General features: G+C 45.0%; 1 protein-coding gene, 1 long non-coding RNA gene and 1 pseudogene across 33 annotated transcripts; 2 read left to right on the top strand and 1 right to left on the bottom strand.

The window, feature by feature from the left end:
• Positions 1 to 9,115: 9,115 nt before the first annotated feature.
• Positions 9,116 to 12,026, top strand: LOC105077743 (actin, cytoplasmic 1 pseudogene; annotated as a pseudogene).
• A 3,708-nt stretch (positions 12,027 to 15,734) lies between these two features.
• LOC141576068 (uncharacterized) lies at positions 15,735 to 100,809 on the bottom strand. Of its 32 annotated transcripts, none has more exons than XM_074358529.1 (19): positions 100,466 to 100,809; positions 95,996 to 96,167; positions 92,472 to 92,558; positions 91,972 to 92,125; positions 90,791 to 90,914; positions 88,962 to 89,078; positions 88,022 to 88,075; positions 86,087 to 86,227; positions 85,571 to 85,688; positions 84,802 to 84,890; positions 80,379 to 80,679; positions 79,754 to 79,890; positions 65,270 to 65,398; positions 41,859 to 41,976; positions 40,892 to 40,943; positions 40,376 to 40,452; positions 40,068 to 40,122; positions 39,013 to 39,125; positions 29,745 to 31,269 (listed from the first exon to the last, which is right to left on the bottom strand). In XM_074358529.1, the coding sequence occupies exons 9-14, from the start codon at positions 85,629 to 85,631 to the stop codon at positions 41,950 to 41,952; spliced, it is 744 nt and encodes a 247-aa protein (XP_074214630.1). In that variant the 5' UTR covers positions 85,632 to 85,688; positions 86,087 to 86,227; positions 88,022 to 88,075; positions 88,962 to 89,078; positions 90,791 to 90,914; positions 91,972 to 92,125; positions 92,472 to 92,558; positions 95,996 to 96,167; positions 100,466 to 100,809; the 3' UTR covers positions 29,745 to 31,269; positions 39,013 to 39,125; positions 40,068 to 40,122; positions 40,376 to 40,452; positions 40,892 to 40,943; positions 41,859 to 41,949. The 32 variants fall into 32 exon arrangements, 23 of the variants coding, with proteins under 23 accessions (XP_074214644.1, XP_074214647.1, XP_074214645.1 ...); XM_074358530.1 differs by having other exon boundaries at positions 41,848 to 41,976; XM_074358526.1 differs by lacking the exons at positions 29,745 to 31,269; positions 39,013 to 39,125; positions 40,068 to 40,122; ... (1 more) ...; positions 40,892 to 40,943; positions 41,859 to 41,976 and adding an exon at positions 43,371 to 43,788 and having other exon boundaries at positions 90,791 to 90,878.
• LOC123618912 (uncharacterized) lies at positions 41,849 to 55,034 on the top strand. Its single transcript, XR_012504313.1, has 4 exons — positions 41,849 to 41,980; positions 43,179 to 43,377; positions 43,620 to 43,817; positions 53,738 to 55,034. It is a non-coding gene; the product is annotated as an uncharacterized LOC123618912 (long non-coding RNA).
• Positions 100,810 to 126,458: the final 25,649 nt, after the last annotated feature.

Consider the following 126,458-nt stretch of genomic DNA (forward strand, 5'->3'; position numbering starts at 1 on the left):
AAGGAGCCATCTTGATTCCGTTGAACCCTGAATTTTCTTGATTCAAGTCTCTTGAGAATTAGAGTAAGAGTTACATTTTCAAAAATTCTTGTTTTGTTATTTTAGGTCTCTTTCCCTGCAATGCTTTTATGTTATGATTTTTCAAAATGAAATCTAGTTGATTTACAATATTACCTATAAAGATTTTAAGAATTAAAAGTTATTTAAATGCCACCCATGTGACAAGAACTATGATATAGATCACTATTGCACATACTGTAAGGCACCATGGATTGTATGATAGCCCATTATTTTATGCCCCAATAAGAAATTTTTAAAAAAATGCTGCCAACTCACACATACTGAGAACGAACTAGTGGTTAACAGTGGAAAGATGGAAAGGGGAGGGGACTGAGGTATAAAATATTAAAATATAAATAAGGTACCAGGATATATGGTACAACATGGGGAATATAGCTCATATTTTATAATAACTATAAATGGAATATAATTTTCAAAAATTGTGAATCACCGTATTGCACACCTGTGATCTCTCTAATAATGTTATTCATCAAGTATACTTCGACAGCAATAAAAATGCAACTGGAGACAAAAAGATATTACAATAATTTGACCAACGGGAAAAATGAGAAACAAACAAAAATCCTACCAAACATGGTTGTAAGATGTTATGAATTTTAAATTGCCTTCCCGTGTCAGAGATGTTAAAATGTGAGAAAATGAGTATATTAGAATGATTGAAGTATGGTGTTCTCTCCAATCCTTAAATCAGCAAAATAGGTATTCTATCATTTTACTTAATTGAAATATTATACTTGTTAAATAGTAGTAAGGGCCATAATTGTATTATCTAACAATAATTGGGCTGTTATTTTGCAAGAAACTGTTGTAAACAGTTTGCATAAATTTTCATTTAAGCATTACAGTGTTGTCCTGTGAGATAACTTTGACTCCACCCCTGTTTTGTTGATGAGGAAAGTGAGGCACTGAAATGCTAAGTGACAGCTAAGAAGTGACAGTTAAAGTAAAAGTCAGAATCGAGTTGAGCTGAATGTCAAGGTCACGCTATTTGTATTCAAACAGGTTATTCTTCCGTTAACGTGAGCAATAAAAGCTCATAAATATTGTACTTTCTCCGTAAGAAAACTAAGTATTTATTTGAAAGGGGTAGGAATAGCATGCTATTGAGTGTTTCCAATTACACGAGTAATGGTATGTTTGAAACAGTACACTCGAATTTCCTAAAAAGTACTCTCACATTTGTAGGGCTGCCCCCGATTTGGCCATTCATGAGTGGCGACTCTCCTGATAGAGAAGATATGCCAGCTGAGCCTCCATGACGGTGAGAACAGGGCAGCGCTGAAGGTGTGTGGCAGCCAGCCATCCATGCAAGGTGGATTCAATGTAACGACTTAGAATAGAAATGATTTGATCTGTTTTAAGTATAATAAACTGATGGGCCTTGCGGAATGTTGACTTGGAATTCCTAGCACTTACAGTCTGTTTCTTGGCATGATACTGACAGGCCATGCAGAGCAAAGAAGCAGAGTGTGCGATGATTCTGCTAAAATGTGGTGCCGACCCAAACCTCGTGGGCGTCCATGGCAACGCCACTCTCCGCTACGCTGCCTTATCTGCAAATATTACATTTGCAGCAAAGCTGCTTTCCTACAATGCCAATATTGAAGTGAGAAACATGGTATAGCTCCGCTAGATTTATTTACAAAATATTTGAAATACAGGTTCTTGTTTTAGCTACAGGTGCTTTATATCTAAAAGTACATATAATGAAAAATAACACATCAGGTCCTGTTACCATGGATACAACTCCAAAGCCAAGGCCAGGGGCTAGAGAAAGGTGGTACCCACAGAAAGGACAGAGCTCTGTCTCCCAGCCCCTCTTCTACCCTGGAAGGAATGCCTCCCCACTAGGAAGTGCCTGGGGGTGGGTGGTAGTTTCAGAGCCCACAGAAGATGAAGGCCTGAGGGTAGTGACCTCATGCTGATGGCCACCTGGCCGCCATGTACACCTTGGGGGCATCCAGGCTTAGCCAGGTGTAGCTTCTTAGTGGGGCAGTGGCTATATATGGGAAGCAGGTGACGGTAAAATGAATCCTCCTACTTTGGCTCTGGAACATCCATCACCTCCTGCTGCCGCAGCCCCACCAGGAACTCCTTCCACTGACACAGTAGGTGCAATTTTATGTATTGGAGGCTTGGCCATTCCCTGAGTGAAAATACTAGGAAAGAACTTAATTGTCTGAGATTTTACTTTAAATAATTATATTGCTAAAGCAGCATCAGAAGGTACAGCTTTCTTTTATACATTTATGGTAGATAATTGTGAAAACATTGCATTTGTTGCAGGCAAACTTTTTTTCAAATATTTTTTCCCCACTCAAGTTTTTCTGATTGGTGTAAAAACAGAAGAAAACAAAACTTGTGTTGGAAATAAGCTTTGTCTTAACACTCAAAGGAAACAAAAACACTTGACAATATAATCAAAATCTTGCTGATGTGGATAAGTTTCTGTTTTATAAAAAAAATTATGAATTGTATAAAAATGATTTCTCTGTCATTGCCCAAGTCTTAAGAGGGAAAAGGGAAACAGACTGTGGAGAGTGCAGTTGAAATACGCAGGCCAGTTTGGAAACTGGGCTTTGGGAATTAACAAGAAGAGTTTTTTGGGTTTGATTTTGTTTTCTTTTTGTTTCCGTATTTAGGCAAGCTGCTCTTCAGTTGTTGGGGGTAATCATTCTCATTTTGGGAAAGAGAGTGAATTGTAAACTTTCTGAGAGATCAGTTTTATGAGGACTCTGAGGGAATCACACTGGGCATGAACAGGTGGTGATTAAGTGGGAAATAAGAAAGCAGAAGCAATAATTAACTGACATACTGTCCTATTGCGGCAGAAGCAGCCACTTAGATAAATGTCTACACTTGGCTCTCAAATCTAGGATGTCTTGATGGGAAGTGAGGAATGCACACATAATGAAATCAAGTTGCATTGTGAATTTACTGTTCTATCACTGTTTACCCAGGACAAGGAAATGCAGTTTTGTTAACTGACTTTTAATTCTTACACTTTTCTTTGTGCAAATCCTCCGATGAGAGGAGAAACCAGCTACGTTGCTTAGAGACGAAACTTAAGTGCTCTGTTGCGTCCTTCACTAGTTCTCAGCTGAAATTGTGCTGGTGAACCACAATCATCTGGGAGAATTTACAACAAATTTACAAGCCTGGGCCCTACCTTGAAGATTTTGATTGAATAAACCTAGTAAGGCCTGGATATGGATATTTAGAAAGATTTCCTTGAGATTTTGATACAACCCTTAGTTGAGAACTATTGAATGGATATGTGTAATGAGTGTAAATCCACAGGTCTCAAAAATAAGACATCTTTAGAATAGTGGGAGTCTGATACAAGCTACTTCCTTCCAAGCTCTCCTTTCCAACCATATAAACCTGATTTTATCCTGGCCTTCTGTGATTGACAAGTTAAAAGGAATATTATTGGCAATACCTATTAGCTTGAAGAATAACTCTGTTTTCTTTCCAACCACTGATCATTGAGTGGCACTCAGTCTTAGAGATGTGCTTACGGTGAGTGATTTAACAAGCAGAGCCCTTTAAGGGTTTTGCAACTTTTGTTACCATCCACGTCATTATATCAACAGGTTTTCCCTGATTCCAGTAATAGTAATTCATTATCTTTCTTTTTGTTAAAGCTGTGTGATGGAATCTTGCAATATATCTGTTAGAGTCACTGAGCAATGGTGTAATCAAAATGGCATTTTTTATTGCAATATAATTGATTTACAGTGTTGTGTTAGTTTCTGGTTTACAGTAAAGTGATTCAGATATATATATATATATAAATTTTTTGTACTGTTTTCCACTTTGATTTATTACAGGATATTGAACACTGATCTGTACCCTATACAGTAAGACCTTGTTGTTTATCTATTATATATATAGTAGTTTGTATTTTCTAACCCCAAACTAATTTACCCCTCGTCCAACCCCTTTCCCCTTGGTAACCATCATTTTTTTTTCTGTATCTGTGAGTAGGTTTCTGTGTTGTAAATAAGTTCGTTGATAACATACTTTAGATTCTACATGTTAAGTGATATCCCGTGGGATCTGTCTTTCTCTTTTGAACTTACCTCACTCAGTACAATAATCTCTAGGTCCATCCATGTTGCTGCAAAAGGCATTAATTCACTCATCTTATGGCTGAGTAGTATTTCAATATATATGAAGTTACCATGGAAGATGGCAGTTTTAAACATCAAAACCCACGAAGTTACTAACAGATTGGAATTGTTTTAATAATTTACTTTCAGCTGTCTTATAAACTAATTATCCATTTGACTAACAATAAGGGAGATTGAGATACAGATTGTAGTTTTAGTAGGCATTGGAAAAATTCTCCAAGTGGGTATTTTTGAGTCTTAGTAGCAGTTTTTATGACATGTTGGAGCCCAGTTTTTTTTTCTTTAGATATATGATACTAAAGAAAGGAAAGGTTTTACATCCAAATATTTGCTTTATACCCAACCTTGGAAGCACAACAAATATAAAAACACAAGTGGGCTGCAGGCTAAGCTCGGCTAAGCAACATGTTCATGTTGCTTCCACAGATTGAGTCAACATTTAAAATTTAGGAGACTCATGCAGAAATCTGCATTTTGGACTTCTTCAAATAATCAAATTTGGTCCCCCTGGAGTGCAGGCTACTGTGTGGTCTGCCCTACGGAAGTTACCCCTTCTCAGTGGGGCACGTGTTCTCCAGTTTGCTGTCCTCACCTGGGACCTTCACTTACATGTGTCACCTACTTTGCCTCTGGAAGCATTTGAGTTTACAATTCCTGTTTTATAGTATATTTTAATAAATATCTCCAGATTTTAAAGACAGTCTATATTAATATATAATCTATTTCACTTCATGGAATAATCTCTTAAGAATGGGACTGAGATTTTAAAATTAGAATTTATAAGTTACTTAAAAATATTTTTTCTTTACATGTACATGTAAATAATCATATTCCCATTGGAACGTCTGTAAACCTGATGAGGCTGGGCGTGGCTGTAGTTGGATAGATTATGCAGATTGCAGACAGTATGGCATCATTCTCCCCAGCATGTTTCCTTAAAAATGCAATTGATTCAGTAGCTACATGGTTCTCTGTGGAGTCGTGTTGAGAGTGTTCAGAGGAGTATTGGAGCAATAAATTAACTACAGAAGGCCTGGTAGACACTGTGATGGAAACAAAATTCTTGGAACCTGTAAATGTTTGAATTGAGTTTTAAAGAATGACTTCACAGTTAACCTTTTGAAGAGGTCAAGGAGGATTATTTTAAAGAGTGGGAACACAAAGGGCTGAGGAGGAAGGGGATAACTTTTATATACTTGATATGATATGTTTAAGTTCAGATACTGCTACAAGTTTTTACATTCAGTTTTCAAATATGTAATTTTAGAATTTATTAACAGTTTTTGCTGTTTCACAATGTGGCCTGACACTTTTACTTCCTGTAAATGAAAACAAAGAGCAAATGGTAGAATCTTTAGTAAAGACAGACATATATACATGCAGTTGATAAACTGGAAAATTACAATCATTTATATTCTCTTTAAAAAAACAAAACCTTAGTGTTCCTCTAGAGTAGCAACAGTCAGAAAGGTTAAATTAATAGGAGGATTAATTTAGACTGAACACATCATCAGTTAGGTAGAAAAGCAATTATTCTGACCGGGTGTCACAAAGAACAATGTGTAGCAGAATTCATCTTGCTTTAGAATAGTGACTGATGTCATTTGCAACTAGAGGTTTTTGATCATATGATTTTCTATTGGTTCAAGGACTTCATTTTAGTTTATTAGTATGAACTTTGTATTAGTGTGAACTTCAACCTTTCTGCTCTGAATTTAGCTTTGTGTAGTATTTAGTCTTAAAATTGAGCAGTGATCTATGTATGTATTGGAAATAGGATTAGAATAAACCATTTTATAAAACATGATTAGTTGATTTTTTAAACACTGTTTATTGATTTATAATCATTTTACAATATTGTGTCAAATTCCAGTGTAGAGCACAATTTGATCAGTTGACTAGTCACGTCTCATTTTTTCTTCTCTTCCTTCATACACACTTTTGAAAAATTTAATTGTTTACCCCTATTCTAATTTTTCCTTGCAGAAAACACTTGTTTAGTGTCTGTTCTTTCAGTCCATCTCACTCTGCCTCTGTTGTGAGCATATTTGCTTATGGCTTTCTGTTTAGTACCTGTGTGGCTATCATTCAGGAGTCATTTCCCCTCAAATTTACTCATGTTTGTATTTCTGTTACTTCAAAGGAGCTGAATTGAAACAGTTCAGTTTTTGTTCTAGATCATTTTAGTCAAGGAAATAATCTAATGGATACTATAGTATTTGTATAATAATCAATGAGGTGTAAGGAAAGTAATATTTTGTGACTCCTGATGTGGTCTCTCCTAATCTTCACCGCAGGAGAAGATGTATGCTGGTAAAAGTCAGAACCAGGATTGAAATCCACAACGGAATAACTCCAAAACCTGTGCTCATTGTATTAGATCATAGGGTAATGGGGAATATTCTATTTTATTCAACTTCATACTTGTTATTCTTAAAGCTGTTACTTACTTCTCTAGACTGTCCTGAAGCCAAAGCAAATGTATGCCGCTCAGCAGGTCAGGAAAACCAGTAAGTTACTGGAGGATGACTTTCTTGTGCTGACTTGAGATGACTGATATTTACATCTACCCTAGTAAGAAGGAAAACAGGTCATTATGAGTTTAGGAATTAGAACCTTCTTTGAGGACAATAATTCTGACAGTGAAAATGAAGATGTGTTTGGAACTTTTCCAAAACTTTCTGTCCAAGTCTCAGGCTTTTCGCATCCTTCCTACCCATCACCCAGCACACAGCTTAGTATGTGGCAGAACGCATGTGTAGTATGCACAAGATCGCGGTTTAATCTCCAGTATCTACATTGAAAACAAAAAAAGCTTGTATAAAAAATTTGATATATGTAGTTTCAAATATGATATCTATTCCAATTTAAGAGTTTTTTCTTTTGCCACCTTTCTTCATAAATATCGCAAACATGACCAAGATTCTCATCCAGAAAATACTTCAATCCTCTGAAATTCCTTTGTGCCACTTTATGTTATTGAATTATCCATGAATGGAGATAAGATTTATATGCGTTTTTGAAATTTGCCGTGGTAAATGTTCTCATTAATGTATCTATGACTACGTTTTATAAATGCAACATCACCATTGTAGTTAGGAAAAGGGGAAGATACAGAATTCCTTTCTCATATGGAGTTACTGTTTTCTATCATAATTATTATAATTATTATCTTAAAATATAAGCATCAAGTAATGCTAAAAGATAAATGGAGGGGTGCTCTGACATTAATTTCTCACTTTTGTATTTCCCTATCCAAATGTTTTCTTCTAGTTTGTAATTAAGACCATCATTCTGTGCTACATGTCATATTACTCTGTAGGGCACTTCTGTTAATTTTCCGGACTTACCTAATGAAACAAGTGTCTCTAAGTTCTTTTACTCAAATTATTTTCCATTATACATTTTTACAAGCTATTGTATAGCGATAGTTTCCAGTGGAAGTTTCTTTCTTTCTTTCTTTTCTTTTCTTCCTTCCTTCCTTCCTTCCTTCCTTTCCTTTCCTTTCCTTTCCTTTCCTTTCCTTTCCTTTCTTTCCTTTCTTTCCTTTCTTTCTTTCCTTCCTTCCTTCCTTCCTTCCTTCCTTCCTTCCTTCCTTTCTTTCTTTCCTTCCTTCCTTCCTTCCTTCCTTTCTTCCTTCCTTTCTTTCTTTCTTTCTTCTTTCTTTCTTTCTTTCTTTCTTTCTTTCTTTCTTTCTTTCTTTCTTTTCTTCCTTCCTTCCTTCCTTCCTTCCTTTCCTTTCCTTTCCTTTCCTTTCCTTTCCTTTCTTTCCTTTCTTTCTTTCCTTCCTTCCTTCCTTCCTTCCTTCCTTCCTTCCTTTCTTTCTTTCCTTCCTTCCTTCCTTCCTTCCTTCCTTCCTTCCTTCCTTTCTTTCTTTCTTTCTTTTTCTTTCTTTCTTTCTTTCTTTCTTTCTTTCTTTCTTTCTTTCTTTCTTTCTTTCTTTCTTTCTTTCTTTCTTTCTTTCTTTCTTTCTTTCTTTCTTTTCTTCTTCTCTTCCTTCCTTCCTTCCTTCCTTTCCTTTCCTTTCCTTTCCTTTCCTTTCCTTTCTTTCCTTTCTTTCTTTCCTTCCTTCCTTCCTTCCTTCCTTCCTTCCTTCCTTTCTTTCTTTCCTTCCTTCCTTCCTTCCTTCCTTCCTTCCTTCCTTTCTTTCTTTCTTTCTTTTTCTTTCTTTCTTTCTTTCTTTCTTTCTTTCTTTCTTTCTTTCTTTCTTTCTTTCTTTCTTTCTTTCTTTCTTTCTTTCTTTCTTTCTTTCTTTCTTTTCTTCCTTCCTTCCTTCCTTCCTTCCTTTCCTTTCCTTTCCTTTCCTTTCCTTTCCTTTCCTTTCTTTCCTTTCTTTCCTTTCTTTCTTTCCTTCCTTCCTTCCTTCCTTCCTTCCTTCCTTCCTTCCTTTCTTTCTTTCCTTCCTTCCTTCCTTCCTTCCTTTCTTCCTTCCTTTCTTTCTTTCTTTCTTTCTTTCTTTCTTTCTTTCTTTCTTTCTTTCTTTCTTTCTTTTCTTCCTTCCTTCCTTCCTTCCTTCCTTTCCTTTCCTTTCCTTTCCTTTCCTTTCCTTTCTTTCCTTTCTTTCTTTCCTTCCTTCCTTCCTTCCTTCCTTCCTTCCTTCCTTTCTTTCTTTCCTTCCTTCCTTCCTTCCTTCCTTCCTTCCTTCCTTCCTTTCTTTCTTTCTTTCTTTTTCTTTCTTTCTTTCTTTCTTTCTTTCTTTCTTTCTTTCTTTCTTTCTTTCTTTCTTTCTTTCTTTCTTTCTTCTTTCTTTCTTTCTCCTTTCTTTCCTTTCTTCCTTCCTTCCTTTCTTTCTTTCCTTTCTTCCTTTCTTTCTTTCTTTCTTTCCTTCCTTTCTTTCTTTTTCTTTCTTTCTTCTTCTTCTTCTTCTTTTTTTTTTTTTTAGAAATCTTTACTTTCAATTAATAAAGTGATGTCTTCTACTTAATCTAGCAAATTTGACCTCTCTATTCCATTCCCAGTAACTGGGTTCTAGTTTACCATGTGACTCATTCTGTTTCACTCCTCATCATTTTGCTCAGGCTGCCCTTTCTTGAATCCCCTTCACATCCCCCTCTGCACTAGGTCTGTCTTTTAAGACACGTCCTGGTCTTCTGAGCATTCCCTGAACTATGCAGATGCAACAGTCTTGTCTCCTTAGTGCCCATATACTGTATCCATTTACTTGAGCTGTAGAGCCATTGAATGACACTTTTCTATGCTGATTTGTTTTTGTGTGTCTCTGCCTCTGACTGTAGAGCAGAATCTGTCTTTTATTTATAAGGCCAGTTTCTCCCAGGATAGTGCCTATGACTTGATAGATATAGTAAATATTTGTTTTCTTACTGTTTGAATGACCTAGTGTATGACTAGGATATTTTCTGAAGTTGGGTTGTTGTTTTATTTTTTTTCATTTTTATAGAAAGCAGCTTCTGAGCCAGAAATTGGGAAACAAAATTAGTTATAAAAAAAAATCTTGTGTGTATATGTGGGCATGAGACTGTGGAAAGTGCTCCACAGGAGCCAACAGATTATAACAAATTGACTTCTGTTGATGGAGCACACAAAAATAACACATTCTGTGTGTTAGTGGACATCTATGGAAATTGCTGGGTTTTTTTCTATGTTTAAATTCTACTATGGGATACTGGAAGGGCTTCTGAGCAGCAGGGCCAAGATTCTGCACTTCTAACAAGATTTAAGATGACACATTTTTGCTGGTCGTCAGACCACACTCAGAGTAGCAAGAGGGGAGGCTTGTGTTTAGAGAAATCTTAGAAGAAAAGCAACTGGAGATTTCAAGATACAACTGCATTGAGGAAAAGCATGATTTTGTTTTTTCTTTCTGAGCATGTTTATAGCCAGAGGGAGGCAAAGAGTTGAAGTAGAAATGACAGGTGTAAGATGCTGCCATGAAGCAGAGAGGAAAAAGGAGTGGTGGGGAACATCCATCAAAAGAATATAAAAGGGGAAGAATTAAGACCACAGATCTAGAGGTACCTTTGAAGAGGGAAGGATACAGTGACAGGAACGAGGGAGGAAAAAATGGGGCTAATTAGGTACTTTTGGAATTGATGAGCAACCTTGAGAGAACTCCTTTTTGATGATGTCAGTATATTTGCAGTGAAGCAAGATTAGATCATTTCCACTCCAGAGAATTCCAGAAGCAGGGGGTGGGGTTGAATTGCTGTAAACCACATCCACTCCTCATAACTATCAGGCATCAAAGATATATGTTGCATTGGAATTTGTTATTCAAATGAATTTATTTCAATATGGAAGCAATCACTTCTTTTAAGGATAGCTATTTTTTTGATAAGATATCTGTTTCACAAAAAGTGTTTTAAACATCAGCATGATATATACCAAACCAAAGTAATTTTAGGAACAGTAGAAATTAATAGCGATTGTTCCCTAAAAGCTAAAATTGTTGTTTTCAGTCAATACTAAGCTGATTTTGAAATATAAAAGACTTTTAATAGCTAATAATTCTGTGGCAATTAAATTTATTTATTTCCTTTTTTATAATCATATTTCAGTATTTAAAACTTTATATATATTATTTCTTAGGAGTGTCTTATATATCTTCTTGCATGAGTAGATCAAGAAACTTTAAGGTGACAGCTGAGACCACATCCACTCCACCAGCAAAGGCCCCTCACTGCTCCAGCTTTGCCAACCAGGCTCCACCAATACCAGTTCAACATGGATGATGGTGTTTCTGTGCTTGTGGTTGACAATGGCTCTGGCACATGCAAGGCTGGCTTTGCAGGTCATGATGTACCCCATGCCACCTTCCCATCCATCGTGGGGCACCCCCGGTACCAGAGTGTCATGGTGGGCATGGGCCAGAAGGACTCCTATGTGGGTGATGAGGCCCAGAGCAAGAGAGGCATCCTGACCCTCAAGTACCCCATGGAGCATGGCATCATCACCAACTGGGATGACATGGAGAAGATCTGGCACCACACCTTCTACAATGAGCTGCATGTGGCCCCCGAAGAGCACCCCATCCTGCTGACCGAGGCCCCCCTGAACCCCAAGGCCAATCGTGAGAAGATGACCCAGATCATGTTCGAGACCTTCAACACCCCAGCCATGTACTTGGCCATCGATGCCGTGTTGCCCCTGTACGCCTCTGGCCGCACCACTGGCATCGTGATGAGCTCTGGTGATGGGGCCACTCACATTGTGCCCACCTATGAAGGGTACGCCCTCACCCATGCAATACTGAGTCTGCACATGGCTGGCCGGGACCTCACGGACTTCCTCATGAAGATCCTCACGGAGCGTGGCTACAGGTTCACCACCACGGCCGAGCGGGAGATCGCGCGTGACATCAAGGAGAAGCTCTGCTACGTCGCCCTGGACTTGCAGCAGGGGATGGCCGCCGCCGCCTCCAGCTCCTCCCTGGAGAAGAGCTACGAGCTGCCTGACGGTCAGGTCATCACCATCGGCAGCGAGCGCTTCCGCTGCCCCGAGGCTCTCTTCCAGCCCGCCTTCCTGGGCCTGGAAGCCTGTGGCATCCACGAGATTACCTTCAACTCCATCATGAAGTGTGGCATCAACATCCGCAAGGACTTCTTCTCCAACATAGTGCTGTCTGGTGGGACCACCATGTACCCTGGCTTCACCGACAGGATGCAGAAGGAGATCAATGCCCTGGCTCCCAGCACGGTGAAGGTCAAGATCATCGCCCCCCCTGAGCGCCAGTACTCTGTGTGGATGGGCGGCTCCATCCTGGCCTCGCTGCCCACCTCCCAGCAGATGTGGATCAGCAAGGATGAGTACGATGAGTCTGGCCCCTCCATCGTCCACCACAAGTGCTTCTAGGCGGACTGAGTTACCTCCCACTGTTTTCTTGACAAAACTGTACTTGGCGCACAATATAAGATGAGATTGGCATGGCTTTATTTGGTTTTTCTTTTTCTTTTCTTTCTTTTTTCTTTTTCTTCGTGCTTGACTCAGGATTTAAAAATTGGAATGTTGAAGGTGATAGCAATCAGTTGGATTGAGCATCCCGAAAGTTTCACAAAGTGGCTGATGACTTTATATACTTAATTATATATATATAGTCTTTATGGCCTTTATCTCGTTATAAAACTTAAAATATTGTTAGGATCTATAATAATTTTTAGTTAAACCTCATCCTAGGAATTAACTTTAAAAGATTTCCTGAATAATACTTGCTTTTTCCATTTTTATAACTTCTGTACATAATAAAAAAGGTATATCAAGTATTGAATCATACACTAAATCAGTTGAAATTGTGAACAATATAGAAATAATGGCCACTGATTTAGATTCATGGAAGGTGTAATCACTTCCAGTGGTTCAAAATTTGCAGTTTCCTATTACCAGGCATTAATGCCAAGATGATAGATTTCTTCTGTCTTGTGATCTCTATGTAATTGACTTCAGAATTTACAATCAAGGAGAGAATGGGGGTCATAGAGTCAACCCAATGGCCGATTAAGAGAATCACCCCTTTCAGGATTGGACCTTTGTTGTTAGGGAACAAACAGTAACTTTCTACTTTACTTCACTTCAGGCTAGGAAATTGGTGAATATAATTAAAAATTATTTGATTCACTCTCATTAGTGGGTACTAGATATAACTGAATGGAAGTAGACAATACATAGTGATATATAACTCTATCATAGTATATAATTTGTAGTAAAATTTAGGAATGCGTTCCTCTTTCTGGTTGAGGTTAATTGATCTTGGCTCCTAGGAATTTAGAGTTTGCCCATTTTTCTGTTATTAATCCTTAAAAAAAAAAACTTTACATGCACTGGGGGGCACTCACTCTTTAAGGAATTTGATGTGAAACATTTTTTTTAATGAGGAAGCCTTTGTAACATTAAAACTCACCTCCTCATTAATTCTTGGTAGATTTCAGATGTAGGAATTGTTTAGTTGAAATAAACAATGACAAAGATCTGTGAGTTCGTGTTTTTCTCCTACGTTAGGCTAAGGCAAGTTGCTTTTCAATTCTTAGTTTGTGAGTAGCTAATCTTAGGTTAAGAAGTTTGTTAACTTTAAATAATTTCCTAACTTTTCTTTTCCTGTACCTGATTACCTTTTTGTTTTACAAATATGTGCCCTGACAGAAAAGACATCTGAAAATCAAATCAAGAAAATTATCTTCCCATATTGCATCTTCAAAAACTGCCTCAAGAACCAGGAATGAATAAGGAACATGATAGAGAGGACATGTCTGTGTATTCAGGGTGGTGCTGGGTGGAAAATTATGAGGACATGTGGCTCAAACAAGGAAAATTAGAGTGGGGAAATAATATAAAACTCATCACAAATGAGTTAACATGGAAAATGGGGTAATACCTTCCAATCTAACACATAGTATACTTGATTGTGAAGGAAAAGATACATTGGGAGCCTCTGTCTCTGCAGTATTCCAGGCATCTCCTGAACACAAAGAGCCCAGTGTTAAAAAATTTTTTCCATCTTACTCCAACCCTAAGTCCCCAAAATACACTTGCCAGGTGTCTTCAAAACTTCATTTCAATGAAAATAAATTAGACTATGAACCTGAAACGGACACTGAACCTGCTTTTCACCAAAAATGAGAATTTTTATAATGATATAGAAAATAAAAAGTAAGGAACCCAGTAGCTGCATTTGAAGTGAAAGATGACCAAGAGTTTGATACGCAAACGATACAAAATAGGAACCAAAATACCAGTAACTGGAAATCAGCCATGGGACACACACACCTCAGTGTAGTGATCCAAAAAACATTTTGGGTTTGTGGCTTGCTCACTTCAGTGAGATGAAACACATGATTCAAAAAAAAAAAAAAAAAAGTCATGATATTTCTGCTGTTTGAAATACTTATAAGAAAACCAAACCAATACAAACAGGTTCCAGAAGCCGCTGCTTGCAGATAGCTGCGGTGCTGGTAATTCTAAAATCATGGATCCTGAATTAGAATATATGAGTTCTTCTCCATCGAATCGTAACAGAACATCCAAAGTATATCTAAATGAAGAACTACAGCACTCTGTGGAAAAGTTTAAGTGTGAGTTAGGCGGGTTACAAATAGAAAAAGAAAATTCAGCTTCAAAGAGAGGTGGAGGTTCGTTTGCTTCCACTTTGGTTTTTCTCATTATCAATGATCTGGTCCATTCTGGTCCATATCTGATCTGATTTTCCGTTTTTGAAAATAGCCTATGTATTTAGTGGGGTCATCTAAATACGTAATTGCATAGAAATAGATGGTTTCTGCCATCTAAATAATAAGAATTTGGGGAAATAGTTTCCTATTTTTTTTTTTGTTTCTTAATCAAGCTAAGTCTCTCTGTCATTCTTTCATATGAACAGGGAAAGTAATTTAGCTGGCTACCATGTGGCTTTCTGAGCCAGAATAAACACAAATGAAATTGCTTAAGAAATGTAATAAACTCATTTTTTCCCCAAATCTATGGCTTATATAACCCAATATAAATTGGATTTCTATGGAATGAGGAAAAAGTGGTGACTGAGAGAAGGCATAGAAACAGATATTCTCACTAAACTAATCTGTTTGTTGTGCTTTAGTGAGTTCAGGCGTATCTGCTTTACTAAACAATTGGCGCTTAGAATTCCATCACGGCTGAGATGTTTGAGATGTTTCTAAAAATAATTACATGTGCTCCCACCTATTTTTTTTAACTTTTTTTTTAAATTGATTTATAATCATTTTATAATGTTGTATCAATTTCCAGTGCAGAGCACAATTTTTCAGTTATAAATGAACATACATATATTCATTGTCGCATTCTTTTTCACCGTGAGCTACCACAAGATCTTGTATATATTTCCCTGTGCTGTACAGGATAATCTTGTTTATCTATTCTCTATACACCTGTCAGTATCTACAAATTTCAAACTCCCAGCCTGTCCCTTCCCACCCCATCCCACCTGGCAACCACAAGTTTGTATTCTGTGTCTATGAGTCTGTTCCTGTTTTGTATTTATGTTCCTTTCTTTCTTTCTTTCTTTCTTTCTTTCTTCCTTTCTTTCTTTCTTTCTTTCTTTCTTTCTTTCTTTCTTTCTTTCTTTCTTTCTTTCTTTCTTTCTTTCTTTCTTTCTTTCTTTCTTTCTTTCTTTTTCTTTCTCTCTCTCTCTTTTCTTCTTTAGATTCCACAATAAGCAATCTCATATGGTATTTTTCTTTCTTTTTCTGGCTTACTTCACTTAGAATGACATTCTCCAGGGACATCCATGTTGCTGCAGATGGCATTATGTTGTCATTTTTATGGCTGAATAGTATTCCACTGTATAAATATACCACATCTTCTTTATCCAGTCATATGCTGATGGACATTTAGTCTGTTTCCATGTCTGGACTATTGTAAATAGTGCTGCTATGAACATTGGGGTGCAGGTGTCTTTTTGAAGTAGGGTTCCTTCTGGATATAAGCCCAGGAGTGGGATTACTGGGTCATATGGTAAGTCTGTTCCTAGTCTTTTGAGGAAACTCAATACTGTTTTCCACAGTGGCTGCACCAAACTGCATCCCCACCAGCAGTGTAGGAGGGTTCCCGTTTCTCCACAGCCTCTCCAGCATTTGTCATTTGTGGACTTTTGAATGATGGCCATTCTGACTGGTGTGGCTTCAGGAACTTTGAAGCTGGTTAGTCAACCCTCTTATGATGAACTCTGGATACGTGGGCTGCAGAAAATTTGAACAGAAAATCCCAGTTACAACTTTTAACAAGTTCAAACCACCCATAAAAATTATGACTATATTTCAGTAATGGTCCCTTCTCTGGTTCACTTCTATTAAAGTAGAAATGCTGAGGAAGTGCACTATCTCCTCTTTGAATGCCTCTTCTTAGAGCTAGTTTTCCAGCTGGTCAAAACAACACATGAAGAAATAACTACAAATCAGATATAATAATAGTCACTTTGACTACATTGACTGTGATTAAAAACAGGAAACTTTATTACATTTAAGAAAATACAAAATCATCTTTTTCTTCATAAGTTGTAAATTCAAATTGTGACTATATAACCCAACACTAAATTGGAGAAGATAAAGCTGGTTTTCTGGTAAGTTGGCTCAGCTACCTTATGGCACAACTGATGTTTACAATCTATACTCCTTTGCTTAGAAAGGAGACCCTCTGAATACATTAGATAAAATGTTCTGAGTGTAGGTTTGAACAGGTTTGGTGTGTGTTTTCTCTCTCCACTCCACTTTCACTTTGAACCTGACTTCTCCAGATAGCGAGCCTTCCTTCAGGTCCTCCTCAGCCTTCCTGCTGTCATGCTTTTACTGTCTTGCATCCCAGCCCCTCAGAGGTTTTCTCTCAGCGGAGTGATGGGATTCAGCCTGTAAACCAAAGCACGTTATTGAGTGGAAGCATGCAGACTTGGCAGCTGTCCATCAGAAAGCCTAGAGTCATGGCATTCACAGTGGGGATTTCATCTTTCCTTAAACAGAGAGGAGTGCGTTTTCTGCTTGTCTGTAGAGAAATTACTTGTCTCAGTAAATGCGGGGATGAAGAGGAGAGAAACTGGCTATGGCTTCCAGTTTTAGGGGCAGATGGAGATGCATGGACCAATTTCAGATTGTGGAGCTTGGAGTTAAATGTCCTCTTTGGCACCCCGTTGAGTAGAAACTTCTTTTTCTGCCTCTGGAAGACACATTAGACCTCAGAAGATATCTATGACCCCGAGGCATTGCCATATTTCTAATGAGATTTTAACTTACACTGACCATCTGAAAAGATTCCCTTACAATGACCTTTCCAGCTGCTCAGCTGCTCAAAACATAGATGAGTCACTTTACTAACAAGGGTATTTCCTTAACAGCATGGATTGCGTGGAAAAGGTGGAGGGAGGTGGCGATGAAAAAAGAAACTTGATTGCTTCTATTTGAAATAACTGTCTGATTAAAACAACAGCAACAATACCACCACCAACAAAGATTAAAGCATCCTCTACCACTAAGACAACACAGCAGGTTTCACTTTGGATGGACCATTTGCTTTGAAATGAAAAAAAAAAAAAATGAAGCAGTGACACCATGGGTGTCCGTAGCTCAACATGCACCCAATCTATAACTTCTGATTACTCAGAAATTCAGATAAGATTAAGAAAGGCCCCAGGGTCTAACAAGTGGGAGAATATTTATTTATACCAAATAGTTGACTGAATAATGAATAACTATTAGCTTAAATTACAATAAACATTTATTTAACTGACATCTAACAATTGCATTTTTCTTTTTTATCCTCCTGAGCAGCCTCTTCAGAGTATCTCATAAGAGGATGACTATGAGTCCTATATCTGAATAGCAGATTTTTTTAAGCAATTTTCTGATCATTTCTTTTGTTGTCTAAGATGATGCTTGTTAAAATAGAACAGACACTCACAAAAATATTTTCCCCTGTTTGGGCAAAAGTAAAGGTTTGCTTTATCTAGAAATATTTAAGTCTTTTAAAATAAAGTGATATTTTTAGACACAGAAGACCAGGTACTAACTCAGAATTAAGTTTCCCAATCACTCATCACCTTCATCATCCTCTCCACCTGTGTCCTCTGGGGGTAACTGTGTTGATATTAAGGTTTATCAAGTTACATCAGTTGACACATTTAATTTTTTCTTTCTTTCTTTCTTTTTTTTTAGAATAGCCCATTAAAGAATAAATTTGTACTCAGAAAACCACCTTGGAGTTTTAGGAAGCAAATCTTTAAAAGATGGACAGGACTTTCTAGAACTGAATGTTTTTATATATACAAGAGCAGGACAGGGCAAAAGGACGTGTTTGGAGAGAAATGCATTATAAAGGGGATATTCGTGAGCAGGGCTTAGGGTGTTAGCTTTGTGGAGAGAAGACAGAACCTGTAGGAAGGCTTATTTTTATCTTGTAGGTGTATCTAAGGTAACAGTTTGCAGTATCGCTCTGGAATCTTTCTCCCTAAATTATTCTCTCTTCCTTCCATCCAATTCAGGGAAGAGGCATGAAAATCAGAAAGTAGGAAGAGCTTCCTCATCTTTTGGGCCTTTTAATTATTAGCTTATCTGTTTGATTTTCAAAAGCCCCATAGAAGAGAGAGCAAAGGAAGATTGGACAAAATACTTGACCCAAAGCAGCAGGCAGAGTGGGACTGAGCCCCGTACCGCTTCAGGGATGTGTCAGTCTGGAGGGAGAAAGCAAGACTGCACGCACAGGCCCCGGTGTGGTAGTGGCTGGGGCCTCGGCCGCCACCAGGAATGGTGAGCCAGGGCAGGATCTCTGAGTGGACACGGCTATGTGGGCGTCTGAGGAGATGGGATTCATAGATGAGCTCAGAGGGGAGGTCCAGGCCCCGCTGTGCGGACAGCACGGGTGAGCCAGCGGGTTAGAAGGGCGCATGCGCATTAGCGCCGAGGGGGTCCCAGAGGCTACCTGTATGGGCGAGTGCTTGAGGATCAGAGAGTTCCCACTCCTGAATCCCAAGCCACCCTCCAAGGCCCCAAAAGGAGACAGAAAACTATGAATGGGACTGAGCTTAAGTTTCCCACTACCTTTGTGGGTAAGGTGAGTCTCGATAAAAATTGAGTTTCATGCTGCACAGGATTGCCTGCTTGTTGCTTAATTGAATTTGTGGGCTGAGCATCACCCCTGTTAATAGGGTCATAAAGCACGAGGACTCTAATTTTGGATTGAGGATACAAGGAGTGGGGTTGACAAGGGAGAACAGGGAAGGAAAAAGATCATCCTTCCATAAAGTGCTAGGTACCGGAACCATCCTATCCTGGTACTCTGGGGCCAGCAGACCCCGTGAGCTGGCTGCATAGGAGACTGAAAAAATTGAGCAGTCATTGCTTCAGTCAGCGCTGGAAGGCTGAGCCTCGCCCTGAGGGCACCAAATGAATGTAATTCCTTGAAAACCAGCTGGGTGGCATTGAGACCACCGAGACAGTCACAGCCGGAGACTAGCACTGACAAGCAGACTGTGGGGCCAACTTCCATTGTCCACTGTGCTGCAGCAGGATGCAAAGGAAGTGGGTACTTGAGACACCGAATCTCTGCAGGCTTGGGTGTGGAAGGCTGTAAAATCTTTTTAGTTTGTGTAAACTGCCATGATTCTGGAAAAAAAAAAAACAGGGAAATGAGGCACATCAATAGGGAGAAACTGGACTTCTTTTTATAAGGCGGGTGATGATTGAGTTATTGATAGGAAATACAAATATGTTCTTATCTACACTCAGATTTTGTGGAGCAATTCATATAGAAATCATTTCTATAAATTGGTGTCTTCAGATAAATCTGTTTCACATTGCGGTTCTGATTCCTGGAATGTCAGGGGGCTTATTGGGGCCAGTTGGTCTTCAGTTACTTCATGGAAAAGATACAAGTTGAGTTCATTTCAAAGTTGTTTGGTTTCTTGAGCCAAGTAGAAGATTCTGGGTTAAGAGTACTAGGTTGGAGTCTGGGCTCCAACTTTTAGGAGCCAGATAATCTTGGGCAGACCTGCCTGACCGTTTCCTCATGTGTAAAATAGAGATGACAGCACTGCATGGTGATGTGGAAGGAGATGGTGAGTCCAGGTTGACATTTTGATCTCTAGAGATGTATGATGGATGTACAGAGGAGGAAATCATTAATTCTTCCTTAGGGATGGAATTAGAGTAAGTGACGGCTGACCTTGGGACTAGAGGTTGAGTAGAATTTCACTGGTAACAACAATCAACAAGGCAGCCCCTACGTGAGTAACTGTTTAAGCACAGCAACAGACATATAAATGAGACTGTGCCAAGTGCACTAAAATAGTCCTGCATCAGCGCCCACCCATATGTCCTTGGCATTCACCATTTTGGCAGCATGCATTCAGCTGGAAGCACCTGTAACTCTGCCAGAGACATTCTATCTGTTCATGCACGAGGCAGGCTAAAAATGCTAGGGAGCAAATGCATCCAGGAGAAGCTCTTGGCCAGTGGCAAACTGACTGGAGAATATGATACCCCTTGAAAGCAATTGGGGTTGGTCACTGAATAACGGGGAAGAGTGTATCTCACTGTATCCCAGGGTTCCCCAGTGAGATTGGTCAGTATTTGTGCTCATTCTAAAACCTACTTATACTGCATACCTTATAGTTTCTCTTCTTTCCTGTCTTCCTTTCCTGAATGTTTATGGTGCTTCACGGGGACATCTCCCAAATAATAAAGCAATTGCATGCAAATCCCTGCCCCTGGATTTGCTTCTGGGGAAAGCACCTTAAGATAGAGGCACTTGTTGGGAATACAGGGCGTATGGAAATTGTAAGCAGGAGCTGATGAGGACGCTGTTGTTTGGAGGCATATAGTAAAATCCAGTAGAATATGGTAAGTATGTGATTAATATAGAAAATAAGGAGCCTTTGAAAGTCTAAGCAGAGGGGAAACTGAGAAGAAAGCAGTAGCAATATTTTATATCCATTTTTAAAAAAAGATAATTTTTAGAGCAGTCTTAATTCACAACAAAATTGAGAGGAATGGAAAGAGAGTTTCCTCAGACCCTCTGCCACCACATACGCAAAGCCTCTCTCATTATCTACATCACTTATCAAAATGGTACCTTTACGAGCAAGGATGAAGCTTGCTGTCAGTTTCCTTCAACATCACCATGCAGTGCTGTCACCTCTGTGTTACGTCATAACCACCCAAAGTCCATAGATTACACTTCAGTGCATTCTTGGTCTTGTATATTTTACAGGTTTGGACAAATGTACAATGGCATATATCCATCATTATAATATCATCCAGAGTGCTAAAAATGCCCTAAAAATCCTCTGTCCTCTGCTTCTTTATCTTTCCCCATCAACCCCCGACAACCGCTGATTTAATTGTCTCCATAGTTTTGCCTCTTCCAGAATGTTCTGTAGTTAGACTCTACAGCATGTAGCCTTTCAGACTGGCTTCTTTTACTTAGAGATATGCATTTAAGTTTCCCTTATGCCTTTTCATGACTTGACAGCTCATTTTTTAGGGCTTACTAATACTCCACCATCAGGAAGTACCTTAATTTATTCTTCACCTACTGAAGGGCATCTTGGTTGCCTCCAAGTTTTGCCAATTATAAACAGAGCTGCTATCAACATTTGAGTGCAGGTTTTTGTGTGGACATGTTTTCAACTCCTTTGGGTAAATACCTAGGAGTGTGAGCACTGGATCATATGATAAGAGTATATTTGGTTTTGTAGGAAATCATCAAACTGTGTTCCAAAAGGGCTGTACCATTTTGCATTCTCACAGGCAATATTTGAATGTTCTTGTTATTGCACATCCTCACAAGCATTTGGTACTGTCAGCGCCCTAGATTTTGGCCATTCTCATTGATGCCCAGTGGTGTCTCACTGTATTAATTTGCATTTCCCTGATGATATATGATATGGATCATCTTTTCTTATGCTTATTTGAAATCAATGTATCTTCTTGGTTATATGTTTATTAGGATCTTTGGTGTTTATTTTTTATTCTTAGAATTAATTTTAATTGGAGTTATGTTAAATTTATAAATAAATTTGGAGTGATCTGACATTTTCACAGCATAAATATTTTTATCTAGGGGCATGTCTTTTTCAAAAAGTGTGTGTGTGTGTGTCTCTTTAACAAATATTACCAATTTTCTTTTTTTTAAACATTTTTTATTGATTTATAATCATTTTACAATGTTGCATCAAATTCCAGTGTAGAGCATAATTTTTCAGTTATACATGAACATACATATATTAATTGTCACATTTTTTTCTGTGTGAGCTACCATAAGATCTTGTATACATTTCCCTGTGCTACACAGTATAATCTTGTTTATCTACTCTACATTTTTGAAATGCCAGTCTGTCCCTTCCCACCCCCACCCCCTTGAGGCTTATTGATTTTAAAGATCCTTTCAAATAACTGGCTTTTGGTTTTGTTGATTTCCTCTATTTATTTCCTGTTTTCAATTTCATTGACTTCTACTGTAATTCTTATTTATTTTCTTCTGCCTAGCTTGACTTAATTTTCTCTTCTTTTCCAAGTGGAAACTTAGATTACTGATTTTAGACCTTTTGTTTTTCCTAATACATACATTCAATACTGAAAAATTTCCTCTAAGCACTATTTTCACTGTATTTCATAAATTTTGATAAGTTGCACTTCCATTTAGTTCAAAACATTTAAAATTTTTTCTCGATATATCTTCTTTGACCCATGTGTTATGTTTAAGAGAATATTGTTTAATCTCTGTGTATTTTGAGATTTTTCAATTATTGTTCTGTTATTGATTTCTAGTTTAATTTTATTGTGGTATGAGAGTGGTCATTGCATGATTTCAATTCTTTTAAATTTGTTAGGATGTGTTTATGGCTCAAAACGTGGTCTGTCTTGAATACTCCATATGACTTGAGAAAAATGTGTATTCTGCTGTTATTGGCTGAAGTAATCTATAAGTGTCAATTATGCAGTTTATTGATGGTGGTGTTGAGTTCAACCATGTCCTTACTAATTTTCTGCCTACTAGATCTGTCCATTTCTGAAAAAAGGGTGAAGTCTTCAACTGATGCTGAAGTCTGCTGTTGAAGTCCTCAGCTACGCTAGTGCATTCATTTCTCCTTGCAGTTTTATCAGTTTTTGCCTCATGTAGTTTAACACTCTGTTCTTAGGTGCTCGTATGTTAAAAATTGTTATGTATTTTTGGAGAATTGACTTATAATTATGTAGCTCCCTTCTTTATCCCTGATAATTGTCCTTACACTTTATTCTGTCTGAAATTAGTCTAGCTACTGCTTTATTTTGATTAATATTAGGATGATGTATTTTTTTCATCCATTTACTTTTAATCAATATATGTTTTTATATTTAACGTGGATTTGTTATATAAAAATGCAGTTGGGTTTTATTTTTTGATCCATACTGACAATCTCTGTCTTTTGACTGGTACATTTAGACCACTGATATTTAAAGTAATCATTGACATGGTTGGGATTAATAGCTACCATCTTTGTTATTGTTTTTTATATGTTGCCCTTGTTTTTTTGTCACTATTTTTGTCTTCCACTCTTTCTGCCTTTTGTGGTTTTAATTGAACATTTAATGATTCTATTTTTCCTCCTGTCTTAGCATATCAATTATACCTCTTTTTTCCACCTTTTGGAAAGCAAATACTGCCAACTTTAAAGTGAAAGGAGTTGGAGAAAGCATTATACTAGGGGAAATGAATGAATCTAAAATAAAACTTTGGTAAATAATAATGAAGCCCAAATTTGTGCACCAATAGAGAATTTGCAGTCTGTTGGATTCATTAATTGGATATAAAGTTCAGAGTGGCAGAGTGCACGGTCATTGAAACCAACATTTTTGGCTTTGAAAGTGATAGGCGATGAAGCAATCTACAAAGATAGGTAATGATGGGAGAAGATACTGAATTTGTAGTGCTTGTTGAAGATTCAGATGGCAATATTTAACTTTTCAATTTAACAAACATTTGTTGAACTTATTTTGAACCAGGCAATGACTGGCTCCTAGGACCAAGAAGTCCCAGCCTCTGCCCTCACAAAACTAAACTGTGTAGTGGAAAGGTGTAATTGTGATGTAGACTGAGAAGACCATTTACCTACAGGTACAAGAGTAAACTGATGGGCTGCTGTCTTTATCTAGCAGAAAGAATATTCTACTACTTTTATAAAATAATGTCTCTAACTTGGTGAAATTTCTTTTCATGGGCAAACAGTTCTTTGGATTCAGAAAGAATGGATTGCAATATTTTACCCCTGAAAGTTTCATATTAATACACTTTTTACAAAGAGGGAAAAAGAGGTGCATAGTCAGAATTATAGTTTCCCTGTTTAGGTTGATGTAGAAAAAACTCATAGGGCCCTGTGACTTGCTATGCATTAACGGATTCTTCTCTGCTGAGTTAGTAGCATTTCAGTGGCAGAGAAAATGAAAAGAAGTATATTTTCTTCTCTTGATGTTATCTGCCTTGTTTGTAAGCAGTAAAATTTTTTGGCTTCCTAGGGAAGAAACAATGTCTGAATTGTATTTTGAAACCCAAGGAAAAACAATAGAAAATGTTTTAGGCATTGTTTAATTCTTTCTTTCTTTTCTTTTTTGTTTCTTTTTTGCAATATTTCAATAAAATTTAGTTATCAGGTTTTTTTTCCCCCTAAAGGAATGCAGCATGGGGTGTCACCAGGACAGAATACCAACTTTTCTCAGTTTGCTGTATAGTTCTTATGAGAGTTTATTTGCATAATTGAAATAATAGCATTTTTGAATTATTCATCTTTTTGAATACCTAGGCTTTTTGTGCAGCAGTTTATGATAACTCAAGAGATATGGGATGTCTGCCAATGTGAATTACATGATCTCATAGCTTTCCCATTGTGGTAGAAGTTTTTAAAAAAAATTATTGTGCCTGTAATTTATCTTAAATTATTCATTCCAAATTTTGCACATGCTTACAAACTTCACTCAAAACCAAGTGACCTTTTCCAGGATATTTATACAGCTGTGAGAATTTACCATATATCACTTCTTAATTTATAATTTTTGCTATTTCTTCAGTCCATCAACCAATTAATCAAGAAGTATTTGTAGAGTTTCTATTTAGAGTAACAGATCTTTAGGCCTCAAGCTCAGGCCTGCCAAGGGAATCATTCACATGGCAACAGAAACTCCGATTTATCTGCACTTTCCACAAATCTCCCAGCAGGTTGCTGCTTGCCTGCCTTTGGGCAGCAGGCGCAGCTATCATGAAGCCCCTGAACAGTTTACACTGGCAAACGGACACCTTCCAAAGAACCTGATGGGGTCTTACCCTTTGCAGCTGGGGAACTTGTAGGATTTGAAACCCTGAAAGCTTTGTCCCTTCTCTGCATTGCTCCTTCCTCTTTAAGGAGAAAAATCTCGACCTTAACCACATTAAAATAGATGTGTATTTTTTTGTGTGTGGTGGTGCCTTTCTGAGAATCACATCTTCATCTTCCATGGGACAATACATAACCCACCTTTCCCAAAACTCTACGTAGAAACACTAGAGAGACAATGGAATAGAAAGCCCCGAACTCCGGATGTCTCAAAGCCCAGGAGCACTCAGGACCGCAGTGCTTCTCAAACTTTCGGTGTCAGGGACTCTTAACAGTGTTACAGAATCATGGGCGACCCCAAAGACTTTTTTTTTTAATGTAGATCATATCTATCTATATTTATCTTATTAGAAAGAAAGCTAAAGACTTTTTGAAATTTTAACCATTAATATATTCTAAATGACAAGAGTAATCTCATTATCAGCTGCCCTAGATGCCAAAAGAAGTGTATGAACAAGGAATGTCATGTCTGCCGCATGGGGTAAAATATGAGACGGCAGAAGGTGGGCCATGAGATTTAGCAATCTGGGGGTCGTTTGTGACCTTAATAAGAGCAGTTTTGGTGAAATGGTGGGAGTGAAGGTCTGATCACAGTGAGTTTATGAGAGATTAGGAGAGAAACGGGAGAGACTGAGTCAAGACCGTCCCTTCCAGGGGTTCTGTTGCAAAGACTAGAAGAAATAGCGTAACAACTAACGGGAAGGGAGAGTACAGTAAAATATACATTTTTTTTGTTTGTTTCAATTTTGCTTTTCAAGATGAGAGAATTAATATCATGCTTATGTGCTGATAAGGATGATTTTGTAAGGAGAAAAAAGTTGGCAATGTAGGAGAGACTGGGAAAATGCATGGACTGATGTCTTCAATGTGCAACAGGGGTTGGGATTGGTACCCATGTGGAAGGACGGGCTCTAGAAAGACCAAAGAAACTCCATCTTTCCAAGCAGCCACGCAGGCCGAGTGAGCACAGGTGCCGGTGCGGGGAGGAAAGGCAGCACTGGGATTTCAAGCAGGTTCTCTTCTGAGCACTTTGCATCTCACGATGGGCAGGCTGGTGCGGGAGAGGCACCTAAGAGAGGGGGCTGGGAATAAGCCAGAACAGCGCTTCTCAAAGGGGGACTCCCAGACCAGCAGCAACAGTGTCACCTGGGAACTTGTTAGAAATGCAGATTCCCAGGACTTCCTTCAGACCCACTTCAGACCTGACTTTGGAGGCCGAGCCCAGCCGGTCCTCCAGGGGTCCTGATGAACGCTGGGGCTTCCGAGCTGCTGCATGGGGACTTACTATATGATTTTGGGGGTCACTGTAACTACCTCAAATATCAAGAACATGCAAAGTGAGACGAGTCAGCTAACATACTGTAGGTTTTTCTCAGACAAAATCAGATATTTTTTATTGGATTGGCAAAGAGTGGGATGTGCAGGTTATGGTCATTATTTGATAAAATATTAAGTGAAAAGTCTGTAAAAAAAATAAAGTTGTTATGGGCTGAGATGTGTCCCCCCTACCCTGCACCAACATTCATGTTTAAATTCCTAACTCTCAACGCCTCAGCATGTGACTATATTTGGACACAGGGCCTTTAAAGAGGTAGTTAGGTTATAGGAGCTCATCAGTGTGGGCCCTAATCCAACATTACTGGTGTTCTTAGAAGAAGAGAAAGCCAGGAGACAGAGACACATAAAGGGAAGGAAGATCATGTGAGAACACGGGAACGATCAGCCATCTATAAACCAAGGGAGAGGCCTCAGGAGGCACCAGCCCTGCCAACACCTCGATCTTCCACTTCCAGCCTCCAGAACTTTGAGACAATACATCTTCGCTGTTTAAACCACCCAGTCCGTGGTACTTTGCCCTGGCGGCCCAGATAAATGAGCACAAAGATGTCAGGAAAACATTTTATTTTGTAAATACTTATGGTAAAAAGGGCCAACTTTATGCACTGGATCAGTACCTTAGCCAACTGACTTCCTCTAAGTAACTTTATTCCTTTGTGCAAAGGGGAACCAGAATAGCATCTTCCTCAAAGGGCTGCTGTGGAGACAAAGTGAGGTAATTAATGCAAAGCTGTAGCTCAGTACCTCACCCACGAAGTCCTCCAGCATCTCAGCCTCAAAGGGCTGGCAGCACCTGGAAGGAGCTTGCGTGCATGGCCGGGACTCTTCTCCTGGCAAATCCACAGCTAGAACCCAGATTGCGAGGGGTGTCCCTGAGCCTGGTGGTGCTGCCCTTTTATTCTTCCCCAGGATTGATTTCTGAAGCAGTCCTAAAGGCCACAAGGCAGGGCTGGGACTGCAGGATTGCTTTTCTGTGTTGACACAGCGGGCCAGGCCCTGTCTGGCTTATAAACTGGTGCGATGTTATTTCCAGGTCTTTTGTGAAAGTGAGACAGGAAAATCATTCTAACAGGGCTGTTGGATTTTCTCCCGTGCTGTTTTGTTTGTGGGGCTGCGGAGGCAGGGAAGGGGGACAGAGAGGTGACTGGGATCAATTCCTTTCTTCTCTCAATTTTGTATTTGGCCATTTCAAAGTGTCATCACTGAGCAATTACTATTTAATTGGCAATATGATAGTTTCTTATATAAGACCGAGCCTGGGCGTGGGGTGGTATTTTGTGTGGTTATCACTTCCGAGTGCGGTGCTTTGTTATATTTTTCCTCCACAAGCAGTTATTTCCCTAAGTCAAATTATATCCCCCCTTTAAGGATCATTTTGACTGTGTACCTACAACATCCTTTTCAGAAAGCACTAATTATTATTGACAGGGTTTCCAGGCAGACAGATTCCCCCTGTTCTGGGCAGTTAAATAGCCTCCCATCCCAGTTTAGTTTGCATGCATCTGTCACTGAACCAGCATCCTTGATTTGTGTTTAAACTACAATAAAAATTAACTGTAGAAAGTCTTACTTTACCCAAAAGCCAGTACTTCTCTGATTTTAAAGCCTTTTAAAAATTCTGCAAATATGCTGTTTGTAGACTTCAGACTACGCTTAGGGTCACTCAGTGTGAAGTAACCATCTGTAAATGGCTTATTTGACTATTAAAGAAAGAAACAAATTGGTGGATTATGGTTGAATCAGCACTGCATGTCTAAGAGCTTTGTCCCCTTACCAGAGTTTTAGTATTTTTCTTTCGGTTGCATGGACCTTGGTTTAATAAGCATCTCAATCCAGTATCTTCTATATTTGTTAAGCACTTTTTCTTTTCAAGGTAATTTTGGACTTTCCATTTTATGTATGGTGTTTCCTGTCATGAGTAATATAATGTTTCTATATTTTTCTATTTATATTTTCCTTTTTGATGTAAGGTGAAATTCACACTGTTTCGCTCCTAACCCCAAGAGCTCAATAATTATTTCCACGTTTCTCTATTCCACCTTGACTTGACATGCCTTTCTTATGTAGTGTTTTCTCATCTCTGCTAAGGAATCTATCCCAGACATCTGCCTGGTTCCCCGATGTGCAGGTCTATTCCTTTATCAGTGCCATTCCACAGAGAAGCTTAGAGTCTCCTTTCATACATGGTAAGGGTCATCCTCATCTATCACTCTTCTTTATCAAAACATATTATTTATTCTGAGCCATTTGTCATTTCAAATTTAATTTTTAACATTGCAATTACATACTGAATACTTACATTTTTTTTATTATAAACACCATCAAATGAGGAAGGATGTCAAGTTAAAAGTAAAAAGCCTCCTTGATTTTTCAACCCCATCCTAGAATCAAACACGTAACAATTCTGTGAGTTTCCTTATGGGTTCTTTTCTATGTATTTGCATCTTATGTGTTTTCAAAATAGTTTGGGATTTTATTCCTACATGACTTACAATAATAAACATTTTTTCAAGATATATCTATTAAACAGTTACTCATTGTGTACCAGGCACTGGGAGACATTGGCAACCAAGACAAGCAGAAGTTACTGGTTTTGTGGCGCTTATATCTGAGTGGAGAAAAGCAGACAATTAACAGTAAACATAACGTATAATTAAATCATTTAATATTGCAGAATATATTAAGGGTTGTGGAAAAAGCAGAGCGGAGTAAAGAGTAAGAATTTCCTGTGTGTGCAGTGGAGAGTTTTGCAACGTTAAATAGGATTCTCAGTCAGCTTCCGGAGAAGGTAAGGTCTGAGCAAAGCCCTGGAGGAGGGGTTCCAAAATTTGGCTTCAGCACTTACATCTTGAGGGCATTTGTTGTTGGCACATAAAGATGCCTTCATTCTTTGAATTGTTCTTTAATATTCTATAACATCTTAATGCCTTTTTCTTAGAAACTGAGTATAGAAGATTTAAAAGCTACAACAAGCAACACTTGTTTACTAGACATAGAAGCATGTAACCCAGATTAGGAATACTCATTATTTCCTAACGTTATTGAAACACCTACAAATAATTTACCACATGGTAAGATCAATCAATGACTCAGCAATTGACAAGCTATAATTTAAAAAATGGATGTTATTCAAGCTACACCCTTAAACCACAGTGCAATAAATTTAGAACTGAAATAGTAGCCAACTAAAGCTCTTTACATAGAAATAAAAAAAAAGGATAGCTTACAATTCTTTACTGACCTTTAATACGAATTTTGAGAATCAAAATTGGCATTAGAAACTCTTTTAACATAACTCACTATTTTGTACACCAGAAACTTTATTTCAATAAAAAAGAAACTCTCAAAATTAGTCAGAATATTCATCAATTCCTATGAGAGACAAAAAAAAAAAGCAACAATCAGAGTTAATTTATGATGCTCTAAAGCATTATTAGAAAAAAATAGTTTAAAATAAAATATTCTACTCAAAATCTAGAAACAGATAAGTAACATGCAAGTAAAAGAGGAGAAATTTTAAAGAAAAATAATGTTTTAAACAATATTTAAAATATAAAAATATGTATGGTAGTTTGAAAAGAGCCACCAACCTACTTTGCAAATTAGTTGAAGGAAATAAGATAATTGAATATAACTACAAATAATGAGAAAACTTTTTTCATTAAAAAGAGATCTATGTGTATGTAAAATAATGCATATATTTTAAAAATCTAGACTCTAAATTAAGTTCACTGTTTCTAGAAAAAATGCAAATTACTAAAACTGAGTCAAGAAGGAGTAGATAATCTTGACAGACCAATTGCAAATAAGTAAAATATACAAAATATAACGCAAAATATTTTATTAAAAGGACACTAAAAACTTTCCACTCTAATGTGGCTGATTAAATCCTTCATTTCTCATTTATTCTCAAATATAAAAAAGTAACTGGGAAAATAAGAAAAAAATATAAATCTAATGTTTTGTTGAGGTATGTGGGCTACTTAAATTCCTGAACAATGAAATAGGAGGGGGCTGCCCAAATCAGTAAATATAAAACAGGGAAGGACATGGGAAAAGAATGTCCCAAGTTTTATTTTTAATTTATTCATTTATATTTTATTTATTTATTCACTTATATTTTAGTTATTTACTCATTTATTTTTATTGAAGTATAGTTCACTTACAACATTGTATTAGTTTCAGGTGTACAGCATAAGGATTCAATAGTTTTATAGGTTATACTCCATCTAAACTTATTGCCAAAAAATGGCTACAGTTCCAGCGCTATACCACAGATCCTTGTTGCTTATCTGTTTTCTACATAGTAGTTCGTGTCTCTTAATCCCCTACCCATCTCTGGCCCCTCCCCCTTTCCCTCTCCCCACTGGTAACCACTACTTTGTTCTCTGCATCTGAGTCTGTTTCTGTTTTGTGACACACACTTGATTGTATTATTTTTCACATTCTGAATATAAGTAATAATGTAGAGTATTTGTCTTCCTCTGTATGACTTATCTCACTAAGCAAATAATCCTAAAATTTGTATGGAACCAAAAAAGACCCAGAATTACCAAAGCAATCTTGAGGAAAAAGAACAAAGCCTGGAGGTATCACACTTCCTGACTTCAGACTGTGCTTACAAAGCTACAGAACGCCCATGACTTTGGAGCTCAGAGAATGTTGGTAACACATATCTTTCTAGTGTAAGTAGCACACTCTAGAGTGAAAGCAACATTTTTTTCTTTATAACAACAGGACCAGGGCCTAGAGGACATCACTGGGAATGTGCACGGCTTTGGTTCTGAGAGAGGAGGAGAGCTCACGGGGAATCTTCACAGACAAGCTGCATCTGCAGGAAACAGGACATGAGGCAGTGGACATGGGGAAAATGCACACTGGGAGCAGCTCTGCAGAACTGATTCTGGCAGACTGGGGAGAGACAACAATGAAAAAATCTTGATTTTATCTTTCTGGACTGGCACATGACTTGGGCACCTCTCTACGTATTTGGAAAAGAGCTTGGCCTGGATTTCTAGTCGAAATGAAAAAAAAAGTTCTTAAAAATAAAAGAGCTAGCTGGTATTTATACAAAAATACATTTAAAAAAAGAGAACAAAATAAAATGACAGATAATGGAAGACTCTAGAAAACAAAACTGCTTTTCATAGAATGGTGAAAGGTGTTACTAAATGTATTATGGGAAACATGACTTAAAGCAATTGTTTTCATAAAAGTAGAAAAAAGATATACAAGAGTTTAAGAAATATATGGGAAGCCTACAGAATGAAAGAAGGGTTGGCAAAGTACAGAAAATAAGTAGAATATTAAAAGTAATCAGAGAAAAAAAGATGAAGTGGAAGCAGCATTAACACACAGACAAAGGCTGGACAGTACTGAGATCACAGTAAATTATACTGAAGGGTACAGAGGCCGTGAGTGATTCAAAACAAGCAAATGAAATGGAAGTGATCAAGAGTTAAAAAGAATTTGAGAGAAAATTATAAATCAAATAAACGTCATCCTCAAGTTGCTTCTGCCCCTGTAATAGAAAAGAACAAATCTGATTCCATATGAGATCTGTTCCTCTGACTTTAAACCTGTGCCCTGTTTCCTAGGTTTAGTCTTGTTGGTTCTGCACGTTTTGTAAAACAATGTTGCCTAGAGCCTGAAATAGACAGGAGAGCCTATTCTCAAGGCTCTGACTTTGAAGGATATTAACACTTTTCCATCCTTATAAAGATAACAAGTTACAGAATAGAAAATAACATTTGTTTGTTGGAGGTTTACAGGGATGTGACCCAGGTGAAGAGCTGCAGGAACAAAGGATTCTAACAACAAAGAATTCCTACACCAAGAAGTCTGCAACAACTCAGCATTCCCGCTTCCCCTGTTTAATATAAAAGGAGCCTGAATTCTGACTTGGGGAAGATGGTTCTCCACGACATTAGTCGGCCATCTTCTTGGTCAGCTGGCTTTCCAATTAAAGTTGCCATTCCTTGCCCCAAAACCTGGTCTCCCGATTTACTGGCCTGTCATGCAGCGAGCAGAACAAGTTTGGACTCAGTAACACAAACATACATTGAAAGTATCCATTTGGTGTATTTAATGACTTCCTTCCACTGGTTTTTCTTCCTGACTTTTTCTTCTCTTGACCACTCCTGCTATGTTTATGAAATACCTGTCATGTGGACACATTTCCATCTCTAGCCACTACGCTTCCAGGTAAGAACTGATGCCAAGAAGGCAATGGAAGTTGCTAGAAGGTATTACCTGGCCAGAAAAGGGCAGAAGTGGGTTCTGGCTGATGTTCAGGAACAGGCTGGGACACCTGACAAGATGTCATAAGTACAGATAGACAGCTGGGCACCAAAGGAGAAGCTTCTAAGCCTCCAGGAGGGACTTGTTGGATAAGAAGGAAAAGTCCCAGACTATAGCTCTGATCCCACCACGAGCTTCCTGGGCGAGGCTGGGCAAGTCACTTAAGTTCCCTAGGCCCATGCTGTCCACCATGGGAGCCACCAGCCACATGCAGGATTATGAAGTTATTCTGTAGCCAGACAGAATTATAAATACACATTTTACTGCAAAGGCTCAGCGTGTATGATGTTTAGAAACATTAGTGGTTTTCTTGCCCTAACAGGTTATTTTTGTATGTCTAGCTTTCTGTGGTTTGTAATGCGCGTGACTAGTGATTCCCTTATAGTGACGTATTTTGAAATTATAAGTTACTGGACACAGTATCATCATCTCACAGTTGAAAAAAAAAATGATCCACATAAGCCAGGCCATCTGATGTAGTAGTTATGAGCAGGGGCTCTGGGGCCAGCCCGCCTGAGTATAAATTCTCACTCTGCCTCCCGGGGGTTCTGTGTGAATCCTGGACAAATTCTTTTTTTTTTTTTTAACTTATTTCTGCCCCTTTTCTTTATCTTTTAAATGGTGAGGAACATGTAGACTCTATCTCCTACTGTGTTGGCAGGATTAAATGAGTAAACATCTGTGCTGCCCACTTCCCTGGGTTTCAGCATCTCCAGGCAATCAGTGCCAAACTCAGAGGCATTCTCCACTGTCTTTGTCAGTCTGGGATGCTGTAACAAATTACCGTGGGTCGGGTGGCTTAAACAACCAGCATATTCCTCAAGTTTTGGACGCTGAGATGTTCAAGATCAAGGTATCTGGGAGAGGACTGGTTTCATGGCTTGAAGATGGCTGTCTTCCCACTATCTCCATGGGGTGGAGAGCAGAGAGAAGAAAGCTTTCTATAGCCCCTTATAAGGGCACTAATCCCATTCATGAGGCCTTTACTCTTATTGCCTATTTTAGCCTAATGGCTTCCCAAAGGCCCCACCTCCCAACACCATCACCCTGGGAGATGGGGTTTCAACATATAGATTTTGAGGGGATGCAAACATTCAGTCCACACATCGGCTAACTCTCCCCAACATGCAGTCATCAAACCTGTACTAATTCCTTCAAAGTAATGCTTCTCTCTGCCCATTACCCATCCTACATCCACTACCATTGAAGCCCTGTGACATTTTACTGCTTAGTTTCCTGGTAGAGGTTTAGTTGATTCCTCTACTCCAATGCTGTCCTCGCTTCAGTCTGCGTAACAGCCCTGCCAGGTAGTTCTCCCTAAAACTCGGCTTGAGGGCACTACCTTCCCATCTCACCTGGTTGTTTTTTAGGTGTAAATGTCAGAATCCCCTCCACACCCCATCCCAGAACTTTAATCCCTTACACACCCCCTCCCTATGTTACTTTTCTATTACAACTATAACAGAATTCCAGAAACTTACTGGATTTATCACCTTATGGCTGTGGAGGTCAGAGATCCAACACAGTTCTCATTGGGCTAAATTCAAGGTACCAGGAGGGTGCCTGCCTTCTAGAGGGTCTAGAAGAGAAAGTTTCCTTGTTTTTTTTCCAGTTTCCAGAGGTCACCCACCTTCCTTAGCTTGTGCCCCACGGCTTCCTCCATTTTCATGGCCAGCAGCCTTTCTGAACATTGCTCCATGGCTGCACCTCCCTCTGACCCTAAACTCAGATGGGAAATGTCCTCTGCTAGTAAGGACCCCTGTGATTACCCTGGGCCCACCTGGACAATCCAGGCTACTCTCCCCATCACCTCATCTCAGGATCCCCTCGTCCCACCCCACTCAGGCATTATGTATGTGGCTGTGACACTCACCTTGGGTAACGTTTCCTGTCATGAGCAATTTAAGGTTCAAGGCACATATGAATGGCTTTTTGTTTTTCTTCCTTAGTCTTTCCATGTTCAGTACATCTGGTGAGATTATATGAATCCTGTTTATTTGTGGCCCTGCACTAATCTCTAATAATGTATCATGGGTTTAAAAGGCTAATAGACAATTTAGAAGACAGAAATCCTCTAAGATTTTTGTCCTAAAATATCTGTCATCTCTTTTGCCATGTACAGTAACATGTCACAGGTGGCTACCCTGTGGCGGGGGAGGGACATGATTCTGCCACCACACTCCCCTCATTCTCACCAACGTGCTGGTCTCCTAACCGAGGATCTATGCTCCCCGCTTTGCTCACTTCCTCCTCCTTTCCATTGACCATCCTGTTCCCACCCTTTCCTTCATTCACCACATCAGGATTTCATGGCCACATTCTTCTCTAAGTGAACAGATACTGTGCATCTAATGCTTAATAATTGTTCTCAGTGTATATGCACACACTCACCTACATTATCCCCATCATCTCTATTTTCCTAGAACCTTCCAGAGGAGTCAGTTCCATGATGATGATGATGATGATGATACTGACAGTGATGACAGGGGCCTCTCAAGGATTCTGACAAAGAGGGAATCAATGAAGAGAGGGAATCTCTGCAAATTTGCCCCAGAAACAGGCTTAAAGTTAAATAACTGCTATAGTGTTTAATGAAATTGACTAATATTTAATTATTTTTAAATGTTTATACCACTGTATTTAAAATTTTAAAGGAAATTTTCATTCACACTAACCAAAGTTTGACTTTAGGGCCAATATCTAAGAGGATGTCTAGCTTCTAACAAATTGCCCACTGGACTTTTAAACATGTGATCCTTTAAAAAAGCTTAGTGCTGGGCTGAAAATAAGCAGGATTCATGTAATCTCACCAGACACAGTGAATGTGGAAAGACTAAGGAAGAAAAACAAAAGGCCATTCATAACGTCTTGAACCTTATGTTGCTCACAGGAGAGAATGTTAGCCAAGGTGAGTGTCACGTCAACCTGACGCCTGAGTGGGATGGGGAAGCTGATCTTCCTCATCAGACATTTATGCTGATTTGTTAGATGCCAACACAGTTTCCTCATTGGATTTGCCTTTAACAAGTATGGAAGAATTTAGGTTCTACCAAAAGCAGACTAAACATTTTCCCCTGCCGTCAGATCTCTGGACTGAATGTCCCCACAAAAAGGACATGATTATGTTTCATAGGGAAGTCTTCCTGAGAAGCAACAGGATTTTAGAGGGCAGAACTGCAGGGCCCCCCATGGAGGGCTGGAGGAGGGCTAGAGGGGACACTGGAAAAACAGGAGTGAGTTCAGATACTGCTGCTCAGGTCGCCAAAGACAGCATGGCTATCTCTAAGGATATGACATTCTCCCAAAGTTCCCTGAGTGAAGGAGCCTGTGAACACTAAGCAGGTTGTTAAGACACAGCAGCACATAATTTGCATCACAACTCAATTACAGTATGTTTTGATATTTGGAAAATAATTAGCCCATTGCTCTTTGAAACTGCAGCAGTAGCAATAGAATTAAAAAAGACTGAGCCGTCTTGGAGACAACAATCAATAAACAATTCTAAATCTGCAGGATTCCTTGACGATATGCAAGCAATGAGCTAGATGTGTGCTGCAGATGCCTCTGACTGCAGGGCTCACTCCTGCAAAGCATAGAACTAGTTTTCTCAGCAGACAGAGGGAACCAAGTCAAGATTCCTGATCTTGAGAGGTTTACTATATGGCAGGAAAGATCAGACAAGTACATATAGCCAAATATGAATAAATGTAATCAAATATTATGAAATGTGAATGGAGCACAGACGAAAGAGAAATTCCTTTCACCTGGTGTCTGGAGAGACTTCTTCAGAAAATGTGGATTTGGAGATAGCCAAAGACATGGGTGGAATTTTGGCAGAACAGGATATAAGGAAGGGAACTTAAAAACTGATTCTAAAATTCATATAAAAATGCAAAAGATCCCAAATATTCAAAACAATTTTAAACAGGAAAAACAAAGTTGGAAGACTGACACTATCTGATTTTCAGACTTAAAAAAAAAATCTACAGTAATCAGAAAGTATGCTATTAGTGTAAAACAGGAAAACAGAATAATGGAGCAGAATAAAATGTTCAGAACTAAATCAACACTTACTTATATAGAGGGAGGGTACAGTTCAGTGGTAGAGTGCAAGCTTAGAATGCATGAAGTCCTGGGTTCGATCCCCAGGACCTCTGTTAAATTAATAAATAAATTAAATAAATTAAATAAATAAATAAATAAATAAATAAAAAATAAACCTAATTGCTTTCCCCACAAGATAAAAAATTTAAAAATTAAAAATTAAAAATAAACCAACACATATGGACTATTGATTCTCAGTAAGGATGCAGTGGAGGGTCTTTTCAACAAGCAGTGCTGGAACAATTAGATATCCACATGAAAAAAAAATGACCTGTCATCCAAATCTCATCATATACAGAAAAATTAACTCAAAATGGATCATAGATCTTCATAGAAATTTGAAAACTATAAAACATCTAGGAGACAAAAGCATAGGCTTAAACTTTAAGATCTTGGGTTTGGCAAATATTTCCCTGCTATGACACCAAAAGTCTAATCTATTTAAAAAAGAAACCAATATAGTGAACTTTATCAAAATGAAGACTCTTCAAAGCTCTTTTTAAATACCGCTGAGCAAATGAAAAGACAAGCCATAGACAGAATCTATTTGTAGATCATATATCTGATAAAGGATGATATGATACAAAGATCACTCTTTGCATCTGAGGAACAACAAAAGGCAGGAGGACAGTTTTGTGGCTGATAGATATGTTCACTGTCTTGAGTGTGGTCATGGTTTCTTGGGGATATACTTATGTCAAAGTATACTAAGTTGTACACTTACATATGTGAAAATTATTCTGCCAAGTATACCTCAAAGCTGTTTTAAGAAAGAAGACGCCAGTCCTGACCCACCTCAGTGCCTGATTGGAGTGAGATGATCAGTCCCTCACCCTGTCTGCCTGACGGGAAGGTAGAAAACCTCTCATGGAAGATAATATATGGATTTTTCATTCACAATGTCTGCCATGTAATAGAAAATTCCTAGATATGCAACATGTCAAGACTATATGATGGATAATATGAGAATAAGAAACATTAGACAATGGATGCAACCTCCCAGGTGATGTAGGCATCAGAATTAACAATAAAGACTATAAAATAATTACTTTTAATATATTCAAGGAAATAAAGAAATGATGGTGAAATAGATGACAGGATAAAGACTTTCACCAGAGAAATATACTGGAATGTATTTTTAAGAAAAATCAAACAGATACTCTAGAACTGAAGCTTTCAGTTCTGGAAACAGGTGAACAGAGCTAATTCGGATCTCTTTTTAAGTAAAACTTTTTAGTAATGCTGGATAAAATACAACAACAAAAATAATACAGAGCTAACTATGGAGAGAGAAGTTCCCAGGTGACAATATAAAGAGGTGTCATGTTTGTCAAGCCACTGTTCTACCCACGTGTCTCCCCTGATTCCCAGAACTGACAGTGCAGCCCCATTGGGCAGAAATACCACCATTTCACAATGCATACGCAGGGCACCCGACTGACAGATACAATCAGCGATAGGAGAGGGGACAGAGCTCAGGTTCCTGATCCCTTGTTTCACTTACTGTGGGACAAATGATCAATTAAAGGGTAATAAATCAGTAAACGAGTGAATAACATGACTCTCGTTAGTCCCACGAGTGCCTGGAAGAGCGAGCCTGGGCACACTGAGAACCGTAACAGCCCATCTACTTAATTGCCATCCTTCCCAGATTTGTGTAAAGGTTTCTTCCACCCAGGCAGTGACCCCTGAAGGGCAAGAATCATGTCTGAACACACTCTCAAATCCAGAACAGAACCTGACAACAATTAGGCTTTGGGGTCTGTGTTTAGCGAGTGTGGAATCTCAGTGATTTCAGCTCTTAGACCTTGCCTTCCCATCCCACCCCTCACGATATGGCCCTGATGACCAGCTCTCCCGGGGCTGGGGCCATGGAACCCATTTACAGGACTGGAAGAATCTGATCATGTAAACCACCCCCCAGAATATCATCAAGAGTCACCTGCATTTCAGGGATCAGTAATCCCAGAAGCTTTGCAGTTCAGGCAGCTGAGGGATTTTTATATCAGCTCTGTCTTCTACTGTGACTGCCTGGGTGACATCAGACAAGGAATTCTCAAAAGCCTGAGCTTTTCCTTTCAGGAATAATCTAATTAACCAATCTCATTGACCATTTAACAAATGTGATGTGAAGATCAATGATTTACACAGGAGGACAACATTCACTAGGTCGTGGATTTAGAATCAGAGAAAAATCATTTGAGAAAGATTGACAGAATGTAGCTTTAATGCAAATTTAAGTGTTCTTACCTTTCAGTAAATCATCTTCTTCCCCTACTTATCACTTCACCCAAGTTTAAAAGATGTTTGAGAACAGGGCTGAGTGTGCCAGCAATCTGTGACCCAATAACCTAAAATGTCACCTAGGAAAAAGAGGGGAGTAACACATTTTTAAAAAGCATGGTGAGGACAGCGGGGCCACCCCCCAACTCCAGACTAAGAAGCTCTGAGTAATAGCTTTCCTGCCTGCCTGGGGCATCAGCTGATGTGAAAACCCACCCAGAAACCTCACTGTCCAGCAGCTCTTCCGTAACACAGGCTACACTTTCTCAGAATTAAGAATTGGGTCCAGTGACCCCTTCGCTGAAGAATAAAGACAAAGGAGAACAAGAGAGTTCTTCCCCTCCCCAGGGGAGAGCCCAGACCTTGGGCTGCATGCACTGCGCCCACCTCCCAGGAGAAGGATAAACTGGAGAAGAACGTCCTGCGAAACTGCGGCAGCAAAGATTGAGATGGGAACAAATTGACCAGCTGGCCAGGGACAGCCCCCTCCGTCGCTGCCTTGGCGGCTGCCTCCGCCCCCTCAGCACATCCTGACCACCTCCGGTGGCTAAGCTGTCAGGGAAACTGTGCTTTGCGACCTGGGGCAACAGAGGCTGCCCCCAGGCCAAGCTGCGGGGGAGAGGGGAGCTAAACCACCAGCTCCCAAGCGGCAGGCTCCACACCCCCGCCAACACCCCGCCGCCCCCGCACCCTAACGCACCCCCTGGGCAATATGACCCTGAGAAGTGTGATGGGAACGAGGGGCAGCAGAGGCCGCCCCACGTCAGGCCTCCAGAGAGATGGGAGCTTATCCTCCAGCTCGCCAGGGGCAGCCCCCCTCTCCTCTCCACCCCCTGATCTCACCGCGCCCACCTCCCAGGAGCAACCTGACCGGGTGTGGGGTGTCAGGCGAATCGTGGGCGGGAGAGGCCGTCCCCAGGCCAGGTCAGGGGAGAGGAGAAGTGGCCCCATTAGGCAGCTGCGACGGCCGGCTGCTCCTGCCCCTCGACCTCATCGCGTCCGCCTCCCAGGAGCAAGCTGACCTGGAGACGGGCATCCGGCTTCTTGGGCAGCAGAGGACGCAGCACCCAGGTTTGGCTGCGGGGAAGAGGGGAGCAAATGGACAGGCTCCGCGCTGCAGGTCCTCTACCCCCGCCGTCGCCACCCCCGCACCTTAAAGGCACCGCCCAGGGCGCCCCTCCCCAGCAGGCTGAATGGGACAGGTGTGTCTGGTGATCTGGGGCAGGAGAGGCCGCTCCCACACCAGGCCATCGGGGAGACGGGAGCCAATCCACCAGCTCCCCAAGGCAGCCCCCTACCCCCGCAGCAGCCACCACTCTTGCCCCCTGACCTCACGGTGGCCTCCTCTGGGGAGCAGGCTGACCTGGAGATGGACGTTCGGCGAACTTGGGACAACAGGGACCGCCCCTAGGGTAAACAATGGGGGAAAATGGGAGCAAGTGGACCGGCTCCATGGGAAAACCTGCCGCTGCTGCCACCACCCCCAAAGTACCACGCCCGCCTCCCGGGGTCAGGCCGACTAGGATACACGTGTCCCGTAACCCAGGGCAACAGAGACCACCCCCAGGACAAGCCGCGGGGAAGATGGGAGCAAATGGGCCCGCTTCCCCGCTGCAGGCCCCCGACCTCCGCCACCCCAGCACCCTGACTACCCTGCCTCCCGCCCCCAGTTGGCTAAGTGGGACAGGGGTGTCCCGGGACCTGGGGCAGCAGAGGCCGCTCCCAGGCCCGGCAGCCGGGACAAGGCAGCTATTCCACCAGGTCGCCAGGGGCAGCCCCGCTCCGCCTCCCTGCCGCTGCCACCGCCCCCTGACCTAACCGCCCCACCTCCCAGGAGCAAGCTTACCTGGAGTCCAACATCTGGCGAATCTCCGGCGGCCAAGGCCCCCCAGGCCAGGCTGCAGGGAAGAGAAGAAATCGACCGGCTTGCCCGGGCAGCCTCCCACCCACCGCCGCCGCCGCCGCCGCCGCCGCCGCCGCCGCCGCCGCCGCCGCCGCCGCCGCCGCCGCCGCCGCCGCCGCCCCCTCCGCCACCCCAGACCATTGCACTAATCTCCCGGGGTCAGGCTGACTGCGAGGATGTGCACTTGCCTGAGCACCTTCCTGCACCTCTACACTCCCTGCACCTCTGCACCCCTGCCACTCTCTGCACTTCCGCACTGCCTGCACCCCCGCATCCCCTGAACTGCCTGCACCCTCCACAGCCCCTGCACCCCTGCCACCACTTACACCTTTGCACTGCGTACACTCCTGCACCCCTGCTTGTCCCACACACCACCTCTTGGGCCTGTGGCAGAGTCTCTGCTGTTAGACCAATGCACAGGGACTCATATCTTTGCCAGTATATGATGCATCAGTGGACGTCTGGGGTTGGCTGCAGGAAGGTACATGTTCCCGGTCAGTAGCCTGGGCCACTAGGGTGATCTCTGTGAGGTCGCCCAGGACGGGCTCAGAGATGCTGTTCTCTGGGAAGAGAGGAGTTGAAACCGCTCTTGAGGGCAGAGCTGTTCTCACCAGGCCGTCCATGCTTCATGTTTTACACAGGGCTTCACGGAAATGAAATGGACCCTGCCAAGTAAGACCTGCTGTGCGCCCAGCTCAGTCCTGGGCTCTGAGGCTAACAGACTGGCTCCCACCATCAGGGCCCAGTTTGGGCACCTGAATGGTCCCTTGGAGGCACCCCATCAGTTCTCAAGAAGAAGTCTGGCTGCTTCCACCCCATAGCCCTCCCTCCCACTGTGCTGGCCTCAGGAAGTTTCCTTATTGGGAAGAAGGCAGCCCACCCCCTACCCCACCCCTCACCGTGCTCGCACCCAGGCTGGTGCTCTCTCTGCCCCTCAGAGTCTGGAAAGCCATCCCTCTTCAGTTATGTCCCTTCTGAGATGGACTTGCTTCCACTCAATTCTAGGCGAGGATGCACCATGGAATGCACTGGGTAAGAGAACCAAAATAAATAGCTTCTTCTGTGAGGTTTTCTGTTTATCTGCTGGAGCTGGGCTGTGTGTAGTTTGCTACAGCTATTGGTGTGAGAGGCTAAAGCCACCCGTGTGTCCTTGTTTTCATCTCCCCGCTGTCTTTGGGTTTTCCCTAGACACTCCTGAGACATTTACTTCTTTTAATTTTATTCCTGTCATTACACAGGGGCCCTACTGACATGGAGGTAAGGCGTTGGGGGAGAGGGACAGAGGGGAGCATCTGTAGTCCTGTGATTAGTTCTCATTGAGCCTGTGCCCTGAGCTGTGACCTCCACAAGTCTGTCTCTTTCCCCCAGGCCAATTTGGGTGACACAGAAGGGATTTCCCTTCCCCCAGTTAGGTTAGGCTCTGGTAAAATAATTTCTCATTAAAAACAAACCAAAACAACCCCCCCCACAATGGAACAGAATGTTCTGGGTGTATTTCAATAGAGCTATTTTCTCCTTTCCTGGCAGGAAGCATGAGGGGTTTTTCTGTTATTTTCACTCTGAGAACAGGGCGGGATCCTGAAGGTAAAATGCATGAAAAAGAGGAGGGGGCCCCTCTGACTGGCCCCCTGGAGTTGTCACACTCAAACTTCCCCATGCTGTACCTCCCGCTAGTCTCAGGGACCTTTTAAATCTGCCTGCCCTGGCGGTTCTTACAGCAGCGGGCTCTGCCCTGGGAGCTGCTGTAAGAATCTCCGAGGTTTCCGGCTGCCTCTCTGGGTTGGGAGCAGCTTTTCCCCTCAGTTTTCTGGTGGATCTAAGAAGAGAAGTGGGTTTGCAGATCCCTCAGCTCTGGTGTTGTTTTAAGGACAGGAGGAGCAACTTCTGAGCTCCTCACAAGCTGGACCAGAGGCTGGAATCCTCCCCTCCTCTCCCTCCATGCAGACAATCAGTGGCTGTGGTTCTAGCCGAGTTTCTGAAGATGTGGATTTAAACACACACGTCCCAGACCCCACATGAGCACACAGTCCCATAAATCCCCCAAATTTCCACTGGTAACTAAGGAGCCGATGGGGACACGGGCTTCGCGGCTTCAGAGGCCTGGCTGCACGACCTGCTCTGTGGCCTGTCTACATGGTTTTTCTGGGCCTCGTCTGAAGTGGCTTTCTTACCATACCTGGTATGTGGGAAACAAAATAAGCACTACAACCTCCACTTTTGCTCCCTCCAGGGCCTTCCAACATAAAAAGTGATAACTGACCTCAGACGGCCTAGTCACCACAATGAGGTCCGACCAGCCCGGCTCTCCTGAGTGATGGGCACTGACTTGCACGTTAACTCGGATCAGTAGGAGAACCGCCTTCCTCTAACTGGGCATCTCCCCACACCGGACACGCCCTCAGCTGAGACGGGCCAACTCCCCCATTGAGGTGTGTGCTGGTGGCTTCAGTGTGACCTGGCCCTGCCGGGACGTGAACCTGCAGTGAGTGAGGTGGAGGGTCAGGAGGAGGGGGGTCCCTGCTGGGGCGGCAGGGGGCCCGGTAGCACCCAGCCCGGCCTGGTGCCTGGGGCTCCCCAACATCTCCTACGGCCCCCGGGTTGGCTCTGGTCCGGGGCACTCCACGAACCCTCCGAGTATATTTTCATTAAGTCCCTTTTTTGCTTTTATCAGCTGGATGCGGCTTCTGCTGCTTCTTCAGTGAAACAGTGCATTGGGAAACCAGACTATTTCTAAGGCCGGTAAAATACGAACCTCGGTCAGCTCGCCGGGCAGACCGCGCAGCACAAAGGCCTGCACAGGGCTGTGCAAATGCCTTACGTGAAGGGTCCTCATCATCTGCCTTCAGAGATACAGAAGATGGTGGTTCAGGTAAAACCTCAGGGAGGGATTGAGGAATCCAAAGCTGGATGGTTTCAAAGGCTAACTGGTCAGACCAGACCCCTGAGCTGTGGTCAGAAGCCTGGCTCAATGTTATGCAGACTCAGCGCCCTAAGTGCCGGGTGGGAACGGTGCTGTCCCCTTCTCAGACTCTCATTGGGGAGTCACTGTAGCCCTTTAAACACAGCAAGGAATCCAGCCCCCTTAGCCCCCACCCTGAGCATTCCATGACACAGATCCTGGGAGTGTTTAATTTTCATCTTTGTTTAGAAGGATGAAGGTGGGGCAAGAGGAGACATAAATTCACATTTACTGACACCAAGTCACAGCCAGTACCTCCTCCTCGGAGAGCTATGTGCTCCCACAGTGGTGGGTGGGGGGCTGTGCAGACCCCCTCTGCTGGTCCCAGTGGGTGTCGCTCCTCTGGCTACAACTGATGGGTTGGACAACAGATCCAGAGGGAAATAGAGGGTCTTTCTCGGGAATTTGGAACTGACACACAGAAACCAAGTTCACTCATCTGGGGGCTAGGGTGAAAATCAAATGAAACCAGAGCAGGAGAGAAAGTTACAAGTGAAAGATAGAGACAGAGAGACTGAGCTCGTGAGAGCAAATAGTGGGAAGGAAGGAAAACAATCAGGGGACAGAGGAATTCCAGCTCCTGAATCTCTAGTCTGTCCCAGCCCATCTACACCCACGCGGGATGGTGAACACCATTCCAGTTTTGCAGATTAGGAAACAGGCTGAAGTAGGTGGGGGCTGGTTTTGGGTGCACAGTTAATTTAACTGCCCCTGGACCCCTCACTTCCCACTGCCTGAAGGCACCGTAATCCTCACGGGGACCCTGCTGTGCTGACAGCCCAGCACCCTGATCAAAGGGCCTCTGCAGGAGTGGGAACCCCTCTGAGTGTGGAGAGTTCCCTGCACCGAGATGCCATGCATCAGCCAGCTCCCACTCACCCTAGGTTAAAGTCTCCCCAGCTGTGCGGTCTTCCGACCCGCTTCCCTCCCTGCCAAGCACCCTCGGCCCCACCACCCAGTGTACTGGTCCCCAGCTAGCATGCTTCCCACATTGGGCAGAATCCCTGACTGCTGACTTTCAGTGTCCCCTGGACCTGCCATTGGTGGTGGAACGTCAGGCGCTAGACAGACACTTGCAGGCTGAATGAGGGTGTGGAAGAACAGAGGCTAGACTCTGCCTTGGCCTCTCTGGGTTGTGTGGAAGGGCTGGAGAACCAGGGCCATCAAAGGTGGGGGCAGCAACAGTCAGGGACCCCCATCCCCACCAGGAGAGAGACGGTGGAGAAGAGCCATCCCTGCATCAGAGGCTGCCCTGGAGGTGAGGAGTTGTCCCTGCTCAGGAGCACCCCATGAAGGATGATCAGAGGACTCGGAGACTCTCCCAGGCTTCCTCACAGGGCCCCACTGACGCAGCCCCACAAACCCAGCCCCAATGACACAGGCCCACCAGCACTGATGACCTCAGCACAATTTCTGGCCAAACAGGCTGGGAAGTAGGCCACCCTGACCCAGGAACAGCTCTGAAGAATAAACCACACACATCCCTGGCACTCTGGAAGACTGTGTGCTCGCCCAAGGCTGTGCCTCGCAGGAGAGATGGGTGCGTGGGTGGTCTTTGTCTGACATGGGACAAAATACATGTAAACTGGGACAGCAGCCTCCATGTCACACAAACATCCAGAGGTAAAGGGCAAAAATCTAACAGGCCACTGGGCCTTAAGCACAACCTTTGAGTGACAAGTGGCTTATGCTGGCCCAAGGTGACCCCTAGGTAGCCAGGCTAAAAGGTGAAACCAGGAAAAAGAAGACTGAGCAGGGACATCAGGGAAAATAGAAGTCACAGAGTTAGTTCAGCCAACTCACTAGAAAAATAAATTAATAGACACACAGACAAACCAGGGATGAGTGGGGGCGGGCAGGGGATTAGAATTGACAGTTGCTACATCAAAATATATCTATATGCAAATAATAAAGATGTTACAAATGCACGCAGTTTACAGTAAACTTTTGAAAACCGGAAAAAAAAAAAAAAGAATTGAGAGTTGCTACCACATGATATTTAAATGTCCAGCTTTAAACAAGAAAATGTGAAGACATGTGATGAAGCAGAAAAGTGTGGTCCACACACAAGAAAGAAGGCAAAGAAAAGGCTTTGGAAGGGACTGGGATGTCAGCCTTAGCACACAAAGACTTCAAAGAAGCCACCATAAATATGTTCAATGAACTGAACGAGGCCATGTCTGAAGGATTAGAGGAAGTGTCTCATCAAATAGAGAATATCAATCAAGAGATAGAAATCATGAAAATAGAAATTGTCGAGTTAAAAGTTACAAAATTGAAGTGAAAATTGACTAGATGGGTCCAAGAGTAGAAGCAGGATCGTGGAGGGCTCAGAGGACGTGAAGGTAGAGAGAGACAATGTGAACTGAAGCTCAGAGATAGAAAAAGGGGAAGGAACAGAGACTTAGCAAAACGTGGGGAACAGTCATCACACAGACAAACATGTACTGGTGTCACCTGGATAGAAGAGAGAAAAGGGGAAGAAAACATTTTATACATAATGACTGAAAACTTCCCAAATGTGATGAAAAAGATTAATCTACACCTCCAAGAAGCTGAAGGGACAGAGGTAGGATAAAAACAATGAGACTGCTAGCACATGTCATGTTCAATTATTGAAAGCCAAAGAAAGAGAATTATCTTTGTTTTTTAATTTTTATCTTTTACTGAGTTAGAGTCAGTTTACAGTTTTGTGTTGATTTTTTGTGTACAGCACAATGTTTCAGTCATACATGTACATACATATATTCTTTTTCATATTCTATTTCACCATAAGTTACTACAAGATGTTGAAAATAGTTCCCTGTGTTACACAGTATAAACTAGTTGTTTATCTATTTTATATACAGTAGTCAGTATCTGCAAATCTCGAACTCCCAACTGATCCCTTCCTTCTTCCTCCCTGGTAACCGTAAGTTTGTTTTTATGTTTGTGAATCTGTTTCTGTTTGTAAATAAGTTCATTTGTCTTTTTCTTTATCTTTTTCTTTTTGTTTTAGATTGCACATATAACTGATACCATATGGTTTCTTTCTTTCTCTTTCTAGCTTACTTCACTTAGAATGAAATTCTCCAAGTCCACTCATGTTGCTGTCATTGGCATTATTTTATTCTTTTTATGGCTGAGTAGTATTCCATTGTATAAATATAACACTGCTTCTTTATCCAGTCATCTGTTGATGGACATTTTGATTGTTTCAATGTCTTGGCTATTGTAAACGGTGCTGCTGTGAACATCAGGGTGCAGATGTCTTTTTGAATTAAGGTTCCCTCTGGATATATGCCCAGGAGTGGGATTATTGCATTTTTGGCAAGTCTAGTTTTAGTCTTTTGAGGAATCTCCATACTGTTTTCATAATGGCTGCACCAAACTGCATTCCCACCAGCAGTGTAGGAGGGTTATCAAGACAGCATGGTATTGGTACAAAAACAAACATATGGACCAGTGGAACAGAATAGAGAGCCCAGAAATGAACCCACAAACTTTTGCTCAACTAATCTTCATCAAAGTAGGCAAGAATATACAATGGAAAAAAGACAGCTTCTTCAGCAAATGGTGTTGGTGAAATTGGACAGCAGCATGAAAATCAATGAAGCTAGAACATTCCCTTACACCATAAAAATAACAAACAAACAAACAAACAAACATGCAAACTCAAAATGGATCAAAGTCTGAAACATAAGACAAGATGTAATAAACATCCTAGAAGAAAACCTAGTAAAAGCATTATCTGAAATACATCTCAAAATTGTTCTCCTAGGCCAGTCTATCCAAGCAATAGAAATAAAAGCAAGAATAAACAAATGGGACCTAGGTAAACTTACAAGCTTTTGCACAGAACGGAAACCATAAGCAAAACAAAACAACCACCTACGGAATGGAGAAAATTTTTGCAAAAGATGAAACTGAAAAAGGCTTGATCTCCAGAATATATAAACAGCACATATGACTTAATATGAAAAAAGCAAACAACTGAATCTAAAAATGGGCAGAAGACCTAAACAAGCAATTCTCCAATGAAGAAATATGAATGATCAATAGGCACATGAAAAAATGCTGAAAATCACTAGTTATCAGAGAAATGCAAATCAAAACTACAATGAGGTATCACCTCACACCAGTCAGTATGGCCATCATTCAAAAGTCCACAAATCACAAATGCGAGAGATGCTGTGGAGAAAAGGGAACCCTCTTACAGTTCTGGTGAGAATACAATTTGATGAAGGTACTGTGGAAAATGATATGGATATTTCTGAAAAGACAAGGTATAGACTTAACATATGACCCAGTAATTATGCTGCTGAGCATATATCCAGAAGGAACCCAATGTGAAAAATACACTCGCACCTCAATATTCATGGCAGCAGTCTTTATAATATCTAAGACATGGAAACAGCCTAAATGTCCATTGAAAGATGACTGGACAAAGAAGATGTGGTATATTTATACAACGGAATACTATTCAGACATGGGAAGTGACAACATAATGCCATTTGCAGCAACATGGATATTCCTGGAGAATGTCATTCTAAGTGAAGTAAGCCAGAAAGAGAAAGAAAGATAGCATATATTGCTCATATGTATATATAAACCTAAATATAAAACAGATACAGATTACAGACATAGAATACAAACTTGTGTTTGCCAGGGAGGAGGGGAGTGGGAAGGGACACTTGGGGAGTTCAAAATTTGTAGATACTGACAGATATATATAGAATAGATAAACAAGTTTATACTGCATGTCACAGGGAAATATATACAAGTTCTTGTGGTAGCTCATGGTAGAAAAGGATGTGACAATGAGTATGTGTATGACTGAAAAATTGTGCTCTACACTGGAAATTGATGCAGCACTGTAAACACACTATAACTCAATAAAATAAAATAAAATGAAGTAAAATAAAGTAAAGGACAATAAAATAAACAGAATATTAAAGAAAAAAAGAAAAAAAAGTGTCCTGCGGTCTCCTCCTCCTCCCAGTGTCAGAACCCTTGGCTAGGGAGCCTGATGCTGGCCTTATCATTCTCACTCCTGTGGGAGGTTCATTGTGACTTATTCTTCACCTTGTGAGTTGCCCACAGTGGAGGGTATGGGGCCCAACTCTATCATGAGAATGCCTCTCCTACCATCCTGCTGTGGCTCCGTCTCTATGTTTCCACTGAAGATCTTGTTTTGCTAGGATCCAATCTTTTTTTGATGCTTGTTTAGCAGTCAGTTGTGGTTTCACTGTAGTCATGAGGAGAGGCAAGTTGTGGAAACCTATAAGCTGGTTTTCAGCAGAGTCACTGCAGGCCAGAAGGAACAGCCGTGATATATTTAAAGTACTCAAAGGAAAAAAGCCTAGAATCTAGGCCACCTACTCAGCAAAGTTATTAATCAAAATTGAAAGAGAATTAAAAATCATCTCAGATGAGCAAAAACTAAGAGTAGTTCATCAATCCTAAACTGACCTTACAAGAAGTATTAAAAGGTTTTCTTCATGTGAAAAAGAACAAGAAATCAGAACTTAGGTGAAGGGGGAAATCCCACTTTAAAGGCAAAAATGGAGCAATGGCTGTGAATCAAACACTTAAAGAAGCTACTACAAAGACTAAAAGACAAAATTTGTAAAAGCTATACTTACAATAAACACCTATAGGACACATATGGAGATGTAAAAAATAAAATAAAAAAAGGAGTGGTGGAGAGGGAATAAAGCAGTAGATCTTTTAGAACTTATATAACCTTAAATGACAATCAGTTTAAAACAATTAGATACTGTAACAAAGCAACTTATATGAACCTCATGGTAACCATAAATCAAAAACCTACATTAGATATGCAAAAACAAGTGAGAAGCACAAATGTAACAATAAAGAAAATCAACTACCCATAAGGGAGGGGTACGAAAGATGGACAGAGAAGAACTACAAAAACATGCAGCAAGGTGGCAGGATACAACATTAACATGCACAGATCAGTTGCATTTTTTACACTAACAATGAAGTAGTAAGAAAAGAAAGTAAAGAAACAATCCCTTTTAAAATCACAACCAATAAACAAAAAATTACTAAGGAATAAATCTCACCAAGCAGGTGAAAGACTTATCCATGGAGAACTACAAAACACTGATTAAAGAAATTAAAGATGACTTAAAGAAATGGAAAAAATCCTATGCTCTTGGATTGGAAGAATCAATATTGTTAAAATGGCTGTACTGTTCAAGGCATTGGACAGATTTAATGTGATCCATATCAAGTTACCCAGGACATTATTCACAGAACTAGAACAAATAATCCTAAAATTCCTATGGACTCATAAAGATTCAAAATTGCCAAAGCAATACAGAAGAAAAAGAATAAAGCTGGAGGAATGACCTTCCAAAACTTCAGACTATTTTACAGAGATACAGTAATCAAAACAGTGTGGTACTGGCATGAAAACAGACATTTAGATCAATGGAACAGAGAACAGAGCCCAGAAATAAACACACACCTACAGTAAATTAGTCTTCAGCACAGGAGGCAAGCACACACACTGCAGTAAAGACAGGCTCTTCTGCAAATGGTGTAGGGAAAACTGGACAGCTGCATGCAAATCAAAGAGGTAAGGACACTCCCCCACACCACACACAAAAGCAAATTCAAAATGGCTTAAAGACTTAAATATAAGACAAGACACTACAAGCCTCTTTGAAGAAAACATAAGCAAACCATTCTTTCACATAGTTCTCAGCAATGTTCTCCTAGGGCAGTCTACCCAAGCAATGCAAATAAAATCAAAAATAAACAAACAAACGGAACCCAACTGAACTTACAGGCTTTGACACAGCAAATGAAACCTCAAGCGAACAAAACGACAACCTACGGAATGGGACAAAATATCTGTCAATGATGCGACCGACAAACGCTTAATTTCCTGAGTATATATATACACAGCTCACAGAACTTCATAGCACAAAACAAGCAACCCAATCCAAAAATGGGCAGAAGACCTAAACAAGCATTTCTCCAATAAAGACAAACATATGGCCAATGGGCACAAGGAAAAATGCCCAATACTACTAATTATCAGAGAAATGCAAATCAACACTACAATGAGGTATCACCTCACAGCAGTCAGAATGGCCATCATGAATGTGAAATGCTGGAGAGGTTGTGGAGAAAAAGGAAGCCTTCTACAATGTTGCTGGGAAATGTAGTTTGGTGTAGCAATTGTGGAAAACAGTATGGAAACGCCTCAGAAAACTAAAAATAGACTTACCCTATGAATCAGCAATCCCACTTCAGATATATATCCGGAGGGAACTCCAATGAGAAAAGGGACCTGCACCCTAATATTCACAGCACCGCTATATACAACAGCCAAGACGTGGAAGCAAATTTTAAGGTAGCAACAGATGACAGGATAAAGAAATTGTGGTATATTTATACACTGGAATACTACTCGGCCATTTAAAAAGAATGAAATAATGCTATTTGCTGCAATAGCAGTGGATGGAGCCAGAGAACATCATTCTAAGTGAAGCAGGCCAAAAAGGGAAAGAATAACGCAACATAATATCATGTGGAATCTTAAAGAAAAAGAAAAAGTAAATAAGGACACGATGAACTCATCTATAGTACAGAAACAGACTCGTACACATACTAAACAATCTTATGGTTACCAGGGAAAGGGGGTGGGAAGGGATAAATTTGGGAGTTTGAGACTTATAAGTGTTAGCCACTCTATATGAAAATAGATTTTTTAAAAAAACAGTTTCTTCTGTATAGCACAGAAACTTATGTTCCATACTTGGTAATAAGCTATACTGGAAAAGCCACTACAGCCACCACCTGAGGAAGCAAGAGAAAAAAGGAGAGTGAGTTATCCTGGGCTAGAGCCTGGTCCTCCACAAGTTTTTGCCCGCCATCGACACTGCCCCCGACCGTACTGAGCCCTCCTCCCAGGAGCGGGCTGACATGAAGACATGTGTCCTGAGAACCTGGCGCGGAACAGGCTGCCCCGAGGACAGGCCCTGGAGGAGATGGGAGCAAGTCCACCTACTCCCGCTGAGGACAGGCACCCCTCCTCTCAGCCGCCGCCCACTGACTGCACCGCACCAGCCTCCAGGGAGCAGGCCACGGTCTGAGGGCCGGTTGGAGATGTTCCGGGGCCACATCCGCTTTCCCAAACCCGGGAATAAGAGTCAGGGCAGACGCGGGGTTCAGGGACTACTAAGGAGAGGGGACAGCACCACGAACCAGGCGGCGGCCTCAGACCCTCCTCAGGGTCCTAATGGGCCTCGTGGCCCGGGACTCAACTAAGCACCGCTACCCACGCGCCTCCCCAGCTGCGCAGCTCAGGCCGCACTCGCCGGCTCCGTGCCCCATCCAGCGCGCCTTCACCTCCCAGGCGGCGGCAGAGGAGGAGACTGTAAGCGTCGGCCCAGACTCCAGGCCGCGCTCTTTTCAGGGAGCTGCTCCAGGAACACCCGGCTCCCACCTGGCTGCCACACTCTCTGCGCGGGTTCCGCTGTCCGCGCGTCTGTACGTTTGCGCATGCGCGCCCTCCCCCACCCCGCCCCGCCGGCATCCGGGACTTTTGCCTGGAGCTCCTGCTGTACCGGAAGTGGCGCCTGGGGCCAGAAGGACCTGGGTGGGGCCCTGCGGTGGGGCGGTGGGCTGGGACCCCACCCTTCTGCAGGCCCACTCTCCTGCGGGCCTACCCTCCTGCCCGCCACACCGCTGCCCGCCATTACCCAGATCTCCATCCCCAGTGCCCCCATACCGCCACCAATGGGGTCCTGGCGCTCAAAACCACGACCGCCCTGGGCCGGGCCACAGCCCCAGCCCCACTCCCCTTGCTAGCCTCTCACTTCCCGATACTATCCTCCCATCCTGCACAGGCCCAGTCTCCCACCAGACCCCGAAGATGGGGCTCCTTCTCCTCACACCGAGGTCCCTGCCACATACTCCATCCTGCTAGGTCCTAACTTATGGCCCCTACACCCCAACTTCACCCCTCATGCCTCACCACAGGACCTCCAACATCCCGAAGTGGTCCCCCTCACCCCTCAACTGGGTCAGTTCCTTCTAAGCGGCACGTAACCTCTCAGCCTGTACCCCCTTCACCACGGGTTCCCCCCTCACACCTAGTGCACCCTTACCTGGAGATGAATCTCTCACCACTCACCCCGTGGTTGGGGTTTGGTAGTCCGGACTCCAGTCCCCATGGTGACTGCCACCAGCGAGGGTTCCGGCCTAGTGTGCACCAGCATAGCTAGTGTCTGAGGCCACAGGGTGAGGTGGGCCGAGCTGGAGGCAGATACAATTCCCGCCCTGGTGTCCTGAACCCTGCGCGCTGTGCCTCATCTGAGTCTGAGTGTCAGGGTGATCTCTGGCTGCCCGCAACCCGCCTGTGGACTTGGGGTGGTTGATGGTCCTGATGGTGATCCAGACCCCTAGGGCAGAAACACTGGGAATGCGGACCTGCAGGGATTGGGGAGTTTGGAGGGTGCAGCTAAGCCCAGAGATGGAGAGCAGGCAGTTGGCTGTGTGCACAGGGCTGTGTGCATGGCGTGGGCTCAGCCCATGTGGTTGCAGAGACCTTGTTCATTCACACTGGGCCAAAGGGAAGAGGGATGGGAGCTTTTAAAGTGTTCATGTTAGGAAGCCAAGGCTGGAGAACAAAGCAGGCAGCTTCGATGGCCAGGCCACCATGGAACCCGCCATGTTGCTGGTCCCTTGCATGAGGGGAGACTGACCGTTGACTGGCCTATGAGATGTCTCTTGCCATGGTATGGTTTACAGGGAATTGAAGGGACTTTCACTGCAATTTTAATCACCAATAATTGTTACTTTCTCTGCAGGAGATCAAGTCCACATTCATGGTGAACCTGGAAGGACTCCTGCCTGAACCCCAGCCTGGGGCAGAGGAGGACCCACCTGTAAACATCCTCTTACCTCTCAACAAAAGGCACTGTAATAGAAAAGAATAGATCTGAATCAATATTAGGTCTGTTCCTTTTCCTTTAAACCTGTCTTCTGTTATCTAGGCTTATTCTTGCCTGCTCTGCACCTTTTGTAAAACAATGTTGCCTTTAGCCTGAAATATGCATGAAAGCCTAGTCTCAAGGCTCTGACCTTTAAGGATATTAAAACTTTTGCTCTCCTATAAAGGTAACAAGTTGCAGGATAGAACATAACCTTTGCTTTCTTCGAGGTTTTACAGGGATACCATGATCCGACCCACGTGGACAGCTGCAAAGGATTCCAAGAACAAAGAAATCCTACACCAAGAAGTTTGCAGTAACGAACCACAGCCCCTCCCCTTTTCAATAGAAAAGGAACCTGAAGTCTGACATGGGGAAGATGGTTCTCCAGGAAGTAGTCTACCATTTTCTTGGTCTATAGCTGTCCACGTGGGTCAGGTCATGCCGCCCCTGCAAAACATCTAAGAAAACAAGTTATTTTCTATTTGGCAACTTATTGTCTTTATATCAGTGCAAAAGTGTTAATATGCTTAAAGGTCAGAGCCTTGAGAACAATCTCTTTCATTTACCAGAGAGGCTAAAGGCAACAATGTTTTACAAAAGGTGCAGAGCCAGCAAGACTGAGCCTAGAAGACAGGGTACAGGGTTAAAGACAAAAGAACAGATCTAATATGGAGTCAGGTTTGTTCTTTTCTATTAGAGTAACATCTAGTTATATGTTTTAAGTTTACAAGAATAAAGTTTAGCCTTTTCCCATTTAAAATTCTGCAATTCAGGAGCATTAAGTTCACCCATGATGCTGTGAGACCAACACCACTGTTTGGTTTCAGACTATTTCCTTCCTTAAAGTAAAAACTTGTATTCAAAGCACAGCCCACATCCTCCCTCCCCCAGCCCATGAAAAACCCCAATCCCCTTTCTCTTTCTGTGTCTTTACCTATCCTAGAGGTTCCCTGTTAATGAAGTCATATAAAAGGTGGCTTTTTGTGTGTGCCCACATACCTTAAGAGGGGACTGGTGATTTTTGTGTATGTGTTTACATGAATTAGCATGTTTGTATTTTGAAAGGAGAAACCCACATGAATTAAAGATGATATGTACAAAATAAAGCCCTTTTAATAACTCTGTGCATTGTCTGGGGGTAGGCATTGCTGTTCTAATTATGAAACCAGAGCCAAAAGGGAGATGCTTCGCTCTTCCTGTGGTGAAACAAATCAAACAAAACCAAAAAACAAACAAAGGCCAAGAAAGACAGCTGGAAAGCCAAACCACAACGTGGAAAAAGCTTTCCTCATGACCCAAGGTCAGAGAAAGATTTCATATCCCTGTGGGCCAAAAACCTCATGAAACCCAGTGTTCTAAAAAGAAAGAGAACTCACACAGGTAGTTCCAATGAAAGGCAGTGAAGGTGGCCAGTGTGCTCGAGATGCTCAACCTCTCAGGTGAGGACACAGGCAGACGGACACACTGTGGAGGCAGCACTGGTCACCATCGCACTGGTAGGCATTTAGCCTGGTGACAACGTGAGGAGGCAGAGGCCCCAGCAGGTCCCCTGGAGGGAAGAGGGAACAGACGCTCCTCTTTGGGGGAACAGTGTGCAGGACGCATCAAAGGGCCACAGGTGCATTCCTTCCCCAGCGGTACTGATCCTTAGAGCTGATCCCACCAAAGTGTTTGCACAACTTTCAAAGATTTTTTTTCTTCAATAACATGATTACCACATAATATGTCATCAAGGCATTTTCAGAAGTGATCTGCCCTGGGTCCTAACAATACACACACATGAATACACACATATACACGTAAACATATGCACACATACATGCAGGAAAGAGACAGGCTGAAACACAGAGAGGTAGAGGGAGAGAGAGAAACAGAGAGAGAGACAAAACAGACAGAGAAGAACTGAGAGACAGAGAAAGAATGAACACTGGAGCTGGGAATGTGTGGAAGTCATGCACGTTTTCACAAGTCAGTCTACATGTCAGAACCTGGTCCCAATGTCCATCCACCCTGCAGGGGAAGGTTTGGGGATCACACAAGGACGTGTGACCAGAAGGCAAACAAGCAGGAAGACACTGAGGGGCAGCTCACCCTAGAGGCCCAGATGAGACTCTGAACCTGAATCTGAACATGACAGAATGACTTAGGAGGTTGTATGCCAGAGTGGACAATTTCAGAATTGTATTTAATTTCAACGTGGGGACAGGGAGCTGGGAAGCAGGCGGCAAGAAGGGTGACTTTCCCCATTCCCCAGGGCAGACCCCAGCCAGTGTAGGGTGTGCTCTGTTCTCTGCCAGCCCTGTGTGGTGTCCTTCCTTTGTTAGGTCTGTGAAGGAGCTCCCTGTGATGCCAGCGCATTGGGATGACATATGCAGTGGACATTTAAGGGTCTATAGCCTGGATGGCTTCCCTAGGAAGCAGGGGCCAGAATGATGCCCTCTATGCTGACGAGGGATTGGGGAGACACTGAAAGGCACGTGGCTTGTCCAGGGTGACAGCACTGGTGACGGGGGAGCCGGGTCTGAACCCAGCTGTGTCCTCAGAGGTGTGTCCAGAGCTGGTGTCCTGGCTGCATCCAGGTCTCCCCAGGGCTATGGGCTGAGCTGAGTTGGTGTCACTGTGTGTGGACATGGCATGGGGTGGGAAGTGAGCCATTGGCAGCCCGGAAATGCCCTTGGGGAGCTTTGTGTCAGGAGGAAGCTTGGGGAAGGGGACCCCAGGAAGTGACCTCACAATAGAGCTCAACAGAACCTGGAACCTAGTTCCAAGTTCCAAGAGTTTGTAGAGGAGCCCCCTACTCAGCTCACTTGGGTGGTAAACTCAGCACAACTCAGAGATGTTCTGCTGCATCCCAACACCCGAGGCGCGGCCTGTGGAAAGCCCGCAGCGAGGGACTGTATCATCGGTGCTGACACTGGGTGAATCCTCACCCAGGGCGCCTCTGGCCTTTTGGCCAGAGGGACCCAAAAGTAAAACAGGGAGCCCCAGGGCAGGGTTACCGAGGCTGTGCGACCACTCAGATCCCACCTGGGTAGCCCCACAGCCCTTTCCTGGCTGGTGCAGATGGGGCCGTCATGTTGGGGTGGGAGGGTCCTGCCTCAAGCGAGAGCAGGCTGAGGATGAGTCAGAGGCCTGTGGGGCCAGTCACGTCCACAACCCGGGTCCAAGATGGCTGGCTGGGATGTGGAGAGCCAGGGCAGGGCCCTGATGCCCGAGGTGGAGCCCATGCCCTCTGGGTGTGTCTCTTCCCTCCCGGGTGACTGTCTGAGCTGACCAAGGTCCCAGTCTGATGTGGCAGCAGAGGGTCGAGTGGGTAAAAGCAGGGTGGTCCGGGGCGGGCAGGGCTCTGAGATCTCTGGGCCAGGGTGGCTGCTGGTCACTGTCATTGCAGAGCCAGACACCACAGGAGCTGGTGGACAAGGACACCCATTCCACATCCCCGAGTGAAGGGCTGGTGCGCCACACTTCTGAGAGCCAGCACAGGCTCCGGGTGGATCTGGACATGGAGGTGTCCCCACTACCACGGCCCATAGGTGAACAGGGCAGGCCTCCTGCCCAGACACCACCCGGGCCTCTCAGCAGGGTCCTGCCCGGGGCTGACGGGCAGCTCAGCACACCCGGCTCCGACCTGGAGCACCGTACCCTCCTCCCTATGGGGCAGGTGGAGGACCAGGAACCCACTGAGGCCAAGCCCGAAAGTGAGAAGGTCAGGGCTGGGTGTATGTGTGTAGGTGAAGGAGGGCCGAGGGGTGGGCCACACAGGGAGGCATCCCCAGAGGCTGCTGTTGGGACCAGAGCAAACACTGGCCTCAGACCACCTGTCTGGAAGAATTCAGTCACAGAAGACATCCTGTGGGCACTTCCTGTTTGGGACGTGTCTTAAAAGCTCTGGGAAGATTTTTGTTCCTGAAAAAGCACATGGAAAAGGGTTTTACGTGGGTAAATTGTTCCTCTCTCACAGCATGAGCACTCCCACAAGACTCAAAGCTCTCTCCAAGTCCAACAGTTACACATCGAGAGAAGGAGGGGCAGGGGAAGATGCCAGAGACCAAAAAAAGTACTATCTGGACCCAACAGGAGACCCCAAGCTCCGTCTTGCAGCTCCTCCTGCTCCTCCCGAACCTACATCTGGACCGCTGGGCAATGGAGAACCAGTCCAGGCATCACCACCCCCTGGGGCTGAGCCCCCTCTGCGCCCACCCACACCTTCTCCAAATTCCCACTGTCAATCCCCTCCCCACCTGAAATTGATTTCCCTTCCCCTGGAGTTGTTTTCATTTGGTTTCTCTTTAGTTTCCTTTGTTTCTCTCACATCCTCTATGATATCCTTTATTTTTATGTTTTTAGTTCCTTGCAATAAAATATAGACTTTTTCCCGTTTGAATTGTGCAGTTCAGGAACATTAGGTGAATTCACAATGCTGTGCGACCATCACTACTATCTAGTTTCTCACTATTTCTTTCCTCAAAGTAAAATCCTGGATCCAAAGCACACACTCCACTTCCTCCCTCCCCCAGACCCTGACAACCACGAGTCCTCTTCCTCTCTGGGTGTCTTTACGTCTCCTGGATGTTCCCTATGAATGAAACCATATGAATGGTGGCTTTTTCTGCCTGCCCTCATGGTTTAAGTGGGGGCTGGTGAATTTATTTGTCTTCACTTGAAATAGCATTTTCCACTTTTCACTTTGCCTCCCCCCCCGGGAGCTTCCTAAGAACATACCCCAAACAGGCTCGCACACAAATTTTTGTCTGAGGATCTGCTTCCTGGGTAGCTCAGCCTGAGACAATCCCTACAGATCTTATCACAGCACTCAAGTATTAACGCTGGGGTTTTGCTTTCTTCTTTATATATGATCTCATCAATGAAGTCACAAGTTATTTTAGGGAAGGAACTACACTTATTGCATCATCAGTTTTCCTCATCGTGTCCTGAGAAGCACAGAGTTTTATGTAGGACAGGGAGTGTGAGTCAACTTTTCAGTGCCAAAGTTTTCCATTATGTTGCAAGTTTTCATTTCTACCACCTGGAGTTTAGGAAACTCACCAGTTTACTGAAATGCATGTAAAATATGTAAATACTATTCATATAAGTTATGTCATTATTGGAGCCCAAGCTCCTGGTTTTGGATGTGCATCATTTTTTTACATATCCACCAAAGGGGAGGGCAGCTGGGAGAAGACAGCCTATACTTTCAGGGGTCAATGACTGAACATAACATGCAGGCTTAGCCTTTTGAAGTGGAAGATTGAAGGGTATCTGGCTGTTATTTATAGCAGTTCACAATGTCACTGAGTCAGAGGGACCATGGGACCATCTGGTATCTGACCTTCTATCCAGTTGGCAATTTGCAAGGAGGTCAAGATATTCTTAACATTTCAAGTAAGAACTTGAAAACACCTTGGTAAACCAGATGAAGAAATAACCAACTGGAAAAGGGTCTCCCAGCAGATTCTATGCCCATTTTCCTGGATCCTCTGTGTGTTAAGGTCTTTGTGCTTTGGAGATGGATGACCTGGGCCCCACCTCCATCATCGGTAATTAGTATTAGAAAAGTCACTCCTCTTCCAACCTCAGCTTCCTCATTTGTCCAATAGGGAAACAGTAAAGGCACCAACTTCATAAAGGGCTTGTGAGGGTTAAAGTAAATGAAGTAATTACTGAGTATTGTGCCCAGTTGTTCTTGGGCACCTCCAACCCCCACTGTCATCATTATCACAGCAGGGACTCTCAGTATGTGCATAAGAAGTGGGGTGTGAGCTCCTGGGTTGGTTTCCATCTCCCCTGAGGCCTGGCTTGGGGTCAACATCTGCTTCCCCAGGTTCAAGGGATGGAAGTCTCCTGGTTAGCTTGCTCCCAGGAGGGTTGCCTGGTGAGGTCAGGGGTCTGGGGGTGGGGCAGTGTCAAAGACAGGTGTATGGGACCTGCCCAGGATGCTCTGCTTTAGTCATCTTGTTCCCATCTCCCTGGCAGACTAGCCTGGAGGCTGCTAACACAACTTTTCAACTTCTTGCTTATGAAAATGCTAAGGAGGACTGCAAAAAGGCTATCGGTCCCTTTAAAGGGAAGGCTTCATTGACTGAATATATAAAATTGTGCCAGAGATTGGGAACAGAAATTTTAAGGCCAGTATGATGTTGCAAGCCATGGCAGGATTGAAATAAGGAAAAATTTTTCAAGGGAAATGTTTTAATTGTGGAAAAATTGGTCATACAAAAAAGGAATGAAGAAATACTAAACAAAAGGCTGCACCAGGAAATTTTATGAGAAATAAAAAGGAAAAAGCTCCTGGAGTCTGTCCAAGATGTAAAAAGAAATCACTGGGCAAATCAATGGAGGTGGTCTCTGTTGCATAAGGGTGAGACAATGCTTCAGGAAAGCTTCAAAAGTGGCTCGCTCCCAGCCCTGTGACAAAAGGGAGTGCTCCCTGTACAGGCCAGAGTGAACAAAGATTACAGCCCAATGTCATGGAATTATCCCCAGCAACCACAGGGAGTGCCTCAGTCGATACCCCCTGTTTAAATTCACTAATTCTTATGCCAGGAGAGGAACCATCATTAATAGAAACAGAAATGTATGGACCTCTTCCTCCCAGAAGAGTGGGCCTGGTATTAGGAAAATCGAGTTTAACTTCTCAAGGTGTCCTGGTTCATACTGGGGTGACAGATAGTGACTATACAGGAGAAATTAAGGTTCTGATCTCATCTACAAAGCCATGAAAAGCAGAAAAAGGAAATAAAACTGCTCAGCTGCCGCTGCTGCCACACCACCCTGCAGGTGTCGGCAACAATGTGCGAGGAAACGAAGGGTTTGGAAGGACAGGAAAGGTGGGGGTGTTTTTAACCAAAAAGATTCTGGATTCACATCCTGTCCATAAGGTGAAAATACAAGAAAAATCTTTCAGAGGCTTAATTGATTCTGGAGCGGACATTTCTATCATTAATTGTACTCACTGCTGAGCCGATGGCCAACGCAGCCAGCAAATATTGATGTTGTGGGTCTAGGGAGAACCCAGGGACTAAAATGTAGCAGTCTGATCCTTGATTGTCGAGGCCCTGATGGTCAGACAGCTAAGATACAACTTTATATTGCTGACTTGCTGATAAATCTATGGGGCAAAGACTTATTAAAACAATGGAAAGCTAAAATTTACATTCCTCTCCCAATCTAGTCAAATAAGCCAAGCAGTGATGGCACATCAATGCTACCTGCCTGCTATAGTATTGGGGAAAAACAATCAAGGAATGTTAAGCCCAGTAGGGCCTGAAATAAATAAAAACAAAAGATATCCAATGTTCCTGGATTGGAAGAATCAATATTAAAATGGTCACACTGCCCAAGGCAATTTACAGATTTAATGCAATCCCTATCAAATTACCCAGGCCATATTTCACAGAACTAGAACAAATCATAATAAAATTTATAAGGAACTACAAAAGACCTAGAATTGCCAAAGCATCACTGAAGAAAAAGAAAGAAGAGGGAAGAAAAACCCTCCCAGACTTCAGACAATACTATAAAGCTACAGTAATCAAAACAGCATGGTATTGGTACAAAAACAGACATATGGACCAATGGAACAGAATAGAGAGCCCAGAAATGAACCCAGAAACTTTTCATTAACTAATCTTTGACAATGGAGGCAAGAACGTATAATGGAACAATGACAGCCAATTCAGCAAATGGTGTTGGGAAAACTGGACAACAGCATGTAAAGCAATGAAGCTAGAACACTCCCTTACACCATACACAAAAATAATCTCAAAATGGAACAAAGACTTAAACATAAGGCAAGATACAATAAACCTCCTAGAAGAAAACCTAGGCAAAGCATTGTCTGACATACATCTCAAAAATGTTCTCCTAGACCAGTCTACCCAAGCAATAGAATAAAAGCAAGAATAAACAAATGGGACTTAATTAAATGTACAAGTTTCTGCACAGCAAAGGAAAGCATAAGGAAAACAAAATGAAAACCTACAGAATGGGAGAAACTTTTTGCAATGATGAAACCGACAAAGGCTTGATCTCCAGAATATATAAGCAGCTCATACAGCTTAATATAAAAAAAATCAAACAAACAAACAAAGAAACAATCCAAAAATGCTCAGAAGACATAAACAACTAATTCTCCAAGGAAAAAATACAAATGATCAATAGACACATGAAAATAATTCTCAATATCACTAATTAGAGAAAAGGAAATCAAAACTTCAATAAGGTATCACCTCACACCAGCCAGAATGGCCATCATTCAAAAGTCCACAAATGACAAATGCTGGAGAGGCTGTAGAGAAAAGGGAATCCTCCTAAACTGCTGGTGGGAATGCAGATTTGTGCAGCCACTGTGGAAAACAGTATGAAGATTCCTCAAAAGACTAGGAATTGACTTACCATATGACCCAGGAATCCCACTCCTGGGCATTTCTCCAGAATGAACCCTACTTCAAAAAGAGACTTGCACCCCAATATTCATAGCAGCACTATTTACAATAACCAAATCATGGAAACAGCCTAAATGTCCATCAACATATGACTGGATAAAGAATATGTGGTATATTTATATAATGGAATACTATTCAGCCATAAATATGACAACATAATGCCATTTGTAGCAATATGGATGTTCCTGGAGAATGCCATTCTAAGTGAAGTCAGCCAGAAAGAGTAAGAAAAATACCATATGAGATCACTCATATGTGGAATCTAAAAAGAAAAGAAAAGGACAAATGAATGTAAATACAAAACAGAAACAGTCATAGACATAGAATACAAACTTGTGGTTGCCAGGGAGGAGGGGTGTGGGAAGGGACAGACGGAGAGTTTGAAATTTGTAGATACTGACAGGTATATATAGAATAGGTAAACAAGAACATTCTGTATCGCACAGGGAATTATATACAAGATTTTGCGGTAGCTCACAGTGAAAGAGAATGTGACAACGAATATATGCATGTTCATGTATAACTGAAAAATTGTGTTCTACACTGGAAATTGGTACACCATTATAAACGACTATAACTCAGGAAAATAAATTTAAAAAAAAAAGAAAGAAGAATCAGATAACTAAAAGCTTATCTAGCACATATTGACTTCTGCTTCGGGGAAGGGAGTGGTATTCAGCATTTAATCTGAAATTGTAAATACTCCTGAATATAAACAAAAGGCATAAGTTCATGGAAACTCATTTTAGAAGAGGAAAGAATCCAGTATTGCCTCTTCAGTTTACAGAAGGGGAGACTGAGACCCGGCATCTGTCCTTCTGGCAATCAGCAGCAGAGCTCTCCTAGTCCTCATGTCTTGCAGTATATCAAAGACCAACAGAACTGTACTAGGCCTATATTCATAAAAGTCACTTCTGCATTTTTCCAACAGTAGGTAATCTAAGTGTCTTGCAAAATACTTCACAAAGAGTCAGGAAATCACACCAGTTTGCTGAAATACAAAAATATTTAGTTACATATTAAAACAGCTTGAACTTTATTCTCTCCATTTAAAAAGTGACATGTCAAATCAATGTTTTGATATTTTAAAACCTATTAAGAGTACAGAAAAAAATCAAAATTTTCTTCAATCACAAAAGAGATAAGGTTATTCCCTGAAAATATTTAATGTTGATTTTTCTAAATTAGTGGTTCTGGTCAGATTCCTTCAAGTTTAAAAGTTCTAGTGGATGGTTACATGGCAATATGAATTCTGAGTGTAAAAATACACATTCTATGTAAATAATCTTCAAGGTTGTCTGCTTTAGACACTTTAACTAGTCCCTATCTTACTAGAATGACATTGATTTCATGAAAACTTCATACTGCACTAATCAAGCCTGTCTGGTCTTCCTCATAAATTCCTGATGTAGGATGAGGCTGCCGCCACAAACTGTCTCAGCTTGAAATTAACACCCAAGGTGAAGCAGCGGATACACATATGTATTCATGATCTCACCTCCGTTCACAGGTCTGGGCCCTTTACTGCCTGAAGAGGGGTGAAGTCACCACCCGTGGCAGTGAGGGAAGCACGGCTCTTCCAGGTCTCACCTGGGCTTCACCGACTGTTCCCCAACAGACTGTCTTCAATGATTAAAAAGCTCTCAAGTTTTTACAACATGCAAAACTAAATAAAGAAATTTCTGCAGACAGAGCCCTTTCTCTAGCTTAAACCTTTTTCACCTACACTCAGCTGGGGGAGAAAGAAACATGACTCTGCAAAATCTCTGAGCCTCACTGCTCACATGAGTAGAACGGCCTCAGCACATGAGGACGCTTCACATTGCAGGGTGACAACACAACAAAGCCACCCACAGCAACAGGCACTCCCAGAGAGAGGGAGCAGAGGACCGGGGGCTTAGAAAGCTGGAACCTCCTCCCACAGACAACAGAGACGACGGCAAGGGATAAACACAGTGGGGGGAACACTGACGGGAGGGACCTCAGGTCAGAATCAAGCCCAGGAAAGAGGGAACAGAGACATCTAGACCTGATCTCCTCTGTCACATCTCAGGCTGCCTCTTCCCTCTCCAGTAGCTGAGACCCCACTGAGACCACTAGAACGGCCTGAGGAAGAATGATGAACTATCTTCAAGAACCATCAGATTCATTGGGTACAAAGAGTGCACCCAGGTTCAGGCCGCGCGGCTTCTGTTCTCTGCACCAGTTGGTGGTGGGGGGGGGGGATGGAATAAATCAGGGAGAAGGAAATTTAAAGCATTTCTTCATCTAATACACACCTACTACCAGAGGCTTTCTTCTTGGAGGGAATAATCTATAAAAAATAAATAAATAAAAACTCATGGATTAAAAAACACCTGGCAGCTCTGTGTCCCACCTGGATCTCCACATTCTGTTATTAACTTTGCAACCTATGCAATATGACAGCTACGTCCTGAACCTTTGAAGGCAATTTCATTCATTAGGGGCCCAAAGAGTCAAAGTCATTCAGCGATCATTTGCAGGTCAGTTCCTCCAAAAAAAATTCTTTACTCTCTGTAGGTTCTAATGAATATAATCAAATCTGACTTCACTCAATAAGAGAAATTCGTCAACCAGGAAACAAAGAAACAGCCTGCTAAATCAGCTGTTAAAACTGACATCTGGGATTAACTTCACCAAATACACAGGATGAAAAGGACCCAGAAGTTCAAGGTCGATCTACCAGGAAATGTTATGTACCTGTTCCAGAAATCAACCAATGACTGTAATCCATTATTATCATTCAATTAGACTCAATAAGATCGATGCATATTCAGTAAAATCAGAAGAAAACGTCTCATGTGTAAGATTCATGACCCAACGGATTTTATAATTTATTTAAACATTAGTCAAGCTTAACTCAGAGGGGACAGTAGCAAATTACTCCTGCTTGCTGAAGGACTGCCAGCGAGCCCAGGACAGAGGCACGGGCAGAGCTTACCTGGGCGGTGTCTTTTGGCTGCCTCGGCAGGAAGTGAGCTGCCCTGGAACCTCTGAGCCCCAGCTTAGCAACCAGTCTCAGCAGGATAGTGACAGATGACAGAGGCCGAACACAGGCCCTCAGGCTCAGCTGGGCATTAAAATGAAAGTACAATGAACAAAATTACAGCCCATCCTCATCTCAGACTGCAGTGACTAAGAATGATTTGGACAGTCTGATTACATGGAAACGCCAATTTTTCCCCCAAAGATCAAACCCACAGATCTCTGGTTCTGTTACAAACAGGAACATGCCACATTTTCTGCTCTGCACGCCCGTGTCAAGGCTGGCAACACGGAAGAATCTCATGATGCTCAGGGATCCACTGAGGGACTGAGCCCACACGTGAAACAGGCCATCCAGTCCTTCATTTAACCAAGAATCTAATGTGCGCTCTGTGGCAGGCTCTGGGCCAGATGCTGCCACTGCGGAGAGATGGATTGAGCAGGAAGGACCCCCGAAATGAAAGTGTTTTAAAATAATACCACCTGAAGCAGGACCAGAATACCTTTCCACCTCCTTCACCCTTAATTCATCTGCCCCACCTGGAATAAATATCTAACTGGCCTGCCTCCTTCTCAAAGGTGGCCACAGTTAGCAGCTACAACCGTTTGCTCTCCTCTCACTGGCAGTTCCACCCTGAGAACCTTACGCAGCCACACGCCTGACAAGCTGGGCTACAGTCTTAATCTGTATTCTTTAGCTCTGCGGGCCTCCAACTTTTTTGGTCTTAGATCTCCGTGACACTCTGGAAAATCACTGAGGATCTCAAAGAGTGCTTCTGTGTGTGTGTGCAGGTTACACTTACAGATACTTACCATATTCAAAAGTAAAACTAGGGGAGAGGGATATGGCTCAGGGATAGAGCACATGCTTAGCATGCAAGAGGTCCTGGGTTCAATCCCCAGTACCTCCATTAAAAAAATGAAGAAAAATAGAGAAGGATTTAAAACTTTATGTATTCATTCCTATCAAAATAATAAGCACATTAAATGTTAAATTTTTATGAAGGATAACTATTTTCCAAAACAAATTCCAGAAGAGTGGCCTCGTTTTACGGTTCTACAAATTTCCTTACCGTCTGGCTCAACACAAGTGAGCCGGGTCCCCACAAGCTCTTCTGCCCTCCGTCTGCTGTGGTGTCGCATGTTGTGGAGCCCCCGAGAAGCTCCACTGTACCTTTCCAATGGACTGAAGGTGAGAGGCCAAGAACCCAGGACCCTGTTCTCTGCAGGAAGCTGACAGCCCGTCACCACCATGTGGGTCAGGGTTCCAGGTGGGTTCTCATCCTGGAGAAGTGCCCAATCTCACAGCTACCCTCCAGCCATCAGTCACGAGGATTTACAGACTTCTCCTTCAATACAACGTACTCAAGCTCCCATCATTTCCTTTTCTCATTCAGCTTAATTATTTTTACATGTTTTCTCTTTTCTTTTGCATTGATTTCTTCTTTCTCACTTTTATTTCTCTCTACTCTTTAAGAAGCCATATTAGGAAATGTAAGTCCATTCAAGAATCTCTTCTACTTAGTGTATACTACAGCTGGTTTTTAAAATTCTATTAGAGAATTTTGTTACTTCACTCTGACCGGTACTTATCCTAAGTGGCTGGCAGGCGCTCTGAGCTGTCAGCTTCTTCCAGGAAAGAGCCCCATTTTATTCCTTACTCCCAGGGAATTTATTAACAAGCATTTAGGGAACATCTACAACACGCTAGATGATGGAGACACATGGACCTTGCCTCCCGCTCCCACCTCCAGGAGACAGTCCCTGAAGGAGAAAACCATGTCACAAGCATCTCAAGCACAGAGGGAGACTGACAGACCTCACTGCGGGGCAGGCCCAGGAGAGGCTGTCCTTTGACTGAGTTTTTTTTTTCCAGTGTTTTATAATTGAGATATAATTCACATATAATAAAACTCACCCACTTAAAGGGGTACGATTCAGCGGCTTTCTGTATATTCACGGTTGTGCAGCCCTTACCATCATCTATTTCCAGAACACTCCACCCTAAAATAAATCCCCTGTCCATTAGCAGTCACTCCCCATCCTCCTGTCCAGCCAGCCCCTCGCTAGCATCATCTGCCCTCTGCCTCTGCATGTGCCTATTCTGCACATTTCAGATCACTGAAATCAACAATATGTGGCCTTTTGTGTCTGGCTCCTTTTACTTAACATGCTGTTATTAACGGTTGTCCATTTCAAAGTGGTATTAGCATCTTATTTTTTTTTTAAGACTATAGTTCATTAGAAAGTGGTAAGTACTATCAAATAGAGAGGAGTATAAGGGGTGGTGTTTCAAAGGGAAAAGGGCGGGTTGAGCCATCAGGGTGGACTTCCGAGAGCAGGTGGACTTTTTCATCTCCCCCCCCTTTTTTTCTTTTTTATTCATTCTTATGTCTGAATAATATTCCACTACATGGAGATATTGTATTCTGTTCATCCACTCAGCCGCAACATATGGACAAGGTTTGGAAGAATGAGTGTAAGAGGTTCCTAACAAGAATTCCATTCGAAGCAAAGGGCAAGATGTGCTTTAAAAAAGCCAACACACAGAGGCACAAGGAAATTCAGCGCATTTCTGAGCAAAGGGCATGCTTGCTTCGGCAAGACTACCATGCAGGGCTGGGGCGGATATTGGCAGGAATCACGGTGAGGGAGTCACCTGAGAAGACTCCCCACTGCAAGCAGCTCAGACAATTCTCCTCCCTCATCCTGTATTTTTAGAGCTGTGTTTCAAGGTTTTCTCTTATTTCAAGTAACAGCGCTTTAACTACACATCTGATCACCTCCATCAGACCACCTTACCTCCAAGCCAAAGAAAGTCATTCACTGACCGGAGCAGCTCCAGAACAAATGGTGATGGACCAGGGAGCCCTGAAGCATCCCGGCCTGCAGGCACAAACCCCCTCATGTTTCCGCATGCGCCCTGGTGATGTCCAGAAAGTAAAATGCACAGAAATGTCTCACTGCTGGCGCACGACGTCTGCCTCAAAATTGCCCCGAAAGCATGCTGGCAAAGCACTACTCAACCCTCTCACTACAAAAAAAAAAAAAAAAAAAAAAGCAAAGAAGGCAAATTAAGACTCTACAATTGAAAACCAGCAACCATCACTGCCAGTATCTGAGCTGGAATGGCCCTGACTTTGAAAAACACTGTGTAGTTATTTTTCAAATGTCATAGACATATAAGTATCTCATGTAGATGACATTACAGAAGGATTTTTTTCTTTTCAAAATTTCCAATCACAACATTAGCACAAGAATGTTTATGTTTCAGCTTTAATATCTATCTTCTACTTTCTTAAATTTTAACCTATTATTTTATAAAAAGAGCTATGCTGCATATTATAAACCAACTGTTTGGATTCTGCAAACAAGATCTTTACAAATTCACAATTTCAGAGCAAGATTTAATGATGCTTTGAGAGCTGGGGCCTGGGGAGCTCACTAACAGCTCTTTAAATAGTGACAAGTATGTGCTATTAAGTAATGCAAAGGCTCTAATTCCGTGTCAACTCTGAAACCAAAGAAACTACACTGGAGCCTTACTTTATCATTTCAGAATATTCCTATTCTTTTGAACATTAAATTTCTTTAAAGATAAGATATTTTTGAGAAAAACAGCAGCTATATTCAATTTCCTTTCACCAAGAAAGCAATCTTTATCAAGAATAAATACCTTTATGGTAATGCAAAAGACGGTGAATTTCTAGCTAAATGAACGTGCAGATCTCAACACAAACTTAAATCCTATCAGATCTCACTTAAACGAGCTCAACAAAATCCTGGGCTACTCTGGAATTTAGCTCTTCTCTTCCAAATATTGGCTGACCTAAGACCATCACACAAGGCAAGGAAGGACAGAAGAAGAAAGTCAGGCTGGCTGCCACCATCTGCTTTCTTCCAGCCACAAGACGCCAAGAGGGTGGCCCCACTAAAAGCCCTCCCCATAAGGATATACTACATCCACCCTGTCCCTGTTGTCCACACGCAGCCCTGACGCCCCTCTCCCACTGGTCGCCTCCCAGCCTGCGAGTGGTCTTCTAATGACCCTCCCACTCAGTGGCACCCACCCCCTTCTCCCCGCTACACACACACACACACACACACACACACACACACACACACACACGAAAGAGAGCAAGAACCAGAGCGAGAGCGAGAGAGAGCAAGGGCAGCTTTCCCAAAGCACAAATTTGATTACATCACTCCTCCACTGAAACACTTCAGAGGTTCGCTGGTACAGTTCTAGCCCCACCCCCGCCCCTGCCTCTCATCACCCAGCCTCACCGCAGTACCCAGGTCCCCAGTGACCTCAGGGGGCCCCTGACCTGATGCCTAGCTACTTGCCACCTGCCTCCGGGCTCATTCTGATTCTGTTTCTCAAGGAAACCTTCCCTGCCTCCAATCCCCGCACTTTGGTTTAGGTTTCCCTGCTGTGTTCCTAGAACATTCCAAGCTAAATCAACTTCTGACACTGCTAAGCTCGCAAGAATCAAGTACATTTTGCTTACTACTGTCGGTTCACCCCTCTCCCCTAGACACTTAGAAGTGAGCATGTTATAAATAAATGAATGAAGGGGTGGGTCTCAAACGGACAGACAGACTTGCTCTCACCCATCCCGACACCTTTCTGTAGAACATCAGAATCAAAACCAGGAGGACCTCTCCTGAGGGTCACTTCCTTCTGACAAACTTCACCGTCTCCTCTGTCAATTCTAGTAAAAACAAGCTCCCCCAAAGCCCTCCACCCCAGGCCTTCTCCAGTGTCCACCCCAGCAGGGGCACCCTCCACCTTGGACCGCACAGGGCACTTTCCCCGAGTCCCCACCCACAAGCCTCCAGGCGTCTGCACGGGCTGCTCCTGACACCTGAGCCACCCTCTTGACCCCTTCTCCTGGCTGATTCTTACTCTGTCCTCACAACTGAATGTAGAGTCCATTTCCTCTAGGAAGTCCTCTCTGATAATGTCCTTTAGCTCTTGGCTGGGCTCCCTCTACAGCAGCACTGCATAATGACCAACTGGGTGTTTGTCCACCTGCTCCTTGGAGAACACGAACTCTTGAAGGCCACGTGGGAAGAAGGAGTGAGGGATGATAAGAGGGGTGGGAGAATCAAAAAGCAAAAATCACAGCCCAAGTCCCAAATTCAAGGAGACTTTCTCAGAAAAAAGAAAAAAATATTTCATACACGTGCAATTTGGCTACTATTTTTGTGGCTTGTAGAAAGCCAGAGCTTGGTGTTCTAGTCCAAAAACCAAATTACATGCAAAGAAATGTATGCACTCATATCCAAAGGAAACCAGAGCTGCTCAACAAAAGTTTACAGTTAGAATCCAAAGGAAATTTGATAAAGGTAATTTCTCTCTGTCTCCTTTTTTTTTTTTTTTTTGGCATCATATAGTTTTAGAAGTATTTGCATGACTAAGTGATGACTACAGCCCTTGATTCTGCACTGGAGTATCTGAGACCAAGGAAGCCCAGATTACATGCACTGTATAGATGCAATCACACCAACACACTGATAGGCGCCCTGGTGGTGGAGCTGATGTTCCAAAGCAGGCAACATTATGCTGTAAGAGGACTCTAAATAGAAAGTAAGAAATGCAATGTTCTCTACTCAATTTCATATACTATTTGGGCCATTAACTGATATTGCATCTTGTCTAATGAAACCCAAAAATAAATTGTCAAAGTAGATTTTCTCCATCTGATCATTTTATGCTAACATTGGATACCAAATCCTCACTCCATAGAGAAATCTCAGGCCTATGCTGCAGCACAGTTATATCCCGTGGAAGAAAGCCGATCAAGGGAGAACTGGAGAGTTTCTCTTCAAAAGCTGCTAAGTCTGGTTTTGCACCTGTACGTCATTTGCAACCACGTCATAGTCAAAGGAGTAAGACCTTACCTCTGTGGGGCATAAAGCACTGCGGTGCTTCCAAACCATCGAAGATCACTGAGCTTTGTGAAACACTTCTGAGACACTTAAATCACACTTTTTCTGAAAGGCTCCAAAACTGACCCACTTCACCATTCCACGTACAACAGGGAGGTACCGGAATTAGTAGAGAAAACATGCCCTTGAAGTCTGACAAGGCCCTGCTTGAATACTGCTACAGCATTTACTGGCCGCTAAATGGACCAATACCTTAACCCCTCTGAGAAGTCTTCCCAATCTGCAAAAGGGGGCTGCCACAGCCCACCTGGGAGGCATGGGTGTGAATGCAACACGCAAGTAGGGCGGCCGACTGGTACCTGACACGGGGCCTGGCTAGTTTCCCTCTGCGCCCTTCTCCCCATTTAAACTTGCACTGTTACCCCGGTAAGGGTCAAGTCCCTGGGACAGAATGCCCGATTCTTTTGTGTATCCCTGGGTACATGCCTTACCCTTAGGAGGCCAGAAAAAGGACTGCCTCTTCCCTAGTCACTATCCCTGTTCTTAAGAGTTTCTTTTTTTTTTTTAAGTCTACTTGGCAGGGAGAATATTCGAGAACTGTCCAGCCACCATTCTCAAGGTTAGGTCCCCTCCCAACCCCCATCCTCTCTCACCTCAGATCCTCTGTATGTTTGCGTTTTGTACGTGGAAATCACAAAGCGAGTCCGCTGGGGAGGGGGCTCCCCACGCCTCCCTCCCTCCCTCACAGATGAGTGTGACTAACTTCTCCCCACTCCCCGCTGCAATTCCAGCTTCTGAGGAGGTGTCCCGCCCAGATCTTGCGGCTTCCGCATCTTCCTGAGATGCACATGTGGTCACGACCCTCCCTTCTGATTCCTTCCTGGGTGGCACCGCCCCCCTCCCCGGCCCTTTGAGGATAAATGGCATTGCTCTGAAAATCCCAAACGCTGTTGACTGACACACCAAAGCAGCATGGTCTGGGCTTTCCTCCAGCCCAGGCACAGCCCTGCCCTCCCTCAGCCTCAGACTGTACATCTCGAGATGAGCTCATCCATATGCAAGGCTGTGAACACCAGCTAAGAATGACGACTCCCAACGAGTAACTCTAGTCTGGCTCCTTCACCTGAGCCCCAGTCTCATAGACCGGAGTGCCTGTTTGAATTCATAACTCGGATGACAAATGGCATCTTAAATTGCCTCATGTCCACCGTTTACTATGGAATTCAAACCCTTGCAGGTAACTCCCGGGTTGCCATTTTAGTAACAGCCCCAGCACTCACCTAGGTGTTTGAAGTCACATTCAATTTCCACTGTTACCTCACCCCAGCCCTGCCCTGAAATCGGTCCTGTCATTTCCGTCGCTAAGCCCATCTCAAGTCTGGTTCTGCAAAGGCCACGACCGGAACTCCACAAGCTCACAGCAAGGTGCACTGAGTCACAGTCCTCTGAAGGGAGCTCCCTGGAGGGGGAGGCATCTCCTGGCACAGGTCACCTCAGAAGGCACTGGATTCTCACAAAGGAGGCCCAGGAGATGGGACTCAAGGTTCTCTTGTGGTCTGAACTTTGAAGGGCATGAGGTCTGGGGGAGCTTCTTGTTAGCAGAAACACCTGCCAGTGAGCAGGTGAGGATGGAGGAACCCAGGCAAGACTGTTCTCACTCCGACTCCTGGGCTCTAAGGAGCCACGGAAAAGGCCTGTGTCCAGGGCACAGCCCAGCCATCACAGATCCCAGCCTGCATTTGCCAACCCGGACAGCCTAGGCTCCTTCTACTTGCGACACTTACTTCTGTTCTGTTCCCCCCGAGACTGTGATGGACTCTTTCAGAAAGTCTGGCCTGTCTCAAGCGAGACCAAGTCAGTGAAGGATGAGGTGTCCACATTTGGACCAGAGCATGAAAGGAGAAACAAGGCCTCATGGCCAGCATGACGGTGGTGGCCCAACCCTTTCCCCGGGTGAGATGAACCAGCTTGGGGGGTGAAAATGCAAGGTCCTAGGTCGGTCAAAGCATCTACCTTCACGGTTGACTTGGGTGTTGGAGTCTCACTACTGCAAACTAATGACACGGCCATCAGTGATGGACGTCAGCTGCAACAGACAGAGTCAGCTATTTACTGCCAAAATGAGTTAAAAGTAAGGGCTGGTGCAGGGAGGCATGCACGGCTGCTGAGGCAAAGCACAGACCCGGCTCTGAATGCCCACTGGCTGAAGCAGAGAGGAAGCTACCGTCCCTTTTAGCGGTCCCTGTGTCCACCAGATCCAGGTGATCCAGCTACTTAGGAGAAGGTCATATTGTCCTGATACTCAGAAAATCCAGCCTTGTAAAGGGAGTAAAAGAGTGACATGGATTTTAGATCCGCTTCTGCCCTTTTATGAGGACAAAGTAAAGTAAATGGCATGGGGAAGGCAAAAGCAAAAGCAAACCCGCTGACTGCTTCCTCCAACAGCATCCCCTGCAGCTGCTCAGCCCCGAGCCGGCCTCCTCCTCACCAGTGACCGCCAGCATGGAAGCGCCATCATGCACGTCACACAGCGACAGCCAGGAACCACGTGCCAAGCACGTTTGTGTAAAAGCCAGAATCAAGCAAGGTGCTGCAGACTTTGATTTCCCAAGTGAAAATACCCATGAAAAACATCCCTTAGAAGCCGCCTAATTCAATTCGCATCTCACCTCCTCAAAACAAACAAACAAAATTAATAAGGGCTCATTTGTCACCAAATGTAAGGAGGACCACACATGTTTCTCAAAGCAAGGATTCTACCAGGTATCAAACACCAGCAGGTGACATGCTAACAAACAAAAATTCCAAAAAATTAGAAAATAAAAACATAACTGTGATAATACATGAATCAAAGCAACCATTAAGTTTTTGCTTTTTAGGGGGGTGGAGGGTGGGAAGGGATAGACTGGGATTTCAAAATTGTAGAATAGATAAACAAGATTACACTGTATAGCAGAGGGAAATATACACAAAATGTTATGATAACTCACAGAGGAAAAAAAATATGACAATGAGTGGGTATATGTCCATGAATGACTGAAAAATTGTGCTGAACACTGGAATTTGACACAACATTGTAAAATGATTATAAATCAATAAAAAATGTTATTAAACAAAAGTTTTTGGTTCTTAAAGCGATGGAGGCAGCACGGAGGGCAATCTCGCTATTTCCAATGCAGGGTGTGCACAGCCCACATTTTCAGACCCAACAACACGCTCACAGGAAGGTCCGAGAGAAAACGGAAAGAAGAGAAAGAAAAAGAGGAACAAGCAAAAATTAGAAACCCACAGCGCTCCTAGCCTCAGGGGCTGTGGCTACTCTATTGGACAGCGACTCCAGGGGTCCCACCAGGGGTCCTGGCTGAAAAAGGAGAGTAAGTGTCCACACTAACCCTAAAAGGATCTCTCTGAAACAAAGGCGGATTCACTTTTAAACGTCTGAAAACTGGCGGGCTGCACCTCCCTCCCCCTTTGGCTACAAGACAGCCCTCCTCCTTGTCAATCCCTTTCTGGTTGTAGGGAAGCAACGTGGCACACAGCCAGGGTGGCCGGGCCTCCAGGTAGGCTTATCTGCTGTCTATGTCCAGTCCCACCAAGTCCTTCTTCTCAAACGGGATGCAGGGGAGGGGGATCTTGTCCCTAGAATTATCGGGGGCCCCGTGCAGGCTCTTGGACACGAGCACGATGAAAAGTGACTCAATTATGTCCTCGAACCTCTTCTCCACTACTCTGCAGTCCTTGTAGGTTGAAGGCCACATCAGTAGGTGGCTGCTTGACCACCTCTCCATGCAGACCCAAAGGCAAAGAGCTGAGGGTCATAGAGCGTGGTGCCATACAGCTCCTCTGCACGTGGAGCTTCTAGAAGGTCTTGACCAAGAGGCAGTCGGTAATGGTGACAAGGCCCACGACCTTGTGGTGGGTCTGGAATTCGCTCAACCCATTCTTGGGCCCGTAGTGTTGCCTGTAGTGGATACAGAGTGTGCACTGGGAGCCACACGGGCTGATCTGGCACCGAGGAGATTCATTTATAGATGCAAAAGAAATTCTCCTCTGAGACTATCCCCAACAGGTTGGACCACCAAGGGGAGATTCTGGTTGTCCTCAGCACACTGCACATAATAGGGATGCTCACGTTGCAGGCCCTGCTGAGAGGGGAGAGGAGACTGAGGTACACACTCTGCTGTGGGCTGCAGACCCTTCTGGGATGCAGTGACCTGGTGTGTAGCAGCCGTAAGGCAGGGAAGCCCAAGCAAAGCCAGGGGTACAGTTTGTCCTCAGCGTCAGCACATAGTTACCATAGCTCGGATCACATTACCCATCTTTTGGTCTAGGCTTTCAGCCCCTGCAGTAAAGGGTCATTTCTTGTTTTCAGTTTCCAACACCTAGCCAGGCCCTGATGCAAAGTCAGTGCTCAAAAATGCTGAATACAAGAATGAACAAAGGAACTGCTTTCCTCACCCCCTTGAGCAGAATATAAAGAAAAGAACCACAGTGGGATCAAAAGATCTGGATTTCAACTCCAATTTACTTGAACTCCTAAGCTGCAGAAAAATGGATAAGAAAACTTTCCTTGGGGAGGAGGGTACAGTTCAGTGGCAGAGCCCATGCTTAACATGTATGAGGTCCTGGGTTCAATCTCCAGTACCTCCATTAAAAAATGAAACAAATAGATAAACCTAATTACCCCACATCAAATATTAATTTTTTTAATTCAAAATTCAATAAAAGACCTTGCAATTGACACAACATTGTAAACGACTAAACTTCAATTAAAAAATAAATCCTTGCCTTCCAAGAGTATATCCGGACTATGGAAGTTTGCAAATGTAAAATGCCTAGGGTACAATCTGCATAAATATTGGAGGACTGTACACATGTACTATCCCTCCTTTATGAGCTATATTTCCTTTGCGGGGGGTTATAACCTCTCAGAGCTAAATTTCTCAGATTAAAAAAAAAGAAAACATTACCTGATTCTCAGTACTGCTGAAGAATCAGATAACCCTATGATAGCATCTTACCCACAGAGGTTACTCAATAAGTGTTTGTTGAATGAATGAATAAACTCGCAAGTGAATGCTGCCCCTGCCACAGACCATCACAATGGTACTGCCTGGAAATCCTTAGCCCACGTTCCACCCGACCCTACACTAACCATATGGGTGACATGGGCAGGCCTGTGTGCTACTCTAAACCCCAGTTTATTCACGAATAGAAATGGGAGTAATAACACAAACCTCAAAGGGTTAGTGAGTCAATAATGAATTGTACCCTAACCTTGCAAGATGGAAACATTAAGGAAAATTGGGCAAAGAGTACATAGGCTGTCTCTGTATCGGCTCTTACAACTGCATGGGAATCTTCATTACATCTCAAGATAAAAAGTCTAATTTTTTAAAGAGGTTATTGAGATTAAATGAGCTCACTGTCTTAAATAAGGAACACAGAGTACAAATAGGACAATGCACAGCCTATGATATACACTCAGTAAACATTCCCACTGATCCTACTGGTCCCTCCAACTCCAGAGCACAAGGATGGGTCCTCATGGCCAGAGGCCACTGCACCTGAAGCTAACAAAGCTAATGGTCCCCACTTCCAAGAGCCCCTGCCTCCACCCTAGGTCTAATTTTGTATTTGTAACTTTGTTTTCTTATACTTAAATAGGAATACCCAATTGCATAGCCTTCAGGTCACCAAAACCTGACCACGGAAATCATGACAGCAGCCCTCCCAGTGAAACAATAAAATTAAAAGCCATATCCACAAGAAGTCTGTGTATTTCTAATGGCAGGAACTGCATCCTGGACTGAGGAAGAGGACTGGGGAGGAGGAGGAAACTGGGGTCCCCAGACCCAGGGGCCACCTGTCCCATGATGGAATTTAGTCTTAACCCACACACTCCAGGAAATTCAAATTACACATAGACAGATTGCTATGGACAAGATTTTTTTTTTTTTTTGAAGAAACCCCTGATTCTCTAGCAGGTCAGATTTCTACTGAGACACAAATGGCTTATGTCTATATTGTTTCACGTAAACCTAAAATAATATCACTCCAACTTGACACATGAAGAAACAGAGGAAAAGAGAGGTTTATCACATTGTGCAAGATTAGAGAGAAGCCACGTCAGAGGCTGTATTTAAATCCAAGCCCCTGCTGCAGTTCTCACACTAGAAAGTGTGAAATACTGCCCCCCACCTGCCCCCTCCCTGCAATAAGTCTCTTAAGACTTTTCTGTGCTGCCTGGAAAGAACCAAAGTCACATTAACTTTCCACAAAGTGCTGTGTCACCCATTGGAGGACGTATGAAAATCTGAAGAATTAGGGTTGGAGCAGAGATTTGAGTTCTCTGTTTCTCAAAAGGAGACATGGGTTTAAAGAAACCAAAAAGCAATTATCTAGTCTAAGCCCTCATTGTGCAGAGAAGGAAATGAAGGCTCAGAAGAGATGAGGAAAGGGCCTTATTTACAAATCTTGCCTCAGCGCAGCACCAAGCCAGCCCTGGGCACTGCTGGGGAAGGATGTGGGAGGCCCAGGAGAATGAGTGTTAGAAAAGGAAAGAAAAGAAACATACAAGTCCTCTCTCTACACCGTCGTACTATGCAGTTCCACCAAATTATCCAATATGGGAGCCACCAACATTAAGGTGGGCTAAATAGGTTATAGAAACCTGGAAGTCTCAACCACAGTGGAAATTCCAAATTTCATATGGTTTTTCCCAGTTGAAGCATGAGCTCAGTGGGAGCTCCGTGCCAGGGACTACACGAGGCCTGGAGTTCTCCCAAATACAGATCTCTATGAACACGTGTGCAAACCACATGCAGGCCCACCAGAAGAAAAACGCCCACAGATAAGATGGAATTACTGAAAATGAAGGCAGCTAACCAGCATATATTACTAGCAAAAAGGATGCTGCTAGAAATACTCATGGACATAGCCAACTGTGGTCAGCAGGTGGAAAAGGGGGAGGGACAGTTTAGGAGTTTAGTATGATCAGATACACATTACTGTATATAAAATAAATAAATGACAAGGACCTACTGTATAGCACAGGGAACTATATTCAATTTCTTGTAAAGAGTTGTACAGAAAACAACCTGAAAAATATACATGTACATATGCATATATATAACTGAATCTCTGCTGTACACCTGTAACTAATATTGTAAACTGATTACACTTTACTAAAAAATAAGAATTTTAAAAATAAGTAAATAAATAAATAAATAAATAAAAGAACACTGTAATCCCCTCAGCTGTAGGTGGTGGAGAACACTGGTTGCAAGCGCCAAGTCCACTCGATCACTCCAGCAATGGCTGTCACTCTTTCTGACCATCAGGGAGTCAATTGGCTTCACTGAGGTTATTTTCTCTTTCGTGAAAAGCTACAGTTGCAACCAACGATATATATAATCTCATTATTCACAGACCCAAAAAATTAGTGAAGACTTTCCATAGGCCAGCCTCTGGACAGACGAAAAGATAGGGTCCCAGATACATTTATGGGTAGAAAAAGTTTATGCCACAAAGACATTAATTCTTCCTGTTCTGATATGTAGATTCAACGTAATTGTGATTAGATTTCCTACCAGATTTTTTATGGAATGTAACAAGTTAATTTAGGGTCAGGAAGAGCCAGGAAACTTCTTTAGAACCACCACTGGGGAGGCTTGGATGGATCATTCATTTCCACTGTTCTTTCTGAAGTGATGAAAACGTTCTGGAATAATAATGGTTGCACCACTGTGAATATACTAAAAGCCGCTGAATTGTACCATTTAAATGGGTGGACTTCACAGTGTGTGAACAATATCGCAATAAAGCTTTTCTACGAAAAAATATTTCTGGACCACTATTTTTCCCTCTATATTACTAGTCTGCCCCACAGTTTAAGAAAAACAAAAAAACAAAACCAAACAAAAATTTGCCAGATCTTTAGGACTGCAATGTTCCTGGGTCTCCAAAATGCCTCTGATGGTGCTGCTTTTGTTAACACACACTAGTAGGGCTGGACCAATTAAGGACTATATCTTTTTAAAATCGAAGGTCACATGTTTCACTCTGGGAGAGGGGAGGATGGAGAATGTCACAGCCTCGTGCCCTCATCCCTTTATTTTGAGAAGAGAAAGTTTTTTACTGCAGGGCCAAACAAGAACAGTGGCTCATGCTCAAAAACCCTGAATTCTCTGATGGTTTTTGAGGTGAATTTTTTTTTTTTAGGGTAAAGCTTTTAATAGGCAAAATGAGGCTTGAGGGCTTCCAGGTGTGTGACTTTCTTCTGACTAGTTGGTGGTAGGTAATAGGGCCGTGTTCCAGGAATCTCGTGCTCAGCCTGAAGTTACCATCCTCCACCTGGGTGGGGGCCTTAGCTCCTGCAGAACAACTCAAACATATTAAGTATAGCCCTGCCCCTACTCCTCAGCTGATTTTTAAGTGAATCAAGCCCTGCTTTCAACACTGTGATCACGCTCACCATAAAAACACATGACATCAACAAGCACCCCCCCATCCTAACACCAGAAAAAGTATTAAGGCTATTTACCTGGGGCAGAAACACTGAGGGAGGAGACAGAAGCATGCTCAGCGCTCTCTTTTCCCAAGTCTCTGCCAGGAGAAGCTGGGCCTTACAGCCAGAGGATCTCAGCCCCAGGGAACAGCGTCCATGCCACTGAGCTGGACCTCAGGGACAGGGAAAGGGAGAGGAGTGCAGTCTAGTGGAGGCAGGGCAGGGAAAGCGGCGGGGGGCGCGGGCTGCAGCCCCGCTCTGAGGCCAGTCCCAGCCACTGCTCCGCCCCCGCCCGGTTCCGCAGACCCCGCCGGCCCGGGACACAGCCCGCCCAGGGTCGGGGGAGGGCCTGCGGCCGAGGAGAGGAAGCCCGGGAGGAGGGGACTCGCGGGTGGGAGAGCGGAAGGGGGCGCCGGCCGCGGACTCAGGGGAGCCCGGCTGGGGCGAGAGGTGGCAGGTGCGGGCCGCGGTATGGACGGGGGTGGCCATGTCCCCGGCAGGTGCGTTCCCGGCCCTGGACAGGTGTGGCCTGGGCGCCGGGGCAGGTGGCGCAGGCAGAAGGGGCTGGCACGAGCCAGTCAGCTGGACACGTGCTGACTCGAGCCCTCGCAGGCTGTGACACGGGGACCCCCTTTCCCAGAGCCCCCAACCTTCCACTTACACAGCCGGAGGCCCCGACCCGGGGCAGGAGCCAAAGGCCTACAGGGCGACAGAGCCGAGCAGCCACAGGGGCTGATCCCTGGCTCGGAGCTGGAGCTTCGGTCCCGCGGTCCAGCTGGCATCCAACCGTGGGCATGCGCGGGAGGGCCAGCGATCCGCTCTGGGCTCTGGGTTCTGCGAGATACACTGGGGAATCGAGGGAGGGAGAAGATGGGAGGGGGAGAAAATGGGAGGAGTAGGAGAGGAAGCGAAAATTGGAGGGAGAGAGATGGACGGAGGAGGAGCAAGGACAAGCGAGAGATCTAGAGGGAGAAGGGGGAGGGGAGTAGCCGAGATGAAGAGAAAAACTTTACCTTCAAGGGCACCCCAAAGGAGGCGCCAGTGCTGCCTCAATGCCCTTCTCTAGCCCCTCAAGGCCGGAAGCTCAAATTTCACCTCCCTGGTCCAGCCCTCCAGCCAAGGCCCTGCAGAACCCCTACAGGGATCACACCTGTTGCCCCCAAGAGGAGCGGGTCTACATGTTGCTCCCGGAACCAAACACCCACAGGCGTTGTCGCTTAGAACTACCTTGGGAAGAGTATAAATTCCCCTTTTACAGGCTGGGAAACTGAGGCAGGCATGATCTTTGCCTTAGCTGCACTGTCCCAGGTTTTGGGCTGGCAGGGAGTGGGAGGTACAAGTTCAGAGACCCAGACAGAGCAGACTGCCCGAGTGTCGGTGCATAGTCCCCATCTCTCCTAGGTAAACCACTTTCCACCCTAGTGGAACAATGAAGGGCTCACAGTAGGTCCCTGGGTGTGGGAGAGCTGTCCTCAGTTCCAGTGCCCAGCTTGCTATGTAGATAGGAGTGTTCTCGAGTCCAAACTCATTCTCCTCAATGCAGGACAGGCCAATAAATCAGGAGACAAGGTGTTGGAGCATGGAATAGCAAGTTTCTGTAGACCTCGATGGCAAACTAATGTCCTGGAAAACCATCTCCCCAAGTCAGAATTCAGGCTCCTTTCCTACTTGCTTGGTTGTTGCAAACATCTTGGTGTAGGAATTTTTTGTTGTTAGAATTCTTTGTTCTTGCAGCTATCCACCTGGGTCAGATCCCTGTAAACCTCCAACAAAACAAATGTTATTTTCTATTCTGTAACTTGTTATCTTTATATGAATGGAAAAATGTTAGTGTCCTTAAAGGTCAGAGCCTTGAGAATAGGCTCTCCTGTCTATTTCAGGCTCTAGGCAACATTGTTTTACAGAAGGTGCAGAACCAGCAAGACTAAGCCTAGGAAACAGGGCACAGGGTTAAAGTCAAAGGAACAGATCTAATACACAGTCTGATGTGTTCTTTGCTATTATCGAGGCAGAAGCCACTTGAGGATTTAAATCCCTTTAGGTTAAAAATAAGTAAAACTTTAAAGGAATTTCCATACATAAGTTGAAATATGCATAAAATATTTGGAAAAGCTCACAAAAGATTGTAAACAGTGGCATCTCCAGGGAGGGCTGAGAGAACAAAGATGAGGCAAACCTTTCCCTTGTGTATTTTTGTGCTGTTTGAATTTTTTTTACCATATGCATGGGTTTCCTTTTCAGTTAAAAAAAAAAGTGTAATGCAGGGGAGGAGAAACTAGCTCAGCAAGTACAGCAGCCACGGAAAACTGAGCCGTCACTTTTGCTTTAAGCCAGGAAGCATTTATTGACTCTCTCCTATGTGCCCAGTGCTGTTTTATGACTTCATTTATTATGTATATTTTTTATAAAATAATAACATACTATCACAGACCCCTGCCCAGGGGAGCTGTTGGAAAACCATTTGAGATTTAATTGAGTTGTTTTCCAAGGAGTATAAATGAGTTATAAACAGAACACATCTTCTGGGAAAACCAGGTGGAATGGGTTTCCAGCAGGCCAGACAGCTAGGAAGGGTTTTCAACAGAGATGCCCAGAGGCAGAGAGAGAAAGCCTCCATGGCCCCACAAAAAGCTGCCCAAAGTGGTTTCTCCATGGCACTATTGAAATAAGAAAGAACAAATCTGACTCCATATTACATCTTTTTCTTTGACTTTAACCCTGTGCTCTGTTTCCGAGGCTTAGTCTTGTTGGTTCTGCACCTTTTATAAAACAATGTTGCCTAGAGCCTGAAATACACAGGAGAACCTATTCTCAAGGCTTTGACCTTTAAGGATATTAACACTTTTCCATTCTTATAAAGATAACATGTTGCAGAACAGAAAATAACATTTGTTTTGTTGGAGGTTTACAGGGATCTGACCCAGGTGGACAGCTGCAACAACAAAGGTTTCTAACAACAAAGGATTCCTACACCAAGATGTTTGCAACAATGAAGAACACCCCCTTTCCATTTTTAATATAAAAGGAGCCTGATTTGTGACTACCGGAAAATGGTTCTCCAGGACAATTTCTCTGCCATCTCCTCAGTCAGCTGGCTTTGCAATTAAAATGCTATTTCTTGCCACAGAACATGGTCTTCCAATTTATTGGCCTGTCCTGCAGTAAGCAGAATGAGTTTGGACTCAGTAACACAACCAAACATTGAAAGTATTCATTTGGTATATTAAATGACTTGCTTCTGCTGGTCTTTTTCCTGACTTTTTCTTTTCTTGACCACTCCTGCTATGTTTATGAAAAATCTGTCAGTCTGCTCTTGTGGACACATTTACATCTCTAGCCACTACCCTTCCAGATAAGAACTGATGTCACCAAAATTTCTAAGAGATATTACATGGTCAGAAAAGAGCAGAAGTGTGTACCGGCTGATGTTCAGGAGCAGGCTGGGACACCTGACAAGATGTCATAAGCATGGATAGACAGCTGGGCACCAAAGGAGAAGCTTCTAAGCCTCCATGAAGGACTTGCTGGATAAGAAGGAAAAGTCCCAGATTGTAGATCTGATTCCACCATGAGCTTCCTGGGTGAGGCTCGGCAAGTCATTTAAGTTCTCTAGGCCCATGCTGTCCAACATGTGAGCCACCAGCCACATGCAGAAATATGAAGTTATTCTGTACCCAGGCAGAATTATAAATAAACATTTTACAGCAAAGGCTCAGCACGTATGATGTTTAGACACATTAGTGGTTTTCTTGCCCTAACAGGTTATTTTTGTATGTCTAGCTTTCTGTGTTTGTAATGCCCGTGACTAATGATTCCCTTATAGTGAGGTATTTTGAAGTTATAAGTTACTGGACATAGTGCCGTCATATCACATTGAAAAAAAAAGATCCACATAAGCCAGGCCATTTGATTTAGTAGTTATGAGCAGGGTCTCCGGGGCCAGCCTGCCTGAGAATAAATTCTCACTCTGCCTCTGGGGGGTTCTGTGTGAATCTTGGAGAAATTTTTATTATTATTGTTGTTGTTGTTGTTGTTGTTGTTATTTTACTTATTTGTGCCTCTTTTTCCTAACCTTTAAATGGTGAGGAATATGTAGGCTCTATCTCCTACTGTGCTGGCAGGATTAAGTGATTTAACTTCTGTGCTGCCCACTTCCCTGGGTTTCAGCATTCTCCAGGCAATCAGTTTCACACCCGGAGGCATTCTCCACTGCCTTAGTCAGTCTGGGATGCTGTAAAAAATTACCGTGGGTCGGGTGGCTTAAACAACCAGCATATTCCTCAAGTTTTGGACGCTGAGATGTTCAAGGTCAAGGTATCTGGGAGAGGACTGGTTTCATGGCTTGAAGATGGCTGTCTTCCCACTATCTTCATGGGGTGGAGAGCAGAGAGAAGCAAGCACTCTGGGGCCCCTTATAAGTGCCCTAATCCCATTCATGAGGGCTCTATTCTCTTGACCTCATTTTATCCTACTAATCACCTCCCAAAGGCCCCGCCTCCCAATACCACAACCCTGGGAGATGGGGTTTCGATATATGGATTTTGAGGGGATGCATTCAGTCCACACATCGCCTAACTCTCCCCAACATGCAGTCATCAAACCTGTAGCTAATTTCAAAGTAATGTTTATATCTCTCTGCCCATTTCCATTCTGAAGCCCTGTTAGAATTTATTCCTTATTTTTCTGGTAGAGATTTAATTGATTCCTCTACTCCAATGCTCTCCTCACTCCAAACAGTCTGCTCAACAGCCCTGCCAGGTAGGTCTTCCTTAAAACACCTTCCCACTTCACCTGGTTGTTTTTTAGGTGTAAATGTCAGAATCCTCTCCACACCCCATCCTAGGCCTTTAATCCCTTACAATACCGCTCACTATGTTATTATTCTATTACCACTGTAACAAATTTCCATAAGCTTAATAGCTTAAACCAGCACAGATTTATCAGCTTATGGCTGTGGAGGTCAGAGATCCAACACAGTTCTCAGTGGGCTAAATTCAAGGTACCAGCAGGGTGCCTTCCTTCTAGAGGGTCTAGAAGAAAATGTTTCCTTGTTTGTTTTTTTCCAGTTTCCAGTGGTCACCCACCTTCCTTAGCTTGTGCCCCACGACTTCCTTCATCTTCATGGCCAGCAGCCTTTCTGAACATCGCTCCATGGCTGCACCTCCCTCTGATCCTAAACTCAGATGGGAAATGTCCTATGCTTGTAAAGACCCCTGTGATTACCCCGGGCCCACCTGGAAAATCCAGGCTACTCTCCCGATCACCTCATCTCAGGATCCCCTCGTCCCACCCCACTCAGGCATTATGTATGTGGCTGTGACGCTCACCGTGGGTAACATTTCTTCTCGTGAGCAATTAAAGGTTCAAGACACTTGTGAACGGCTTTTGGATTTTCTTCCTTAGTCTTTCCACATTCAGTACGTCTGGTGAGATTATACAAATCCTGTTTATTTGTAACCTGGCACTAATCTTTAACAACGTATTATGGGTTTAAAAGGCTAATAGCCAACTTAGAAGGAAAATCCTCTAAGATTTTTTAAGATTTTTGTCCTAAAATGCCTGTCATCCCTTTACTGTCTACAGTAACATGTCACAGGTGACTTCCCTGTAGGGGTGGGGGACACATTGTTCTGCCACCACAGTCCCTTCTTTCACACCAATGTGCTGGTCTCTAACAGAGAATCTATGCTCCCAGCTTTGCTCACTTCCTTCTCCCTTCCATTGACCATCCTGTTCCCACCGCTTCCTTCATTCACCACATCAGGATTTCATGGCCACATTCTTCTCTAAATGGAATGGATATTGTGCATCTAACGTCTAATAATTCTTCTCAGTGTATACACACACACTCACCTACATGTCTCCCCATCCATCTCTTTATTTTCCTAGAATCTTCCAGAGGAATCCGTTCCATGATGATGATGATGATGATGATGATACTGACAGTGATGACAGGGGCCTCTCAAGGACTCTGACAAAGAGAGAATCAATGAAGAGAGGGAATCATTGCAAAATTGCCCCAGAAACAGGTTAAAGGTAAATAAATGTTATAGTGTTTAATGAAATTGACTAAAATTTAACTATTTTTAAAACTTTATATCACTGTATTTTAAATTTTAAGGGGAATTTTCATTCACCACTAACCAAGATTTGAATTTAGGACCAAAATCTAACAGGACTTCTATCTTCTAACAAATTGTCCACTAGCCTTTTAAACACGCGATTCTTAAAAAAAAAAAAAAAAAAAAAAAAAAAAATAGGTTAGTTCTGGGCTGCAAATAAGTAGGATTCATATAATTTCACCAGACATACTGAATGTGGAAAGACTAAGGAAGAAAAAAAAGCCATTCATAATGTCTTCAAACTTACGTTGCGCACAGGAGGACACGTTAGCCAAGGTGAGCGTCACATCAACCTGACGCCTGAGTGGGACGGGGAAGCTGATCTTCCTCATCAGACATTTATGCTGATTCGTTAGATGCCAACACAGTTTCCTCTTTGGATTTGCTTCTAATAATTATGGAACAGTTTAGGCTCTACCAAAAGCAGACTAAACATTTTCCCCTGCCGCCAAATCTCTGGACTGAACGTCCCCACAAGAGGGACATGATTATATTTCACAGGAAACTCTTCCTGAGAAACAACAGGCTTTTTGAGGGCAGAACTACTGGTCCCCCAGGGAGGGCTGGAGGAGGGATCGAGGGGACACTAGAAATACAGGAGGAGTCAGTTCAGATAGTGCTGCTCAAGTAGCCAAAGACATCCTACCAAAAGTTTTGTGAGTGAAGGAGGCTATGAACACTGAGCAAGTTGTTAAGACACAGCAGTACATAACTAGCATCACAAGTCAATTGTAGCAAGTTTTGATATTTGGAAAATAATTAGCCCATTGCTCTTTGAAAATGCAGCAGTAGCAATAGAAGTAATAAACACTGAGCTGTTTTGGAGATAACAAATAATAAACAATTCTAAATCTGCAGGATTCCTTGACAATATGCAAGCGATGAGCTAGATGTGTGCTGCAGATGCCTCTGACTGCAGGGCTCACTCCTGCAAAGCACAGAACTAGTTTTCTCAGCAGACAGAGGGAACCAAGTCAAGATTTCTAATCTTGAGAGCTTTACTATATGGCAGGAAAGATCAGACAAATAAATACAGCTAAATATGAATAAATGCAATCAAATATTATGAAGTGTGTATGGAGCACAGAAGAAGAAAAATTCCTTTCACCTGGGATCCAGAGAAACTTCTTCAGAAAATGTAGCTTTGAAGATGGCCAAAGACATGGTTGGAAATTTGACAGAACAGGACGTAAGGAATTTAAAAATAATTCTAAAATTCATATAAAAATGCAAAACATCACAAATATCCAAAACAACTTTGAACAAGAAAAATTTTGAAGACTTACACTATCTGATTTTCAGACTTTTAAAATAAAGCTACAGTAATCAGAAAGTACGGTATTGTTGTAAAACAGGAAAATAGAATAATGGAACAGAATAGAATGTTCTGAACTAAATCAACACTTAGATGGACAATTGAATCTCAGTAAGGATGCAGTGGAGAAAGGATCTTTTCAGCAAGTCGTGCTGGAACAATTAGATATCCATATGCAAAAAGAGAAAAATGAACTTTGACCCATACCTCACAAAATACAGAAAAATTAATTCAAAATGGATCATAGATCTTAATAGGAAATCCAAAACTATAAAACAGCTAGGAGGAAAAGCATAGGCTTAAGCAATATGACCTTGCGTTTGGCAAACATTTCTTTGCTATGACACCAAAAGTGTAATCTATTTTAAAAAGTAACTGATAGAGTGAACTTTATCAAAATGAAGACTCTTCAAAGCTCTTCAAAACACTGCTAAGCAAATGAAAAGACAAGCCACAGAAAGAAACTATTTGCGCCAGCTGACCCGCCCCCTGACCGCACTGCTCCCGCCCCCCAGCAGCAAGCTCACCTGGAGACGGGCGTCCGGCTTCTCGGGCAGCAGAGGCCGCCCCGAGGCCACGCCGCGGGGAGGAGGGGAGCAAACTGCCGGCTCCCGGGCGGCGGGCCCCCTACCCACGTCGCACCCGCACCCTAATTGCACTGCCCCGCTCCCCTCCTCAGCAAGCTGAGTGGGACAGGTGTGTCAGGCGACCTGGGGCAGCAGAGGCCGCTCCCAGGCCCGGCCTCCGGGGAGACGGGAGCTAATCCACCAGCTCGCCAGGGGCAGTGCTGCTCCCCTCCGCTGCCGCCGCCTCTGCCGCCGCGGCCGCCCCTGACCGAACCGCCCCTCCTCCCAGGAGCAAGCTCACCTGGAGTCGGAATTCCATGGAATATCCTGCGGCCAAGGCCGCCTCCAGGCCAGGCTGCGGGGAAGAGAAGGAAACAACCGGCTTGCCTGGGCAGCCCCCTCTCGCCGCCGCCACCCCAAACGCACTACACTCACCTGCAGGGGTCAGGCTGACTGCGAGCATGTGCACCTGCCTTCTGATTCTGGCCAGGAGCCTAAGCACCTCCCTGCACCCCTACACCCCTGCAACCCCTGCAGCCCCTGCACTGCATGCACTCTTGAACCTCTGCAATCCCTGCACTCCTGCACCCCTGCACTCCCTGTGCCCCTGAACTGCCTGCACCCTCCACAGCCCGTGCACCCCTGGCACAACTTTCACCTTGCACCACCTACATCCCTGCACCCCTGCATGTCCCACACACCAACTCTTGGGCCTGTGGCAGAGCCTCTGCTGTTGCACCAGCGTGCAGGGACTCATATCCTTGCCAGCACATGATGCATCAGTGGACCTCTGGGGTTGCCTGCCAGAAAGTGTATGTTCCCTGCCACTAGGCTGGGCCACTAGGGTGATCTCTGTGACGTCACTCAGGATGGGCTCAGAGATACTGTTCTCTTGGAAGAGAGGAGTTGAAACCGCTCTTGAGGGCAGAGCTGTGCTCACAAGGCCGTCCATGCTTCATGTTTTACACAGGGCTTCACTGAAGTAAAATGGACCCAGCCAAGTAAGACCTGCTGTGCGCCCACCTCAGTCCTGGGCTCTGAGGCTGACAGACTGGCTCCCACCCTCAGAGCCCAGTTTGGACAACTGAATGGTCCCTTGGAGGCATCCCATCAGTTCTCAGGAAGAAGTCTGGATGCTTCCAACCCATGGCCCTCCTTCCCACTGTGCTGGCCTCAGGAACTTTCCTTATTTGGGGAAGAAGGCAGCCCACCCCCTACCCCACCCCTCACCATGCTCTCACCAGGCTGCTGCTCTCCCTGCCCGTCAGAGTCTGGAAAGCCATCCCTCTTCAGTTATGTCCCTTCTGAGATGGACTTGCTTCCATTAAATACTAGGCGAGCATGCAACGTGGGATGCCCTGGGTAAGAGAACCAAAATAAATAGTTCCTTCTGCGAGATTTTCTATTTATCTGCTGGGAGTGGGTTGTGTGTAATTTGCTACAGCTATTGGTGTGAGAGGCTAAAACAGCCTGTGTGTCCTTGTTTTCATCTCCCCGCTGTCTTTGGGTTTTCCCTAGGCACTCCTGAGACATTTACTTCTTTCAGTTTTATTCCTGTTATTACACAGGGGCCCTACTGACATGGAGGTAAGGTGATGGGGTGGTGGGACAGAGGGGAGCATCTGTAGTCCTGTGATTATTTCTCATTGAGCCTGTGCCCTGAGCTGTGACCTCCACAAGTGTGTCTCTTTCCCACCACCCCAATTTGGGCGACACAGAAGGTATTTCCCTTCCCCCAGGTTGGTTAGGCTCTGGTAAAATAATTTCTCATTAAAAAAACAAACAAACAAAAAACAACTTCCCCCAATGAAACAGAATGTTCTGGGTATATTTCAATAGAGTTATTTTCTCCTTTCCAGGCAGGAAGCATGAGGGGTTTTTCTCTGACCTTCATTCTGAGAACAGGGCATGGTCCTGGATGTGAAATGCATGAAAAAGAGCATGGGGCCCGTCTGACTGGCCCCCTGGAGTTGTCACACTCAGACTTCCCCATGCTGAGCCTCCCGCTGGCCTCAGGGACCTGTTAAATCTGCCTGCCCCCGGGGTTCTAACAAAAGCGGGTTCTGCCCTGGGAGCTGTGACTCTCCTAGCCTGCCCGGCTGCCTCTCTGTGTTGGGAGCAGATTTTCCCCTCAGTTTTCTGGGATCAAAGAAGAGCAGTGGGTTTGCAGCTCCCTCAGCCCTGGTGTTGTTTTCAGGACAGAAGGAGCAACTTCTGAGCTCCACACGAGCTGGACCAGCTCCCCTCCTCTGCCTCCGTGCAATCAGTGGCTGTGGTTCTAGCCGAGTTTCTGAAGATGTGGATTTAAACACACACATCCCAGCCCCTACAGGAGCACAGAGTCCCATAAATCCCCCCAGTTTCCACTGGTAAGTACGGAGCCGATGGGGACACGTGTTTCGGGACCACAGAGGCCTGACTGCACGACTTGCTTTGTGGCCTACTAACGTGGTTGCTCTGGGCCTTGTCTGAAGTGGCTTGCTTACCGCACCTGGTACGTGGGAAACACAAAATAAGTACTAGAACCTTCAATTATTCTCCCTCCAGGGCCTTCCAACATAGAAAGTAATACATGAACTCAGATGGCCTAGTCACCACAATGAAGTCCGACCAGCCTGGCTCTCCTGAGTGATGGGCACTGACTTGCACCTTAACCCAGAACAGTAGGGGAACCGCCTTCCTCTAACTGGGCCTCTCCCCACACCGGGCACACCCTCAGCTGAGACGGGGAAATCTCCCCCACTGAGGTGTGTGCTGGTGGATTCAATGTGACCTGGCCCTGCCGGGACGTAAACCTGCAGTGAGTGAGGTGGAGGGTCGGGTGGAGGGGGGTCCCTTCTGGGGTGGCAGGGGGCCAGGCAGCACCCAGCCCAGCCTGGTGCCTGGGGCTCCCTAACACCCCCTACAGCTCCTGGGTTGGCTCCGGTCCTGGCCACTCCACACACCCTCCCAGTATCTTCTCATTAAGTCCCTTTTTTGCTTTTATCAGCGAGAAGTGGCTTCTGTTGCTTGTTCAGTGAAACAGTGCATCGGGAAACCAGACTATTTCTAACATCAGTAAAATACCAACCTCGGTCAGCTCGCCGGGCAGACCGCACAGCACAAAGGCCTGCAAAGGGCTGTGCGAACGGCTTACGTGAAGGGTCTCCATCATCTGTCTTCAGAGATACAGAAGGTGGTGGTTCAGGTAAATCCTCAGGGAGGGATTGAGGAATACAAAGCTGGTTGATTTCAAAGGCTAACTGGTCAGACCAGACCCCCGAGCTGTGGTCAGGAGCCTAGCACAACATCACGCAGACTCAGCGCCCTAAGTCCCGGGTGGGGCCGGTGGTGTTCCCTTTGCAGGCTCTCGTTGGGGATTCACTGTAGCCCCTTACATGCAGCAGAGATTCCAGCCCCCTTAGCCCCCACCCTGAGTTTTCCATGACACAAATCCCGGGAGTGTTTAATTTTCATCTTTGTTTAGGAGGATGAAGTTGGGGCAAGAGGAGACATAAATTCATGCTGACTGACACAAGGTCACAGCCAGTACCTCCTCCTCGGAGAGCTATGTGCTCCCACAGTGGTGGCTGGGGGCTGGGCAGAGACCCTCCGCTGGTCCCAGAGGGACTCTATCCTCTGGCCACAACTGATGGGTTGGACAACAGATCCAGAGGGAGACAGAGCATCTTTCCTAAGAATTTGGAACTGACACACAGAAATCAAGTTCACTCATCTAGTGATTGGCGAGGGGGAGGGGCGGTGGTTGGAAATCAAATGAAACCAGAGCATGAGAGAAAGTTAGAAGTGAAAGAGAGAGAGACAGAGAGACTGAGCTTGTGAGAACAAATAGTCAGAAGGAAGGAAAACAATCAGGGGACAGAGGAATTCCAGCTCCTGACTGTCTAGTCTTTCCCAGCCTATCAATGACCCCGCGGGATCGTTAATATCATTCCAGTTTTGCAGATTAGGAAACAGGCTGAAAGAGGTGGGGGCTGGGTTTGGGTGCACAGTTAATTTAAGTGCCGCTGGACCTCTCACTTCCTGTTGCCTGAAGGAACCTTAATCCTCACTGGGACCCCTGCGGTCCCCTGACAGCCCAGCTCCCCGATCAAAGAGCCCTTGCGGGAGTGGGAACCCCTCTGAGTGTGGAGAGTTCCCTGCACCGAGAAGCCATGCATCAGCAGGCTCCTGCTCACCCCAGGTTAACATCTCCCCAGCTGTGCAGTCTCCCGACCCGCTTCCCTCCCTGCCAGGCACCCCCGTCCTTACCACCGAGTGTACTGCAGGAATTCAGGCATAGAGATGTCCAAAGCAACATGAGCCCACTGGCTATACAAACAGCAGTCTCCCAGCCCCACCTGGGTTCGGAGGGGACAGTAGGCGTCCTCACCTTTCATGTGTCTAAGACAATCTTCTTCTTCAGCTGGAGGTTATAGAGGAAAATAAAATGTCCAAAACATAGTTCGGTGAGGAATTCCTCCAAAGACCTGACTCCAGAGTCTACAACCAGGTGTACCTACGCCCCAGACTTGGGGTAAAGGTGGATTATTGATCAGCACGACCCCCGGTGGCCCAGCTCCTCGGCTTGGCTGCCCAGAGTGGGCTGGGGGAGTGGGAAAACCAGGGCACTCAGGAAGAGCACAGAGGACATGATCTCCCCTCTCCACACTTTTGAACCCTTCCCCAAGTCTCAAGGCATCGGACAGAAAGCAGCCACCACAATAAGGATATGCTCCCATCTCTTCACTCAATCCTGTCGATTCACTTACGTGCTGAGCATCCACTGGGTCTCAGGACATGACATACAGGATGGCCGATGAGACAGGCTTGGTACTTCCCCCTGGACCCTGTTCAATCTGATAGAAGAATGATCACTCATAAACAGTTTCTCAAAATTACACAGAGACTAAAGACAAACTGCAGAGTGAACCAAATTTAAAAATATATATGAAGATCCCCCAGTCTCCCCGCCTAAGGTTAACAGCATAAAGCGAAAAGATCTTGCCTTTGATCACCAAGGAAGTTGTCACACCCTCTCCGGTGGAAAGGAAAGTTATTGTCTGAGCAGGACACAGAAGTGCTCCATCGGATTGGACCAGGGCATCTACATTAATTCAGCAAATGTGTATAAGCTCCTACTACATACGGGAATCTCCTAACTAGACCCGTTCCCAAGGCTCTCGGGCTTTATCAGTCAACAAAATAGACATGACTCCCCATCACTGGGGGCTCAGAGTTTTAGCAGAGGAAACAGGCAACATGTTGGGAGTAGCAAGAGCTTGGAAAAATTTAAAAAAATAAGAGTGATATGAGCAAATTCGGGTGATGGTGGTGGGGTGGGAGGCAAGCAGGAGGGATTAAGGCAATCCTGGCAGATCTCATGGAGTAATGAACTTGAAGCAGAAAAGATCCGGAGGAAGAAGGAAGAGCCAGAGCCAGAGGCCCCTAGAGTGAGGGGGAGAGTGTGGGCGGAGAGGCAGATCATGCTGGGTCCTGAGGCCTTTGTGACAGCTTTGGCTCCTAATGAAATGGTGACCCGTTTAGTGAGTTTTGAGGGGAGGGGTGATGTAGTCCAACTTATGCTTTTGTGTTTGTGTTTTTTGTGGGAGGTAATTTATTTATTTTAATGAAGGTGCTGGGGATTGAACCCAGGATCTCATGCATGCTAAGCATGCGCTCTACCACTGAGCTACACCCACCCCCTCAATGTATGCTTTTACAGGCTCCCTCTGACTCTGTGTGGATGAGAGATTGTAGGAAAGCAAAGATGGAAACAGGAGGCTATTTGTGTCCAGGAAGGGCTGAAGGTGGCTCTTAGGAGGGTGGGGAGCAGGGAGCTGGTGGTTAATTAAGACAGAGTATCCAGAATTTTCTAACAAGCTGGATTTTCTGTCTGTGTGTGTAAGAGAAAGAGAGAGAAAGGACATGGTTCCAACATCTGGACCTGGACAATGGGAGGGATGTCCTCTCCATCCACAGGGTATGGGACAAGGTGGGGCTGAGCAGGTGGAAAGGGGCTGGAATCAGCTCAGTTCTTCAATGTCATGGTTAAGGGGTGTATTACATATTGCCACAGAAATGCCTAATAGGTAGTGGTGTCTGTTTTCTTTTTATTTTTAATATTTAAAAAATATAAATTAAATGTACTAATTGCATTATGTGAATGATTTAGGAATTTTGTTTCATGCCAAGGTATATGTTATAATAGCCAAATGGAAAATATATCAGAAAAGGGGAGAAATGAGGGCTTTCACATAAACTGACTGTGTATAACATAGGTAAAATTTCAATAAAACCAGTCTTCAGTGGAAAAACCTCATTTCGGTGTTACATAAAAATAAATGAAAAAGTACTGTGTTGATGTATTATTATTTCATGTTACATAACAGCCCCAAACAAACACACTGTTTAACTATGAGGCTTGTAGAAATACTATTCGCTTTATTCACATATATACAGAAATGCAGAAGGGTTCTAAGGTAGAATAAGCATCTTAGTGGAAATAATACAGATTTGAGTATTTTACATGATATATATGTACTGATTCAAAATTTGTCAAAGTAATTACATAGTAGAACATTTGTATGAATGTGAAAGCAAGATGAATGAAACAAAAAGTATGTGAGTCTCAGGGATAAAGGTCCAGATGGAAAGGGCAAATCAGGGAGTTTTGGAGAAATCGAGAAATTGATGGCATGCCAATTTCCAAGGCTGGGTTGTTTCCACCAAAGGAATAGCAGAGAGAGAGAGGAGAGGCCCAGGAACCAACCCTGGGGCACACCCACAGTATATGTTTGGAAAAAAGAGGAGACATTGGCGAAGGACTAGCCAGTAGACCAAAAGCAGAAAGCAGACAGAGCGATGGGCTGGATTTTGGGTGAAGCAGGAACACGGGGGTGAAGGGATGGAAGAGCTGGGTCAAATGGGGCCGAGGGGCTACGCATGATGAGGACTGAAAATTGACCACTATATTTAGCAACGTGGGGTCACTGATGGCCTTGACAGGGCAGTTTCCATAGAGCGAGGGATCAGGGGAAAAGCCAGACTGGGTGTAAAAGGGGAAGGCTCAAGAGAAGATGCAGTGAGTTTAAACATCTCCTTAAAGATTTGCTGCAAAGACACAGGGTGGCAGTTGGTGGGGGTGAATTAGGTTCAAGGAGTGCTGTTTGTTCCTTTTAAGAGGATGGACGTTTATATACTGATAGGAGCCAACTAGCAGGAGAACAAAATAGATGAGGTTGTGAGTGAGAGGATGGTTTTGGTAGTGATAACCCAGAGAAGATGGGAGGGATGGGACCCCGGGGACTTTTGGAGTATCTGGCTTTCGATGTCACTTGTAATAAGAGGTGGGGCACCGAGAATGAGGTCACAGACATCAGAAGGTGAGCGGATGTGCTGGGGGTTGCTTGTAAAATTTCTCTTCTGTTGGCTTGTTTTTTTTGTTCAAAGTAGAAAGTAACCTTACCAGCTGAGGGACGAAGAGGAAGAAAGAGTTACTGGAGCTATGAGAAGAAGATAAGAAAGAGCCTTCCAGGGAGAATGGGACAGTGAACAGAGCAGGGGAAGAAGGTGGAGTGCGTGCCCAGAATGTTACATTTTCTCTTTGATGTCCCCAAATGTGTGATGTGTGATTACCCTTCCTGCTGTCTATGAAATAATAATTAAGGTTCAGAGGAAATGCTATTTCATTCTAAGAGGCTGCCTGTTTCCCAGGAATGATCATCTTAAACTGCAAACATTACAAAAAATGTAGAAAATATGAACCTGTGTACCTGAAATATAATATTTTCTATTAATCTGGTTACTACTTAGTTCCCCTATTAATAACAGATAACCAATACTGCCATGATGGAGGTACATCGATGCTTAAAAGGAAATGAGATCTGTATCATTTTCCTAAATTCCATGGCTTCCTTAATATTCAGTTCCCCTTGGAATTTAGGCATGTCTGGTATAAGAAATGAGAAACAGTTTGAGAAAATCCAGCTCAGAATTACACAGCACAACCGCATCTCAGACGTATATACAGCCGTAAAAAAATTTTAGAAGCAAAACTCCGTAACTACTCTTAAAGACTTTTGCAAATCTGGGCCTGCACAGATGTTTCCAAACTGGAAAGGGACTACAATCACTTGCCTGCTACCGGGACCAGAGGCTGGTCAGCCTTTTCTGAAAAAGCGAGAGAGTAAATATTTTCAGTTTTGCAGATCATTTTTTTGTAACCATGCAGGTCTGCAATAAGAAAGCTAAGAGCACTGGGAGACAGGAAACAAATGGGCGTGCCCACACCTACCCTTCCACTCAGGGCAGCTTCTCTGTGGTGGGGAGATTTGCCACAGTCACTTGCTTCTTTGTTTCCATTGGTTTCTTTGTTTCCACCTTACTGCTCAAGCTCAGAACTTCAGGTGGGCCTGGTCCTTCAGCATCCATGCAGAGAGAAGGCTGAGCAGGTGTGGGAACCCCACCTGATGGAGAAGAGAGATTGCTGGGAGGGACACTGCGGTGTCCATCATGACACGAGACAATCACACCTTCCGGGGTGAAAGGGAATGAAGACAAGGGAGGGACACAGCAGTGAGTTCCTAGGTCGCCTGCCAGGCTTGCTCTCCCTCCACGGCCACCCTGGAGGCCTGGGGGGTGTTGGGCCTCAGCTACGGTGATTAGGCTGAGAGGACTCAGGATAAAAGACCCTCCACCTCCTCACTAGATTCCAAACGCAGACCCTCTAAGTCCACCCTCTGAGTTTCTGGAACTCAGCTGGAAGAATACATGATCAGGCTAGACCCAGACCCAAGCCAAATAAGACAGGGGTCATGTGGGTTTGTAACCCCGTGCTCAGCGGTCGGGGACTCCTTGCAAATCTGCAGAAATCCCTGTTCCGCCTCATTCCTGGGAGAAACCCCAGATCTCCTCCTGCCCTTTCTGTTCTTCTCTTGAGGCTATTGTCCTGGAGGGATGCAGAGTCCTTGAACCTGGCCCTCCAAACGTACATAAGCAGCCTGTTCAATAAAACAAATTATGCACTTTTTCACATTTCCCAGTTTTTTGATTCCAGAAAGGCTGCGGGACTCATTCTCACAGTCTCCTGTGCCCCCACCACTTGGTGGCCCTCTCCTCATGGAAACACGATTTCCCACAACTGCACCCTGCCTCGCAGCTGGTCAGAGGGGAGTGACCCACAAAGACACAGGTGTTTGTGAGGATCCTGTCCCCCAGCAGAAAGACTACTCCTGGAGCGACGGACAGGGATCTGGCCTCCTGAGCCACTGAGCTCTAATTCAAAGCCTAAAGTGGGGACCCCGAACATTGCTGAATGACTTTCTGAGTCACCTGGACTGGAGGGGCCTGATTTTTCTTTCCAGGAATGGAGGTAGTGCAGCCTCCGTTTTCAGGGCTGACATTGACGATGGATCTAGTTCCCCCACTGCACCGCAGGAAGGAGAGGCCCTTCCATCCCACAGATTAGAAACCCATCCCAGGGGAGTTCTGAAGCAGTGTATCGCTGCCAGGTCCAGCATCCCTGCAGAGTGGCCTCTGTCCCTGAATGAGCCCCCTCTCTGGGCCTTTCCTGCCCCGACACGACCACACCCCAGTCTGAGCCAGAGCTCGGGGCTCTGCGTGTCCAGGGCACACAGGTGGGACCTGAGCCTCGTGTCCCCTGGGCCTCAAGGGTAGAGGTCTGCTTCTGCATCAGGGGAAGGTGACCCCACATGGCTGGCAGACACTCTCACTGTGGACCTCCAGGAGCCCTGGGAGCAGTTTCCCTACAGGTGTTAGAAGCCATCATCAGGAGGGCAGGCCCCTCTTTGTGCAGACCATCCCGCAGTGCTGGGCCCACGTGCTGACCACAGAAATCTACATGCCACCAGGGTACCCCAGGCAACCTCACAACTTGGTCACTTGGTCACCTGGGTACCACGGGCTCCTTGGCCATCCCATGAGGGTGGTCCTTGCAGGCATGGTCTCCAGGTGCTCCCGTTAAGAAATCCCCCTGGGTTTCTGTGGTCACAGAGCCCACACCAGAAGATTCTAGTCCTGCAGTGACCCCCACAGCAGTCAGCTCCCCTGTGCATGTCCAGGGACAAATGATAGCAATTTATTGCCAGGAACCTTGATGAAAAAGGGGGTGGGATTCCATACTAAGTTCAGGATCCTGGTATCTCACTCTGCACCCCAAAAAGCATCCATGAGAAATGTGTGTATTGGGATGTCTGTGCCCCTAGAAGAGCTGTTCCTGAGGGCTCCTGGGACCCTCCAGCCCCTCTCAAGGTTCTCAGAGCCTGGGTCTAAATTTCTGTCTCCCTCCTTTGGTGTACGGCCGCCTGTGTCTCGTGGTCACGGGTCACTTTATTGCACGACTTGGCATGTTCTTAGTGCTCGTCCTCCACCCCTGCAGTGGACCCCCAAGATGTCCCCACTGACCCTTGGCTCCGTGTGTGGGTCAGGGGGCCCTAAGTCTGCACCCTTCAGTCTCCTCCCCTTCCCCCACCCCTGGGGCCACCCCTAGGTGGACTGGGAGGTGTTTGTAAATGAGTCTTACATGAGGATATGACTGGACAAAGCAGGACCCCACCCCCGGAAAGCACACCTGCTCCCTTCTCTGAAGAGGACCCCACAGCCCCACATTGCCTCCAGGGCTCTACTCAGGACACAGTCCCCTAGTTCTGGGCAAGGCGTCTCCCTGGAATCCTTGCTTCCAGGAAGAGTCTCTCTGTCCTTTTTCAGAGTTTAGAGTTTTTCCCATGTCCCTGACCACCAAGGTGCCCAGCACAGACCCTTCAGTGACCTGGAGAGACAAGGAAGGTATGTGGCCACAGATCTCACAGGACACATCTGATGGGACCCCAGGCCAAAGGGCCATCCTTCTGCCTTCTCAGGTGTGGATCCCGTGGTACCTTTTTGCAGGGGGCCCAAATGGGGTGTGGGGCCCAAAGCAATTCATGAGGCTCTTTTGGCAGGGAAGACTTGGGCCAGTCGGCTTTGCCTGGTTTCCCTGCTGGGCCACTCTGAAAATCCCCGCTCCTCTGGCTGTGGCTGCAGGCCCCCCAAACCTCAGGGCGGGGCCCTTTCTTTCAGCCTCCACTGCTTCCCAATCCACGCTCGCGCTGGCGTGGGGAAAGAGCTTTCTTGCCCTCTCGTGGCCAAGTTGCCACAGGTGGCTGCTGCGGCGAGCTGGAGAGTTAGCAGTTGCTCAGATGTGAGTGGTTAGGCAACTTGACACCCTGTCAACTAGCCTTAAATATTGGAAAGAGGGCTTTCCCGGGAAAGCTGGAAGTTACTTTCAGTAATTTGTCTAAAGATTTGTTTGCTTTTTTTTTTCCCTTAAAGACTCATAAAACCTCTCCCAGGTCATTCCTGGCTTGGAGACAGACCTGCAGTGGAGACCGCAGGTCTTCTGAGAAGCCAGTTTTGAAATAAAGGCAGCATGCGCTGGAATACCCAGTTCGAGCGAGTGCTTCATCGTAGACATGTAATTTACACAGTCCTTCTCACCACGAAACTCTGTTCCCAACACGTTACGTGAATGACGGCTTCCACACACATTCATTTCTGAGATGTGAACAGGTGTAGAGCCGCTCTTTCATCCAGCATAATGGGCATGGTCACACCTAGGAACGCTTACCAAGATTTCTCACAAGACCCAATTTCAAAATAAAGGCAGTTTTCGCAGGAAAAGCCTGTTGGAGTGAGGGCTTCCCCATACACATGTAAGTTATATAGTTCCCCTCACCATGAAACGCTGTTCCCAACACGCTACATGCATGAAGGCTTCGACACACATTCAGTTCTAAGATGTTAGCATGTGGAGAGCCGCTCTTTCATTCAGAATAAACGGCCTGGTTACACCCAGGAAGATTTACCCAGGTTTCTCAGCTGGTTCCTTCACCCAGATTCAAAATAAAGGCAGTTTGTAATGGAAAAGCCAGTTGGAGAGTGTTCAGAGCTCTTTCGGGCTCTGTCACAGCTGGAGGGTGCAAGCCCCAACCTTCAGAGAGATGCACCAGGCCCCCCACCCGCCAGGTGATGTTGCCTTTGTTGGGGAACAACGATCTTTGGGTTAGATATTTTGCGGCTCTCTAAAAACAGCTTTGACTTAAGTTTGCATCTTAGTCACCAGTTCCAGAGCAACAGAAAAAGCATACCCTACATACCTTTGCACTCAAATCTTCCCAAAAGAGCAAATATTTGCCCATGAAAATACCAGCTGCTCTTCTAAGGCCCCCTAAATACTCAGCAGTGTGGGCAGTGTACTCTTGATCAGGGACAGGAGGAGAGGGACCAGCAGTCCTCTGGCAGGCTTTGCCCGGTGTGGCAGCTGCGCTGTGGGTGCCTGGTGGGTAGGGCCATGCAGGGAATCCTGTTTGAGGGGCCTCTGTGCACGCCTGCATTATGGTCTGAGGTTTCATACAAAGTCTCCAGGCATAATAACTGGTCACATACAGCCACCACCCTCGGGCTAGAACCACCAGGAGCTCAGTACCTATAACATGGACAGTGCCAGGTGTGGGGAGAGGTCATGGGACACTCCGGGGGCAGGGCCGGTGGTGCTGGGGAAGACAGGGGATGCAGTGAAGGCTGGAAGGAGCAGGGTCCCTTGCTTGGGGGTGAGAGTTCTTGGGGAGACCACAGAGCATGGCACACACCATCCCCACCCCATACCCCAAATTCCTAGCCCCGCCAACACAGGGGCTGCTCTGCACCCCCTCACCGTGGCTCTCCTTTAAGACCGCACCTCACCCGGCCTCTGGCACCCCTGCCCTACCTCCCCACTTGGGACAGATCCCGTCTTCTTGGAAACTTCCCAGCAGCGCGAACTCAAGGCCGGCAGCAGGCCTGGCGGATCTTCACTTCAGGTGCCCTATCTGGCCAGCCGTGCGTGCCTGGGCTCAGTCCTCTATCTTGCCCACCGGCAGCCTGGGTCCACGTCCGGTGCAAGCGGAGGCCGCGGAGCCCAGGCTGAGCCCTGCACATGGACAGGTGAGGGTGCCCCGCCCCGCTGCCCCGCCGCCCCGCTGCCCCGCCGCCGCGCCACCCCGCCCACAGTTGGCAGCACCTCCCCAGCCTCTGGCCGGCGCCACCTGCAGGTAAGGACGTCCGCGTGGCCCCGCCCGCCGCGGCCCCACCCAGCTGCCCCATAAGCCTCCCCCCACCCCCGTCCTGGCCGCGCCCTGGCTCCCATTGGCTCCGCAAGATCTGCCCTCGCACGTCTAGCCTCGGGAGGGCGCAGACGCAAGCGTTAGGGGAGGGCCCCTCGGCGTTGCCATGGCTACAGGCGCCGCGCTCCGCGCGGGCCGGCCTGCGCTTCTGGGGCGGGCAGCGGGCTCCGGAAGTGTGCAGCTGCCCGGGACCATGGCGGTGCTTGCTGCTGGGGATGGCGGCTTGCTCGGCCGGGCGACTAGTTCTGGCCTGGTCAGTCGGCGGCCGACATCCTGTCTGGGGCGGCGTCCCACAGACGGTAAACTTACCGCCGCGCCTTTGGCGGGGCTGGTGTACACGGACCGGGGTGGGATCCGGGTTGGTGTGGCTGCCGGGGAGTGGCCGTGGTGCCGGGGAGCGGGTTGGGGCGGGGGGGGAACAGGGCCGGGGCACAGCCTCGGGCTTTCCTCCCCCTCGAGCGCTGGGGCTGGGACCGCGAGTCCGGGTCGCCCTGCGTGGCCGCGGCCTCCCAGAACCCCCGGGAAGGGCAGGCGGTGGATCCGTCTTTTATGAAGCGGGGCCTTACCCGGGTTTTGTAGAGCCCCAGAATCAGATGTTGGAACGGTGGGGTTTATCAGCCTTGTTTATCTGCAGGGAAATTCAGTTCCATCCAGATGTTGGCTCCTTCGATAAACCTCAGGAATAAGACTAGGGTCAGTGCCGATTAGCAGTTATCTAGGGCTTAACTCAAAATAGACTGTGCAGGCGGTAGGGATGGAAGATGGGCCCTCCCTCTCAAGGTTGGCAGTCTTGTGGGATTAGAGGACCCAGTTGAGGATTACATCCTTATCTGCAGTAATGGAGGTTGTGGGAAACATTAACACATAGAAGGGAGGGGTGTTACTGCGGTAACTCATTAAAGAAGCCAGGACCCTTGCCTGGCTCTTGTGTAGGAGTGTCTCGCCTAGGGTAGGGCAGCAGTTATCAAAGTGTGTCCAAGGCCCCTGAGATGCAAGACTATTTTCGTAGACACACCGGTATGTCACCTTCCTTTTGCACACTCTTGCACTCTTGAGTTTCCTGTGGGCTTTTCCACGGAAAACCTGGTCTGTGATATCACAAAACAGGGAATGTAGAAGCAGAAAGAATTCAGCTCTCACCAGTCCAAAAGAGATTTGCAGAAATTAAAATCACTGCTATTCTTCTCATTAATGATATTTGTTTAGAAAAATATACTTATTTTTTGCTTAAGAGTATTAATGGTAACAGGTAGTAGGTTGTTATTATTTTTAAATGAACTCATAAGCATTTTTTAAAGTTCTTATTTAACTTCTAATACAGGAACTATTGATAGATTTAACCCACATAAACAGCAGCCTTTTGGAGTCCTCAGTAATTAAGAGTGTACAGGGGTCTGTAGGCCAAGAAGCTTGAGAGCCCCTGGAGAACGGGTGCTCAGGTGCTAGTCAGGTGCTTGGTGTTGTTAGACAGATGCCAAGATGTCTTCTGCATGTGCTCCCGGACTCGAAGTAATTGGCCACATGGAGACGGGTGAGCAGTGCCTCCACTATACAAACCAGAAGCTGCTGAACGTGTCTTGAGTCTAGGCCATGTGCTGTGCAGGGATTCTGGTTGTATCTGTTCTATCTAAGCCGGGATTCCTGTGCAGAGGCCTGGCCCTGAAGACCCTCTCTCCTTTGCTTCCTGCCATGTACCTTCTGTGTGACGTCAACCCTCTAGAGGGCTTCAGCCTCCGTAGGGGCGTCTGTATCCACATCGCCTTCCTCCTGAAGACCCTGCTGGAAATGGAGGAGTCGGTGCTGGTGATACCCCCTTGGGGCCGCCTCTACCATTGGCAGAGCCTGGACATCCACCAGGTCCGGATTCCCTGGTCTGACTTTTGATCTCTCAAGTCTCAACAGAAACATCCCTGACACTGAATACGAACAGTTCATTGCAGGTGAGATTGTGATCGTGTAACTGGGGCCAGACGGTTGTTGTTCTGGTTCCGATGTGAACGTCGGGCCGTCTTGCTTTGGGCTTGTTGGTCTTCTTAGGGGTCTTGCTCATGTTTCCCGCACTGCAGGTGAATTTGGTCTTTCCATAGTTTTTCTCAGGAAATAGATCTGAAGTGTATGAGCTCTGTGTTCCCTCCCCTCTGAAAACCCTGGCCTCCTGGTGAGATGGAGCGGTGACAAGGAGGCCACTGCCACAGAGGACTTGTCCCAGCAGGACTCTTTCCCTGGGCAGTAAGGGCCATTCTTAGCTGAAGGAAAACACGATGTGTGTGTAGCATGGGCCACGTGCTGGAGAAGGTATGTAACCTCTCATTCAGTATAATTTGGTCCTGCTCAAGCTTCCCATTTTACTTTTTGTAAGAGGTAAGAGTTGAAGATTTTCTTTGAATAAAGGTATTTAGAGCTTATCTTTTTTTTTTTAATTGAAATGTGGTTGATTTACCATGTTTTGTTAGTTTCAGATATACAGCTGTTTTGTTGGCTTCAGATATACAGCATAATGATTCAGTTGTACATATACATAGTCTATTATTTTTCAGCTTCTTTTCCATAATAGGTTGCAAGATACTGAACAATTTCCCGTGTTCTACAATGAATCCTTGTTGTTTGTCTGTTTTAAATATAGTAGTTTATAATTGTTAATCCCAAACTCCTAAGCTTGTTTTCTAAGGCTGTGAGCCTGTTTTTGTTTTGTAAGTAAGTTCATTTGTATCAGTTTTAAAAATTCCACATATAAGTGATATCATATGATACTTGTCTTTCTCTGAGTTATTTCACTTTAGTGTGATAATCTCCAGGTCCATCCATGTTGCTGTAAATGGCATAAATTCCTTCTTTGTTATGACTGAGTAATATTCTTTTATATCCAAATACTACATCTTTATCCAATCATCTGTCAGTGGGACTTTAGGTTGCTTCTATGTCTTGGTCATTGTAAACAATGCTGCTGTGAACATTGGGGTGCAGGTATATTTTGGAATTAAGGTTCCCTCTGGATATATGCCCAGGAGTGGGATTGCTGGATCAAATGATAAGTCTTTTTTTAGGCTTTTGAGGTATCTCCATACTGTTTTCCACAGTGGCTGCACCAAATTACATTCCCACCAAAAATGTAGGAGTGTTCCCGTTTCTCCACAGCCTCTCCAACATTTATGGTTTGTGGATTTTTGAATGGTGGCCATTCTGATTGGAGTGAGATGATAAGTTATTGTAGTTTTGATTTGCATTTCTCTGATAATGAGCGATATTGAGCCTTTTTTCATATGTCTATTGGCCATTTGTATATCTTCATAGGAGAATTGCTTGTTTAGTTGTTCTGCCCATTTTTGGATTAGGTTGTTTATTTTTTTTCTTATTAAGTTGTATGAACTATTTATATAGTCTAGAAGTTAAGCCATGTTCAGTCTCATCTTTTGCAAATATTTTCTCCCATTCCATAGGTTGTCTTTTTGTTTTGCTTATTGTTTCTATTGCTGTGAAAAAATTGATAGGTTTAATTAGGTCCCATTTGTTTATTTTGGCTTTTATTTCTGTTTCTTGGGTGGATTGCCCTAGCAAAACTTTGCTGAGATGTATGTCAAATGTTTTGCCTATGTTTTCTTCTGAGAGGTTTATAGCATCTTGTCTAATGTTTAAGTCTTTAAGCCATTTTGAGTTTGTTTCTTTTTGGGTTTTTTTTTTTTTTTTGGGACTCTATTGTATGGTTTCGATTTGGGGTTACTTTATTTTTCAAGTATATCAACCCATTACTATATCTATTTCCTATAGACTGGTAATCACGTAGGCTCCAACACATCCTAAGAATAATGAGAAAAAAGAAGAAAGAGAAAAAAATCTATCTTTTCTTGCTACTGTCTCCCAATCCCACCTTTTTGTATTTTGATGTACTTTTTTCTTTTTTACATATTCATGTTTATTCTCTTGTAACTCGTTATTGCATTTTCAACTATGGATTTCCCATTTCTATAGCATCCTGCTTCCTTTCTGTTTAGAGTAGAACCTTTTAATGTCTCTGTTTGGTTCAATTATGCTGAATTATCTCCCCACCCACTCCCCACTGTGCCTCTGTATCCTCAGTCCAGGGAAGCCAAACCATCCTAGCCTTCATCGGTTCTGGGAAAGCAATCTTCAGAGTGGGGAAAAAAATGAAAAATAATATTCTGTGTGTTGCTTTCTACCCTTGCCCAGACAGTGAGAATCACCTCTGTAGGCGGAGGAAGAAAGTTGGAGGTGCGGGGCACAAAGTCTTCTCCTTTTGCTACTGAAAAAATGATTGCCTTTGTAATTAGTGATGATGCCCTTTAAATTGGTGAGATCGAGATTCCACAGCTTCAGAGCCTGTGAATAACCAGCCAGGAGAAAGCTCTCCAGGGCCCCTGCAGTGGGAAAGGCAGCCCCTCTGAGCACCTGTTGTTCTGTATACTTCCTGCCTCCACACGGGTTCGCTAGGCACCGTGCAGGACGATGCTGTTCCCCGAGGTGGAGGCCGGCGAGACCCCTGCTGTGTGGCGAGCCACAGGAGCCCACACTTGAAGGACAAATTGAAGAGTAGTGGGGAGGGCGTAGGAACAGAGGATGGTTGAGACCCAAGATGGTGTCCTGGAGTCTAGCAGGCGAGGCTGGCGGGGCAGATGGGGCCCTGGGGCATGGGCAGTCCTTGAGGGATCTGAAGCAAAGATAAGAACCAAAAGACTGGGCTCATGTGGGGGAACAGTGTGCCCTGGAGGCCACGGGGCAGCGCAGTGAGCCCAGGGGGAGCGGGAACTTCCCCTAAGTTGGGTTGACAGGTAACAACCAACTCACTGGGGACCGAGAGGTACCAAGATATTGTTAACATTTTGTCCCTCTTCCTGGAAAAGAAACTGCTTCCTGTTGAATAGCCTGTGTCGTTAGTGAGAATTAAAGACATGAAGCAACATTTCCTCAAAAGTCATCCATTCTGTAGTTGTTAGTAAGGGTCAAATGCAAACTTGAATAGACTAAATCAAACATTCATCATCGGATTTTAAAATCCTTTAAAATAAAAATTCTTGCTGTCTTTGTTCTTCATTTCAGGGTTCACTTGGCGATAATAATAGTAACCAAAGCAACAGCAAACCCTTACAGAACTCTGTCCTGCTGTTCCAGGAACGCTGTTTTCAAAACCCAATGAGGTGGCACTTTACAGGAAGGACAGTCACTAATCACACAGCTAGTAAATGGCAGAGCTGGGACTTGAACCCAAGCTGTCTGGCCCCAGTGCCCCCCTCAGCTCCTTCACTTCAGCTCATCACTTGGCATGCCCGACACAGGCCAGCATTAAGGAGCAGCGTGACCTTGGCCAAGGCTGCTTCACCGCTTGGTCTCTGATTCCTCATCTGTAGAATGGGGGTGTGGGCAGTGAACTCTGTGAGCTCAGTGGTCACTTCCTCCAGCTCTGCTATTCTACTGCTTTTAGTTAGTTTAGTAAGTATCCAAGCCCCTGCGAGGCCCACGCATGGGCTGGCGCTTAGCTAGGCCCTGGGTTACAGAAAGATCAGCCTGCTTCTCCGAGGAGCCTGTGTCCCTCCACGGGAAGCAGCTGCGAGGCCCAGGTTCCCTCGCTGGCGGTCGGGGGCTGGGCAGGAAAGTCTGATAGAAGATGGAGGCAGAGCCCCTCCGGAAGCAGTGGTGGCCACACAGGTCTCTGAAGAGGGAGCGTCTGTCCAGGCTGCTGAGAGGGGGGTCCTCATGAGGCCAGTAGCCCCCCAACCTAAGCCCTCAGGACAAAGATCCAGCCATCCCTGCAGTGTCACCATAGAGCCAGGCCATCCTCATCACTGTTCCCCTGTGCTCCTTTGTCCTGGGGACTCTCTTCCCCCTACACCCAGAAGACTCTTCTCCCTCTCTCCTCTGAGTGTCCCCTCACTTCACCCGTGGTCCATGCTTCCTGGGTCACCATCTCTGGAGTTGACGCTTTGCCCCCTCACACCCCCCGTTTGATCAGGAGCCTGGGTTGGCCTCCTTGTGCTCACTTTCCCCCTTCAGATGATTGCTCCTCCCCTCGTGGGAGCACCTGGAAAACCCAGATCCTTTCCTAGAAGTGCCTGCCACACTGGCCTCACTGCTCATCTGCGTCAGCCAGGAGCACCTGGACCACCAGCTCTGTATTGCCTCGCCTCCTACCATCAACACGTCAAAGTTGATTCTCCCTCCTACACCCAGTATGTTCATTTTAGGGTCTTCTTCGCCGTCAGCCTGAGCCAGCCACCCCCCATTCACCCTACCCCCGGGCTCATACCCGGGCGTGTCTCCACCCCAGGTCCAGCCTCTCTCCTTTAAGTGCCCACCTCTAGCCGTCCAGCTTCTTCTCCACCAGCCTCCCTGGCCCTCCTTCACCCTCACTGGGGCATCATGCGCTGACTCGTCTGCTTTCCTGCCTGTCCACGTTCCTCTTACTTCCACTTCCCCACCTTCCAGCTCTGCATCCACAGTCAGCACTCTCTTTATGACAGACAAAACCCCCTTGAGCCTTGACCTTTTCAGCTCCTCACCAGGCCGACTTCCATCTCGGTTCACCCAGCTCTACTTGTTCTGAGCCTGCAGGCAGCAGGCTCTCCCAGCACAGGTTTCTAAGACTGCAAATCAATGCCCACCGTGTTGCCGCTGCCAGGCAATCCTCCAGGATTTCTCTAGTGAGCACATTTCCCCACTTACCACTCAGTGGTGTCAACATTCTCTGCTCTCTGCGCACCTCTAACCTTCCCTCTGTCTCTTCCCTGACTCCCAGCAGATGGCCTTGCCTCCTGCTTCAGAGAGAATGGCATGTCACTGGAAAGGAACTCGCTCACCTGCAGCAAATCTGCTCACCTCACCTATTCTCTGTCCCTCTCCCACCTGGAAGCTAGCTGTAGTTGTTCGTAATTCAGTGAGTTTAGTTGACATATATATACACAGTTAAAAGCATAGCACACTATCGGCTACTTTCTAGAGCTTACTTTTTCAATTTAGCATAGAGTGTGTGATTCATCCACTTCGTTGCATGTACCTGCAGTTCACTTGTTTTAACTGATCTTAAATGTTGTGTGTGTGAATGTAACACAAGGCAAGGGTAAGCCAGGACTCAGGATGCTGGTTACTTCCTGTGAGAAGAGGCCAAGAGCAGGATAGGACACAGTATGTCACTGTCAATAGTCCTGTTCTGATGCTGGGTGAAAGGTTCACAACTGTTTCTTAAAATATAGATTTTACTACATAAATAATTCTGACAGGCACCTAAGGTAAGAATGTGTCATGAACCAAGTCGTACAATGGGTAATATTACATCATTATTGTTATGTAATCTTGTTATAAAATATATTAATCATAATCCTACATTGTTATGTGTTATATAGATGCATGAATTATATATTATGTATATAAATACCTACATATGTATTATATACTATCTAATAATAAATAAACCGCATAATATGCTAGTATATCTATTATTATGTATTATTTAATAAATAATAACATACTATATCCTGTTATTTGACATGGCACCTAATCTTTAATCAAATAAATATATGTCACTATATGTAATGGTAATTAATAAAATTAAGTGAGAAAGACTGCATCTTTTAACTCCGACACCGCTCCAGCTGTCACTGTCTTTTCTCTTCCCTTTCATGGCCGAGGTCCTCACAGTGCTGTCCATTCCCCCTTTCATCTCCTTATCCTGAACCTTCCTCCTCCTCCGATCCCATGCTGCCTTCCGCCCCGTGGCCCCTCTAGTCACCAGCGGCCTCTGGGGCACTGGTTTCCGGGGATGGTCTCAGGCCCCAGCTCACCTGCCTGTCCGCCACCTCTGTCACAGCTGGAGTGGCCATGGCGGGGGTCAGAGTGCACCCCTTGTCCTGGAAGAGAACACAGCACAGACTCCGTGACCAGCAGCAGGTGTGGCCGGGACCTGCAGGACTGGGGGGAGAGCCAGGCTGTCTGCATCCAGACCGGGGGCACTTGGAGTGTGAAGAAACCCAGTCCTCACTGCCCCTGAAGTGAGGAAAACACCCTCAGGTGAGTTAAAGTGCTGATGACCTAGGTCTGTTGGCTGGAAAGGACAAACGGGACCCTAAGGGGAGGGTAGTGGATGTTCCAGGCCCCACCAAGGCCCTAAGGGCTGGCGGGGAACCAGGCTGGACGCTCCACTGGACCCAGTGCCCCCTCGGGGGTGGGGCCTTCGGGAACAAGCAGAAAGCCCTCTGTCTCTGGGGGGGAACGGGGCAGTGTGGGAGCATCCCTGCAGCGAGTCAAGTGACGTCAGGGCCTGTGGGATCCGTTTGTATGGCCACATCGAGCCTCAGCAGAAGCCACAGCAGGAGTGGATTCCTGTCTCTCCAGCTGTCATTGTATCTGAGTGCCAGGCTTCAGACCCGATCCCCTGGGGTGCTAGGACAGTTATAGACAGAGGCGGCTCGGGGATGCCTCAAGAGGGCGGTACTGGCCTTCCTGGCAACACGATTACATGAAGATCGAACAATCCATCGATGGGAAGAAAATAAGAACCATGGTCACATCTGGACCCCAAGCTTAGACGTGGCGAATGGGTGACATTTATCAACAATCCAGCGAGGTTCTGGTCAGAGCTAGAGGCCAGGGCAGCAAGACGGGAGTGGCACTAAGGAGCATCGTGGTGCAGAGGCTGGGCTGGGGGTCTGCAGGCTCCTCCCAGGAGGAGCCTCGGTGTTTGGGAGGTGGCTAACGTGCCTCATTTGGGTCACCAGCATGTGATGCCACCTGTGGAAAATCAGCTATAATCCTGAGCCGGGTCAGCCCTGGGTGATGGGATAAAGGCTCCTACAAGAGGGGGCGCCAGATGGACAGTGAAGCAACCAACAGGCTGATGTGTTTCTGGCCTGTGTTTATCGTGCTTTCGTAGCCAAGAATGAGGAGAGAGTTGAATGGCTCACCATGAAGATTTTAACAACTTAAGAGGGTTCCGTGTCTCACTGCATTTCAGTGTCACCCGGAGGAATTCAGGAGGTGTTTAGACCCAGTGGAGACTAACGGCCTCTTGGTTCCTCATCAACCTGGCAAACCCACCAGCCCTCTATGGCCAGACCTTGGCAAGTGCCTTCCCTTGTTCTAACATAACCCTTTCCACCCACGCCTGTGGTAAGCTTTTGTTTTTTTTAATTAGTGGGAATGAAGCTACATTACAGCCTCCTCAGAACTTTCCTTAGGGCTTCTGCCCTTAGATCCCAGCAAGGGGGCCCACTGCCCTGGGTCCTGCACTCCAGAGGGTCCCTCTGGCCCTGACTTCCTCTGGCCACGCCCTCCATGGTGTGGAGTCAGCAGGGCCAACGGGACACGGTCATTGGCTCCATCCCGTGCTCTAGAAACCCAGGACCCCAAATGCCCTGCCTCAGCAGCCCCTGACCCATTTCTAGTGCCTGCACCGGCTCTCCCCGGAGTTCAGATTCCCAGGACTCACAGAGAGGCCAAAGGGCAGCTGTTTGCATAGAGGGTATGAGCAGAGCCCGGATGTGAGGTCTGAGTGTCCCCCTGTGCACATCCAAGGCACCTTGTGGCAAGGGATGGACCCAGCATTGGGAAGAAAATGCTCAGGCTAGTGGTCAGACACTAGGAATCAGCTCTCCCCACACACTCACTTTCTTTGCAGGACTCCCCTGAGTCTGGAAATTCTAAATTTGAACCTGGCCTTCCCCATTATAATGAATGTATATTTGTAAAGGCAGGAGTTTAGAACCTACTGCATTTCACATGTTTACATGTATAGGATGTGAGCTCCCAGGTATGCTCTGGCCCCACACTTCCAAAGGTCCAGAGCAGTTATGTTGGCTCTACTGAGACTGTAAGTGGTAAAGACCATCTCCAGAGAGGAGGGTCTCCTGCTTCACGCTCCAAAGTCAGGATCTTCTGAGTGGATAAAACAATGGACACTGAGACCCTCAATTGTAAATTGATTTAGAATAACGCCAAAGGTGTCTATGACGTGTGTGTGCACACGCGCGCACCTGGGGACGTGTGTGGTACATGACTGAGAGTGTGTGTGTGGCTGTGCGCGTGCATGCCTGGGGATGTATCTGGTTGTGTGTATGGTACGTGTGTGTGTGCGCCTGAGGACATGTGTGGTTGTGTGTATGGTACGTGTATGTGTGGTACATGAGTCCATGTACGTGTGAGTGTAGGGATGTATGTGGAGCAGAGCCAGTGTGTCTGCACGTGTGCTTGTGTGTACGTGCATGTATTAGTTTTAACAGTAGAAGCTGTCCTTTAGAATTCTGAAGTAGTAAAATTTGTATGATATCCTTTGCTGTATAATTCAAAATTAAAATAATGTTCAATCACCAAATTTAGTCCCCCTCAGATTCTGATTTTTTTCCATATTGATTATGTCTTCATTTTACTGATGAGGAAACTGTAGCTTAGAGATGTTAACTGACTAAACCAAGCGCATGGAGCTTGCGTGCCCAGGGCCAGGACGCAGTCCAAGCCGCGCTGCTCCAGAGGCCTGGAGCCCTGCTCACGGTCACGCGTGGCCTCACGGCGGGGGAACAGATTCTGATGGGCTGTGGCCAGCTTGCAGGCTGCCCAAGCCGGGGACTCGGGAAGCCGGGCGGGAGAGTACCAGACAGCAGACAAGAGTGAAGGGCTGCTCAGAAGTCAGATAGGTTCCTAGGTCTTGGATGAGGAAGGAGGCTCACTGCTCATCCTTGATCCCTTTGCTGGTGTCTAAAAGGGACAAAGGCCCATGAGAGCACTTCTGGGAGCTGCCTGCCATAACCTGGAAAAGGACTGCTCAGGACTGGCTCTGCAGTAGGAGCAGAGGAAGGGAATGTCGCCTCCTGGTGGACATCCTTGGTGATGGCAGTAGGAGACCTAGCAGCCTTGGCATAGAGGTGGCAGGACAAGGTCCTAGTGGATGATCGTTTTCACGCGTCTTAAAAATCATTGCTTCATATATTTTATCCATTTTGTGGTTTATTTTAGGGTGGTAAATATGGTCTCTGTTACTCCATATTACCTAGATTGATTAATTTTTTTATTGTTAATTTTCTCTTCAGTGATTTGGAAGCTATATTTCCTCTTAATGAAAATTCTCTCTAAATTTTTATAAATCATCTCTAAGTTCATAACTTTATATGCAATTGGACCAGTATTCCTATAAGAGTCTCAAAAATGAAATAATCTTATTAGCTCCTGTTCCTCAATAATGATAAATTTAGCATATTTTACCTCTCTGCTGTTCCAAATTATGTGTGTGTGTGTGTGTGTTTGTGTGCTCCAGATACTACTTTTTAGACAGTTGCTTTAAGTTTGTTACATTAACAGAGAAAACATAGGTATAAACATCTTGGTTTTCATTGCTCACTACCACTATTTAATCCCATGTCTTTCCCACTTTTGAGTTATTTACTTATCGGGATTTCCCAATCAACTGGACACATGATTGACTAATTTTTTTCGAGTGGTGTACTTGGAACCCTTACATATCTATTTGCATATTTATGTTCTCCTCATCAACAACTCTCAGCGTGTTGTTGATGGCCCAATCCTTGTTTTAAAATAAGGCATTGTTTTTCATCACCAAAAAACAAAAAAAGTTTTCTTGATTTAAAGTGCTGTCTTTTTATGACTGGCTAGTCTTGTCTGCTGGATAGAGATTTCCTTAACCTTCCTCCTTCTTTTCGCCATAACTCGGATTCATTGAGATGCATGTTTTTACCATTTCTCAGATGGGCTTCCGCTTTGACTTCCACTTTAAACCATCACCCCACTCTTTTTCTCCATGCTTACTCCTGAAAAAGTGAGCTGTCTCAGATTAAAGGTGGTTCCCGTCAGAGATGTGTGACTCCCTGTCCAAAGGTCCAAAGGAAGAGAAAAGGAAAGATTCCTGTTTCTGGTGGTTACATTTTGTCAGGTTAGAGATCTAGTTATCCGTGTGGCTGCGGTGGAATCTGCAATATCTTGGCTCAGAGTTTCCTTTTTCTGGCTTACTAGGGGAGCCGCAATAGCTGGGGTCACGGCGCTGTGGCCGTTGTCAGGATCCCGGGACTGAGGCAGCCCCTCTCCCCCCTTGTTATTTTGATCTTGCAAACTGGGTCCTAGCTATGTGAACCCTGCACCTGGCGGCCAGGATCGCCCCACACGCGACGTGTCCCCAGTTCCTCGGCGTCCCTCACTGCTATCAGCTAGCTCCAGTAAGGGTGCGAGCTGGCTTCCACTGCGGTCCTTCCTCTTTCCTCTCCAGGCAGGCCCCCCTTTTCCACTAGTTGGCCCTAAGCCTTTTTTCCTGCGCTACATATGCTGAAGGAATTCCTCAGCGTTTCCAGCAGGTAGATGGTGCTCTTCTATGTTTGGACCCCTTCAGTGCTTGCAGTGGAAATTTAGGAGGTGGGAAGGAAGAGCTTGGGGGTTCTCCGTATCTAGGGGCTCCCTATCCAGCAGATTCAACTAACTGTGGATTGAAAATATTCGGGAAAAACAGAAAGTTTCAAAAAGCAACACTTGAATTTGCCACACACCGGCAACTGCTTACAAAGCATTCATGTTGTATTAGGTACCGTGAGTAATCTGGAGATGATTTAAAGTGCACAGGAGGACACAGTGAAAGAGAATGTGACATCGAATGTATGTGTATATTCATGTATAACTGAAAAATTGTGCTCTATGCTGGAATAGGATGCAACATTGTAAAATGACTACAACTCAATAAAAAAAGTTTGTATATATATAAATAAAAAGTACATGGGAGGGTACACATAAGTTCCATGCAAGTCCTATGCCATTTTATACAAGAGGCGTCAGCATCCATGTATGTTGACGTCAGGGGGGAGTCCTGGAACCAGTGTCCCATGGTTACCAAGGGATGACTGGAGGTCCAGGCTCCTTATCCCAGCCTGTCAGGTCCCCACGTGGTCTGAATCCTACCTGTACCACACTCTCACGGTCACTCTCCTCCAGCCCTGCCAGACTGGCCTCTGATTCTTGAACAGTCCACACTCACTACTCTTCATGTCTGGCCCCTAGAAATACCGGTTACTTTCTGAGCATGGCTCTGCTTTAGTAAAACAGGCTGCATTGTCACTAGAGAAGATAAGGTGGAGGCTCCTTTAAAACTGAAAATGGACTTAACTCATGATCCAGCCTTTCCACTCCCAGGCTTATGTCAGGAGAAAACTCTCATTCATAAAGTCACATGCACCTCAATGCTCACAGCAGTACTATTTATAATAGCCAGGACATGGCAACATCCCAAGTGTCCATCGACAGCTGACTGGATAAAGAAGTAGTAGTATATTTAGACAAAGGAATACTACTCAGCCATTAAAAAGAACAAAATAATGCCATTTGCAGCAACATGGATGGACGTAGAGATAGTCATTCTAAGTGAAGTAAGCCAGAAAAAGAGAAAAATGCCATATGATATCATTTATCTGTGGAATCTAAAAAAAGACACAAATGAACTAAACTACAAAAGAGGAACAGACCCACAGACATAGAGAAACAAACTTACGGTTACCAGGGAGAGAAGGGGATGGGAAGGGATAAATATGGGAATTCGAAAAGTGCCCCTGTTGGGGAGTGATGGAAAAGTTAGCTATATAGATCGTTGTGATGGTTTTCTGGGCGTAGACATCTATCAAATTCATCAAATAGTACATGTGAAATATGTGTATTTTACTGTACAGGAATCATACAACAATAAAGGTGTCTATATATATAAAAAAAAAAAGAACATTGGAGGTATTGTGTCCTACGTTTTTATGTGTCTTCAGTGAGTGGGTCTTCATGTTTCCGGTCTGCCATATTTTCTGAACCAGAATTGCCCTCCTTCCCTTTTCTTTGGTAAACTGTCAGTGGGTGGCATTTATTCCCGTTGCTTCAAATGCTCTCTGTCCACTGATTAACTGTCAAATCTTTTCCAGCATGGACATCTCCTTTCAGTCCCAGAAATATACTTCTAACTGACAAGTAGACATTCCCACTTGATTAGCCCATAAAAATCTCAAGCTCTGTGTGTTTGGATTTACACTCGCTCAGAACTAGGTTTACTTCTTCAAACAATGGCATCACTATACCATTTGTTTTCCGTGCCATATATCTGGGGGTTTTCATTTACTTTTCCACTCCCTCACCCCCATCAGTACTACAATTCTATTCCTTAATATCCCCCAACTAAGTCCCCGCCCCTCGCTCCCCACTGCATTAATTCCCACCCCTTGCTAGTCTCCCCAGTGCTGTTCTTTAGAGTGAACAATCCACTTTGCTCACTTTTAATGGCTAATCTGTGTCACTCTCCTCCTTAAAACCCCAAAGAATTCCCCGCGGCGTATGTGAGGAAGTCCACGCTCCCTGATTTAACGTCACACTTTCTCATCACCTGGTTGCTGCTTTTTTTCAGCCTCAGCTTCCGTTAGTTCCCCACAGCCTCTCGCCTCACTGACCTCCCTTCCCTAAGTGCCAAGTGCTCTTGGAAACGACCAGGCATCTGCACGAGACACGCAAGCTGCTGAGAATCCCGTCCCCACCACGGACTCTCCTGGTCTAGAGATTTGCTGGAATCCTTCAAATGTCAGTGCAGAAAGCATTTCCTCTCTGACACCTTCCCTACCTTCTAGAACCCTGCCCCAGGCGGTGCAAGGGCCCCTCTGAACATACAGTATACATGATGCCAAGTGACTCTTACCACATTGATTTGAAAACCTATTTAAATTTGTCTCTTCCACAACACACTGTGATGTCCTTGAGGGATGAGGGCTGTGTGGTATTTGTCTAGACAGCTAATGTCTGGCACAGACCCCAGGCCATCAGAAACAGTCTGCTGACTCATCAAGAAGAATTGTCGTCTTTGCGACGTAAGAAAGAATACATGATCTCTGATCTTACACCATCCGGCAAGAGTCAAAATAATTTCACATAAAACTACACAGGCAAAATATGTGTATTCTTTTCCTCTTTGTGAGCCCGAGATCATAGGCATTCTGGAACGGATGTGTCACTCTGAGCTGTCTGTCCCCTAGGCTGTCACGTCCGGCTTCAACATATTTTGTAGAAGTTGTAGGGATACGTGTACAGCACCCTGTCTTAGAGCAAATGGGGCTTCAGCCTGACCCAGTTTAATGTTCATATAAAAATCAGAAATCTTCCAAACTGAAGCCTGAAGAAACATTTCCTGTCTATCCTTCCAGTGTGTCTTCCATCTGCACCACACATACCCACTGCTCACCTGCGTCACGCCACCTTCTATCTAGAAAGATTGTCAGTGGGACACTTGGATGAGAACTAATTACAGCAGTCATGAAAATGGTCCCATGAACGTAGGCTCTGCACAACAAGGATGCTTTGACCGGAGGCCTCAGCCGTGGCCTGCAGGGTATGTTCACGTGTTCTGCCTGGCTTCCCTGCAGACGTTCTGCAGAACATCAAGCCTGCAGTTAAACTCATAGAAGGCCCAAGAAATCCAGAAAAATAGAGTGAGATTCCTCTCCTTGGGAATATTTTTGAACACCATCCACTAATAGGAAGAGATGTAAGAGGTTCGTTTCAGAGCAGATGATGTCCAACTGCAGGTGTGTCAGTTTTTGTCATTGTTGCCCGCTAGTTGGCTTTCTGCTGCTTCTAACACGCCTCTGTTTAGAGAAGTGGCCTGAGTCTGCCCTCAGAGCAGAAAGGTGAGCTGGGCCTGGCGACAGCCTAGCTCCTGTGCTGTGTAGTAAACCGCTGAGAAGGAAGGGATGGCCCAGGGCTTCCTCTGACTCTCTCCCTCAGTTATAAACTCTATGAAGGGAAAATGGAACAAAAAATCTTAATTCAGTATGGTATTGTCAAAGTATAAAAATAATTGTCTTTGAAGGGGAGGGTATAGTTCAAGGGGTAGAGTATGTGCTGTGATCAATTCGCAGTAGCTCAATGTAAAAAAATAATAAGAAAAATTGTTTTATTAAAAAAGAAAAAGAACTAAGAAGAAAAGAGATCTCAAACAACCCAACTTTAAAAAAAAAAGTTTTTTAAAAATAGTAATCAGTTCGGTCTTTTGCTAGATTAGGAAATTTGGATTAACAGATACACACTACTATGAATAAAATAAATAAACAACTCCCAGGTCCTGAATAACCTAGTTCAACCTGAATCCTTTCTCTTTTTCCCCCTAAGCAACCCGTGGAAGTCTCTGAAATTCTCATCTTATGAAAGAATTCATTTAAAGGCGGTTTGAAAGTTACTGGTTAAAACAGTTATTTGAGGTTCCATGAATATAGGTCTAGTAGAAAGACAGACAATAAACCAGTAAGCAAATAAATATATGACGTACTGCCAGGTACTAATAATTGCCACAAGGAAACATAAAGCATATTAGGAGAGAAAATGATTGAACAGGAAATATGTGCATGCTATTTTAAGTAAGGTGGTCAGATAAGTCCTCTCTGAGGGTAAAATAATTTGAACAAAGTCCTGAATGAAGCAGAAGAGTAAGCCACTTAGGTAACAGACAAGAAAAGCCTCCCAGGCCGGGAGAAGTGTAAGTACGAGACTTGGAGTTACAAACACCGCTGTCCTGGTTGGTGACCATCTGGGCGGGGAAGATGGGCTGGAGCAGAACGGTGAGAACTGAGGCTGCAGAGGCAGGTGAGGGACCGGATCACACAGGGCCTTGGTAGGGATTCTGGATATCCTTCTGAATACAATGGAAAATCACGAGAGTATTTTGCAAATGGGAACAACTTGATCTGATTCATACTTTAATAAGACCGCTGTGGGTAACTTATGGGGAATAAGCAATGGAAGCAGGGCAAGGTAAGCTGATGGGAAGGCACTGGGAAGAGTGCTGCTGACCTGGAGAGAGACACCGAGGTCGGGGTGGGATGATGGCGGGAGACGGGCTGAAAAGGGGACACGATTTGACAGTAACGGTCACAGGCCTTAATGCTCGAGTTGGACACAGACACAGAGTGGTTCAGGGTGATGGGTATGTGATATTTGGGGCTAAGCCACAGTTTTCGTGCAGAGACCTGACAGGAGAAAAATGTGGGGACGTTGACTTCGGTAAGAAGGGTTGGTGGGCGTTGAATTCCCCCTAGAGCCGCGTCTCTGTTTCTCTGTAGATGAAGTCAGCAGAGCAGGGATGGGTGTTCCTAATTCTGCAGAGAATTGCGTGTCCTCCTCATCGACAAATTCGTGAGGCCGACCTGCCCATCCAATTGCATCATCTTGAATCTGCTTCTTTCTTTCCAGGATGAGATTTCCAACTAAGATTCCTATCAAAAATTCCCGTGTCCAGAGTTAGAGCTGTGTGCCTTTGGGATGATCTCAGAGATGCCTCCACAGAGGCTCGGTGTGCTCCCTCTCCCTCAGAGCACACAGTTCCCTTCAGTCCGGTGGGTCTCAGCAGAGAAGATTTCGCAAATAGCCCCTCTCAGGCCCTGGGGACCAACCTCCCGCTTGGCCGAGCTCTGAAAATGAGCACGAGTTCCGGGCAAAGGGCCTTCTCCAGGGCGCCATCTGGCAGATTACATGAGGACAGTGCACAAAAGAGTGGGAGGGTTGAAGGTATAAATCGATTTTAATTTTTGCTCTGAATCTGATCCTGTCCTTCCGTTTTGTTAAGGAAGAGTTCTTAGGCCAGACATGATTCTCCTTTTTTCTTTCTATTTGATCATCCAAGAGGTTTAGATAGGGTATTTGTTTTAGGGTAAGAATCTTAAAAAAAAAAAACAAAAACCTTGTAAATAGCGTCTTTTTAGGCATTTGGACAAGACAACCAGTAAATTCTCCCAGCAGTATTGAACCCCCTTTTTCCTCCAGGGGGTCTCCAATGGTATACATGTTCCAAATCTGACCCAAAACCAATGAGCCTTTTCTTTTTTTTTTAAATCACTTCACCATGGACAAAAGATGTCACTACAGAAGGTGAGAAAAGAGCAGGTCCCCATCATCCAGAGTCCCTCCCAAAGAGCCCACAGAAGTAAAGAGAAGATGAACGAGAGAAAAGGTTTATTTATACACACGCAGGAGCCAACTAGAAAAGTAACTACCATGTTAAATGGTGAAAGTTGAAGGCTTTTTTATCAACCTAACTTAATAGGGCAAAGGGAGAGGAGAGAATTGGCTTCCATGACAGGTTTTCTTCTACATGTATTGAATCTCAGGTATCTTCAGCTTAAAGTGCTTTTGTATTAACCGTGGGTTCCATCTGACTTTCCATTCCTCGAACTTTGTTTTCTTTTTCAAGATTCACTCATGTATTCTGAGCCCCTGGATTTTCCACGTGAATTTTAAATTGATTGTCAATTCCTGCAAAACACCACCTGGGATTTGGGTAGGCATTTTTGAATCCTAGATCTATTCGTGGACTATTGTCATCTTAGTAGAATGAAGCCTTCTGCTCCATGAATGTGGGATTATTCTCTGTGAATGTAGGTCTTAATTTCTCTCAACAGAATCTCTAATCTATTGTAGTCTTCAGTGTCCAAGTCTGGGACTTCTTCCTCACCTCTTTTGGATGCTGATTCAGAAGAGACACGACCTCCTGGAGAACCTCTGCTGCCACGGAGCTGTCATGGAACTGAGTCCTGAGAAGGCTTTAAATTCTTTTAAAAATAAGATTAATGTACTTTAATTACTCCATAGATGAGTAAAGAATGGGTCACATTAACATAAGATTTTAATCCTTTTAGAATTAGTAGAGTAATACAGACACATTACAAAAAATTGAAATATTGCCTAAAAGAGAAGAGATTTGTAATTCCCACCCACAGAGGTGACTGTCATGAATGATTTGGTGCTTATGTCTCAGTCTCTGTCTCTCAGTCTGTCTCTCTCCATCTCTGTCTCTCACACACTCTCAATCAGATCAATTTACATGTATATTGATTTCACACATATGTGGTCGTGCAGATGGGACCCTGGATGCAGACAGTGGGTCTGCATACTTCCACCCTGAGGCCTCCCTTGACATTGGGTTGAGACCAGGCACCCACTTTTCCAACTGCACAGCATTCATTCATTCACATGAACCAGAATGAGTGGACCCCATCCCCTCTCCATCAACGTTAGTGTTGCTTTTATTCCGACTGTTTCAACCAGTGCTGTGACGATCACCCTTGAAAAGGCATCTTTGAATAGGTGTGTAAGGATTTTAGTGGGATGAACTCTAAGGATCAGAACTACTGGGGAAGAGATGCGTCTGTGGCCCTTTGATGCGTCCTGCACCCTGTTCTCCTGAAGAGGAGCGTCCCTTCACTCTTCCCTCCAGGGGATCTGCTGGAGCCTCTGCCTGCTTACATTGTCACCAGGGCTGGTTGTCACCTGACTAAAGGCCTGCCAGTGTGATGGTGACCGGTGCTGTCTCTGCAGTGTTTCCTTCTGCCTGTGTTCTCACTTGAGAAGTCAAGCATCTCTAACACACACTGGCCACCTGCATTGCCTCTCATTGGAACTGCCCATGTCTGTTCTGTTTCTGTTTAGAACACTGGGTTTCAAAAGGATTTTGGACTACAGGGATGGGAAACCTTTCTCCAACCTTGGGTTATGAGGAATGCTTTTTCCAGGTTGTGGTGTGTCTTTCAAGCAGTTTTTCTGGGCTTTTGCTAATTTTTTGGATTTGTTTGGTTTTGTGTTTGCCACAGGAAGAGCTAAGCATCTCCCTTCTGTCTTCTGGCTGTGGTGCCACAGGGGGAACAGCAGTGTCTACCCTGAGATTATGCACAGAGTTACTAAAAGGGCTTCATTTTGTACATCACATCTTTAATCCCCCTGGATAGCCCCTTAAAATAATAAAAATGCTGTTTCAAGTGAAAGCAAAACAAAAAAAATCACCAGCCCCAGCTTAAAACATGTGGGAAGGGACAAAAAAAAAAAAAAACCAACTTTTTAAAGTTTCATTGACAAGGAACACCCAGGAGAGGTAAAGACACGCAGAGAGAAAGAGGACTTGGGGTTGTCAGGAGCTGGCTGAGGAGGGAGGGGTGTGCACGCTCTGGATCCAGGGTTTCATTTTCAGGAAAGAAATAGTGTGAAACTAGATGGTAGTGATGGTCGCACAACATTGTGAATGCCCCTAATGCTCCTGAATTGCACAATTTAAAAGGGGAAAAGTCTATATTTTATTAAAGCAACTCTAAAAAGAAAAATAAAATATGCCATAAATGACGTGAAACAAACAAAGGAACTAAAGAAAACCAAAGAAAAATATCTCCAGCGGAAGGGACGTCGTTTGGGAGGGGGAGGGGGAGGGGACTGACGGTGGGATTTTGGAGAAGATTTTGGAGAAGAAGGTGTGGGTGGGCGCAGAGGGGGCTCTTCCCCAGGGGGCGGTGATGCGTGAACTGGTTTCTCCATTGCCCAGCAGTCCAGGTGCAGATGCAGGTTCAGGAGGAGCTGCAGGAGTGGCAGGAGGGAGCTTGGGGTCTCCTGCTGGATCCAGATCGTCCTTTTTTTGGTCTCTGACATCTTCCCCTGCCCCTGCCTCCTCTGTAACTACTGGATGTGGAGAGAGTTTTAAGTCTTGTGGAAGAGCTCATGCTGTGAGAGAGGAAAAATTTACCCACCTGCCTCCCTTTCCATGTGACTCTTCAAGGACAGAAAACTTCTCAGAGCTTTCCAGACAGCTCCCACCCAGAAAGTGCACACAGGATGTGTTCTGTGACTGAATTCTTCCAGACAGGTGGTCTGAGGCCGTTCTTTGCTCTGGTCCCAACAGTAGCCTCTGGGGACACCTCCCTGTGTGGCCGAGCCCTCGCCCCTCCCTCAACTACACACATGCACCAGCCCTGCCTTTCTGACCTTCGGGCTCTGCTTCGGGGGCTCCTGGTCCTCCACCTGACTTGCAGCGAGGTGGGCACGGTGCTCCAGGTCAGAGCCGAGTGTGCTGAGCTACCCGTCAGCCCCGGGCAGGTCCCTGGGGGGAGCCCTGGGTGAGGTCTGGGTAGGAAGCGTGCCCCGCTGATTTGTGGGCCATGGTGGTGGGGACCCCTCCATATCCAGACCCACCTGGAACCTGCGCTGGCCCTCAGAAGAGTGGCAAACCAGCCCTTCACTTGGGGAGGGGCGTGGGTGTTCTTATTCATCAGCTTCTGTTCAGTATGTGGTATCTAGCTCTGCAAAAACAGTGACCAGCAACTGACCCGGCCTGGAAGTCTCAGAGCCCTGCCCGGCCAGGAACACTCCTGATTCTGTCCACTCGACCCTCTGCTGCCACATCAGACTGGGACCTTGTTCAGCTCAGACACCCGGGAGGGAAAAGACATACCCAGAGGGCATGGGCCCCACCTCGGGCAGCAGGACACTTCCCCGGCTCTCCACATCCCAGCCAGCCAGCTTTGACCTGGGCTGTGGGTGTGACCGGGCCCCCAGGCCTCTGACCTGCTCTTGCTTGAGGCAGACACCCATCCCCATCGTGACTGCTCTACTTCCGCCAGCCAGGAAAGGGCCGTGGGGCTACCTGGGTGGGATCTGTGTGGTGGCCTGGCCTGGGCAGGCCTGCCCTGGGCCTCCCTGTGTTACCTTTGGGTCTCTCGGGCCAAAAGGCCAGAGGCGCCTTGGGTGAAACCTGACCCAGAGCCCGCCTCGTTGGTACAGCCCCTCGCTGCGTGCTTTCCGGGAGCTGCGGCCTCGGTATATTGGGATGCAGCAGAACCTGCCTCTGTCTCCAACCAAGTGATCTGAGTAGGGACTTCTCTATAGAGTGGGTGCCTGGTGACTTCGGTTCCAAGTTCTGTTGGGCTCTATTGCCAGGGAAGTGAGGTCACTTCCTGGGGTCCACTTACCCAAGCTTCCTCCTGACACAAAGCTCCCCAAGGGCCTTTCTGGGCTGCCAATCTCTCATTTCTCACTCCATGCCATGTCCACACACAGTGACACCAACTCAGCCCCCAGCCCAAAGCCCTGGGGAGGCCTGGATGCAGCCAGGGCCGCAGCTCTGAAGACACAGCTGGGTTCAGACCTGGATGTCCCCACTTAGCAGTGCTGTCACCCTGGACAAGCCACGTGCCTCTCAGGGTCTCCCCAATTCCCCATCAGCACAGTGGGGTTCATCCTGGCCCCTGCTTCCTAGAGAAGCCATCCTGTCTCTAGACCTAGAAACATCTACTGCATCTGTCACCCCCACGGGCTGGCATCACAGGGAGCTCGTGCACAGACTCAGCAAAGGAAGGACCCCACAGAGGGCTGGCGGAGCGCAGAGCACATGCCACACCGGCCGGGGTCTTCCCTGAGGTCTGGAGACGGTCACTTTCCTTGCTGCTTGCTTCCCAGCTCCCAGTCGTGAGACTGAAATTAAATACAACTGTGACATCGTCCACTCTGGCATACAACCTCCTAGGTCATTCTGTCATGTTGACATACAGGCCCAGTGTCCCATCTCGGCCTCTGTGGTGGGCTGCCCCACAATGGCTTCCTAGTTTTTGCCTTCTGTTCCCACAACCTTGTGTGATCCCCACACCCTCCCCTGGAGGGTGGATGGACTTTGGGACCAGGATCTGACATGCAGACTGACTTGTGAAAATGTGCGTGAGTTCCACTCATTCCCAGCTCCAGTATTCCTTCTCTCTGTCTCTATCTCTCAGTGCCTCTCTCTCTGTCTTGTCTCTCTCTCTGTTTCTCTGTCTCCCCCTGCTTCTCTGTGCTTCAGTCTGTCTGTCTCTTTTCCTTTATGTATGTGTGTATATATTTATGCGTATATGTGTGTACTTATGTGTGTGTACTGTTCGGGCCCAGGGCAGGTCACTTCTGAAAATCCCTTGATGACATATTGATTATTTTGAATTCATGTTACTGAAGAAAAATTATCTTTGAAAATTGTGCAAACACTTTGGTGGGATCTTCTCTAAGGATCAGCACTGCTAGGGAAATGATGTTCCTGTGGCACTTTGATGTGTCCTGCACCTTGTTCTGCTGGAGAGGAGCGTCCATTTGCTCTTCCCTCCAGGGGACCCCCTGGGGCCACTGCCTGCTCACGTTGTCACCAGGGCTGGTTGTCACCGGGCTAAAGACCTGCCAGTGTGATGGTGGCCAATGCTGTCTCTGCAGTCTGTCCGTCTGCCTGTGTCCTCACCTGAGAGGTCGAGCATCTCTAGCAGACACCGGCCACCTGCACTGCCTCTCATTGGAACTGCCTGTGTGTGTTTTGTTTCTTTTCAGAACACTGGGCTTCAAGAGTTTTTTGGAACATGGGGATGTGTAGCTTTTCTCTGACCTTGGGTCATGAGGAAAGCTTTTTCCAGGCTGTGGTTTGTCTTTCCAGCTGTCTTTCTTGGCCTTTGTTTTCTGCTTTTGTTTTGTTTTATTTTGCCACAAGAAGAGCAAAGCATCTCCCTTCTGGCTCTGGTTTCACACTTAGAACTGCAGTGCCTACCCTGAGATTATGCACATAGTTACTAAAAAGGCTTCACTTGGTACATCTCATCTTTAATCCATCTGGCTTTCCCTCTCAAAATACAAAAATGCTAATTCACGTGAAAACAAACAAACAAAAAATTCACCCGTCCCTACTTAAGATATGTGGGCAGACAAAAAAAGAAAAAAAGCCACCTTTTATATGATTTCATTGATAGGGAATCTCCAGGATAGGTAAAGACATAGAGAGAGAAAGGACATTAGGGCTTGTCATGGGCTGGGGGAGGTAGGATGTGGTTTGCGCTTTGTATACAAACTTTTACTTTGAGGAAGGAAATAGTCTGAAACCAGTGGTTTTGGTCTCACAGCACTGTGAAAGGACTTAATGCTCCTTAAAATCGCACAATTTAAAATGAGAAAAGGCTAAACTTTATTCTTATAAACTTAAAACAAAAATAGAATATACTATATTAGAAAAGAAAAAATCTGACTCCATAGAAGATCTGTTCTTTTGGCTTTAACACTGTGCCCTCTTTTCTAGGCTTAGTCTTATTAGCTCTGCACCTTTTATAAAACAATGTTGCCTTTAGCCTGAAATATACAGGAGAGCCTATTTTCAAGGCTCTGATCTTTAATGATATTAAAACTTTTGCACTTATATAAAGACAACAAGTTGCAGAATAGAGAATAACTTTTGTTTTGTTAGAGGTTTTACAGAGGCACTATGATCTGGTCTACGTAGACAGCTGCAGACCAAGATAATGGCAGACTAATATCTTGGAGAACCATTCTTCCCCAAGTCAGACTTCAGGCTCCTTTTCTACTAAAAAGAGGAGGGGCTGTGGTTGGTTGTTGCAAACTTCTTGGTGTAGGATTTCTTTGTTCTTGGAATCCTTTGCAGCTCTCCACGTGGGTCAGATCATGGTGTTCCTGTAAAACCTGCAACAAAACAAACTTTTTCTATTCTGCAACTTGTTTTCTTTATAGGAGTGCAAAAGTTTTAATATCCTTAAAAGTCAGAGCTTTGAGAATAGGCTCTCCTGTTTATTTCAGGCTAAAGGCAACATTGTTGTACAAAAGGTGCAGAGCTAGCAGGACTAAGCCTAGAAATCAGGGCAGAGGGTTAAAGGAAAAGGAGCAGATCCAATATGGAGTCAGATTTGTTCTTCTCTGTTACAGTGACTTTTGGTGAGGGCTAAGAGGATGATTCCTGGGTGGGTCCTCCACTATCCCAGGCTGGAGTTCAGGCAGGATCCCTGCCAGATTCGCCATGACTTTGGACCTGATCTCCCGCAGAGAAAGTGACAATTATTGGATTAAAATTACCTGTCAAAATCTCTTCAATTGCCTGTAAACTATACCACAGCAGGGGATGTCTCAGTGGCCAGTCACCTGCCAGTCTCCCCTGATGCAAGGTACCAGCGTCGCTGTGGGCTGCATGGTGGCCTGGCCAGTGCACCTGCCTACTTTGCTCTCCAGCCTTGGCTTCCTAACTTTGACGCTTTAAAAGCTCCCGTCCCTCTTCCCTCTGGCCTGGTGTGAATGAACAAGGTCCCTGCACCCACCTGGGCTGAGGCCAGGCCATGCACACAGCCCCATGCACACAGCCCACCATCTGCTGTCTACCCTGGGCTCAACTGCACCCTCTGAACTCCCCCACCCCAAAGGTCGGCGTGCCCAATGCCTCCGCCCTATGGGTCCAGATCACCATCAGGACCATCAAGCACCCAAGGCCCACAGGCCAGTGGCTGGTAGCCTGGGATCACCCTGACCCATCGGGTCAGTTGAGGCAGATGGTGCGGGGGTCAGGGTGCCTGGGCGGGAATTGGAACCGCCTTCACCCAAGCCTGCCTCACCCTGTAGCCTCAGACATTAACTATGAAGGTGCACACTAGGCTGGATCCCCCACTGGTGTCAGTAGTCATCATTACTGGAGCCCGGATTTCCCCACCCCAACCACAGGGTGAGGGGTGAGGGAGTCAGCTCAGGGTAGGGGTGCACTCAGAGTGAAGGGGATCCCATGGCGAGGGGGTACAGGTTGAGGGGTGTGGGGCCCGCTCAGAGTGGAACTGACCTGGCTGTGAGGTGAGGGGGACAGTTTCTGGATGTTGGTGGTCCTGTGGTGAGGCATGAGGGTGTAGGGGCCATAGGTTAGGACCTAGCAGGACAGAGTGTCAGGGCACGGACCTCAGTGTGAGGAGAAGAAGCCCTGTCTTCAAGGTCTGGTGGGATACTGGGCCTGGCCAGGGGTGGGAGGGTAGTAACAGGGAGGAGAAGATGAGCAGGGGAAGTGGGGCTGGCGGGCTG

The sequence above is a fragment of the Camelus bactrianus genome, chromosome 36, assembly GCF_048773025.1.
Source record: "Camelus bactrianus isolate YW-2024 breed Bactrian camel chromosome 36, ASM4877302v1, whole genome shotgun sequence".
Taxonomy (NCBI): Eukaryota; Metazoa; Chordata; class Mammalia; order Artiodactyla; family Camelidae; genus Camelus; species Camelus bactrianus.

Excerpts from the sequence above, each read along its gene's own strand:
- LOC141576068 (XM_074358526.1), bottom strand. The coding sequence starts at position 85,631 with ATGGAACGGATTCCTCTGGAAGATTCTAGGAAAATAAAGAGATGGATG. Across the intron at positions 80,680-84,801 it reads TGGGGCACAAGCTAAGGAAG|ATCTCTCGCTTGTCCTTGCT; the intron begins GTGGGTGACCAC and ends TTCTCCCTCTAG. Across the intron at positions 65,399-79,753 it reads CCTCAGTGTTTCTGCCCCAG|CTGAGCCTGAGGGCCTGTGT; the intron begins GTAAATAGCCTT and ends TTTAATGCCCAG.